Consider the following 122069-nt stretch of genomic DNA (forward strand, 5'->3'; position numbering starts at 1 on the left):
GCTAGTCCCTCTGTTTACCTGACTTCATTCCACCAAGCCATTCCCAACCCACCTGCATGCCCGCCGTTATTTCTAAACCTGCTCTGTCCATATCTGACTTAGAACTAACAAAAGAAGTCCACCTGTAAGATCTCATCTCAAAAATAACAATATAAAGATCAAGCCAGTGTCTTCTCTCCAAAATCTACCAGTCCTGTAGAAATGTTTACAAATGAGAATTACCTACATGAATCCTAAGACACAGAACTTAACCGAATAATTCATAAACTTCATCAATGAATTCAAGCAGGTTATAGAAGACACAAAGAAACCACTCAATGAAATTTTAAAAACTTAAAAGACCTAGACAGCAATGAGGACCCTAAGAGGGACATACATAGATCTAGTCTACATGGGAAGTAGAAAGTAGAAAAAGACAAGATCTCCTGAGTAAATTGGGAGAGGGTTGAAGGGGAGGGGAGAAGCAGGGAGGGGAGCAGAGAAAAATGTAGAGCTCAATAAAAATCAATTTTAAAAACTTAAAAGAAGAGAAAAAGTTTAAGGAGAATAAACAAAGGAGTGATGGCCAAGGAAACACAGAGCTGATGGCAATGATGGAGACAATCCAGGACGTGAGAAAGAATCCAGTGAGAAGACAGAAACACTGAAGAGGACTCAGGCTGAAAGGGAGATGGAATTGAAACACCCAATACCTCAAATAGAAAAGTCAAAGGAAAGTCTTATGTCTTAGTTACTTTTCTATTCTGCAAAAGAGGCACCACAACAAAGGTAGCCCATAAAAGAACTGGAGGCTTGCCTGCAATTTCAGAGCCTGAATCCATGACCATGACGGTGGGAAGCATCGCAGCAGGCAGGAAGGCATGGTGCTGGGGCTGAGAGCTTGCATCTGCTCCACAAGCATGGGGCAGAGAGTGAGACAGACTGGGCCTGGCTTGGGATTTTGAAACCTCAAAGCTCAACCCCTATGACACACCCTTTTCAATAAGGCTGCACCTCTAATCCTTTTCTAAAAAGTTCTAACAGCTAGGGATGAAGCTTTCAAATATATGAACCTGAGAGAGGCACTCTCAATCAAAACACCACATTCTACTCCCAGATCCCCGCAAACATGTTGCCATATAATAATGCGTTTAATAAACTTTGGACTTTGGATATTGAGATTGTGAAAGATGGCCAGCCTAGCTTGATCTACCATAATTGAAAGAAAAAGAAAAACTTTCCATGATATAAACATCCTAAAAATTATATTCAACAAACTAAACCTAAGAAAAATATGAGAAGCAAAAGTTTGGGTTGAAGAGAGGAATGAGCATAGCAGAGATACTGTGGAAAGAAATAAGAATCCATAATTATTAAAACATGAAGTACCACCACCTGGTAGCACATACCTTTAATCCAGCACTGGAGAGGGAAAGGCAGTCAGATCTCTGTGAGTTGAGGCAAGTCTAGTCTACAGAGTGAGTTCCAGGACTACCAGAGCTATATAGAGAGACACTGTCTCAAACAAACCTACACACACACACACAAAGTACCACCAAAAACACAAATGACTCCAAAATCAACACAATTACCATTATTAACATATACATTTTAACAATAACTTTAAATATTAATGTCCTCAATTCTCCAATCAAAAGACACAGATTGACTGAGTAGATCAAGAAACAAAATCCTGGGGACTGGAGAGATGGCTCAGTGGTTAAGAACATTGACTGCTCTTCCATAGGACCCTGGTTCGATTCCCAGCAATCACATGGCGTCTTACTACTATCTGTGACTCCAGTTCCAGCGGATCTGATGCCCTCTTCTGGATTCAGCAGGCTCTGCATGCACATGCTGCACAGACACACATGCAGGCAAGACACCCATGCACCTAAAATAAAATTAATTAAAATTAAAAAACAAACAAATCTATGCACCTGCTGTCTACAAGTATCTGTGGTTGTGCTTTTTGTGGGGTTCCACGAGAGAAGACTGCTCGGACTCGAGTTTAAGCCAATAGAAAAGCCAGGTGGTGGTGGTACACACTTTTAATCCTCATACTCGGGAAGCAGAGGCAGGTGGATGGATATCTGTGAGTTTGAGGCCTGCCTGGTCTACAGAGCGAGTTCCAGGATTGACTCCATAGCTACTGGGAAACCCTGTCTTGAAAAAACAGCACCCCCCCCCCCGCAAAAAAAAAAAAAACTAAAACAGACAGGAGTTTAAGCCAATAGAAAGTCTTTATTAGCCAGCTGGTGACTACACGGGGTGGTCAACATCCCACTATAACCCAAGCCTTTCTCAGCATGAGCTTTTAAGCAGAAAAACAATGTCCTGGGTTGACAGACTTCAGTTAACAAGAACAGTCAGCCAGAATCAGAACTACAGAAGCCAAAAGGCAAAGTTAGTACATGTAGAGACTTTCCCAGAACCATGGACTTGATGGACTAGGCCTTTGCTTTAGTTTTAGCAGGTGGTGGTCTACATGCTGAGTTTTGCATCCTGAATGGTACTTCCATCATGGTGTCAGCAGCTTTGCTAAGGTCTGATACATGCTTTACAATCTTCTTTGTTCTGTTACTATAATAATTTCGTGAAACAGTTACATTTGCATGTGGAATTTGGGGTAACTTCAAATCTGTGTTCCTGGGCCAAAGTCACTTATATTTGGCTCGAGAATAATCTGTCTCTCTCTGACTCACTATGCAGGCTAGCCATGAACTCACAGAGATCTGTCTGCCTTTGCCTCTTTTTTTTTTTTTAACTTTTTTTTTTATTGAGAAAAGAGAAAAAAAAAAACAAATTTCCTCCTCCTCCCAGCCTCCCATTTCCCTCCCCCTCCTCCCACCCTTCTCCCCCTCCCCCCACTCCTCTCCCCCTCCCTCTCCAGCCCAAAGAGCAGTCAGATTTCCCTGCCCTGTGGTAAGTCCTAGGTCCTCCCCCCTCCGTGCATTTCTAGGAAGGTGAACATCCAAACTGGCTAGGCTCCCACAAAGCCAGCACATTACGTAGGTTCAAAACCCCGTGCCATTGTCCTTGGGTTCTCATCAGCCCTCATTGTTGGCCATGCTCAGAGAGTCCAGTTTTATCCCATGCTTTTTCAGTCACAGTCCAGCTGGCCTTGGTGAGCTCCCAATAGATCACCTATCACATGACAAGAGCATTTGTTCAACTATGTTCATAGCAGTATTATTTGTAATAGCCAGAACCTGGAAACAACCTAGATGCCCTTCAATGGAAGAATGGATGAAGAAAGTGTGGAATATCTACACATTAGAGTACTATGCTGCGGTAAAAAACAATGACTTCTCGAATTTTGCATGCAAATGGATGGAAGTGGAGAACACTATCCTGAGTGAGGTATCCCAGAGCCAAAAAGATGAACATGGGATGTACTCACTCATAATTGGTTTCTAGCCATAAACAAGGGTCACGGAGTCTACACTTGGTGATCCCAAAGAAGCTAAGTAAGAAGGTGAACCAAAGGAAAAGCATATAGTTGTCCTCTTGGCTATGAACCTTCATCTGGTGATGGATGGAGACAGAGACAGAGACCCACACTGGAGCACTGGACTGAGCTCCCAAGGTCCCGATGAGGAGCAGAAGGAGGGAGAACATGAGCAAAGAAGTCGGGACCACGAGGGGAGCACCCACCCACTGAGACAGTGGTGCCTTTGCCTCTTAAGTGAACGACAGAGACAGAGACAGAGGGACAGGTTTAAGACCTAAGTCAAACTTGGTGGAGCTACGGACAACTGTGCGCCACCACCTGGGTCCTCTACAAGAGCAACACTCCTAATCCCAGAGTCATTTCTCAATTCCTAAATTCCACCTCTGTCCAGGGTAGCCAAGACCCGAATCTCCCGGGCTACACTCCAGGACGGAAGCGGAAGTGACACCGACATAGCGACCCCCCTTTTTTTTCTAGCGATGGCTCCGTCCTGTAGTTCGCAGTGCCTTTCTTCGCGTCTGGTCCATCTTTACTCCCTGGGAGTCGAGGAGGGGGGCGCGACGGCGGCCGTGGAGGGTCAGCGTAAGGCGTGGCTGTGTCCGCAGCCCGCGGAGAGGCCGTCCGTGTAGGCTCGGAGCACGGGACCGGCGGTCTGGCGTGCACTTCGCCTCCCTCCGCCGCTGCGGACGCTCTCCCGGGAAGGAACTTGCGGTCTGCTCGGCCCCCTCTGGAGAAAACTCCCAAGCTGTCTTCCAGCCTTCCAGATTAGTCGGTCTTCCAGAACAGAACTCCGCCGCTCTGCATCGCCCTGCAGCCACCTCCTCCTCTGCACCACCCCTGATTGTGGAGCTCGGGTGAGCACCGCGGGCTGGGGTTTGTGAAGGAATCTTACCTCGCAGAGTGTGGCTTTGTCTTTGGCATCGTCTGTTTAATTCTGTCATATGACATTGGGGTAGAAAAAGTGCTCTTAGGTGTCTAGCAGTAACATTTCTGTTTGGGGTGAGTGTGAATGTTTATTTTTCTTTTCTCTTTTTTCTTTCTTTTTCTTTTTTTCTCCCCGCTGAACGGGATCTCTCTGTGTACACTGGGTTGGCCTCGAACTCGTGAAGATCCGCCTACCTCTGCCTCCGTAGTGCTGGGATTAAAGGCGTTTGCCACCACACCCCCCTAAATATTTATTTCTTTAGTCGTTCCTTTTCTTTTCTTTTTCTTCCTTTTCCTTGCCTTTCTTTATTCTCTTTTCTTCCTCTCTTTACCTCTTCTCCTCTTGACTTTACTACTCGTAAAACTGCTCATTCAGTGAGCTACACACTGAATATTTTGTACATAAATGTATAGATACAGCGGGACTATGGCTTTCTGCTGGTGAAAATGAGAGTACTCTGCCCTCTTCACCTGAAGCTGAAGGCCTGTGCATCCTTAATTTCAGGAACTAGCCCTGGCTCAGAGGTCAGAGAACGATTTTCAGGAGTTGGTTCTCTTTCCACCATCTCTGATGCTGGAGGTAAACGGGTTTTCTGGCTTGGTCTTTACTCACTGATCCAAATCCATAGCTTCTGTTTGTTCTTTGAAATAGGGTGTCATGTGGCCCAGGCTGGCCTCAACCTTGCTATGTAGTTGAGGCTGACCCTGAACTTCTGATCCTCCAGCCTTTACCTCCCAGTTGTTGGGATTTCTAGTGTCTAGCACCATGCCTGGTTCTGTGGTAATTTTTGAAGAGTCTCACATTCTTTAGGAAAGTCATACATTTTGCTATTTCTAATTGAAGTCTCATGAGATGTTTAAAAAAGGCTGTGTTTCCTCCTTTCTCTTTTTCCTGTGTGCTCCATAACTCTAGAAGAGAGGTCTGTAAGCTTTGGTAAGAGCTGCTGTGAGCACCGTATGCTCCTTGGGTTGCCCGGGCAGCGTTACTCAGTTCTTCTCTAGTAACTGTGTGTCTGTAGTTATCCTGTAATGTTCTGGTCGTGAGCCACAGCTGTTTCTCAAAAGCAGACGTGTTGATCTTTAAAAGAGGGCATGGTGCGGGGCTGGAGAGATGGCTCAGAGGTTAAGAGCACTGTCTGCTCTTCCAAAGGTCCTGAGTTCAATTCCCAGCAACCACATGGTGGCTCACAACCATCTGTATGGGGTCTGGTGCCCCCTTCTGGCCTGCAGGCATACACACAGACAGAATATTGTATACATAATAAATAAATAAATAAATATTTAAAAAAAAAAAAAGAGGGCATGGTGCCTGGAGTGTGTGTGGCTCAGGGATAGCAAACTTACTTGGCAGGCAGGAGGCTCTGAGTCTAGCCTCCGGCAGCAGATATACAAAAGGCTTAGGATTGGGCTAAAGTACCAAGAAGGCTAAGGTGTTGCCTGACGTCTGGCACTTGGACCTCTTTTGGATCTGCAGTGTGATTCAGATCAGGCACGTGAAAACCTTGTATTATATGCTTTAAGATTTTTAATTATTCTTGTACACATGTGTTTGTGATGGGTGTGGCTTGGCCCAGGGCAACTTTGTGGGGTCCAATCATTCTTTTCGTAGGTTCTGGAGATTGAATTCAGGTCTCCAGGCTTCTATGGCGAGGTCCTTTGTCTGCTGAGCCCCCTTCTACTATAGCTGTCATAACTTGTTCTGGCATGCACGTGAAGCTGGAGGCCATATAGGTGCTCCAAACTCAAGTATCTGTTAAGTGTTATGTCTTGTTTTGGTTGGCATAAGGAGCAATAACCTAAATGAAATCTTCAAATGAATGCTTTGCTTGACAACAGCACTGGACCTTTAGAAAACATCACCCCTAAGTTTCTCACACTTTAAACTTCTTTTTTTAAAAAAATATTTATTTATTTATTTATTTAGGATGTATACAATATTCTGTCTGTGTGTATGCCTGCAGGCCAGAAGAGGGCACCAGACCCCATTACAGATGGCTGTGAGCCACCATGTAGTTGCTGGGAATTGAACTCAGGACCTTGGAAGAGCAGGCAATGCTCTTAACCTCTGAGCCATCTCTTCAGCTCCTCACTTTAAACTTCTTTTAGTGTACTTTCATATTTGTGCCTGTGTGAAAAGACATCACAGCAGACATGTGGAGGTTAGAGGACACCTTGCAGTTCCCCCTACTATTTTGAATCCTGGGGATTGAACTCTGTCAGCAGGCAGGCAAGTACCTCTGTCTGCTGAGCCATCTCCCTAGCCCGCCTCCCACTCTTGCATGGGTAAGGGAGAAGTGAGTAATGTGGTGTCATCTTTTATTTTTGAATAAGGTCTCCTCCTGTAACTGTATATGTGGCTTATTTTTTTACTCTATTAATTTTTAATATTTATTTTATTATTTTACTCCTTTAATCTATGACTGTACTCTTTCTTCTCTCTGTCCTAAGCCCATGTATATTTACCCAACACTGTGTCTCATTCAGAGATCTTTTTTGTCTGAATCTCTTATTTTGTATCTGTAATCATTTTCTAACCAGGAGAGTTTTGTTTTGCTTTGTTTTTTTTTTTAAATGCTAAGGAGGCATGGCTAGCAATAATGCTGCAGCTTTGTCTGTTGGCTCCACCCTGTCCAATATGGTAGAGGTGTGTTCACTGCCTCTGCAAGCCTTGCTCCAGGGACACAGAGGGTCTGTATCACCATTAGGCAACTTGTAGCACTCTGCTCAGAAACCCCATTTAAATGCTCTGTTGTAGCAGGACCTCCCAGAAGAGCCAGAGCCATTGGTGCCACCAGTATGAACCAGCAAGCTGTCTCTGAGAAAAGCTGCACCTCTGCTTACAGCCAGCAAACAGAGCCTACCTGAAAAATTGTGGCTACCATAAGCTCCAATTGACTCCCATTTTTGTGGGTCTAGAAGTAATTTTTACAAGCTTTCTTAGGCTTTATGTGGAAGTACGTTGCCAAATGTTAGGCACCATTATGTAAACAGACAGTGACTGCACTTTCATTTCCTGACTGCCCAGATACGAATAATCACACAAAAGCTATATTAATTACAACACTCTTTAACCAATGGCTCAGGCATATTCCTAGCTAGCTCTTATATCTTAAACTAACCCATTTCTATTCATCTGTGTATAACCACAAGGCTGTGGCTTACCAGTAAGTTTCTGATGACTTTCTTGTTCAGCAGCTACATGGTGTCTCCTCAGCTCCTCCTACTCTCTCTGTCTCTGTTCAGATTTCCTGTCTGTCTTTACTCTGCTAAGCCTTTGGCCAAAACAGCTTTATTCATCAATCAATAAAAGCAACACATATACAGAAGGACATCCTATATTAGTAGACCAGGATGGCCTCAAACTCATGGAGATCCACCTGCCTCTGCCTCCCAACTACTGGGATTATAGGCATGCACCACCACTGTCTGGCTTTATTTTTAGCTTTTTGAGAGTTTCCACACTTGAGTCAGGAGGTGGTGACCCTTTAATCCCAGCACTTGGAAAGCAGGGCCAGGAGGATCTCTGAGTTTGAGGTTAGCTTGGTCTACAGAGCAAGTTCCAGGACAGCCAGGGCTATACAGAGAAACTTTATCTCGAAAAACCAGAGAGAGAAAGATTGATTGATTGATTCTCCACATTGATTGATTGATTCTCCACATTGATTGATTCTCCACATTCATTGATTGATTGATTGATCCTCCACATTGATTCCCGTAGTGGCTATACCAGTTTGTAATCCCACCAACATTGAAGGAAGGTTCCTTTTCCCCCACACTCTAGTCATCATTTGTTGTCGGTTGAACTTTGCCATCAAAGTTGTTCTGGTTTTCTTTTCCCCAGTTGCTAGAGATAATAAACATTTTTTTAGACTTTATTTGTTTGCTTTTCTTTTGAGAACTGTTCAGGTCCCAGCCTCATATTTTGAATGGGTCATTTGTTGCTTCTTTTCTCTTTCTTTCTTTCTTTCTTTCTTTCTCTCTTTCTTTCTTTCTTCTTAGCTCTTTATATATTCAGGGAATTAATCCTATGTCAGACGTACAGTGGGCAAAGATTCTTTTCCCTTTCTGTGGGCTCCATCTTTACACAGCTGATTGTTTCTTTAGCTGCACAGAAGCCTTTCAGCTTTGGTAATTGTTAAGGTTAATTCCTGGGCAGATGGAGTACTATTCAGGAGGTCAGGGTAATGCCTGTGTTTTCTCCTAGCAGTCTCATTATCTCAGGTCTCAGGTCTAGGTCTGTGATCCATTCGGAGTTAGTTTTGTGCAGGGTGGTAGATACGGGTCTAATTTTGTGCAGGGTGGTAGATACGGGTCTAATTTTGTGCAGGGTGGTCGATACGGGTCTAATTTTGTGCAGGGTGGTCGATACGGGTCTAATTTTGTGCAGGGTGGTAGATACGGGTCTAATTTTGTGCAGGGTGGTAGATACGGGTCTAATTTTGTGCAGGGTGATAGATACGGGTCGAATTTTGTGCAGGGTGGTAGATACGGGTCGAATTTTGTGCAGGGTGGTAGATACGGGTCTATTTTGTGCAGGGTGGTAGATACGGGTCTAATTTTGTGCAGGGTGGTAGATACGGGTCTAATTTTGTGCAGGGTGGTCGATACGGGTCTAATTTTGTGCAGGGTGGTAGATACGGGTCTAATTTTGTGCAGGGTGGTAGATACGGGTCTAATTTTGTGCAGGGTGGTCGATACGGGTCTAATTTTGTGCAGGGTGGTCGATACGGGTCTAATTTTGTGCAGGGTGGTAGATACGGGTCTAATTTTGTGCAGGGTGGTAGATACGGGTCTAATTTTGTGCAGGGTGGTCGATACGGGTCTAATTTTGTGCAGGGTGGTCGATACGGGTCTATTTTGTGCAGGGTGATAGATACGGGTCTAATTTTGTGCAGGGTGGTAGATACGGGTCTAATTTTGTGCAGGGTGGTAGATACGGGTCTAATTTTGTGCAGGGTGGTCGATACGGGTCTAATTTTGTGCAGGGTGGTCGATACGGGTCTATTTTGTGCAGGGTGGTAGATACGGGTCTAATTTTGTGCAGGGTGGTCGATACGGGTCTAATTTTGTGCAGGGTGGTAGATACGGGTCTATTTTGTGCAGGGTGGTAGATACGGGTCTAATTTTGTGCAGGGTGGTAGATACGGGTCTATTTTGTGCAGGGTGGTCGATACGGGTCTAATTTTGTGCAGGGTGGTAGATACGGGTCTAATTTTGTGCTTCTACATATGTGCACATTAAGTTTTCCCAGCACCACGTGTTGAAGATGTCGCTTTCTTCAGCTTATGTTTATCTCTCATTGTCAAATATTAAGTGGCTGAAGTTATGTGCGCTCATATTTGGATCTTTGATCTACATGTCTTTTTCAATATAATTTTTTTATTTTTATTTTATGTACATTGGTGTTTTGCCTGCAGGTATGTCTGATGAGGACATCAGATCTCCCGGAACAGGAATTATAGACAGCTGTGAGCAGCCATGTGGGTGCTGGGTTTGAACCTGGGTCCTTAGGAAGAGCAGCCAGTGCTCTTAACTGCTGAGCCATCTCTAGGCCTACTGCACATCTGTTTTTGTGCCAGTACCCTATTGTTTTTATGACCGTTGACTCTGTAATATATCTTAAGATCTAGAATAGTAATCCTTTCAGTGTTCTTCTTCTTCAGGATTGTTTGACTATCCGGGATCTTTGGTGGTTCCATATAAATTTTAAGATAGTTTTTCCTTCTATTTCTGTGAAGAATGAGAAGGGGATTCATCAGTTTTTGAGACAGGATATTGATACATAGGTCCAGTTGGCTTGGAACTTGTAGGAATCTTTCTGCCTCAACCTCCCGAGTGTGTAGGCTACTACCTCTGTTTGCTTCTATCACAAAAACCTCCACTTTATATGCCAGACATCTAATTGAAGGGATTCTGCCAGCCAAGAATGTCTATATTCTAGTGATGTGGGAGTCCCCTCTGTGTGCTGTCATTACCATTAATGAATAAAGAAACTTAGGTAGGCAGGGAAGACAGAACTGAATGCTGGGAGAAAGAAGGGTGGAGCCAGAGGGACGCCATGGATCCGACGCTGGAGATAGACATGCTGGACTTTTGCTGGTAGGCCACGACCTCGTGCTGATACACAGATTAATGGAGATGGGTTAAATTAATATGTAAGAGTTAGCCAATAAGAAGTTAGAGCTAATGAGCCAAGCAGCATTTTAATTAATACAGTTTCTGTGTGATTATTTTGGTTCTGGGCAGCCAGGACAAACAAGCGGTTCCTTGCAACATTCTAGTTACAAATACAGAAAGTAGGAAAATAGCCACAGGATTGGCCTGCTCTTCAGTTAGTCCATCTGTGAGCTAAGACTTGTTAAAGGTGAACTGGAGCCTGGCAGTATAGCTCAGCAGTAGAGTGCCTGCCTAGTATGGACAGGACTCTGAGTATTATATCGAAAAATAGCAACAACAACAAAGAAACACCAGCTAACTGGGGCACCACAAAATTATAAAGTTTAGGTGGGTATGTCAGTCCTTGAGAGGCGAGGGAGGTGGATCTCTGCAAGTCTGAGGCTAGCCTGGTCTACATCTCAAATTCTAGGTTAGTTTTAAACAACCAACAAAGCAAACCTCCTTTAGAAATATTAACTTCAGCTAGGTGTGGTGTGCATATTTGTAATTCTAACACTTGGGATGTGGAAACAGGAGGATCAGGACTTAAAAGTCATTCTTAGTCTTATATCAAGTTCAAGGTCAGCCTGGCTACTAAGATTTTGTCTCAAAAAAAAATAAATCCTGACTTCACAGAAGTGATCGGTAGTACTTGTGGAAGTCATAGGTATGTTGTACAGTACAGGTCTCAGCTGTACTTCTGATCCTGTTGAGACACAAATAGGAAAGCCCGGCATGGCTGCACATACCTTTAGTCCCAGCTCTTGGAAAACTGAGGCAGGAGAATCTCTAGTTCAGCCTTAGACAACAAAACATGACAGAAGATCCGAACTTTGCAACACTTACTGCATTCGTTGGAACAGTTACTTGCAGTGTCTAAACCTGTTTCTCCATTAGGTCTACTGTGAAGGGCTGGTAGGGTAATTAAATAGGTTTATCTAGGACCAGCAAGATGATTCAGCAGGTAAAGGCATTTGCCCCAAGCCAGATGACCCCAAGTCTCCCAAATCCATATAAGTAGAAGGAAAGAATCAACTAAATTATTCTCTGACCTCCACATGTGCAAGGTGGATACTCCTCTATACACGAAATAAAATCTAATTAGTTTTAAAAAGTAATAGTCAACTGGTTTATATAAATATATATTGCATATTCACACATTAGTCTTCAGTAAATGACAGAGTTGTTAGTAATACTCCTATTACAAGGTACACTGTCTATAGTAGCTTTCACTTACCTCGTATGTGGAAAGTGAGCTCATGTATGGTAGTGAACTATTGCTTCTTGATGATTGGTTGGAACAGGCTCCTAATAGCCCCGAATAAAGTGTAGAGTTTCACCATCCCTTGAGATGCCTAAGGAGGTGGCCTTAGCATGCAAAAAGAACATCTGTGCAATCCACCTTCGGGATGCCAACTCCTGATGTGTTCCATGACTAGACCATTTGTTCCTTTTCAGAGGATCTAATCTAAGTCCCCTGAACAGTAAAGATTCCTATGATCCAGGCCTGGACAGTCACACTGCCCTGCTGAGTGTACTTTAGGGCCACTTCAAAGGTTAGTGAATGATCATGTTAACTTTCTGTCACTGGGATAAAATGCCTGCCTGGCACTGGCGCTGGAGCTGGGATCCGCTGGTAGATCAGTTGCCCAGCATGCCCAAGACCCTGGATTCATCCAGCACCCTCTAAGCCAGGTATGGTGGTTCACACCTGTAATTCCATCACTTGAGAGGTACGGTAGGAAGATTAGGAATTCAAGTTGATCCCTGGCTACATATCAAGCTTAAGGCCAGCCTAGACTACATGAGACCTTGTCTCAAAACAGAGAAAAACTTGACACCAGCATCGTATAAGGAAAAGAGTTTATTGCTCTGGCTTTCAGAGGCTTTGGTCCAGGTTCACTTGGCCCTGTTTCTGAGCCCTTGGTAAGGCAGAAGGTCATGATGGAAAAGGTACTGTGAGAGCTACTCACCCCATGGCAGACAGGAAACAGAAACACAACATGAGCTACCATGCAGAAAACAGCATCTTTTCTTCGGGAACAAATCCTCAGTGGCCTACTTCCTCCGTCTAGGTCCCACACCGTAAATTCTGCTACCTTGTAATAGCCCATTAAGTTATGTGGCCCATAACTTAATCAATTGTTTAATCAGTTGGTGATGGATCTCTCATGATTCAGTCTCCTACCAAAGGAGGTACACACTGCTGTATTACCAATCTGTCAACACGTGAATTTGTGAGATCATTTTGATACCCAAGCCATGACAGTGCAGATTCTAAGTCTGGCTCTTGGTGTGTGTGTTTTGATAAGTACTATATAATCCTCATGAGATATATTACTATGGGAAAATAAGGTGTCACCTCTCCGACTTGAAGTTCTCTTCCCTATAAAATGAGACATTTTCCTAGTGGGTAGCATGGTTCATCCGCTTGTTTCTAGTTCTAGGTAACACAGGACTGCTCTGGCGTCATGTTTGTGTATATGGGTGAGTTTTCTCAGGTGTGCAGGATTACATGGGTTTCATATTAGGGCTGTGTACTGGTTATTGTTCATAATCAACAGGTTCTAACATCACCTAGGGGGCAGATATCTGGGCACACACTGTCTAGATTAGGGCGGCCTCTGAGAAGGTCTGTGAGACTTACCTTGATTGGGTTAATTTATCGGGGAAGGCCCAATAGAACGTTGGCAAGGATCCTGGGCTGTCTGTAATGGACAGTGAGCCGAGCAATGCATTCATTGCTTTTCTGCTTCCTGATTGTGGCTGTGATGTGAGCAGCTGCTTGAAGCTCCTTTCCTTTCCCACCGTGATGGACTGGGCCCTGGAGCTGTAAGCCAGAATCGGCATCTCCTCCTTCAGTTCGCTTTGTCAGAGGATTCTACCACAGCCACAGGAGAGGAGACTACGGCAGGCAGGATGATGTCAAGGATGTCAAGGCGTACAAGAATTTAAGGCCGCTCTGCGTCCTCATGTCTTCTGTCTTTTTCCAGGAACTCTTTGTCAGGGACTCAGACTCTGTTCTTGAAGAAAAGATAAAGGTAGAGAAGATGGTGGCTGATTGTCTGACCAATTGTTACCAGGTATGTAGGTCTGTGTCTCACCCCACCTTGTCGTCCCTGCTTCTTCAGGGTGGGCTTACGTCCAGAGTCTAAAACAAGTAGAAACCCCCCCAAGAGCTGAGTACCTGGCTGAATTTCTGAGAGAGTGGGGACTCTGATATGGTTGATGTAATACCTAAAACTCATTCCAGATTTCAATAATTACTAATTAATCTTTGCACATTAATTAGGTCCAGTTCAGTTATTCTGACAGATGATAAGGAAGATCTAGTGTCCTTTTTTGGAGTATTTGTCTGTTACTGGTAAGGTAATATATGTAGTGTGCTGAGAAATAATATTTTAAGAAAAAAAAGAAATATATTTTAAGAAATTGAGAGAAGGGCTTCTAGTCTTATTGTGGCGAGGTCTGTTCACCTGTCAGAAGGGTCATTAATTGTAAATATCTGGAGCAGATCAACAAATTGAGTGTAGATGTGGGCAGGGGTATTGGGGCCACCAAGTCCTGGGGCAGTCAATGGATGCTCTCAGATCCGTGTGAATATTAGGTCTCGCTTCACTGTAGAGAACATTGGTGCACATGTTATTGTTTACTCAATATCTCTCTCTCTTTCTTTTTCTCTCTCTCTTAATCTGTGTGTGTGTATGTGTGTGGTGTGTGTGTATGTGTGTGTGTGTGTGTATGTGTGGTGTGTGTGTGTGTGTGTGTGTGTGTGTGTGCATGTGGTGTGTGTGGTGTGTGTGTGTGTGATTTAGGTCTCGGTGACTTTTGATGATGTGGCTGTGGACTTCACCCAAGAGGAATGGATTTTATTGGATCAGGCTCACAGAGACCTCTACAGAGAGGTGATGCTGGAGAACTACCAGAACCTGGCCTCAGCAGGTAGGACTGTCACCGCTCCTTATAGCTTCTCAGGGAGGAGAAGGACGATGTATCCTGGGTGTGCTGAAGGATCAAAATGCAATGGGAAGTACAGACACACAAACTTTATCCAGAGTCTGTCTGTGGGAGATAAGATCCAAGAGTCCCAGTGGATGCCTAAAACTGTAGGTGAAACTGAACTGTATGTACAGTTGAGCTAATGCTTTGAGTTCCTTTTTCTTTTTTTTTTAATATTTATTTATTATGTATACAATATTCTGTCTGTGTGCATGTCTGCAGGCCAGAAGAGGGCACCAGGCCTCATTACAGATGGTTGTGAGCCACCATGTGGTTGCCGGGAATTGAACTCAGGACCTTTGGAAGAACAGGCAATGCTCTTAACCACTGAGCCATCTCTCCAGCCCCCGAGTTCCTTTTTCTTGATTTCACACATTGGAGATTTAATTTTTGGAAGCAAGATTTCATTGTAGTTAAGGTTGACCTTGTCCTGATCTTGTCTCCACTTTCCAAGTGCTGGGATTATAGATACGTACCATAACATCTGACTGGAAACTTCTTGAGAGTAGATATGAATTAGCATTGGGCTGGAGAGATGGCTCAGCAGTTAAAAGCACTTGTTGCTCTTGCAAAGGACCCAGGCTTGGTTCCCTGCTCCCAGGTAGCAGCTCACAACCTTGAGCTGCTGTAAATTCAGTTCCAGATTGGCTGCCTCTTCGGGCCTCGGGGGATCATGTACACATACTACACGTATATGTGAAAGCAAAATACCCAAATAAGAAATAAAACTTCTGAGCCAAGTGTGGTGGCACACAGCTTTAATCCCAGCACTCAGAAGCAGAGGCAGAAAGATCTTTGTGAGTTTGAGGCTAATCTGGTCTAGAGCTACTTCCAGGACAGCCAGGACTGTTACACAGAGAAGTCCTATCTTGAAAAATCAAAAAAAAAAAAAAAAAGAAAGAAAGAAAAGAAAAAGAAGAAAGAAAAAAAGAAGAAAGATGAAAGAAAACTCCTAAGAATAAATATTAGCAACCCCAACATAGCGGTTTCCCTCCCACATTTTACAACTTCTCTTTGGCCTGATCTGAAGTGCCATCGAGACTACCTTTGTGTGTGAGGCCATTAGTAAAGTGAGGGCCACATGAGCATAAGTGTGGCCATGCTGCTTTTTGTTTGTTTTGAGGTGGATTCTCACTGTGGCTGACGTGGAACTCTAACTCAAGCTGCCTCTGCCTCCCAAGGTTTGTGCCACCGTGCCTGGCAGGTGCAACAGGCAAGCTACTCAGAAAGGTACTGAATGGCTGTGGAGCAGGCAGCAGGCAAAGGGTGATTTGCGTTCAGGGCCGAACAGAAGAGTGGTGTGAGATTCTGTAATGCTACTCAAAATGACGTGCAATGATGAGTCTTCTCTGGAAATTTATATTTAATATTTCCAGGACAGGGGTTAGTGTGTAACTAACCACAGACCGTAAAAGCATGAATAAGTGGGGTCTGCTATGCCTTTTCATTTTCTGTGGTGGTTCTCAAAATGCTGTGCCAGATGAATGGCACCACTACCAATCACCCTGTTAGGAATACAATCTTTGACTGGACATAGTGGTGCTACCTCTAATCCCAGAACTTGGGAGGCAGAGACAGATGTGTCTTTGTGCGTTTAAGGTCAGCCTAGTCTATATAGTGAGTTCCAGGACAGCTAGAACTCACAGTGAGACCCTGTCTCAAATAAATAAATATTTGTTTTTTTGTTTTTGTTTTTGTTTTTTTTTTTTTTTCGAGACAGGGTTTCTCTGTGGTTTTGGAGCCTGTCCTAGAACTAGCTCTGTAGACCAGGCTGGTCTCGAACTCACAGAGATCCGCCTGCCTCTGCCTCCCGAGTGCTGGGATTAAAGGCGTGCGCCACCACCGCCTGGCTATAAATAAACATTTGAAAGTCAAGTTTATTGAGTTGGGTGTTCTGTGCTAGTCCCTGTGTTTAATTCCCAGCACTGCCCCCAAAAAAATAAAAGTGAGAAGGAGGAAGAAAAATATAGAAATGTAGTCATTCTTTTCTTTTGATATACTGAGTCAAAAAAGAGTACATCCTACTTATAGAATCTGATGCTCTGTAGCCTGCTGTTTGGAAGTAAAATTATCTTTGTTTCACTTTGCTTTCCATTTGACCTGAAGTGTTAGTGTTTTCTTGGAGTGTATATAATCATCAACTGTGGTGTCAATTCAGCAGTAATCGGGGCATAGAAGAGGCAGCATTTGCTTGTTTGATGTCTCTGAAGTAACTGCCCTGGTTTCGTTAGAAGCATAGCTTCATGGCTGGCATGATGGCACACACCTTAAATCAAAGTACTCAGGAGGAAGACAGACAGCTTTTTATGAGTTTGAGGCCATCCTGGTTTACATATCATGTTCCAGGACTACATAGTGATACTCTGTCCAAAAAACAGAAACAGAAACTCAAACAGCTCCTGATTTATGCTGACTTTTGGACTCTTTTGCATGAACTTCCTCCGTGAATGCACTTGGCCATGTATCAGGATGCGAGGTCATCAAACCTAGTCTGATCTCCTGGCTGGAAGAAGAGGATTTGCATAGAGAAGATCTCCAAGGTGAGTGCTTGTGAAGGATGTGTTAAGAATTAAATGTGAAGTCTTTTAAAGATGCACCTGATGGCTTTAAGTGTGGGCCATGTACCTGAAAGGGCACAGAACCCTCTATTTCATAGGCTCATACTTTTTGCCTTCTCAGGTGTTCCTGTAGTTTTGCAAAATGACCTATTATTGTGTTTCGTGTTTATTATTGTTGTTTATATTCTTTGCTCAGATCTTTGCTACTTTGCAGCTCTGATAGTGCAGTTCTTGTTTGCCATGAGTTTTAATTTTCAAAGAGTCAGTTTGAAATAAAACATTTAAAACTCTCATCCTTAGTGTGGTCAATTTATTGACCTGGTCAAAATGATCACACTTTTCTTAGCCAGGTTCAGTAGAAACATTCAAAAAAGCCCTATGTCATTTAACTTTGTAACTGTTTGTTTATTTATTTATTTATATGGCTAACTCTTAATTTTGTTTTTTGTTTATTTCCAGAATGGGAAATGCCACTTGGCACCAAAGAGTCAACACTGCGTCAGGAGTTTTTGAGGGGACAGACTCCCGGTGGAATACAAACAGTAAGACTGACTAAAGATATTTGTTATTTCCCTCATTCCTAGGTGCTTGTGAATTCCCTTGTAGAAAGCCAAATAGCATGCACCCAGGAGAGAGCAGCAGTGTATCTAAGAAGTATGTTGAATATAATGAATTTTTGGGTGACCCAAACTGATCATAAAACCTATTCTTTTAAAAACAAACAAACAAACCTATTCTTTAAGAGATCCCTCTGACCAAGATGGCTCAGTGGGTAAAGTCTGACAACGTGAGCTTGATCCACAGTACCTGCATGGTAGAAGGAGAGAAGGGGCTCTCCCAGGTGTCCTCTTACCTCTTCATGCACACTGCCATATGTATGCATTCTCCCCTCCACAGTAAATACATTCTATTGTTTATTTTATTTATTTAAGACAGGATCTCACATAGCCCTGGATGGCCTGGTGTTCACTCTCTAGATGATGAAGACCTAAAATTCCAACTCAGTGAAATCTGCATATGTCACCCAGCATGAGAGAGAGAGAGAGATCCCACAAGTACATGGCCCCACATATGTAACTAGATACTAGCTTTTAAGGCAGTTTGTCTATATCTTAACAATTATTTTGAGCTTATATCAAATGGCAACGACTGTTGCATCTTTCATTTTGAAAGGAAGAAGAAATTCTAAAGATGCTATTAAAAAGTTGAACATACTTTATCATTCGTTCATAGCAACAGGAGAGAACAGTGTTGGTGATGTTAACCAGGAGAGTTCTTATTTACCACACTCAGGAAAGATTGGAAATTTTGTAGAAAATCAGCACAAATTTTAAAAATAAGAGAAGTGATATTCACCCTACTAAAAAAAATGTCTTAAGGTCTAGGTCAAAACTTGGAGTGATAAAGTCCTCCTAAGTACTGACTCCTGCACATATATTACTGATTTCTGAGGATCTTAAAATAATTTCATTAATATGCTCGGGCAAAATCAAGCATGGTGGTGCACACCTTTAATCTGAGTACTCGGGAGGCAGAGTCGGGTGGATCTCTTGAGTTTGAGGCTAACCTGGTCTATTTAATAGAGAGGCACCTTCTCAATTAAAAAAAAAAAGAAGAAGAAAAGGCCAGGGGTCAGGTGTGGTGGCACATACCTTACCTTTAATTCCAGCATACAGAAGGCAAAGGCAAGTGGAGCTCTGTGAGTTTAAAGCCAGCCTTCTCTACATATTGAACTTCAGGCCAGCTGTGGCTACATAGTAAGAACCTGTCTCAAAAACAAAACTACCAAAATACTAAGGCATCTTTCCAAATTAAAACTGATGGTTCTAGGGGGCTGGAGAGATGGCTCAATGGTTAAGAGCATTGCCTGCTCTTCCAAAGGTTCTGAGTTCAATTCCCAGCAAGCACATAGTGGCTCACAATCATCTGTAATGAAGTCTGGCGCCCTCTTCTGGCCGGCAGACATACACACAGACAGAATATGGTAAAAATAAATAAATATATATATATATATATATATTTTTTTTTTTAACTGATGGTCTAGACTTTAGGATAAAAGTCTAGCATATAGTCAAAATGGCAAAAATCATCATCTTTCTGCCTTCACTTAAGTGGAGTCCTTCAGTGAGTCTGGAAAATTCTCTAACGATAAGTCATCCCTTTATCAACAGGTCAGAAGCCACAGTGCACGAGAACTCTGTTACTATGTACAGTGTGGAGAAATCTTCAGTGAGCATTCATATTTCAAGACACAAGTGAAAACTCACAGCACTTGCAACACTGGACATCTTACTCACTCGGGTCAGGACGCCTCTGTTCAAATGCACACCATAAAAACGTATCCGTGTAAGATCTGTGGAAGAGCCTTTGGACGTTCTTCAAATCTTAATAGACACTTACGAAGTCACACTGGAGAAAAACCCTATGAATGTAAGGAATGTGGGAAAGCCTTCACTACCTACTCAAGGCTAGTGGAACATTTTAGAACTCATACTGGAGAGAAACCATATAAATGCAAGGATTGTGGGAAAGCCTTTGCTAAGCGCTCAGGCCTTATAACACATATATCAACTCATGCTTCAGAAAAACCCTTTGCGTGTAAAGAGTGTGGGAAGGCCTTTGCTTCCTCCCCGCGCCTTAGTCAACATGTAAGAATTCACAGTGGAGAGAGACCTTACATATGTAAGGAGTGTGGAAGAGCCTTCCTGACTTCCTCGTACCTACGGAACCACATAGGAAGAACTCACAGTGGAGAGAGGCCCTATATATGTGGGGAATGTGGGAAAGCCTTCCATTCTTACTCCAATCTCCGTAGACATGTGAGAACTCACAGTGGAGAGAGACCCTATATATGCAAGGAGTGTGGAAAAGCCTTCCTCAATTCCTCATACCTACATAACCATATAAGAAAAACTCACAGTGGAGAGATGCCTCATATATGTGGGGAATGTGGGAAAGTCTTCCATGCTTCCTCATACCTGCGTAGGCACTTGAGAACGCACAGTGGAGAGAGACCCTGCATATGTAAGGAGTGTGGGAAAGCCTTCCTCAACTCCTCGTACTTACGCAAGCATCTAACCATTCATACTGGAGACAAGCCCTACGAGTGTAAAGAATGTGGGAAAGCCTACCGTAGGTACAATCTGCTGCATGACCATTTAAAAACCCACACGGTGGAAAAACCATTTGAATGTGATGTATGTGGGAAGTCCTTTCAGTATTTTTCGTACCTTACTAAACACATTCGTATTCACACCGGAACAAAACCCTATAAGTGTAAGTATTGTGGCAAAGATTTCACTACTTCCTCAAGCCGAACTGAACATATCCGAACCCACACTGGGGAGAGGCCCTATGAGTGTACGGAGTGTGAGAAAACCTTCACTTCATCCTCCAACCTCATTCACCATGGAAAAATCCACACTAGAGAGAAACCTTTCGCCGAGAACGTAGGAAAGGCTACAGCAGATTTTACCTACTAACCGAACACTAGTACCTCATGGTGAATAGAATCACTTCAGGTAGGAAGAATGTCAAATATCCTTAGTCCCTTGTATCTTGATTTCATTAGACTGGAACTTACATTATTAAGAAACCAGTGTGGAACAGCCCCAATTACTTTGGAAACATAAAAGAACCCATACTCAAGATGCCCCATGAATTAAGGAAAGAAATACTAAAGCCGACATTATTTCCTAGGACCTTATTAAACATGTGAGACTTTGCAGTAAAGGGAAATACACTGATATAAGACATACAGAAGTCTGTAGTCCTGCTAAGTACTTTTAATTCATTAGTTCCAGCAGTTGAGAAAACTTTTTGAAAGTAAAGAATGTTAGAAAGTCACATAAACTTAATCCTCAGTGTTTAGTAAAAATCATAATTCATACCCAAGAGAAGTCAGCTATCTGGAAATTCTGTCTGTGTGCCCTGAAATGTGAGATTGCTGGCAGCAGTAAGGCCTGTTGGATGTTGCTGTTTATTTTGAACTTTCGATGTCTGTCCTGATAGCCCTAGAGTGATATGTTTTCTTTCCTCTAAGCAACGACGCTGTTTCATCTTGGTTGTTACAACTTCTGGGTAGCAAGCTGGTGATAATGAAGACTTGTGGAATATGAACATTGTTTTAGTGTAGATTCTCTAGTTGGCTTATACTATTAAACATGCTAGCCTATAATAACTTCCAGCAACTCCATTTCATAATACAGTTCTCATGGTCTTTAGAATGTCCTTGTTCTTTCACAACTTTTAGGTAAAAGGTGATATAAATAAATAGCTAAGCAAACAGACTAGCAAAGCCTTTTACCCGAAACACATTAGGCTGTGAATCTATAGATGGCTTAGTCTTCAGTGAGGCCAGAGCCCTCGTGACCTCGCACATCTCACATTGAACACTGCAGCCCTGGGGACCAAGCCATCGGTATGTGAATTTCAGATACAAATCATAATACAGTCCCTCCCAGGTTCTGATAAGTCCTCAAGATTACAAATAGCTCAAGTGCTTGGGAGCATGTATTTTATAGTCATGTTAAATTCGTGGTGGTTTTCTATATGTGTGTGTGTAGTGGGAATGAAATAGGCGTACGTGTCACAGTGATCAGAAGACAAGTTTGCAGGAATCTGCTCAATTCTTCCACCATGTGGGTCCCAGGGATAGAACTCAGGCTGTCAGGCACGGCTTGGCAAGCACCTTTCCTCACTGAGCCATCGCACCAGCCCACAGTTTTCATATTCAAAGCAATCAGAGGCTGAAGAGGTAGCTGTGTGGTTCAGAATACTTGCTGCTAGTCCAGAGGACCAGAGTTCTGTTCCCAACACTCACATGAGATGGTCACAACTGCCTGTAACTGGAGCCCCAGGGGATCAGGCTCCCTCTTCTGCTCCCTGGATACTCATGTGCAAGTACACATACAGACACATGAATAATGAAGTCTTTGTAAAAAGAAAATCGGTCTAGAGTTCTGACCCTATTCTTCTCTGGGAACACACCCAACCTATATGTCCCATATCCTAAATCAGTCTAGATCAAAGAAAGCCGAAGAGAAATAGAGACATCATCTATATTCTTATTCATTAGATATATTCAAAATGATTGATCTTAAAATGTTTTTTTGCCAGTCATACTTTTCCTTCTTGGCGGAAATTTCAGTAATATTGTGGCTAATACTTTTTTTGCTTGCTTACATCCTCACCTCCTTCACTCTGTTTTTGCCTCTGTAGGTCTGGATGGTGTGTCATTCTGCACCCTTGCTCAGTACAATGCATAAGAAACTTCAGTTAATCAGGCACCAGTATGGCTTCCCATAGATGCTCATAGCAACCATCTCTTCATAGTTGATGTTTTCTGTATTGTTTGGTGTGCTTTGGGCAGTGACTCGGGTATAGCTGCCACTCTACTGCATTGTTGTTGTTGTTTTGGTTTGTTTTTCAAGACAGGTTTCACTGTGTAGCGCTGGCTGTGCTGGAACTCGCTTTGTAGACCAGGCTGACCAAGAACTCACAGAGATCCGCCTGCCTCTGCCTCCCGAGTGCTGGGATTAAAGGCGTGTGCCACCACCGCCCAGCATCGTACATTTTTATTTTGTAGAAGGCAACACTTTCATGGTTTATAGCAGAAGACAACTTGCAGTAGGCAGTTAGTTCTACCATATGCATTCCAGGGATGCAGCTCAGATTGTTGTCATGCTAAGCAGCACATGGCCCTTCTTGCTGAGCCATCTTGGTGTCCCCTTTATGTTTTTGATTTATTTTAAGACTTAGACATCTTAAATTACTTCATAATTGTAGAGTTTTGTTTTGTTTTCTGTTTGGTTGTTTTGTTGTTGTTGCTGTTGTTTGGTTCTCTTTCTTGTTATTGGCAGTCAGTCCACGATTGAGCTATGTCCCTAGCTCCACATTTCCCCACACACCCTTTCTTTTTCTTTCTTTATTTTATTTTTATGTTTTGTTTTTCGAGACAGGGTTTTGCTGTAGTTTTAAAGCCTTGTAGATCAGGCTGGCCTCAAACTCACAGAGATTCTCCTGCCTCTGCCTCCCGAATGCTGGGATTAAAGGCGTCGTGTGCCACCACCGCCCGGCCACACACACCCTTTCTGATAATATGGTCTTGCTCTGTAGTCCATCCAGACTGTCCTGGAACTCATTTTGTCTACCGTCAGCCTCCAATGTGCAAGGAGTAAACCACATCATTTAAAATTTTGGAGGTGCAGTGGGGGGTGTTGTAGGAGTTTCCATCTTAGAGGTTTTTATTCTTGTGTTCATATCTTTTTTTCCTATTTTCTAATTAAAAATAAATATTTTGGGGGGCTAGAGAGATGGCTCAGAGGTTAAGAACACTGGCTGTTCTCCCAGAGGTCCTGAGTTCAATTCCCAGCAACCACATGGTGGTTCACAACCATCTGTAATGAGATCTGGTGCCCTCTTCAGGCCTGCAGTATACATGCAGACAGAATACTGTATACATAATCAATAAATCTTCTAAAAAATAGATATTTTTCATACATTATATTCTAAATAAGGTTTTCCTCCCCCAGCTCCTCCCAGATCCTCCCCTCCTTCCCTCTCACTCAGATAGAGGTTGTGGCACTTGCCTTTAATCTCAGTACTCAGGATCTCTGTGAGTTTGAGACCAGCCTGGTCTACATAACAAGTTTCAGGACAGCCAAAGTTACATATTGGGAACCTGTCTCAAACTAAACAACCCCTCCAAAGGCACTAAAAAGTAACAGTAAAATAAGATATAAGCAAACAAACATACAGAAGAAAAGGAGCTAAAGAAAGGCACAAGAAACAGATGCAGAGCGGCACATCCATACACATAGAAAGCCATAAAAACACAAAGTTGGAAACCAATATATATGCAGAGAGCTTTAAGATGGGACAAAAACAACCCTCCAATAGTACCATTGGGTTTTGTGTTGGCCATCTACTGCTGGGCATGGAGCCTGCCCTTAAGATTGATTTGTTTGCCCAGTGGGACTCCATTGGAGAGAACTATTTTTTCCTTTGGAGTGGTTATCAATTGGAAACAGCTTCTGTGTTAGAGATGGGGGCTTGTGTCCATTTAGCCTTTCACCACTGGGACAGATGCAGTCTGGTTTAGACCTATGCAGGCCCTATGCATGCTGCCACAGTTTCTGGTTTATGTGTGTGTCAGTCCTGCTGTGTTTAGAAGGCCTTGATTCCTTAGTGTTCTTCAGTCCCCCAGGGGAGGTATTTGATGGAGACATCCCATTTAGGACTGAGTATTCCAGGGTCTCTCCCTCTCTGCACATTCTCCAGTTGTGGGTCTCTGTGTTTGCTTCCATCTGCTGTGTGATCTCTGATGATGGCTGAGCAAGACACTGATCTTTAAGTATGGCAGAATGTTGCTAGGAGTCGTTTTATTGCTACATTCCTTTTGCAGAACAGTAGAATTTGGTCTTCATGCAAGTCCATGGTCTATCTAATCTCAAGTTCTTGGCCACCTGAGCAGTGTTGGGGATGGATTCCATCTCATGGAGGAGGCCTTCAATCTAGTCAGATACTGGTTGTTTAGTTCCACAAGCTTTGTCTGCTATTATACCAGTGTATATTGCCAAAGGTCACCATTGTAGACTCAAGTGTTTGTAGCTGGGTTGGTGGTTACCTTTCTGCAGAGTTATCTTCCAGTACAAGGACTAGTCAGTAGGAATGAGGGCTCTAAGTAGGCACCAGCTCAACTTCACTATGTTCGATGAGTTATATAGATGTTTTCAGCAACAAAGCTGAAACCATCTGTTTCTCAAGAGCAAACAATAGCTTTGGCAATAGTCTGGGTTGTTTTGGGGTTTCCATGAAGCCACTGGCAACAACTTGATTAGATGTTACCCATTCTCAGAGCTTGAAGTTTCATTTAGTGACAAGAGATTTCGAGTTACAACTTTGTCTCCCCAGTTATTTGGTGATTCCATTCATGTATATGAAGATAAGATGTGTGTGTGTGTGTGTGTGTGTGTGTGTGTGTGTGTACACAGAGAGAGATGTGAAGATAAGATAAGGAGTTTACTGTATTAGTTTTCTATATGACCTCTCAAATTGCCATTAGTTTTAGCTGTCTGTTTAGTTTGGGTTTCTTTTTTTTTTTTTTTTTCAAGACAGGGTTTCTCCGTAGCTTTTTGGTTCCTGTCCTGGAACTAGCTCTTGTAGACCAGGCTGGCCTTGAACTCAGAGAGATCCGCCTGCCTCTGCCTCCCGAGTGCTGGGATCAAAGGCGTGCGCCACCACCGCCGGCTTGTTTGGGTTTCTTTAGCTGTGAAGAGACACCCACACCACGGCAACTCTTATAAAGGAAAACAGTTCATTGGGTGGCTTACAGTTCAGAGGTTCAGGTCATTATCATCATGGTTGGATATGGCAGTGTGCAGCTAGATAAGACACAGTGTTGGAGAAGGAACTGAGAAGTCTATATCTTTGATCCACAGGCAACAGGAAGTGAACTGTCTCACTGGGCATGGCTTGAGCATATATGAGACCTCAAAGCCCGCCTCCACAGTGACACACTTCCTCTAATAAGGCCATATCTACTCCAGTAAGTCACACCTTCGAGCTGTGCCACTCCCTTTCGGGGCCATCTCTTTCAAAACACCAGTCTCTCCTCCATATTCCCACCTTTACCCTGTTCTTCCCTTTTTCTTCCTGTTTGATCTCCCCGTTCCAGTTGCCTCCTTCCATCTATAACTATCTATCCTATTTTCCTTCCCATAGAGACCCATGCGTTGTCCCCCTCATTAGTCCCTTCCTTCATACTTAATCTCTCTGGGTCTTCGGATTGTAGCTTGGTTTATTTAACAGGCAATGTCCATATATAAGATAACACCTTATTTATCTTTCTGGGGGTGGGTTACTTCAGGACGATCTATTCACCTGCCAATTTCATGATTTCATGTTTATTTTTTTATTGTTGTTTTTTTTTAGCAGCTGAGAAATATTTCATTGTGTAAGTGTTCCATATTTTCTTTATCACAGTCTTCAGTCGAGGAACATCTAAGTTGTTTCTAATTTCTGGTGATTATGAATAGGGCAGCAGTGAACATGGATGAGCAAGTGTCTCTGTAGAAGGGTGTAGATACAGTCTTTTGAGATATGTCCAAGAGTGCTATAGCTGGATCTTGAGGTCCTTCTATTCCCAGCTCTTGGGGAACTGCCACACTGATTTCCATGAGGCAGTACAAGTTTGCATATGATAGTATCTTAAGGGTTTCTTAATTTGGGTATCCCAGATTTCTTCAACTATTTCTGTGATTTCAGAAGTTTTCTTGATAACTTTAAATGTGTCCTATTGCAATGCCTTTTATACATTGTTTTAAAAGAGTTTGAGGGGTTTTTTTTTTTTGAGGCAGTCTCTTATTTGAGAGGGTACCCCAGAATGTTCTCAAATTCACTATGGAGCTCAGGATGACACTGAAATTGTAATCTTCCTGATTCTACTTTCATTTTTTAAAAGATTTTTTAAGTTCTCTTTTTGGGGGGTGGGGCAGGCATAATGGTGCACATCTTTAATCACTGTACTTGGGAGGCAAAAGCAGGTAGATCTCTGGTGAGTTCAAGGCTAGCCTAGTACAGACAAAGTTACATAGTGAAACTCTGTCTTAAAAAACAACAGGGGGCTGGAGAGATGGCTCAGAGGTTAAGAGCACTGACTGTTCTTCCAGAGGTCCTGAGTTCAATTCCCAGCAACCACATGGTGGCTCACAACCATCTGTAATGAGATCTGGCGCCCTCCTCTGGCATGTGGGCATACATCGAAGCAGAATGTTGTATACATAATAAATAAATCTTAAAAAAAATGAAACAACAGGTACTAGAGAAATGGCTCAGTGGTTAAGATCACTGACTGTTCTTCCACAGGACCTGGGTTCAGTTCCCAGCACCCACATGGAAGCTTACAACTGTCTATAACTCCAGGATCCAACACCCTCACACAGACATACATACAAGCAAATTCCAATAAAATAAAATAATAAATTTTAATTTTTAAAAGTATGTATATGTGTGTCATCTGTGTATGGATGGGTACAGAGGCCTGAGGTGTTAGACCCCATGGAGCTGGTGTCACAGGCAGTTCTGAACTGCAGAGGCCTGAGGTGTCAGACCCCATGGAGCTGGTGTCACAGGCAGTTCTGAACTGCCCAGTATGGGTGCTGAGAACAGAACTTGGGTCCTTTGCAGGAGCGGTGCATGCTTTTAACTGCTGGACCATCTCTCTAGCTCCTGCCTTCTCTTTCTAAATGCTGGGATTACAGGGTCTGCCCACACACTTGTGTGCATTGTAGTTTCAGTTTTGTATACTTAGTCTACTGCTGACAGAATTTATGTCTAATCTTCTTTTTCTCCCTATAGGCATAAAATAGAGTACTTCCATTTAGACAAAAGCATTGAAGGGGATGTTTGGGGATTTTTTTGTTGTTATCTTCTTTGTTTGTTTGTTTTTGCTTTTAGAGACAGAGTTTCTCTGTGTAACCCTGGATGTCCTGGAACTCACTCTGTAGACCAACCTGGTCTCAAACTCAGAGATCCGCCTGCTTCTGCCTCCCAAGTGCTGGGATTAAAGGCGAGTGCCACCATAACCCTGCTGAACGGGGATGTTTTAATGCCCAGTGAGAAAGACATGCCTTCCCCCTGTCATATACATGTTCCTGACCTTTAGGTAGTTTTTAGCCATGAGACACACTGGACCTTTAGAACACCACTTTTCATACAGTCCAGCCTCAAGGATGGATACAGATGGTACCAAAGAGGCATTTTGTAGAAAGAATGGAAGCTGGGAGGTGATCAGATGGGTAAGATTGCGTTTCTGCAAGCATAAGCACCTGAGCTTGGATCTCAGCACACGCATCAAATGCTGAGTGTGGCTGTGCACACCGTTCACCCCAGCACTGGAGATGGAGTAGGTGAACTTTCAGTTCAGGGAGGAAACCCTGTCTCCAGGGACTAATGGCGCAGGGTGATTAAAGAGCTCATCACACTTGTCCTGCTTTGGTCTCAACATGTGCATATATGCATACACACTCATGTCAGCTGCACAACACACGAAGATAAAATGTGTACAATTATTATATAAAACAGTGAGTTTTAGGCCAGCAAGATCGCTCAATAGGTAAAGGTGTTTGCCTTGAAGCCTGTTGACTAGCAGTCAATCTCTAAGACCTACATAGTGGAAAAATAGAACCAACAGCCTCCAGGAACCCCCTGCCTTCCACATGTGCTTCCCCACCCTGGGGGGAAAAAGGTAACAAATGATGGGTTTCCCTGGGATATTTTCGTACATATACATCATGTGATTTGCTCATGTTTACTGTCATTTCCCTGTCTGGTCCTCCCATCTCCCATGCTACTGGTTCCTTTCTCCTTCCAAAATACTGCCTTTAAAAGGCTTTGAAATTAGAACCCACAGAATGTTCCTTAAACTTGCATACTCCAGGATGGCCTAGTGGGTAAAGATGCTTGGACTGAGTTCAACTCTTGGACCCGCATGATGGTGGAAGAGAACTGTCATGGCAACGGTGCACCTGCCATCACCTCCCCCCAATAAATGTCATTTTAAAAATGAAGGAAACTTGCATGCTGTACCCAGTTTTGTGAATTACCTGATGAAACAAGTACTTATAGTCCTCATAGGATTTAAGCAGCCAGAATGAGTCCAGTATGGTGGTGGGTGCCTGTAATCTCAGCAGTCAAGTGGATGAGGCAGGATGGTTACAACTTTCTGGCTGGCCTGAACTAGATCATGAAACTCTTTCCACGAGGGGAAAAGGGTCTTAATGAACTTAAAACATGAATCAGAAGAAAAGTAAGCCCAAATACAATGATGAAATTGTGGAACCTAAGATCAATTTTTGTCCTTGTTTTTTTCAGAAAGCATCTACTATATAGCTTTGGCTGTCCTCAACCTCAGTGCCATGGAGGATGAGCTTCTGATCCTCCTCTAGCTTCTCCCAGAGTTTCAGTCATGCTAGGCAAGCACCCTCTCAACTGTGCTACACCCCCAACCCTAAGTGTGCATGCTTTTATTTATTTGAGGAGGGGTCTCAGTCTTACTGTTTGCTAAGCTGCCCTGGAACTCCTGAGCTAACCTGATCTATCAGTTTCTTGATTATTTGGAATATGTATGCACATCGACATTTAATCTCTGAAAAGGAGTTCAGGGCTCTGCATCATGCCATACCTATAATACTATAGTGCCTAGAATAGAATATAAAGCTGAGGCAGGACAGTCACAAGTTCCAGGTCAGCCTATTCTACGTAGTGAGACGCAAAAACAAGGATTCACTGGGACATTGTAAACAAAATAATAATAGGCCATTGTCTCACACCTGTAATCCCAGGCCTCAGAATATGAGAGAAGAAGAGGCAGCAGTTCAGGGCCTTTTTAAATTTCTATTTATTTATCTATTTGGCTCTATAGAGAGGTTAGTGCCAACCTGACAGACATGAGACCTTATCAAAAGAAAGAAAGGGGTGGCCTGGCAGTGGTGGCACACGCCTTTAATCCCAGGACTCAGGAAGCAGAGGCAGGCAGATCTATTTGTGTTCATGGTCAGCCTGGTCTACAGAGTGAGTTCCAGGACAGCCAAGGCTACAGAGAAACACTACCTCAAAAGACTGGAAAAGAAAGAAAGAAAAAGAAGAAAAGGGGTAAAGGGAAATACAATAGGCTGTAATCCTATAGAAAAAGTAGCAGTTACAAGGATGGGGTCCACATCCCTTGTGGCCGCCAAGGACAAGGATTCTACATGGATCTCCATCCAGCAAACATACTGCGTCTGCTGAGACAGGCAGAGTGTTGTGGCCTAAGTGGGGTTGCTATGCAGATTTATTCAAGTGTGTCTGATGACACACTTAAATAACTATTCATAATATTTCTGCTCCCCACAGCCACAAAGCCACTGACGCGAGCAAGAGAGTCCTGAGGTGAACTGTCGGCCTCCTCATGATCTCGCCCTTCTTAGAGACGTACTAAAACACAACTCGGACCTAGAAACTTTTTTTTTTAATATTTATTTATTATGTATACAATATTCTGTTTGCGTGTATGTCTCCAGGCCAGAAGAGGGCACCAGACCTCATTACAGATGGTTGTGAGCCACCATGTGGTTGCTGGGAATTGAACTCAGGACCTTTGGAAGAGCAGGTGATGCTCTTAACCACTGAGCCATCTCTCCAGCCCCCCCTAGAAACTTTTTTATATTCCACCCTCTCAATCCAATAGAGAGGACTGTGGCAGAGAACAAACAGCTATGTCAAATTTTGTAATTCTACACTTTATTTAGTTGATATAGAAAATACTGAGAATCCAACTTTAAGAGATATGGAAAAAGGATATGAGAAAGGTTTAAAAGATGATAAACATCATTTAGTCTGCTAGAGTTTCAGTTAGAAGTGAGAGACTTTAAAAAATCAAAATGTTTCTTAAGAAAAATGGATACTAAAAACTACCTGACCCAGCCGGGTGGTGGTGGCACTCGGGAGTCAGAGGCAGGCAGATCTCTGAGTTCAAGGTCAGCCTGGCCTACAAGAGCTAGTTCCGGGACAAGCTCCAAAGCTACAGAGAAACCCTGTCTCGAAAACAAACAAACTAAAAAAACAACAACAATAAAAACCACCTGACCAAGTGTGGTGTCGCACACACGTTCACTTCCTGCTCTGAAGACTCCAGCCTGGTCTCCATAGTCAAGTTCCAGGCCAGCCGGGGCTGCACAATGAGACCCGACCTCAAAAACAAAACAAACTCTATCTAGGTTTTGAAGGTAAGAGCTTTTAGAGAATCAAGATGCAATACAAGGTCATAAAACAAGCAATAGGAAAAGCTTCCAGGGCAAGTGAAATGGATCAGCAGCGAAAGGAGCTTGCCACCAAACCTGCCTGCCTAAGGCACTTACAGGGTGAAAGAGCAAACCAGCTCCTCAAGTTGTCCTCTGATCCAGAGCAACACACACACACACATGAACTTAAAACAAATAAATGAAAAACTAGAAAACAGCCATAACTACATGCATATTAAGGAGGACTTTAAAGAGTTACTATAAAGCTTCACTATGTTGTGTCTCCACGGTGCTAATTAACATGGACAGCTTTTATAATAAGTTTCACATTGTTCAGCTATAACTGTTGTCTTGGAAACGAAGCTCCTTCCCTCTGCAGGTTCAGTTTAACATTACATTTGACATTTACACTTTTAAATTTATGTATATGGGTGTTTTGCTTGCATGTATATCTGTGTGCCATGTGTATGACTGGTGCCTGTGGAGGCTGGAAGGGGGTGTTGGAACCCCTGGAACTGCAGTTACAGGTGTTGGTAAGCCACATGTAGGTGCTGGAAATCACCCTGGAGGGTGTCCTTTGAAAGAGTAGGCAGTACTCCTGACCACTGAGCAAGCGCTTCAGTGCCTACATTTGACCTTTTCTGTAGCATTTGATACGTACCATGATAACGATAGATTGAAATCTTCCCTCAAATCTAAACATCATGAACTGATCATAGCTTATAAGGTGGATAGGAGGGCTAGGAGATAGCTCAGGGGATAACGCGCTTCCCCACAGATATGAGGAACAGAGTTTGAATCCCCAGAACCCAAGTGATTGATGTGTGGGTGTGGCACCCCTATGTAATTTCAGCACCCGGAAGGCGGGATCTCCAAAGCAGTCTGCCTAAGATGACCAGCTGAGAACCCTGCCTCCGTGAATAAAGTGGAGAGCAATTGAAAAAGACTCTTCATGTCGACCTCAGGCCTCCACATGCACATTCAAATACACATGCGCCAGACACGCATGCGGAAGCAAGTGGCAGGCACTGCCATCTCCTGTTTCGTTCAGCAGAAGGCCCAGCCTTCCTGGGATTCCAAAGAATGGGAGTACACTGACCTTGGCTACCTTCAAAACACATTTTTAAAATTTTCAGAACATGTCAAACAGTTTCACAGTTAAACAATATGGTCCGTTTTGGAGGTAAAATACATTGTGAAATTCGAAAGGCAGATATGTAAATGAGCCTACTGGGGCCTGGCTGTGTTGAGCCCAGGGGGGTCAGGGTAGCCTCGTTTGGAGCCGTTTTGTTAGGAATATTTTCAGATAGATCACACCCCAGAGTTCATTCTGTTCACTCCAGCTTCATTCTGTAGCAAATATTTTGGGCTTTAGTTTTGTTGTAGTTTTTATTTTGATCTTGTTTTTTGAGACAGGGTCTTACTATTACTATGTAGCTCTGGCTGGCCAGGAACTCCAGGCTGGCCTTGGACTCAAAGATCCTCCGCTTGCCTTTGCCTCTTGAGGGCTGGAATTAGTTGTGTGCGGCCACACATGACTGTGGTAAGTTGCACAAAGATACACTCAAAGCTGGACACACTACACAAGCCTAGAGTCCAAACCACTGTGGAGGCAGAAATATTACTTTAGCACAGGAGTTCAAGCCGGCATGGGCAACATGGTGAGATCCCATCTCAAAAAAAAATCAATCCACTCTGAAATCTCCTTTTGCATGGCCACACATTGATCCTTTAATATTCTATTGTCTGATTGGCTACAGTATCCCTGATAGCCAAAGCATCTTTCTCCAAACACAGGCTGGGCATGGTGGCACATGCCTTAAATTCCAGCATTTAGAAGGCAGAGGCTAGCAGATCTCTGTGAGTTCCAAGCCATCCAGGGATACCTTAAAAAGGAAGAAAAGAAGGAAGGAAAGGAAGAAGAAATAAAAGAAAGACAAACAGGAGGTGTGTCTAAATGGATTAGCTCCTTAATCTTAGCGCTCAGGAGGACAAGAGTTTGGGGCAAATGCAATCTACATAGTAAGACTTGAAGATATAAAATCTAGAAGTAGCTTAGTAGCAGAAGTGGTAGAGGCCTCTAGCATCCACAAGGCCTTGGCTCTGGTCTCCAGCACTGCCCCAAAAACCTACACAGGAATAAACCTCGGAAGTACCTAGGATGTGAATGAGCACCCCCTCAACTTCATACCAGAACGAGTGCCTCTGCTTGGATCATATGTGGCGTTTGTGTTTATGTTCTGATTCACAGTAACTTCTCCTGGATTTCCATTGAACAAACTAAATAAAAAGATAAATGGTGAAAGATCAAAAAGGATCCATAACATTTTTCACTGAGAACTACCTGACACGGGCACATACTCTTTTGTGTGTTTTCTTGAGACAGGGTCTCGCTATATATCCCTGGCTGTACTGGAACAAGCTCTGTAGACCAGGCTGGCCTCAGACTCACAGAGATCCACCTGCCTCAGCTGAACATAACGAAAACACAGCCCATTACATTCTTGGGGGCACTGCTAAATGAGTGTACATGTAAGCTATTCCATCCTCATGTTAGAAAGGAAGGTCATGTATGGGTGGGCTGGCAAAGGAAACTCAGTAGGTAACAGTGCTTGCCACTGAGCCTGACAGCCTGCACTCCATCCCTGGAACCACATAGTGAAAGGAGAGGACCATCTCCCTAAAGCTGTCTTCTGACCTATACGCGAGAACCATGACTTGTATGCATGTACGCACAGATACACACACAATGTAAAGAAAAAGAAGTTATGCACATAGCCAGACCCTGCCTCCAAACCAAACAAAATGGGTTGGAGAGATAGTTAGTTCAGTGGGTAAAGCTCTTGTCATGCCAGTATGAAGAACTGAGTTCAGATGCCCGGAACCCATGTAAAGCCTGACTGGTGGGCGGGAAACTCTATATTCCTATGGGGAGATGGGAGGGAGACACACAAGACTCTCAGGAAGCTCACAGACCAGATGTCTGGTGTATACAGCTGTGAACATCAAGACAACGGACACCTAAGGTTTTCCACAGACCTACACACACACAAACACACACACACACACACAAATAATTTTTAAAGAATTCAAGTTGATAATCTAACTTCCTAAACTAGCAACTAGAGTGGTTAAACCCAAAGCACAGAACAAAACAAAGAACTCATCCCAACACACAGCAAGCGTCACGACAGAACGAGGAAGGAAGAAAATGATAAAGTTGTGCACCAAAATGTCTGGGGCTTTTAGGTTTTGTTCTTTTAGTTTTGTTGTTGTTGCTCATTTTTTGTTGCTTTTTGTTTTTTGAGACAGTGTTTCTCTGTCTCAGCGTTTCTCTAGCCCCAGCTGTCCTAGTACTGGCTTTATAGACCAGACTGGCCTTGAACTCAGAGATCCACCTGCCTCTGCTTCCCTAGTGCTGGAATTAAAGGCATGTGCCACCATGTCCATTCATGTATTAACTTTTATTACATATTTATTTTGTTAGTGTGGGCATGTGCCATAGCACACATCTGGTGGTCTGGTCCCCCACTCCCGGGAGGTCACCATATTGATGCCGAACTTAGTGCGGACACCTGATCAGCATAGCGCACTACAGCCCAGAACTCCTGGACTCACGAGATCCTCCTGTCTCAGCCTCCCAAGTAGTCAGGCTCCGGACACATACTATGCAGAACAACTTGGGGGAGTCAATACTTTCGTTCCACCTGTGGGTTGCACGTATCTAACTCAGGTAGGTAAGTGTAACAGCAAGTGCCTTTACCACACTTGTCATCTGGCCAGCCCATTGTTTATTTTGTTCTGAATACTGTCTTGGAGATGGATCAGCAGATTAGGGAGCGCGCTACCAACCCTGACAACCTGAGTTTAATCCCAAGGTCCCACATGGTAGGAGGAACCAACTCCAGCAAGTTGTCCTCAACCTCTGCATCTGCAGAGATTCACGTCACATACACAAAGCAATGTAGTGGTGTGCACATCTTTAATCCCAGCACTCAGGAGGCAGAGGCAGGTAGAGCTCTGAATTGAAGGCCAGGCTTGCCTACAAAACCAGTTCCAGACCAGCCAGGGTGACACAGTGAGACCCTGGCTCAAAGAAACAAAACCAGCCAACCAAAAAACAGTTAAGCCAGTTGGTGGTAACACACACCTTTAGTCTCTGAGTTCAAGGACTTTTTGGCGCAGAGCTAGTTCCAGGATAGCCAAGGCTACACAAACCCTGTCTCAAAAACAAACAAACAAACAAACAAAAATGAATTGAATACTAATAAAACAAAAACAAAGGAGTATACGTCTAGCTGCATTATCACATTATATAATGTACAACATTTTTTGGCTTTTAAAATATTTCACAATACATACTATTGTATTATAGATATTTTTTCTTTTTATATAGATATTTTCATGCAACTATATAATGTACATTGAATATGTTACCCCAATAAGTCTTCCCCTTCCCTTCCCTTTAGTCCTCCTAGACAGTTTCGCTTCTACCCCATGTCCTATATATACATAATTTTATGTGTCTATATAAAACCTAGGAACTACACATGAGAAAAAAACATTTGTCACTCTGAGACTATCTTAATTTGCTTTATAAGACTACCTTTGGAGCTGGAGAGATGGCTCAGAGGTTAAGAGCACTGGTTGTTCTTCCAGAGGTCCTGAGTTCACTTCCCAGCACCCACATGGTGGCTCATAACCATCTATAATGAGATCTGGTGCCCTTTTCTGCCATGCAGGTGTACATGGAGGCAGAACACTGTATACATAATAAATAAGTAAATCTTTGAAAAAAAGACTACCTCTGGTTGCATTCATTTTTCTGTAAATGACATAACTTTTCCTTTAGAATGAATGTATGATATATACACTTTTGTGTGAGCATGTGAGTTCGAGCATGCAGTGTGCCACAGCATGCTGTGCAGTAGGAACTTGCAGCTCACCCTGCATGATCCAGAAAGCCCCATTCCTGCCTCTTTCTCTCCAAGCCCTGCCCACTCAGAATCTCCAACAAAGAAAAGGCACCAAAAAGCCCAGTTTCGAGTTCTTGGTGGCTACAAAAGCTCCTCCCCTGAAGTTGCCAGCAGCCCAAGTCCCCCTCTAAATTGTTCGGCTTTTGACCATACTTGGGCATAAACACAGCTTGTGACAGACACATCACCCCTCACCTACAACCTATATAAGATCCCTACTTTAGTTCAAGCATGTGGCCTCTCCAGCCTCCATCTCTGGGACTGAAGAACCTACCCAGGAGTTGCTTTGCTCAAAAAAAAAAAAATGTTATATTTTTTTCAATTTGGCTTGAGCTGGGCTACTGCTTTGGCAGAGAAACCTATTATCAGTGGACAGAAAACCCATTACAAGTCTGTTGAAGTCAGAGGATAACTTACAAAAGTTACTCTCTCTTTCTACCATGTGAGCCCCACATATCAAACTCAAGTTGTTTGGCAGCAAGTGCCTTAACCCATTGATACATCCCCTGGCCATTCTTCTCTATTGCTGATAAAGATTCCATTTGTGGAACTAGAGAGCTGGCTGAGCAGTTAAAAAGTACTTGCTGAGACCCACATTGGAGCACCGGACAGAAATCTCAAGGTCCTAATCAGGAGCAGGAGAGGGAGCACGAGCAAGGAACTCAGGACCGCGAGGGGTACACCCACACACTGAGACAATGGGGATGTTCTATCGGGAACTCACCAAGGCCAGCTGGCCTGGGTCTGAAAAAGCATGGGATAAAACCGGACTCACTGAACATAGCGGACAATGAGGACTACTGAGAACTCAAGAACAATGGCAATGGGTTTTTTTTAAATATTTATTTACTTATTATGTATACAATATTCTGTCTGTGTGTATGTCTAAAGGCCAGAAGAGGGCACCAGACCTCATTAGAGATGGTTGTGAGCCACCATGTGGTTGCCGGGAATTGAACTCAGGACCTTTGGAAGAGCAGGCAATGCTCTTAACCACTGAGCCATCTCTCCAGGCCCCTGGCAATGGGTTTTTGATCCTACTGCACGTACTGGCTTTGGGGGAGCCTAGGCAGTTTGGATGCTCACCTTACTAGACCTGGATGGAGGTGGGCAGTCCTTGGACTTCCCACAGGTCAGGGAACCCTGATTGCTCGAGCTGATGAGGGAGGGGGATTTGATTGGGGGAGGGGAAGGGAAATGGGAGGCGGTGGCAGGGAGGAGGCAGAAATTCTTAATAAATAAATAAATTAAAAAAAGATATAAGACGAAATAAAAAAAAATCACAAGAACAACAACAAAAAAAAAAAAGTACTTGCCACTGTAAGACTTTAAGGCAATCCTAAAGTCATTTCTGACAATTCTGAATCCTCTCAGCCTCTGTGCCATAGTGCTTCCCCTCCTCCTCTAGGAACCAAGGACCTAACAGCTACACTTGGACGTATTCAGTTCCTGAACAATTACCCATATACGTATGCTTTGGTTCGGTCCCCTGGGAAACGGGGTCAAAATGACCTCTTACCTCATCTGATCTGGCAACAGCTCTCCAGTCAATTATTGGTAACAGCCCTTTCGAATAAGCCAATCAAAATAGTTAAAAAAAACAACCCCCTTGCTTCTGTGGCCCCTTTAAAAATAGACTGTACCCGCTATTTGAGGTCCCTCGGCTTCCCAAATGCTGGGGGACCCTGTCATGACAGAATTAATAAAATCCTCATGCTTTTGCATCGGCTGTGGTGTGTGAGATGGTCTCTGGGGGTGACTCCTTCTCGGTATTTGGACGCTAGAGTCCAACATTTGGTTCCCTGACCGGGAATTGAGTCGCTCCCAGACACACTCTAGACCCAGTTGGAGGTATAAAAAAAATGAGCTCATTTTTATGTCTGTCTGTTTGTGTATTGTGTTTCTGTTTCTGTGTAATTGTGAATCAGTAAATTTGAAGGAATATTGTACTTGCGCAGGGCTAGTATTTGAAGGTGACCAGGCAGTGGGACAGACGTGTCCGGGAACACTCCCTGTCCCAGCCGTAGAGGACGCTTCACTGGCAATTTGTGAAACTAGGAGTGACCAGGTCATCTTAGTTTCTAGGGAGTGTGGCCCTTATCGCCCACTCCCTTCCAGGTTCGTATCAGTTTGTTGCCGCGCGGCTTCTGATTTTGAGTCTATGTCTGTCCTTTTGTTCTTGTGTATTTTCAGTTCTACACCAGAGTGGTGGTGAGAGCACCAGCTTCTGGTTTTGAGTTTATGTCTGTCTCTTTGTATTTTTGTTTTTGTATGTCTGTTTGTCTTTGTTAAAATCTACCTGCAGGTATTCAGAACCTGGCACCAGCCCCCTGGCCATCATCAGTTTCCCTGATTCCGAAAGCAGCCCCACTGCTGGAGGAGGTGATGGCTGCCCCTCCCCAAGCCCTTTGTCTTCTCTCTTTCCTGTACAGGCGCAAAAGAAACCCAGAATCCAGGCACCTCTGGTTCTTCCTGATATCCAGCCGAGCATGACAGACTTCTCCCTCCTCCTCCCCCGGAGGAAGCACTGTTCCTGAGGAGCCCCGCTGGTCTGGTGGGGGGGGGGGGCCTAGCCCTGAAATCTTCAGTACTCAGTGTCTATGCTGGGACAGGGGAGGGATGTCCACTAGAGAGAGTGATCTCCCAAGCATTCCCCCTTTGTTCAGTAGCAGGCCAATTACAATATTGCCTTTTTCTGCCTCTAACCCTTTCTTCTCTTATAACCCTTTCTTCTCTTGGGACTCTCAGGCCGTGACCGGGCTTATAGAATCTGTTCTGGTTATTCATCAGCCCACTTGGGATGATTGCCAGCAGCTCTTACAGGTGCTCCTAACCACAGAGGAAAAAGAATATCCCAGGAGCTGACAGCAGGCCAATCCAATCACCGGACAAGATAGAGGATGGGACTTCAATATTCCAGCTGGTAGGGAGCAGCTCCATCTTTATTGCCAGAGTCCAGTTGGCGGGTCTAAAAAAAAAGGAGGGGGGGTTGCAAAGCACCCCACTAATTTGCTAATTTGGCTAAGGTAAGAGCAATAGTACAAAGGTCGGATAGTACTCCTACAGGATTTTTAGAAAGACTATTGGAGGGGTACAGGATGTAAACCCCTTTTGATCCCATGGCAGCAGATCGCCAAGCCAATGTAGTGATGTCTTTTATAGGCCAGTCAGCATCAGACAGCAAGTTGCAGAGAATGGAGAGACTGCAGAGATGCTCCCTCCAGGACTTAGTAAAGGAAAAAATTAGACAGACAGGGATGCAACAGAAGATGACAGCTGCAGAGACTGCACACCTCAGACGGAGCAGCCCCTGAGTGGCCGAATGTGGACTTCAGTGAGGAGTGGCCCTACAGGACTTTGGGCTCGAGACACTTCCCAAAGCAGCTGCTGAGCAGAAGCAGGCCGAGCACAGCCGGCTACTGAAGCGATGCTCTGCCCACCTGAGAGGCCTACGCAGCAACCACAGTGACAGTACTGAAATCACACCCCCCCCCCTTACTTATGCTGTGCACCCAGGTGTCCGATTCTGGGGTGTACGGGGGGGGGGGAGGAGTTCCCCCTCGCTTTGTCTAAAGCATTTGACTATGGACACAAGGATGGCTGATTATTACTAAGTGTCCCACGCTTTTATTAGAAAAAGACCTGTTGGAGACTTTGACTTCCCCTACTGTTCTCCAGGGCTGTAAAGAATAGCAGGCTGCTCTCTGCCTCTGCCATGCCCACCTCCCTGAGGGAGGCTCTGCAGCCACTGCCGGCTGAATCCTCCCAGCTGCCTTGGTCACAGCCCAAGCCTGGGGACTCTGCTTACCGCCACCTGCCCCGGCAGGCAGCAACTGACAGAAACGAGGAGGGGCTGGGAGAGCCCAATTCCAAACAGCCTTCCCGAGCTGCTTGCAAGTTTCAGAGAACAACTGACCCCAGCTCCCAGACCGCAACTGTGGGAAGCTTGGGGTACTGCAATGCCCAAGCAGAGCCGGTTTTGGTGAAGCGTGCTGGTAAGATTTGCTGAAGAAGACAGGGCAGCAATGGTGAATGACCTGAGCAGCCTACTTAAAGGGACATCGGCCGAAAGGCAGAGAAGCTTTTTCTTACCAGTACTAAGAAGATCAAAGAAGAAATTTTCTCGAGGTTTGGCCTGCTCAAGGTAATCGAGGTTGATGGTAAAACTGCCTTGTTACTCAGAAAAGTCAGGGCATAGGTAAGACTGGGGAAAATTACATTGTGCATACAGACCCCAGAGTTTAGGACAGGTAAAAAGAATAAATAAAGACCCTTACCAAATTAGCCTTTGGAATCTGGCACTAGAGACTGGGTACAGCTCCTTCCCATAGCCCTGTTCTGTGTACGAAACACCCCGTCTCAGCTTGGACTAACCCCCTATGAGATCCAATATGGGGGACCCCCCTCTTAGTTTCCTAAGGCCCCTCATGACCCATTTGCTCACAAACCCCATCTGCAGGCGCGGTTGAAGGCTCTCCAGATCTCCGAGCCCAGGCATAGAGACCCCGAGCCACCCTGACACCTGGAAATCTCGCATTCATTCCAGAATTGACACCTGGGGTATATCCGGAGGGACATGAGAAAAGCTGCAGCACCCCACAGCCAGAACAGCAGCTGCCCGCTCATACCTGCAATCCATGCCTCCTCAAGCCCTTGCTTTGATACCCCTGCCCTCACCCCTGATTTCTGTCAACTAGTGGCAGAGCTAGCCTCCTGGGATATCCGAGCTACATATCCCCGACAGCTGCCCCTGGAGGCTGGCAAAAGATTTTCCCCTGGAGGAAATATTTGGACACGGGGGTTCAGACATCTCCCCCACTTGTCTCCCAGGGGCTTCTCGCGGGACTGTCTCCATGGGTGTCGGGAAGGACTTGGGACATAAAATGGTATTTATCTGACCAGAGCCTACTGCTGCAGGCCAGACTAGACCCTCCCTAAAGGGGCCCTAGCTATCCCTGCTGCTGCCCCCTGGACTAAGCTACTCTCCCTGCTTCTCTGCTGGCACCTCCCAACACCAGCCCGGGCACCCGGAAATCTCACACCCGTTCCAGGTTGGCGATTCTGTGTACATGCGGAGACACCAGTCCCAGAACCTTGGACCTCACTGGAAGGGACCCTACACCTACTGCCCTCAAAGTGGACGGTATTGCAGCCTGGATGCATGCGTCTCACGTCAGGCCTGCACTTTCACAGGACGACCCAGGACCATCCAAATGAAAGCTTCAGTGTACCCAAAGTCCTCTCAAGGAGGCCTGATTCTGCCAGGCTTGCTGATCTTTGCCCTGATGTTTATACCTCAGGACTTAACCTGGACCCTGACTAACTTTGAGACTGGGCAAGCCTTAAGGCCAGCCACTGGAGTTCATCCCCTGAATACCTGGTTCCCCCAGCTAACTTTTGACCTATGTTTAGCAAATTACTCTTGGGAGGATACTGAGCAAACCCCCAGAAACTTTCATCCTGTATACAAATATTCTGAATGATATATTTGTCTGGGGGGGAAAGCAAACTCTGCAGTATGGGGGGGGGGCTTAAAGTATTTTATTGTGCTGCCTGAAAATGTAAAAAGTCATAATCACTTTCACTGAGGAAAAAAAAAGAGCTAACCGGTTAACAGGCAATATTTGGGGTTTATGGTTGTATGATCAAAAAAAAAAAAGACATAGGGATTCTGTTCACCCTGTGAGTTGTTGTAACACCTCCAATCACCATAGTACTAGGGCCCAACCCAATGTTACCTGACCAGGGCCAGCTAGCCCCTGCTGAGATAGCCCCCCTTTCCAGGGCCCCGGGCTCCACTCCTAGTCCTAAAAACCCTTCTACAACTCCTGCTTCACTGCTGGCAAGCTCTAATACAGGCCAGCGACTGTTTAATCTGTTAATGGGAGTCTTTTCCTTGCTAAATAGTACTGACCCCAGCTTGACACAATCTTGTTGGCTATGCTTGACAGCAGGACCTCCCTATTATGAGGAAATAGCCTCATCTAACAGTTTCAAAGTCCCAGGACAACAGGACCTGGTGCCTTCTATTGATCTATGGTGGGCCTACAACACTGGTTTGTTAATCTCTGTGTACAGACCCAATTGGTCCTCCAAATTTACTAATATCTCAAGATTGAGATATTTGACCAAATAAGAGGAGGGAATGTAAGACTTTAAGACAATCCTAAAGTCATTTCTGACAATTCTGAATCCTCTCAGCCTCTGTGCCATAGTGCTTCCCCTCCTCCCCTGGGAACCAAGGACCTAACAGCTACACTCGCACGTACTCAGTTCCTGAACAATTACCCATATACGTATGCTTTGGTTCGGTCCCCTGGGAAACGGGGTCAAAATGACCTCTTACCTCATCTGATCTGGCAACAGCTCTCCAGTCAATTATTGGTAACAGCCCTTTCGAATAAGCCAATCAAAATAGTTAAAAAAAACAACCCCCTTGCTTCTGTGGCCCCTTTAAAAATAGACTGTACCCGCTATTTGAGGTCCCTCGGCTTCCCAAATGCTGGGGGACCCTGTCATGACAGAATTAATAAAATCCTCATGCTTTTGCATCGGCTGTGGTGTGTGAGATGGTCTCTGGGGGTGACTCCTTCTCGGTGTTTGGACGCTAGAGTCCAACACCACTAAACTGATAACCTGAGTTTAATACCTGGAGCCTACATGTATGTGTATGTCAATGGTTCATACCTCCATCATCTCCCAACAAAAATATATGTACAAAAAAGATTGTATTTTGTACATATAGCATATTTTGTCCATCCTTGTTGTTGGACACTTAGATTGGTTCTAAAACACAGCTTCTATGAATGATGCTTCAATAAGCACTGATGGACAAGTATCATGAGGAATTGTTTTTAATTAATAATTTTTGTTCTTTGATGCATACCACATGAAGACCTGGTGCCTGTGGAGACCAGCCTAGGCTATATTGTGAGAGCATGTCTCATAACCCCCAAGACAAAAGTATATAATAAAATATTAAAATTATATGTATTTAATAATATAAAAAGCTGGGGACATGGCTCAGTGGTACAGCATTCGCCCATCTACCACACACACACACACACACACACACACACACACAGAGGAAAATGTAAAGAAATCCAATCTATAGTTTATTAAGTTATCCAAATAAGAGGAATCCACATGTTGGACTCAATGTTTGGAAGAAACGGATCATCTCATGAACTGGTAGATTTATCAATAGAACTGTGATTTAGAGATTTGGACAGTCTTGTATTATATTTGTTAAACTGCAAGTAGTGGCGGGCACTCCTACAATTCCAAGACTTGCAAGGTAGAGGCAAGGTGTTCAAGGTCATCCTCAGTTACAAGTCAGGTTGGAGAACAGCCTGTGCAGCACGTCTCAACATCACCAAATAAAAACCATTGATTACCATTTTTCAGCATTGTCCGCCCCCTCCCCCCATGCCCACTCCACTCTGGTCCTTTCACCAGCCACATCGATCCCTGAGCTCGGTCCCATGTGAATCCCCTGCCCACAGGCTGAAAGCAAAACAGGAAATAGCATCGCGTTTGCCTGCTTTTTTTCTGTCAGTCGCCACGAGTGACTCAGAGTCTATGGTTCCGGACTGTGAGGTCCGCACGGGTAGTAAGGAATTCCGTTGACAAGGACGTAAGTGACAGGCCGGGTCTGCAGGAGCCTGCGCGCGGTGCGACAGCGGGGAGCGGGGAGCGTCGTAAAACTGCCGTGACGTCGTGTCTTTGCCGCACGACAGCTATTGTTTTGTTCACGTTACAGCCTCCAAACCTTTATAATTTTCGTTCTTCTTTGTAAACCACAAGAAAAAGATATTTCCGCCGTTGGATACGTTAAAGAGCGTCCCCGAGTGTCCTCCTGCCTCTTGGACCTGGCAGCTGCCGCGTACACGGGTGAGCGCTGGGAGAGATTAGGCTCTCGAGTGGGGGATGTGGCTGTCTCTGCTGAGCCCCGGATTCCACGCCAGCTTTGGGGGGAAAAAAATCTATAAATATATATTGCCTGTAGGTATTTTTATTTATAGTTATTATATGTACATATATGTGCTTAAGTGGTTCAAGAGGACCTTTCTGTTTTTAAACAAATGAACATTTTTGTTAATTTTTACTACACTTTAAATCGAACCCAATACATGCAAAATACTAAGAAATATAGACAATAAAAAGTAAGTAATGAGCCGCGCAGTAGTGGCGCACGCCTTTAATCCCAGCACTCGGGAGGCAGAGGCAGGCGGATCTCTGTGAGTTCGAGGCCAGCCTGGTCTACAAGAGCTAGTTCCAGGACAGGAACCAAAAGCTACCGAGAAACCCTGTCTCGAAAAAAAATCAAAAAAAAAAAAAGTAAGTAATGAGGGGGCTGGAGAGATGGTTGTTGTGTAAGAGAGCTCGCTGCTCTTCCAGACGGCAGTTTCCAACACTGGCAAGAAGACTCACAACCTCCTGAATCTGTCCTCGGGATCCCACACCCTCTTTCTAGCCCCTGAAGGTACCTGCATATATGTGGTTTACACACACACACGAATACATTTTTAAATATTAATTAATGGTACCCCCTTGTTTTGTTTAATTTTGTTTTTTTGAGACAGGGTTTCTCTATGTAGCCTTGGATGTCCTGGAACTCACTTTGTAAACTCCTCAAACTCCCAGAGATCCATCTGCCTTTACCTCCCAAGTGCTGGGGTTAAAAGTGTGTGCCACCACCGCCTAGCTGATAACACTATTTTTTTTAATAAATTTTAAGATTCATAACTGAATTTCATACACGAATACTAGCCATACTTCAGGTCTCAGTGATTTATGTATTTGGTTGGTTTTTTGTTTTGTTTTGTTGGTGGTGGTGGTTTAATTTTTGTTGTTTGCTGTTGTTTTGTTGGTAGTGTTTTGTTTTTGTTTTTCAAGACAGTGTTTCTCTGTGTAGCCCTGGCTTTCCTGGAACTTGCTCTGTAGTCCAGGCTGGCATCAAATCTGGAGATCACCTGCCTTTCCTCTCAAGTGCTGTGATTAAAGGCACACGCCACCACCACCCAGCTAGTTATCCTATTTTCATTTTTCAGTTGTGTGTGTGAGGGTCACAGGACAACTTGCAGGAGCTGAGTCTCTCCTACCATGTAGATCCAGTGTATCAAGCTCAGCCCATCAGGCTTGGCTTTATCAGCTGAGCTGGCCCATCTCTTTGGCACTATTTAGTGTTTGTTTCGTTTTTACTCTTTTCCATTTTTTAGTCTTTTTGAGACAACATCTCACTATATAGCATTGGCTGTCCTGGAACTTGCTATGTGGATGAGACTGGCCTTGAACTCACAGAGACCTGCCTACCTCTGCCTTCTGAGTGCTTGGATTAAAGGCTTGCACCACCGCATATGGCCCTATTTATTCTTTTACAATTTCATACGTAATATATATCTAAGGAGTGCCCTTTTTCTTTTTAGGGTGCTGAGAATTAATTGATCCTGGGGTTTCACACTTGGCAGACAAGTGTTCTACCACTGTCTTTGTTTCTTAATTTTAAGAAAGGATTTCTGTTTGTTTGTTTGTTTGTTTGGTTTGTTTTGTTTTTTGACACAGGGTTTCTCTGTAACAGCCCTAGCTGTCCTGAAACTAGCTCTTGTAGACCAGGCTGGCCTCAAACTCAGGCCTCTGCCTCTCAAGTGCTGGGATTAAAACCGTATGTCATCACTGCCCAGCTCTTGAGAAAGAAGAAGCGGAGGAAGAATCTATTTTTCAGCATGTAACTGACAGGAAGATTAAGTGTTCCAGTAATGTAATAAGAGGATCAACAGTGGTTGACACTGGAAAGCTCACCACACAAATTGCTTATGGTAATTCCCAGGATTGGCCAGTGTTTTATATTTGTAAACAGATACAATCACTTTAGGTGGATTTGTTGTTCCTCTTACCACCCAAATCATGGTTCTCATTCCCTGAAAAAGACACCTAGTGCAAGCATTCCTGTAGGACCCCTTCAGTATGCCCACACATCTGGAAATGGGGTCACTCCATAGGTAACTGCCCAAACCTCCTTCCTACAGGGGAGTCTTTGAAGAGGCCAGGGTCTGAGTGACATTTTTATTTACCTAAAAGTCTTCCTAATAAGGTAGCTGACATAGTGCAGCATTTGGTGGGGGGGGGGGGGGGGAGAATATGTGTGTTACTGAGGATTGAACCTAGGGTTTCACATTCTGGGCATGTTTGTCCTTTAAAAAGTTTTTTACATTATTTATTGTGGTTATCACGTTATTTTTACATTTATTTACTTGTGTGAAATTGAGTAGATGTGGAGGTCACAGAACAGCCTAGTAACATGCTTGTGCAAGTGTGAAGACCTGAATTCAGATTCCTGACACCCACATAAAAACACTGGGCATGGTAGCACACGCATGGAATCCCAGCACTAAGGAGGTGGAAAATGGGAATCTCTGGTGCTTGATTGCCAGCTAGTGTAGCCAGTCAGCTCCAGGTTATATGAGAAACCCAGTCTCAAAAAAAAAAAAAAAAAAAGAAAAGAAAAAAAATTAAGTGGACAGCCAGGTGGTAGTACACGTCTTTAATCCCAGCACTTGGGAGACAGAGGCAGGTGTTATCTCTGAGTTCGACCGGGTGTACAGAGTGAGTTCCAGGACAGCCAAGGCTACAGAGAGAAACTCTGTCTGGGGCAGGGGAAGTGGGTATTGGGCATGGTGGTACACGCCTTTAATTCTAGCACTTGGGAGGCAAAGGCAGGTGGACCTCTGTGAGTTTGAGGACAGCAAGGTATACGGAGAGAAACTCTGTCTGGAGTGATGGGAATGGGTATTGCGCATGGTAGTACACACCTTTAATTCTAGCACTTGGGAGGCAGAGGCAGGTGAATCTCTGAGTTTGACGACAGCCAGGTATACAGAATGAGTTCCAGGACAGCCAAGGCTACTGAGAGAAAGTCTGTCTAGGGCAGGGGGAGTGGGTATTGGGCATGGTGGTACACATCTTTAATTCTAGCGCTTGGAAGCAAAGGCAGGTGGACCTCTGTGAGTTTGAGGCCAGCCTGGTCAACAGATTTCCAGGGTAGTACAGGACCTGTCTCAAAAAATTAAATAAAAAAGATGGAGAAGCTCCTGAGAAATACCCAGCATCGACTACACATACACATGCTTCTGCCTGGTTAGATCAAGCCCACTAAGATATTTTTCCCATTGATAATTCACCTTAGGGTGCTAGAGAGATAGCTCCATTAGAGTGAGATAGAACATTAGATGTGTAACTCTGAGGGCCAGAGTTCAGATCCCAGCATATAAGTAATCAGGGTATTGTGCAGACAGCCTAACTCCAGCTCTGGGAGTAGTCTTTGTCTTTCTCACGCTTACACGTGTACACATACACACAAACATTAAAGACATAGACTGGGCTGGTGAGATGACTCATTCGGTAAACATACTTGCTGTGTAGATATGACAGCCTGCGTTCAGTTCCTGGATGCCATGGTAGAAGGAGAGAATGGATTCCTGAAAGTTTTCCTCTGACCTCCACACAAGTGCCAGGGGAAGCACATGCCCATCTTCTCAACACACACATTCCACTTTGCTCAGGTCTCCATTTCAGGCTTTCATGACATTTGCAAAGACTCTGAGGATTTGTCATATCCTGTTATCTAGAAACAGCAGAGATTGTGTGAGCCGTCCAGAGAAGGTGATCATGAGAGAGGGATTAGGAAGGTGGAGAAATGCAGTGGAGATCGTGAAGTCAGATGTCCGTGGTAAAGCATTCACAGCGCACCAGCTGATTAGTGGGCTACTCTAGACCTCAGCTGGCTCTACAGTCATCTAAGCGTGCTCAACTCTAACACGCCCCTTTGCTGGGTAGTGTGCAGAGAGGTGGCGCACCACTGGAAACACACTTCTTTGAATTTGTGGCATTTTCTTTATTTGTTCAGAAGACACCCAAAGGGGATGCTTTGCTCCATCTGGGACTCGCAGCTTGAGGGTGGCTTCCCCAGGCAATGTCTGCTGCATATTTTGAGCATGCGATTTGCTGATATTCTGCTATATATCTGATGTTTCCTTCTATCTGCTCTATGTAATTCTATGTTTGCTTTTGTTTGTTATGTACTTAATAAACTCATTCCAAAGCAAGAATAGAGCTTTTGTAGATCACACTGGCTGGACAGAACAGCATGCTGCGAGTGAGAACTTCATCTCTCTGAGCTGATGCTTCTGTACATGTAAAGTGAGACCATTAGTCTTCCTGGTGGGCTACATGGCTTACAGATTCTTTTCCTGGCATCAGATGAGTTAGAGCTGCTCTGCTATCTGGCAGTAATGTGTTTATCCAGTCATGATGTGGGAGAGTCTTCTGTTTTGTGTTGGTTTCATTGGTTAATAAAGAAACTGCCTTGGCCCTTTAATAGGACAAAAAATTAGGTAGGCGGAGTAGACAGAACAGAATGCTGGGAGAAAGAAGCCAAGTCAGGCAGTCGCCATGATTCTCCCACTCCAGACAGACGCAGGTTAATATCTTCCTGGTAAGCCACCTTATGGTGTTACACAGATTATTAAAAATGGGTTAATCGAGATGTGAGAATTAGCCAATAAGAGGCTGAAACTAATGGGCCAGACAGTATTTAAAAGAATACAGTTTCCATGTAATTATTTCAGATGTAAAGCTAGCTGGGGACTTGATTGGGGGAGGGAAATGGGAGGCGGTGGCGGGGAAGAGACAGAAATCTTTAATAAATAAATAAATTTTTAAAAAAAAGCTAGCTGGGTGACGGGATGCAGCCCACCGCTCCTCCTACAACAGAGTGGAGCTCCAACGTGTTAAACTGGATCCATATAAAACCTGAGAGAACTTAACGCATCTTTTTGCTGTTTGTGGGTGGCGTGCAGCAGAGAAAATTTCCTCACACTGCAGCCTTAAAAAAAAAAAAAAAAAAAAAAAAAAGCCGCACAGGGTTTTAAAACGCAGCAGCTTCCTGGGCCCTGCCGCTGGTGCAAACTCCGGCTGTGGTGCATTTGTGGGCCTGGGTGTTTGTGTTCCCCCTCGGGATCGGGAATAAAGTACTCTGAGACCGTGCCCCCCCCCCCCCCCCCCCCCCCCCCCCCCCCCCCCCCCCCGCAGACTTTGGGATCAGGCTTAAGCTGGCCGGAGAGCAAATTGGAGAGAGGTGGAGCCAACATCCAGAGCAGCCCGCTGCTCTGCAGCTCAGAGGCAGGACTGATTCAGTCACAAGCCTCCAGCTCCGCTCGCCGTGCTGAACTGTGCTGACCTCAGGCAGGATAATTACCATAACAACAGCGCAGTTGAGGTTTAGACTGGCAGTAAACAGGCAGTACCATATTACCCCTACATGGTGCGATTTAAGTTTTTAAAAAATTCTTAACATTTTAAGAAATGCTCCTGGATAGTGAAAAAATTACAGAGTCACAATAGGACAGATTCAGACATAAAAGACCTCTATGGGTCACAATGTTGGATGAGTGTACGTAGGCTTGGGAGAGAGAAGAAAAATATAGAAAATAAAATTAATGTTTAAAAAAGGGTAAAGTCTTTAAAGAGACAGAGTACAGATAGTTATAGATTAAAAAAATAAAGAAAAATAAGCCACGTAAAAATGGAAAATTCACAGAGAGTCTGGATTATGTACATTGTGTTTTCTTTAGAATTTTTGACGTGAAGGAGCTAAGTACAGAGAGACGTTTCATTACATGGGCTGCCAAGCTAAACCAGAACGGATATAAGGGTATTATGATTTCAGAATTTGGGTCTAAGGATATGATGCTTTGGAAAGGAGTTTCTAATTTTGTTTTCACAGAGGATGAGACTCTGTGGATTGCTTCTATCCCAATATGGTATGATAGACCGCGCCCTCCTGAAAGGTTGCTGTAAACACCCTCAAAAAATTACTTCATTCAACTGCCGACTGAGATGAACCTCGCACACAGGTTGCACCATAAAAGACCTAATTAACAGCGCCCCCATACAGCAGAAAGCAGTTTGGAGAGAAAAAACTGCGGCCATGTTCCAAAATATTGTTTATAAATGTTCTTTTCCATTTAAAGGGGGATATGATATAGATGTGAATAATTTGCATTCATATGGATTTTAAGGTCAATTTTGTTATATGTATATACATATTTCTAATCTTGATTAAGGTATTGTGATTGTGTAGTTCATTTAAAAATGTAATGTATATAGGTTGTTAATGGATAGTCATCTATAATAGTCAAGTTTTGTAGTCATGCTAGACTTTCTAGATGTACATAGATATATTTCAGATAGGCATTCTTCATATCTTTCAAAGACTACAGAATATGGCATTTAATGTTTTAATAACTTAGGACTTTTCATGACAATGAGACACTCTGCTCCTGGCAGCGCCAATTTACTTCAAGAGGAAGATGGGCATCAAAGAGGATCTTATGGGGTTGGTTAGCCATTTGGGCAAGAAATTGCTCTTGCCTGGACTGATGCATAAATTGGACACAGAGAACCCTCAGAGAGAGGACTGCTGAACTTGCCTAAAGGTGAGATGGTCTTTCAGGGTACTGATTCATGAAAGAGTCTGCAAGACATTCTGCAGAACACAGCAGATAATGACTGACTGTCTTTAAAATTTCCTGCTTCATGAAAAAGTCTGCTGGATACTATGGGCCTGAAGGCCAAAGATGGATGCCCCAACGGTACAGAGGAACTTTGGGTGACTGTACAGACAGCGAGATGTCTCTGTCATTTCTAGAGTTTTGGACTTCTTGTTTGCTTAGGTAATATTATATCCTTCTGGAGTCTTTGATGGAGTTGACGAATGGTTAGTTATAGTTTTCCTTAGGTTTGATAAAAGATATTATAGATATAAATATTGTACTAATTCTTGCTTGATAACTGTTTTGTTATATGTAATCTTACTATGTTAAAGTAAAAGCCTTTCTTTTTTGTTTAAACAAAAAAAGGGGAAATGATGGGGGAGAGTCTTTTGTTTTGGTTAATAAAGAAACTGCCTTGGCCCTTTAATAGGACAAAAAATTAGGTAAGCGGAGTAGACAGAACAGAATGCTGGGAGAAAGAAGCTGAGTCAGGCAGTCGTCATGATTCTCCCACTCCAGACAGATGCAGGTTACCATCTTTCCTGGTAAGCCACCTTGTGGTGTTACACAGATTATTAGAAATGGGTTAATCGAGATGTGAGAATTAGCCATTAAGAGGCTGAAACTAATGGGCCAGGTAGTATTTAAAAGAATACAGTTTCCATGTAATTATTTCGGGTGTAAAGCTAGCTGGGTGGTGGGACGCAGCCCCGCCGCTCCTACTACAACACAGTCAGGCATGGTGGGGCCTGCTTATAATCTCAGCACTTGAGAGTCAAGTGGATCAGGAGGTTAAGGCCAACCTAGGCTATGTAAAACCCTGTCTCAAAAAGATGAAAACAAATAGGGCCAGCAAGACAGCTCAGTGGGTAAAGGCACTTGCAGCCAAACCTGATGACCTGAGTTCAATGCCTGAGACACACATGGCAGGAGGAGAGAACAGAGTCTCCCAAGCTATCTTTTCCATGTGTGTGGTATAACATTTCTACAATTCTATACATACAATAAGTAAATGTGAAAGTATTTTCCTTTTTAAATTATTTTTGATTTATTTGTGTGAATATTTTCTTACATGTATGTTTGTATCTTGTACATCCTGGAACTGGAGTTATGGATGGCTGTCAGCCACCATTTGAACCTGGGTCTTCTGCAGGAACAAGTGCTTGTAACAGTGAGCCATCTCTACAGCCCTAAAAGTATTTTTTGAAATAGTGTATGCATCTAATTTTTCTCAAGTGTATAGGATTTTGTGTATCTGACACTAGGATCAATGAACTGAAGAACGTGGAGAAAGATAGGAATTTTTGGTTCTTACACCTTCTCTTTCTTCCAGGTACTCTTCTTCCTGTTGACCCAGTCTGCCTTGAGGAAAAAAAGGGCAGAGAATATGGTAGTCCACCACCTGAGAGATTTTTATCAGGTATGCAGACTGCCTCACAAAATGCCGAATGTGCTGCACCAGGTCAAGTGTTTCCATCCAGGTAGACGTGACTCTGCAGACTTCACAGAGCCAGCAATCAAGGCTGGAACCCCAGTTGTACTTCCCCTGGGTTAGCCCCACACTTACTGGTGCAGTGTTATCTGAAATTCCACTCAGGATCTTAATAACTTCTGATTAATGTTGATACTCATGGTGACACTGGTTTGTTTGTTATTTTGCCAAGTATTCTGAAGGAATTTTAAGAGGGAAGAGCATACCTTTCTGTCTGCGTGTGTGGGGGAGAGTAAAGCTCTTAGTACAGCACTTGCTTAACACCAGCTCCAGGAGACCCGATGTGCTCCTCTAGGCTCCATGCACACCTGCACACATGTGCACACAAAAGCACACATATGCCTAAGTAAAAGTAAAATTAAAAAAAAGAAATTGAAAATCATCCTCTTAGGTAGAGACAGCGGGATCAAGAGTTCAAGGTCATCATCAGCTACAGAGCAAGTTAGAGACCAGTTTGGGGGATACGTAAGACTTTTTCTAGAAAATGCTGGGGCCGGTGAGATAGCTCAGCAAGTTAAGACATTTGCTGGAAACCCTGAAGACTTAAGTTCCCATGAACCCACATGACAGAAGGAAAGAACTAAAGCCTGCAATTTGTCCTCTGACCTCCAGATATGTGCTATGGTGGGTGGACCCTGCCCCCCTCAATAAAATAAGTTCTTTTTTGTTTGCTTGTCTTAAATTCCGTGTATATTTTGCCTGTATGTATATCTGTACCACGTGCATGTCTGGTACCTACAGAGGTCAGAAGAGGGCATCAGAACCCCTGGAACTGGAGTTAGGAGACTCCAGTTATGATGGTTATGAGCCCCCATGTTGATGCTGGAATGGGGACTCAGGTCGTTTGCAAGACCAACAAGTTCTCTTAGCCACTGATCCATCTCTAACCCCAAGAAATAAGTCCTCCCCCATCTCTGGGTTTGTTGTTGTTTTTCAAGACAGGGTTTCTTTTGTGTAACCTTGGCTGTCCTAGAACTAGCTCTGTTGATCAGGCTGGCCTTGAACTCACAGAAATCCACCTGCTGAAACAAGTTCTCTTTTGTAAAAAAATTCCTGAAACTGGAGATGACTCAGTGGGTAAAGCTCTTGCTGTGCAAGTATGAGGACCAGAGTTCAAATCCCTAGCTCCCATGAACATGCCAGATGGGTGTGGTAGCATTTCATTTCAGTAACTTGTAATTTCTGTCCTCTGGAGGCAGAGCCAGGATCTCTTAAGTGAGCCTGCTAGTTAGACTAGCTGACTAAGTGAGCAGTGGTTTCAATAAAAGACCCTGCCTCAGTATGTTAGTTTGAGAGTCATTGAGGAAGATGCCCAATATTGACTTTTTGCCTCTAATACACATGTACTCACGTATGTGAATACCTATACACACATGGATACACTTTACACACACAAAAAGTATAATTTTTTCTTTTTCTTTTTTTTTTTTCTATGCTTGGAATTGAACCTAGGGCCTTGAATATTCTCAACAAGCAATCTACCACTAAACTGTATCTCCCAACCCAAAGACTGCTCATCAAACCTGTTTACCAAGTGTTAGGGAATAGAGAGACGGGATGTTTGTTTAGTTGTGAGAAGGGTCGCTAAAGCCATACATCCATAGAAAATGGACAGTGACCGTGGACAGGGAGATCTCCCAGACCCCCAGCCCCTGAAGCAGACAATGAAGTCCTTAGGTCTCTAACAAGAGTTGGGTCTTGTGTCTTAATCTATAATGAACATTGGTTACATGTACTCAGGCTGGCATGTATGTGATTTAGGACTCGGTGACCTTTGATGATGTGGCTGTGGACTTCACCCAAGAGGAGTGGGCTATAATGGATCAAACTCAGAGAGACCTCTACAGAGAGGTGATGCTGGAGAACTACCAGAACCTGACCTCAGCAGGTAAGACTGCCAGCGACCCTCCTGGCCTCTTAGGGATCAGCGGTCTCCATCTGAATACACTAGGAATAGAGACACATTGGAGGAAAGGGTTTTTCCAGACAGGGTTACTCTGTGCAGCCTGGCTGTCCTGGAACTTTCTTGTAGACCAGGCTGACTCAGAGAGTAAAGGTGTTTGCCTCCCCTGCCCAGCTCAATTTTAATCATGATATTTTTGTTTATTTTTGGTTTTGGTTCTTTTTAGATTTTTAATTTCATGTGTATGGGTGTTTTCTTTTTATGTATATATGTTCAGAATTCATGAGAGGGTGGTAGATCCCCATAAAGTTGGGTTAAAAATGGTGTGAGCCATTGCTGGGTTCAGTTCTAAGAAACCAGGTCCTCTGGAAGACGAGCCAGTGCTGTTAACTGCTAAGCCAGCTCTCCAGCCTCTCAATAGTGTTTTGAGTTTCAACAGTAAAACTAGTATGAACTTCTATTTTTCTTCCCAATTTTATAGATTGAAGATTTTTCCTGAAAGCTGAGTATAGGGGTTAGGGGTGTGGCTCAGTTGCTAGAATATCTGCCTGGCATGCATGAAGTCCTGGGTTAATCCCTTACCACATAAACTGGATATGATAACATGGATCTGTAATCCCATTACTGGGGTGAAGACAGGAATCTCAGCTATGTAGCCTGGCTAAGCTATATGGATTCGTTTCTTGGGTTTTTTTTGGTTGTTTAGTTTTGTTTGGTTTTATGATTTTTGGTTTGCTTTTGTCTTGTTTTTTTTTTTTTTGTTTTTTGAGACAGTGTTTCTCTGTGTTCTCCCGGAACTCACTTTGTAGACTTGAACTCACATGTGCTGGAATTAAAGGTCTGTGCTACCACCGTCTGGCTGCTACATGAATTTTTATATTTCCCTCCCCCGTTAAAAAAACCAAACAAAAGTCAGGTATGGCGGGTTCCTTCTGTAACCCCAGCGCTCGAGAGGTTAAAGCAGGAATATCACCTAGAGTTTGAGGTCAACCTAGGCTACTTGGGTTCAAGGCCAGTGTGGGCTATATAACAAAACCCCATCTCAGAATAAATAAATAAGTAGAAAAGAAATGAAAGGGGGAGGGGAAATCTTTTTTCAGGTTTATTTTTATTTAAATGTATAAAAATACATTTTAAATGTATTTAAATATATAAAAATATATCATGCATGCATACGGCAAAATGTTGTTTTTCTCTTTTTACTTTTTAGACTCTGGGGTCCTAAATAAATCACACACAGAGGCTTATTATTACCTATAAATGCCTGGTTTTAACTTGGCTTCTTTCTCTCTCTCTCTCTCTCTCTCCCTCCCTCCCTCCCTCCCTCTTTCTTTCTTTCTTTCTTTCTTTCTTTTTTCGGATTTTCGAGACAGTGTTTCTCTGTAGCTTTGGAACCTGTCCTGGAACTAGGTCTGGTCTACTAGACCTGGCCTTGAACTCACAGAGATCTGCTTGCCTCCACCACCCAGGCCACTTTTGCTTCTAACCAGCTTTTCTTTTCTTTTCTTTTTTTTTTTTCTTTTTCCGAGACAGGGTTTCTCTGTGGTTTTGGAGCCTGTCCTGGAACTAGCTCTTATAGACCAGGCTGGTCTCGAACTCACAGAGATCTACCTGCCTCTGCCTCCCGAGTGCTGGGATTAAAGGTGTGCGCCACCACCGCCCGGCTTCTAACCAGCTTTTCTTTACTGAAAGTATCCTGTCTATCTTTTCCTCTAGCTTTTAATTTTCTCTATTTCTGTATAACCTTTCTTTATTACTCTGTTGCTGGTTGTGAAGCTGAGTGGCTGGCCCCTTCTTTTCCTTGATCTCTCTTCTTTTTTTTTTTTTTAAGATTTATTTATTAATTATGTATACAATATTCTGTCTACTTGTATGCCTGCAGGCCAGAAGAGGGCACCAGACCCCACTACAGATGGTTGTGAGCCACCATGTGGTTGCTGGGAATTGAACTCAGGACCTTTGGAAGAGCAGTCAGTGCTCTCAACCTCTGATCTCTCTTCTTTTTTTTTTTTTCTTTTTTTTTTAAATATTTATTTATTTATTTATTATGTATACAATATTCTGTCTGTGTATATGCCTGCAGGCCAGAAGAGGGCACCAGACCTCATTAGAGATGGTTGTGAGCCACCATGTGGTTGCTGGGAATTGAACTCAGGACCTTTGGAAGAGCAGGCAATGCTCTTAACCACTCAGCCATTTCTCCAGCCCCTCTCTTCTTTAATCCCTGCTCTCTCCTTCTATTTCTTTTCTCTGCCTGCCAACCCCGCCTATCCTTGCTCCTGCCTCGTTATTGGCCATTCAGTGTTTTATTAAACCATCAGATGTTTTAGACAGGCAAAAATCACAGCTTCACAGTTAAACAGATGCAACATAAAAGAATGCAACACATCTTTGTATCATTAAAACAAATGTTCCACAGTATAAACAAAAATAACACACCTTAAAATAAAATTCCACAAGACACGTATTGCCCAAGGAGGTCAGAGGAGGAATTAGATGCCCTGGAACAGCTGTGAGCTGCTTCAAGAACAGCAAATGCTCCTAAGTGCTAAGCCATTTCTATAGCACCCCGCTCCATCCCCTTTTCTCCTATAGGTACTCTGACTGGCCTCGAACTCTCAGAGAGCAGCCTGCCTCCCACCCACATGCTGGAAGTAAAGGTGTATACTACCACACTTGGTTCAAAAATCATTGTTACCTTAGATATTAAGACACTGGCTTAGCATGGTGGCACACACCTTTACTCCCCGCACTCGGGAGGCAGAGGCAGAAGCAGAGGCAGACCTGGTCTACAAATTTAGTTCCAGGACAAGCAGGGCTACATAGAGAAACCGTCTTGAAAATCCAACCCCCCCCCCCCCGCCCCGCAGCATGAGATTTTTTTTTCTTTCCTTTCATGAGAGTATGGTCTGCCTCCATACTCCTGATGGCCTCAAGCTTTGTGCGTGATGCACACTGGCCTTGAACTCACCGTCTTCCTGTCTCCTTCCAAAACTGATTACGGGGGTGTGTGCTGTACCTGGCTTGAAAACTTTTCAGTTTTTTATTGAAGTGAAGTATTTTGTTTGGATTGGCCAGATTGGCAGCATCGGTGCTGCACCGTCTGGGGCAGTTACTGAGTAGACAGTGTTGCTGTCGAGGGGCAGGGGATCTGACGAGTGTGGAGCTGATGGGCAAAGGGGTGACTTCACCCCACGATGGGGTGAGGAGGAAGCTGGGAGTTTTCTTCAGCTACTAATAGAATTTTGCAGTTTAAAACTTAGAAATTATTTCTGGAATATATATATATTGCAGTTGATGGTGAATTCCTTAACCTATAGAAACTAATATTGGGGCTATGAGGTGACTTGTATACTGTGTGTGTTTACATGAATGAAGGCATGTGTGCCATAGGGCGTGTGTGCAGGGAAGTAAGAGGGCAAAACTCTGGTGTCAGTCCTCACCCTTCATTTTAGACAGGCTTTGTTGTGTGTTTGCTGCGTACACCAGCCTGTCTGGGCTTATCCTATTTCTGCCTCCTCTCTTCACGAGTACCAGGATTATAGATGCTGTGTTACTGTGTCTGGCTTTTACATGGTTTCTGGGAATTTGAACCCATATCTTCATGCTTCTATAGCAGAGCATTATCCATTGAGCCTTCTCCCCATCCCCTATAAGGTGGTTTTTGTTGCCCCCCAAACGGGGTCTTGTAGAGCTCCTGGCGTTGGAATCTGAACAAGCCACTGACCTGATGAACCTGACCCTGGTCTGTGAGATGCTGCTATAACTTTTTCCCTCCAATAACTCATATTTTTGTTTTGCCCTGTTATTGTTTGACTGAGTGTTAATGTTTTATTAATGTGTATGAACTTTAACTTGGGGTTTTTTTTAGGTTCAGAAAACGGTGATCTAGCCGGGCGGTGGTGGCGCACGCCTTTAATCCCAGCACTTGGGAGGCAGAGGCAGGCGGATCTCTGTGAGTTCGAGACCAGCCTGGTCTACAAGAGCTATTTCCAGGACAGGCACCACCAAAGCTACAGAGAAACCCTGTCTCGAAAAAGCAAAAAAAAAAAAAAAAAAGAAAGAAAGAAAACGGTGATCTACATGCTTAGTCCTTATGAAGCATTTCCCATGCATTCTTTTTTTTTCTTTTTTCTTGGTTTTTCGAGACAGGGTTTCTCTAGCTTTTGGAGCCTGTCCTGAAACTAGCTCTAGCTCTTGTAGATCAGGCTGGCCTCGAACTCACAGAGGTCCTCCCAAGTGCTGGGATTAAAGGCGTGCGCCACCACCGCCCAACCTTTCCCATGCATTCTTTAGAAACAGCTCTGCAGTGCTCTGAGCAGTGAGTGGTACAGACTTTTACTCTTAGCACTTGGAAAACTTAGGAGGGCTGGTTGTCCGGGGCTATGGAATGTGAAATTCTATCTCAACAACAAGAAAAAACAGAAGCTAGAGCTAAAAACACTGGCTGCTCTTCAGTTTCTAGGGGTCTAGTGGCCTCTTTTGGCCTCTAAGGGCACTTTCACATCGGTACACACATGCACACAAATAAATATTAAAATAAATCTTAAAAAACAGGGAGAGGGGCTGGAGAGATGGCTCAGAAGTTAAGAACGATGGCTACTCTTCTAGAGGACCAGCATTCAATTCCCAGTACACACACAATTGTCGGTAACTCCAGTTCCAGGGGATCCAGTGCCCTTTCTGGCCTCTAAGGGCACTACACACTTGTGGTAAACAGACATAGTATGCAAGCAAAACACCATATGCATAAAATAATAATAAAAATAAACAATAGTATATGATAAAGATGATGATGATTGTTGTCTGGAGAGCTGGCTTAGAGGTTAAGAGCACTTGCTGCTCTTGCAGAGAATCTGGGTTCCATCCCTAGCACTCACATAGTGGTTCACAAACATCTGTAATTCCATCATCCCGTGCCCCCTTCTGCATTCCTCTGACACCAAGTACTACATGGTGCACATACATACATACAGGCAAAACACACATAAAATGAATAAATCTAATAAAGAAATTAGAAAGAGAAAAAATGTGGGGGGCTGATAAATGCTTCACGGGCAAGCATGAGCAAGCACGAGGGTCTGCGTTCAGTTCCTCAGTACTATTTATAAAGCCATGTGCAGTAGCTGCACCGGTAGGGGAAATTGGAGGGTCCCTGGGGACTTCCTTGGGCAGTTTAACTAAATTATTGAACTCCAGGTAAAATGTGATTGTGTTTCAAAAAAATTATGGAACCAGGAAGATGTAGTGATTAGTGCCTTTAATCCAGCACTTGGGAGGCAGAGGCCAGGGATCTCTGTGAATTTGAGGCCACCCTGATCTATTTAATAAGTTCTGGGCAAACCAGGGCTACACAGTGAGACTCTGTCTCAAATCTAAAACAGAAAAACTATATGTGCTGGTGTGCGCTTATATTCCCAGTGCTTGGGGATTGACTAGCCAACCTAGTCTTCATCAGTGAACCCCCAGTCTTCGTGAGAGACCTTGTCTTAGAAAACAAATTGCAGGGCTAGGACTCAAGGATATCCTAGAGATGACTCAAGTATAAAGTGCTTGACTGTATCATCACGAGGAGCACAGTTTGCACCCCAAAACCCATGTGGAAAGTAGGCAGGCACAGTAGCTGCCTGTGAGTCCCAGCATTCAGAAGGGAGAAGGAGATCCCCCTGGAAAGTTGACCAGCTAGAGTGGCTGTACTGATGGCCCTGGATGCCTCAGTGTAAAGAAAAGGTGGACAGTGGTCAAGGAAAACACCTGACATCAACTTTGGACTCACATGTGTGCACATGTGCACTCAAACCACACATATACACACAAAGGGAGGGAAAGAGGCTCATAAATTTACCATTACTGTTTTTTTTCTGTTGAATATGAACCACATCCAATAATACATTTTCCTTTTATGTATAGGATATGAGGTCGTCAAACCCAGTCTGATCTCCTGGTTGGAGGAGGAAGATTTACAGGAAATGCAGAGAGGAGGTTTCCAGGGTGAGTAGGCATGGGGAAACAGTTGTGATCAGGAAGTTCCTTAAGTTTGACAATAGGATGAAGGGTTTTTGGGGTTTTGTTTGTTGGTTTGGTTTGGTTTGGTTTTCTTCCCTGTGAGTCAGGGTCTCGCTGTATAGCCCAGGCTGGCCCCTACAATATTCCCACGTTTACCTTCTGGGTTCTGGGGTTGCTGGTGACCACCACACCCAGCATAATGAAACATTAAAGAGTCAACCTGAGCTTGCTTAGGAAGACTCTTACTCCTGAGCAACAGCTCCAGTCTCATATCGGAACTTTCAGAGATACAGCTGACCTCAGACGGTGCCAGCCTTTCTCTCAGAAGCAATTCTGGATTTCTTACACTTGGATCAGACTTTTTCTTGGTCCCACAAAAATGCCTGTTCTGTTTCTTATTTGTGATTTTCTTACTCTGTGTTGAGCTCTTTCCTCATCATCATCCCTGATGGTGCTCTTTTCCTCTCTCAGTTTTCATTTCTAAAGAGCAATTTGTAGTTGGGTGGTGGTGCACACCTCTAATCCCAGCACTCAGAAGGCAAAGGTAGGGAAATGTTTTGGGTTTGAGGCCAACCTGGTCTACAGAACGAGTTCCAGGACAGCCAGGGCTACACAAGAGACTCTGTCTTGAGGGGAAAAGAAGAAGAAAAATTTGTAACTGTCTAAAACTATGACTCATGTTTTTACCCTTGCCAAGTTTTAACCTAATTAAAATTATCAAAATTTAGTTTCTTGGGCTGGAGAGATGGCTCAGAGGTTAAGAGCACTGACTGTTCTTCCAGAGGTCCTGAGTTCAATTCCCAGCAACCACATGGTGGCTCACAACCATCTATAATGAGATCTGGTGTCCTCTTCTGGACAGCAGGCAAAGATGCAGATAGAACACTGTATACATAATAAATAAATAAATAAATATTTAAAAAATTAAAAGTTTTTTTTTTAAAAATTATTTTCTTCTTTTTTGTAGTTTTATTTATTTTGGTGGGATTTCACACTGTAGCCATGGCTGGCCGTAAACTCAAGAGTCCTTCTGCCTCAGCCTACACTCTCACCACACTGGCAAGACTTCTCATGTTCTATTCCTGTGACACACCTCTCATTTCTAATCTGGATTCTGTTTTGTTTTTATGTCTCTTTTAGAACGGGAGATGCATGGCACTTTAAGGAAACAAACTTCTAAGGTGGTACAAATGGTAAGATTAATCAAGGATGTTAATAGTTCCCATACTCTGAAAGACTAGAAATTCCACTGTGGAATTGAGAGGAAATTAGTGGCATTCACTCAGGGTGCTGTAGGTAGGGGAGCAGCATTTTAAACCAGAAACACTCACTGTAACAGTGTGTAACCCATCATGAAACCAAATCCTTCAAGGTTCCCACAAGTGCACATCCTACGTGTATAACTAGACATTGAATTAACTTTTTATTGATTCTTTGTGAATTTCACATCATGTATCTCAATCCTATTAACTTCCTTATCCCTTCATAGCGGCCCTTTGCCCTGGCAAACCCCTCCCCCCACCAAGATAAAATAAAATTTCAACAAAAAAATATTGTGGAAGCTGTAGTATGGCTCAGTGAGTCACACAGTATACCCTTTGGTCCATACATCTTTACTTGCAAGTGCACATTGCAATGAGTCCCTGGTCTGGCTCGAGGCCTCCGGCTTCTGCTACACTATAGATATATAAATGCAGTCCCTCGCTAGGACTGTTCTCGGATACTCTGTTGTTGCCCTGTGTCATGGAGATGTTGCCCTGCAGCTTTGGATCTGTAGAACTAGCCCCTTCACATGCTCCAGCAGTTCATAGATAGGTAGACATTGGGGTAAACCAACTCATAGCCCTAGTTCTGGGCCTGGGTGGTGCTGGGCTGGGCTGGACTGGTCAGCCCTCCAGCGCTCCCTCATCCTCACCACCAGGGCTAGCTTACCCAATGCAGCAGGTAGCAAGGAGTAGGGCTAGTTCTCCTACTCTCACTCCCTTGGGGACCTGCTCACCTGCACCTACACCACCAGGGCCAGCTCTGCTGTGTTGCCCAGGTGAAGTACAGGGCCCACTCAACCTGGGTGCTGCAGTGGGTGACTGGCTGGGCCAGCTCTCCCACCTGCCGCAAGTGGTGAGGGGAACGGAAGGGCATCTTTCTGTCACCCAGGCCACCACATGGCAGACAAGGAGGAGCAGGATCAGCTCTGCTATTCTCACATGATCAGGGCTGGCTCACCCACACCCCTGAAACAGGGTCAGCTCTACTATGCTGCCCAGGCAAGGTGCAGGGCTAGACACTGAATTTTTAAAGCAGTTTATTTATCTGTGTTCTATTTATGTGTCGTGTGTGTGTGTGTGTGTGTGTGTGTGTGTGTGTGCGCACGCGCGCGCACTGGCATACATGTACCAGGGAAGTTTATGCCATAGCTCTCTTGTAGACTTGGTTCTCTCTTTCAACCATGTTGAGACATCATCTCTTTTGTGTCTGCTACTGCATAAACTCCTGTCCAATTCTCCTGTTTCTGCCTTCCATCTCAAAGTGGTAGTGCTGAGATTACAGATGCGTGCTACTGTATCTAGTTTGGGGGATCAGTTGTCCATTGTCAGGCTTGCATGGCAACAACTTTGCCTGCTAAGCCATCTTCCTGGCTCCTTAAAACAATTTTGTAACATGCTTAACATTTTTTAAACATTTAAGCTGATTCTAGCACTATTGTTCTTTCAGTTTGATTACAAATCACATAAGCAACTTTAAGAATGTCATGAAAATGGTAAAAATCATAATCATCCTCTAGTAATACATTAAAAAAAGATGGGGTCTCATGTAGCCCCTATCCTCAGATTTGCTATGCTGCTAAGGGTAGCAGCTCCTGACGCTCCTGTCTCCATCTTCTTGGTGCTGGGTTATAAGTACCCTGCCATGCTAGCTCTGAATGATGTACTTTAATCATTGTTTATTCATACAGAGAAGACGCAACGTTGTTGGGGACCTCCAAAATTAATTTATGGAAATTTCTTGTATGACTATGAAAGAATTGGGATATAATCTGTAGAAAATTAATGCAAATGAGAAACATTTAAGAGGAATAGAATTCTCCTTTGTAAGGGAACTCTCTTTGGTACATACTCTGAATATGGTGAATTTGGGGTACCCAATCTGTGCTTAAAAGGTTTGGCTTCAGAATTTCCACAAATATGCATCCTCATATATGTAACTCTGCTTTAAGAGTCTTAAAAGAATTTTATGAAGACATACATGAGTCATTTCAAAGTTAGAACAGATTATAAGTGGTTCTTTCATTAGGGTCCCTTCATTCAACTTGGGGAAAAAAGCAGCAGAAATTATATACATTTAATAAGAATTTTAAGTATCTAATAATGTTTCTGTCTTCATAGGGATTGAAAACCTTAATTTTGAACAATCCATTAATTATATTTATTTTTTTCATCAACAGGCAGGAAGACATAGTGCTTTGGAACTCTGTGATTATATGCAACATAAAGATATCTTAAGAGAACATTCATATTTTAAAAGACATATGCAAACCGAAAATTCAGAGCACATCTGTGACTCTAATCAGTATGGAATGCATGTTCCCACTCTGCATGAGGAAACATCTATGAGACAGGAATTTTCTGTGTTGAGTGAGAATGCAGGAAACTCTAGTCTGACCCCAAATGTCACTCACCAGGGAACAGGCTTGCAGGACAGAGCTGTTGAATGCAGTACCTCCCTTAGTCAGTCATATTTTAAGGCACATATGAGAATCTATAATGGGGAAAAATTCTGTGAATTGATTCAATTTGCAGATTTTTCATGTCCCACAAGTGGAGCTCTGCCTATTCAAAAGTATACCATAAAAGCCTATGAGTGTAAGACTTGTAGGAAAGTCTTTGGGCATTCTTCCAATCTTAATAGTTACATGCGAACCCACACTGGAGAGAAGCCCTATGAATGTAAGGTTTGTGGCAAAGTCTTTGGGTATTCTTCAAATCTTAATAGTCACATGCGGATCCACACTGGGGAAAAACTTTATGAATATAAAATATGTAAGAAATCCTTTACTACTTCTTCAAGTCTAACTAAACATTTCAGAATTCATACTGGAGAAAAACCATTTAAGTGTAAGGAATGTGGAAAAGCTTTTACCAAGCACATGTACTTTTTTTACTTTCTGCACATGTACAAACACATGCTGAACAGAAAAGCCCTATGTCTGTAAGTTACGTGGGAGATCCTTCACTATTTCTTCAAAGCTAATTGACCACTTAAGAATTCATACTGGAGAGAAACCCTATCAATGTAAGGAATGTGGGAAAGCCTTCCACGCATCTTCCTACTTTCATAAGTATCTAAGAACACATACTGGAAAGAAACCTTATAAATGTGATAAGTGTGGGAAAGCCTTCCACACTTCCTCCTACCTATGGAAACATGTAAGAACTCACAGCGCAGAGAAACCTTATAAATGTAGGGAATGTGGAAAATCCTACAAAAGATGTTATCTATTGAATGAACACTTAAAAACTCATAAACCCTTTGATTGCAAGGTATGTGGAAAGTCTTTTAGAAGTTCTGCTTGCCGTAATAAGCACATTCGCCTTCACACTGGAATCAGACCTTATAAATGTAAGTATTGTGGGAAAGACTTTACTGTTTCTTCAAGTCTCACTGAACATTTAAGAACAAACACTGGAGAGAGACCCTATGAATGTAAAGAGTGTGGGAAAGCATACAAAATCTGGTACCTGCTGACGGAACATGTAAAAACTCACACTGGAGATAAGTCCTTTGAATGTAAAGTTTGTGGGAAATTCTTTGGAAATTCCTCTTGCATTAATAAGCACATTTGAATTCACACTGGGTTAATGTAAATACTGGTAAATGTAAATACTGTGGAAAAGACTTCACTGTTTCCTCTAACCTAGGTGAACATGTAAGGACTCATACAGGTAAGAAGCCCTACAAATGTAAGGAACGTGGAAAAGTCTTCACAACATCCTCAAACCTCTATCACCGTGCACAAATTCACAATAAAGTGGTTTCCTCGAAGTATCAAGAATGTGGGAAAAACTACAATAAGTTTTATTGACTAACTGAACATCTAATAACTAAGTCTGACCAGAAACTCTTTGAATGGGAAGAATGTCAAAAGCCCTTCAAGAATTCTCCACATCAGGCTGGAGAGATGGCTCAGAGGTTAAGAGCACTGGCTGCTCTTCCTAGAGAACCTGAGTTCAATTCCCAGCAACCATGTGGTAGCTCACAACCATCTGTAATAAGATCCAGTGCCCTCTTCTGGAATTCAGACAGAACAGTGTGTATATAACAAATAAATAAATAAATCTTAAAAAAAAAAAGAATTCTCCACATCTTAATCATCATAATAGAATTTCCAATGGTGAGAAGTCTTATTAATGTAAGAAATGTGGGTTAGCCTTCAAAACCAACTTACTTGAAAACATGAAAGCTCTCTTGTTCTCAAGATGCCCATGAATTTAAGAAACATGAGAGCTACTGGAATGTCATCAAAGTGCACTAATGTGTGAGCTCACCCTGGAGCCATGTAACGTCACAATAGTAGAAGCCCTACTTCCTGGGGGCTTGCTAAATGCATAAGCTCTTGCAGTGGAGAAACTTGTATGTAATATGGAAAAGTCATTCTAAATTTTTACATTCATTGTGATCTCAGAGTGGAGGTGATGAAGGTAAGAAAGTTGCAGTCATTGTCTTCTACATACTATTCTTCAGCCTTTAATAAACATGGCAGTTTATAACCAAGAGAAAATGAGTGCAGAGTATATGAGAATTATGGTCACATCTTGAATTATGCTGACAGAGATAGGACCTTCAGATTTTTTTTGCTGTTTGAAGCAGCCCAAACTAGACTCAAACTCAGAGGATGGCCTTGAACTCCTCTTGATCCACCTATATTCACCTCTTGAGTATTGTGATTACAAGCATGTAGCATTCAGTGCTGGCGAATGAAACCAGAGCTTTGGGCATCCTAAGCAAGCACTTTACCAGTTACATCCCTAGCCCTATTTGGGTAGTTCTCATATTTATTTTGGACACTTGTGACTCCACCATTCCCACTACATCATTGTGCCTTCCAGGTTGTTCCGCACAAAAAGTGAACTTCCAGAATATTAACTAATAAATCTGTTGTCTGGAGATTAAACTAGGATTAAACTTTATATATACCATATGTTATACCCTGGAGCTGTCTGTACCCATACCCTCAAATCCTATTTCAGTACTGTATTATATAGCAAGTCCTTCTCTATTACACCAGCCAGCTCCCAAATAAACACAGGGACATATTATTAATTATGAAAGCTTAGCCAATAGCTTAGGCTTGTTTCTCATTAGCTCTTATAACTTAAATTAACCCATTTTTATTCATTTGCATGCTGCCATATGGCTCACGGCTTGTTACCTCATCTATGTGTCATGCTTGCTCCAAGTCTCCTCATAACTCTGCCCTTCTTGCCAGCATCCTCTGTACCCCAAAAATGCTGCCTAGCTATTGGCCATTCAGCTTTTTTATTAAATCCAAGTGACACATCTTCACAGTGTATAATAAAACTATTCCACAATATTTTCCCTTATTTGTTTAAAAAGGAAAGGTTTTTAACTCTAACATAGTAAAACTATATACAATGAGAACAATTATCGGGTATTATCTAAATAGGAGAGGTATTAATTTTAATAGATGAAACTATATACAATAAAAAAAATTATCAAGTAAGAATTACATTTACAATGTCCAGTCCACTTGTATTTGACAAATTTAGAGAAAGTATTTATCTATTCTCTCTTGATGAGTCCAAAGTTTTGTACCTAAATTTTCTTCTATCATGACTAAGGAAAACTATATAGTCTTTAATTCCATCAGAGACCCAAGAAGGACATAATGCCTGAGTAAGCAGGAAGTACAGAGCAAACACCTTCCAAAACTAAAACAACAGAGCCATCTGGCTGCCTGGACAGTAACCCAAGTTTCCTCTATAACCTTTGGCCGGCAGGCCTAGAATATTTGACAGATTTTTCTGTGAAACAGGAGTTTTGAAGGACTGTCCCACCTTGATTTGGCAAAGATCAGCAGTCACTTTCCTGTGTGTCCTGCATATATATTCTCCAGTTGTCATGATCCACCTGCAGTAGCTAACAGCCAAGTTTGGAGTTCATTACAGTTCTCTTGGGAGTGAAGGATGAGATAGAGTCTTGCTCTATCAGCCAAGTTACCCTAAAGTTAGCAAGCAGCCCATGCTTGTCAAGCTTGTGACAGTTCTGTCTCAGCTTCTCAAGTGCTGGGATTGCAGGCATGGACAACCATGCCCAGTTTTTTTGTGTTTTTTTGTTGTTTTTTTTTTGTTTTTTTAGTTTTTCAAGACATGGCTTCTCAGTAGCTATGAAGCCAGTCCTGGAACTTGCTCTGTGGATCAGGCTGACCTAGAACTCACAGAGAGTCACCACTGCCCAGCTAGCTCTTTTTTTGTTGTTGTTGTTTGTTTTTTGTTTTTTGAGACAGAATCTCACCATATTGCCCTGACTGGCCTAGAACTCCCTATGTAGACAATACTAGCCTCCAACTCATACAGATCTGCTTTCCTTTGCCTCCTGAGTGCTGAGATTAAAGATATGTACTGCTATGTTCAGCTTTAATGTTGTTCAAATATCTTTTGGAGGGAAGGGGATATAGTTCAGTAGTAGAATGCTTGCCTGACCTGCATGTGGCCCTCGGTTTGATCAACAGCACCACACACACACACAAACACAAAAAGTTATGCTTTCATAACTATTCTTTGTAGAAAAAAAGTGAGTACAAAAAGAGGTAAATTGATGAAAGGATGAGTGAATAGCTAGTAGTGGGGAATGCCATCCACAATCATAGAGAAATCTTACACTGAAAATGGAAATACTTCTGTAACATCATGTAGTGTAGGGAGAGTAAGAATTCTGATTTTTATTTTTTTCTTTTTAGATCTACACCACAGACTGGCAACACAATCAGAATACATTGCAGAGTCAAGCTACAATAAAACTGACAATAAGCCGCCTTTGGGATTTGTCCTGTGAAATATGCACTGTGGAAACAAACTCTTAGAATTTAATAAGAATGAATGTGTTTGACATCATGTTCTGCTATATTGCAAACCATCTCTAGCAATCCTGGATGTGTCCTATGGGTGCAGACACCGAGATCAGCACTAGCAGGTTTCAGTCTCAGTGATCCAAATTTGTGCATTTCTGATGCTTGGACAACTTTAGGTTTTGTCCTGTAAAGCCATCAGGGCTGTGCCACCCAATGGCTTTTTCTGTGGCTCACATTCTAGCCAGACTAGCAGTGAACTAACACAAGCTCAATAATAAACCCCAAGTGGAAGAGACCTATGCATCTGTGGTTGTGAATTTGCAGTGAAGATTATGTCTTTTTAAGGTATGAGTGCTGTTCAACCCATGTGTTGCTTTTAATGCTGACACTGACACCATAAATCAGCAGACCAGTTTTGTTTGTTTTTCCCATAAGAAGGGTGTTCCTATGTAAGCCAGACTGACCTCAAATTTGTAATCCTACTGCCTTATCTCATAAGTGCTGGGATTGCAAATGTGTACCACCATATTGATTCAATCTGCTGATTGAATTAATAATAAAATTCTAAATGCAGTTAGGTCATAATTATGCCTAAACATGCTATAACCCACAAACAACCACAAACACATAAATTAAAAGTTTAGAATAGGTGGCAATATCCCTTGAAGGTTGGCGAGTGGTCGCTAGAATTAATCAGACTAGGTTTAATATAAAATATTCAGCTTTAATAAGGGTAAGAAAAGGGGGACTTACAAAGCCAGAGTTCCCACGAAGCACAGGAGAAACAAAGAGCAAGCGGGAAGCACAGCCGCAAGATTTATAAGTGAATATTAGCCCGGGGGTACACGCCCTACCAACAAGGTGATTGGCTGGGCTTCCCTTCACTTGAGAGACATTCTTTTTGTTTTTCTTTTTTAAGATTTATTATGTACACAGTGTTCTGTTTGCATGTATGCCTGCAGGCCAGAAGAGGATGCCAGATCTCATTACAGATGGTTGTGAGCCACCATGTGGTTACTGGGAACTGAACTCAAGATCTCGGGAAGAACAGCCAGCGCTCTTAGCCACTGAGTCATCTCTCCAGCCCCAAGAGACGTTCTTTTAGTATCTCAATTTAAATATGGTAACCATTGATAGTCTCTTTTTTTTTCATTGATAGTCTCTTAATTGATGTTACATCACATGATAAAGAAAAAGCAAAGAAAACACAAATGCATTCTTAAGAAAATACAACAGAAACATTCATGTCAATTATAATCCTCATTTCTGCAACTGACCACGTGGTCTTAACAGAACTTAAAGTTGTGGGAACAGGAAGCAAAATTTTTCTAGTGAGTCAGTAGGGGTGATAGTGAGTAGAACTATTCCCTTTCCCATCCCTTTATTCCTGAAGCCATGGATCCTGGCTATGAGCGACACCATATATATTGGATGCTGATTCAAAACATTTATCACCTTCTGGAGAACCCCACCCAAGCCCTCCAGGCTGCAGTCACTTAGTTGGTGGTGTAGCTATGTCACCACCACCTAGCTTTGGAATAGCCTTTTGAAGACATTTGTGGGGGCTGGAACTAAAGAAAAGCTTAGAGGGCTGGAGAGATGGCTCAGTGGTTAAGAGCATTGCCTGCTCTTCCAAAGGTCCTGAGTTCAATTCCCAGCAACCACATGGTGGCTCACAACCATCTGTAATGAGGTCTGGTGCCCTCTTCTGGCCTGCAGACACACACACAGACAGAATATTGTATACATAATAAATAAATAAATATTTTTTTTAAAAAAAGAAAAGCTTAGAGCTAGGTATGGTGGCGCATGCCTTTAATCCCAGAACTCGGGAGGCAGAGGCAAGCAGATCTCTGTTGAGTTTGAGGCCAGCCTGGTCTACAAGAGCTAGTTCCAGGACAGGATCCAAAGCTGCAGAAAAACCCTGTCTCAAAAAACAAAAACAAGGGGCTGGAGAGATGGCTCAGAGGTTAAGAGCATTGCCTGCTCTTCCAAAGGTTCTGAGTTCAATTCCCAGCAACCACATGGTGGCTCACAACCATCTGTAATGAGGTCTGGTGCCCTCTTCTGGCCTGCAGTCATACACACAGACAGAATATTGTATACATAATAAATAAAAAAAAAAAGTTGGCTGATCTTTAAAAAAAAAAAAAACAAAAACAAAACAAGAAAAAAAAATACCAAAGAGGGGAGAAGGCTACTTCCATGAGGCCAGCTGTCTCAGGATGGTGGGGACACGGTGAGATCAGTGGATTCCATGATTGTGGGCCACTGTTGCATTTCTGTAGATACAGCATTCTGTACGTTCACAGAGGGTGGTTTTGGGAGAAGCTTTACATGCAGGAAAGGCAAACCCATAACGAGAATAACAGTCTACTCCAATAAAGTGTGTCCTCTCCATGGAGAAAGTGGTCTAATGTAGTCAACCTGTCACCAGATGACAGCCATATCTGGGGCTCAGGGCTAGCCTCTGCTGTTGGCAGATCTGGCACTCAGCAGTAGCTGTAGCCAAGTCAGCCTTGGTGAGTGAAGTTCATGTTGTTGAGCCCATGGATAACCCCATATCTGCCACCATGGGTCCACTGGGCAGTGACAGGAATGGCTGGGGAAAGAGGATGACTGTCCAAGGAATGGGTCATCCTACTGTAAAACTTGAAGACAATTCTGAAGCCATTTATAACAATTCTGAGCCCTCCCAGTCTCAGCAGTAATGCTCTCCGCTTCCCCCTGGGAACCAAGGATCTAACAATTGCCCACACATGTACTAAAATATTGGGAACTTTCCATCATCTCCCTGAGTCCTTGTGAATGTTCTCCAAATAGAACTCAGTTATTGAATAGGAGCAAGATAACCCTAGGTGTTGACTCAGTTACTGATGTTTTGACTTAGTCCCTGGGAAACGGGGTCAAAGTGACCTCTTACCTCATCTGATCTGGCAACCACTCTCCAGCCAACTATTGATAGTAGCCCTTTTGAATAAGCCAATCATAATAGTCAAAGAACAATCCCTAGACACCCCCCCCTTTGCTTCTGTGACTTTTCCTTTGAAAGTAGCCTGTACCAGCTATTTGGGGTCTTTCTAGCCTCCCTAATGCTGGAAGACCCTGTCATGACAGAATTAATAAAATCCTCATGCTTTTACATCAGCTGTGGTGGTGAGAGACAGTCTCTGGGGGTCGACTCCTCCTCAGTGATTAGACTCTAGGGTCCAACACTACCTACTTGATAACTGAATGCTTTCTCAGCTGGTCATGTTTTGGTGAGCATTTACGTGGGACACAAGTATCTTCATATCCTTCAACAATTTTTTTTAAATATTTATTTATTTTGTATACAATATTCTGTCTGTGTGTATGTCTGCAGGCCAGAAGAGGGTACCAGACCTCTTTACAGATGGTTGTGAGCCACCATGTGGTTGCCGGGAATTGAACTCAGGACCTTTGGAAGAGCAGGCAATGCTCTTAACCACTGAGCCATCTCTCCAGCCCCCCTTCAACAATTTTTGGAGAGATTTACTCACATACTTCTTCCCCAGATGTCTTTCTTATCAGTTCTCCAATTCTGCTTTTTCCAAATTCCTGACCATCCAGAAATCCATTGGCTACAGCCCATCAATCAGTAAACAATTGCACATCTGATCATTCTTCCTTCCAAACAAAATGTATGGTGTACTGCCCAGAGTTCTGCCAACTGGGAAGGTTTCCCTTCCCTGGTGTCTTCCAGGGTTATCCCAGAATGAGGATATAATGTTGCAGCTGTGCACTTCTGGGTGGTACCTGAATGACACACTGACAACCAATCATAGGGAACACATACTTGGTAGCAGACAGCATTGTAATGGGAGTAGAAACGATAGACATTTGGGCAGCTTCTTCATGTAACTTGCTTGTGCCTTCAAGACCTGCTCAGGTACAATCACATATACATCACTTCCATTTGATAACAGATTGCTGCTGCTGTACATGTCCTACCTCATGACTTGATGGGCCAGTCAACACCCATCTCATAACAGGCTGCTCAGGTACCATGGTATCTTGGTGTCCCTTTGCCAAATGTTCAGTTTTCACTAAGGCTCAATAACAGCTGTCTCTCAAAGGGAAAATAGTTGTTTGCATATGATGGTAGAGCCTTGTTCCATAATCCCAAAGGTCACCTAAGGGACCTGCCAAAGGCTCCAAACAGCATCCCTATGTGCCACTAGCACCTCACATACCATTGGGTCTGCTGGATCATATGGTCCAAGTGGGAGAACAGCCTGCACAGCAGCCTGGACCTGCTGAAGAGCCTTCTCTTGTTGCAGGCCCCACACAAAGCTAGCAGCTTTCTGAGCCACTTGGTACGTGGGCTAGAGCAACACACCCAAACCAGGAATGTGCTGTTTCCAGAATCCAAATAGGCCCACTAAATGTGTTTCTTTCCTGGTGGTGGGAGGACCCAAGTGCAATAACTTATCCTTCACCTTAAAAGGACTATCCCTGCATGCCCCACAGCACTGGACTCTTAGGAATTTCACTGGGATAGAAGGCCCTTGAATTTTGGTTGGATTTATCTCCCATGTGCATATTGAACCAATGAGTTCAAAGTGGTTGCTACCTCTTGCTCACTTGGTCTAATCAGCATAATATCATCAATATAGTGTGTCAATGTAATATTTTTGTGAAAGAGACAGATGAACGACATCTCTTCTAAGTTATGGCACAGGGCTGGAGAGTTAATATATCCTTGAGGTAAAACTGTAAAGTTATACTGTGGTGGTTTGAAAGGAAATGACCCCCCAAAAGAAGTGGGACTATTAGGAAATGTGACCTTGTTGGAGGAAGTGTGTCACTATGGGGACAGGCTTTGAGGTCTCCTTTTTTCAAGTTTCCCTCAGTGTGACAGTCAGTCGACTTCCTGTTGCCTTGCACGATGTAATACTCTCAGCTCCAGCACCACATCTGCCTGCACCCCGCCATGCTTCCTGTCATGATGATAATGGGCAGAACTTCTTCCTTTTTTTTTTTAAAGATCTTATTTATTATGTACACAGTGTTCTGCCTCCATGTATGCCTGCAGGCCAGAAAAGGGCACCAGATCTCACTGTAGATGGTTGTGAGCCACCATGTAGTTGCTGGGAATTGAACTCAGGAGCACTGGAAGAACAGTCAGCATTCTTAACCTCTGAGCCATCTCTCCAGCCCTTGGGCTGAACTTCTAAAACTGTAAGTGAGCCGCCCTAATTAAATGTTTTCTATAAGAGTCACTGTGGGGCTGGAGAGATGGCTCAGAGGTTAAGAGCATTGCCTGCTCTTCCAAAGGTCCTGAGTTCAATTCCCAGCAACCACGTGGTGGCTCACAACCATCTGTAATGAGGTCTGGTGCCCTCTTCTGGCCTGCAGACATACACACAGACAGAGTATTGTATACATAATAAATAAATAAATATTTTAAAAAAAAAGAGTCACTGTGGTCATGGTGTCTCTTCACAGCAACAGAAAACCCTAAGACCTATACTGCTGCCCTTGCCAACTGAAAGCAAAGTGCTTCTGGGGATCCTTATGGACAGGTACCGAGAAAAAGACCTGCTAAGCAAACAGCTGCACATCATGTACTGTGAGATGTATTAATCTGCTCAAGCAAGGACACCGTATCTGGTACAGCAGCTCAACCAGAGTCAAAGTGTGTGCACAAACAGTGGCAACTGAAAATTACTAACCAGGCATGGTGGCACACACCTTTAATCTCAGCACAGGGGAAGCAGAGGCAGAAAAATCACAAGTTCAAGGCCAGCTCAGTCTACACACTGAGTTCCAAGCCACCCAGGGCTGCATAGGGAGACCTTGTCTCAAAAAATTAAACCGAGAGGGCTCAGTGGGTAAAGATGCTTCCTGCACAAGCTTGGCCACCTAGCTTTGACCCTAAGAACCACAGTGGAAGGACAGAAGTGACTTCTGAAAGCTGGCCTCTGACTGCCACACGCTTGGCTGCACTCACACTCCCACCCCACCGCTCTCCACCCAAACCCAGAAATGTACTGGCCTGAATAATAAACAATGTAGCACAGATAATAAAAACCCAGAGGCAGATATCAGGGTTCAACCTGGAGATCAGAAAAGCAAAAGCAGCCAAGCCATTAGAAAGCTCTACCTCTTTGATAACTTCAGACTGAAAGAGAAAGCATTCCTGTCTCATCCTGCCTCATATTCCTCTCTAGTGCTGGGATTAGAGGCGTGCACCACCACCACCCAGCCTCTATGGTTAACTAGTGTGGCTCCTGGGATTAAAGGTGTGTGTCACCACTGCCTGGTCTGTGTGGCTGACTAGTCTGGCCTGCTTTGCACTGACCTTCAGGTAAGTTTTATTTATTAAAACACAAATAATATACCACTATATTACAACTGTGGAAGCTTCAAAGTCCAAGATCAAGCCGTAGGTGTGATGTCAGCTGAGGACCTCACAGGTCGCATGCCTTTCTCCTGTGCCCTCGGATGGTCGGTCACATTGTACAATGGCAGAGGGCATAGGGAGGGAGCAATTTTTAACTATGTGGGGGAAGGAGCTGCACCCGTGTGCACATGCTAAGATATGCTGCTGTCGCTTCCTGCCTTGTTCCATTATGGATGACCAAGTCTCTTTCATTAAAACAGGAGCTAGGCTGGCTTTCTGTGTGGCTTTCTCTGTGGGCACTGGGGATTTGAACTCAGTACCTCACACATGTGCAAATGCTCTTGCATGCCTCGATAGCTCCCCAGCCCCTCTCAGAAGTATCTTTGACAGGGACTCTAATCTCATTCATGAGGGACTTGCCCTTTTGACCTAATCCCTCCCAACACACATCTAATGCGGCTACCTCTGGGTTTAGAGCTCCAACAGATAACCTAACCCACAGCAGGTGGTGAGACCACAGATGTACGTTGTCCCCAAGCTCAGATCAAAGTTATACACTCGGTATCACCAAGCATTTGGCACCTGCATGATCAAGCTGTTACAACTCAAAAAAACAGGAAGAGGCACCAGTACACACTGAGCCCCACAAACAGGCCCTGCTTCCATCTCTCTGACCTGACAGGCTCCATCTTTTTCCTGGTTGACTATGCTACAGAAATGTTGTTTCTTGCCAGCTGGTGGTGCATGCCTTTAATCCCAGCATTTGGGAGGCAAAGGCAGGCGGATCTCTGTGAGTTCAAAGCCAGCCTGGTGTACAAGAGCTAGTTCCAGAACAGGCTCCAAAGCTAGAGAAACCCTGTCTCGAAGAAAACAAAAAAAAAAAAGAAGACATGTTCTTGTTTCTGGAAATGGCCAATTCATTTTCTATCTCAGGGGCTTTTCGTTGTTACATTTGTGTGTGCGTGTGTATGTGCCCACGCATGTGTGCAAATGCAGGTGTCCACTCATGCCACAGCACGCGTGGAGGTCAGAGGACAATTTGCAGGAGTGAGCTCTCTGTTCACCATAGGGATGGAACTCAGATCTTCAGCCTTGGCAGAAAGCACCTTCACTCCTGAGTCTTCTTGCCAGCCCCCCCCCTTTGGATTCTAGGAAAGGGCTCTGCCACTGAGGCACACCCTGGAACCCAGTCTCTAGACTTGGCCTTTCCTGCCATCCCCTAGCTGTCCTCACCTCTGATTTCTGAAGAGGCCCACTCTAATCAGTGTCTGCATCCCAACCCTGGCTTTCTGCCTGAGAGGCTCTGAAATGATCCCAAGGCTATGTTTTTGTTTTGGAGACTGAGTCTCATTCTACTATAGCCCTGTAGGCTGATCTCCTGAAAACTGGTCACGCCTGGCTCACAGATATGTTTACTTTAGACTCCTGCCATCTACACTTCCAACTGCATCTGCTCACTGTGTAGCCCCGTACCGAGAACGGTGCCTGCAAAGGGCTGGTAATGTGCCTCAGTGGGTAGAGTGCTTGCCTGGCACACTCGAAACCTTGGCTTCCATCCTCAGCATCCCATAAACAGAGAGTGGCAGTATACACCTAAATCCTAGCACTCGGGACTTGAAAGTCATCCTCAGTTACACCTGGAGTTCAGGGTCACTAATGAGCTCCTGTCTAAAAATAATAGCCCGGCAAGGCTGCTGAATGGTAAAGGCACTGGTCACCAAGTCTGAGCACTTAGGTTTGATCCCTATGACCCACAGGAGAGAAGGAGAGAACTGATCCCTACGGTGTCCTCTGGCCTCCACATGTTTGTTACAGCACAAACACATGAACACAAAACAAGGAACTGTAATAAAGGATAAATAAAACGTGAGTAAGTACTGGGGAGGAGCAACCCTCGTTAAATAAACGGAATACACTTTGAAAAAACATTATTTTTCTTTAATAGTAAAATACTATATACTGTAGAAAACTTGGAAAAGGCAGGATACAAAATACAGAAAATACCATTGAGAATCCTTTTGAACACTAGGACAATTCAAAAGCTTGTCTTCCTTGCCCCCTGACCTCATTTCCCAAGCATCTGGCAGACAACCAGGCAGACCTCAGAGCCCTGAACTCTGCCCACCTGCACCCTGAAAACGGCCCCTCTGTAGTGGTCTTCTGGGGTCCTTTAGAGATGAAGGCTATCCAGGACTCCAAGTGTTGCTCAGGAGCACAGTAGTGCTGGCCTAATGTACCTAAGGCCGTGGGTTTGATCCCCAGGTACTGGGGGGAAGGGTGGAGGGTAAAGATATGCAAATGAATCATGAGGTAGCAATGATGCCTGTTCCTAAATGTGTGAACTGGGCCTCCCAGAGACCGGGTGACAAGGCTGAGGACATCCAGATGACAGAAAACCCCAGCTCTGCAGGCCCCAAGGTCCTGGCTTCTTTTCCTTGTGACCTCCAGTTTCCTCAAGCCTGATTAATGTACATGCTTCAGTTTGCTGCTGAGAAGGTCAACTTTAAAAGCTAGATAGATCCCAGGGATGGATGGGTGGTACCTTCACATCCACCAATCCATGGATTCTTTGGGACAGGCCCTGACAATAACCATGCAGTGGGGTAGGCCCTTGCACAGGACCTTCTCTGCCTCCTGGCCCTCCCAGCCCAGCCCTTGCACCTCAAGCACTCTGAGTTTAGGCATGGTGAGGCAAGAGGACACAATCTGAGCAGGTGTAGGCATTTCTGGGGTGATGAGGGGTCCCTGGAAGCACAAACTCTCCAGGGCAGGCATTCCTTCCAGGAAGACCAGGCCTTGAGCTGAGAGGCCTCCAACGGTCAGCCGAATCTTACGCACATCTCGGAGGTGGCGGCTGATGGCCAGCAGGGTGCTGTCGGCTGACAGGGTACAGCCCAGCACCTCCAGTCTCTGCAGGTAGCTGAGCTCCTGGAGGCTGGCATCTAGCCCGGTCTCGGTGACCCGGTAGGTGCCGCCCAGCACCAGCGAGCGCAAGGCTCGGAAGCGGGTGAGGCCCTGCAGGTGCTCATCCCGGAAGGCTGGCACTCGGTCCAGCACGATGCATTCCAGCAGTGGCAGCACTGTGGGATCCTGCTCCTTCTGCAGCCAGATCATCGAGATCTCGCAGCTGTGCAGCTCCAGGGTCCTCAGCGTGCTGGGCAGGCTGGTGATAGGCACCATGCTCAGGTCAGCCACGTGCAGGCACAGGCGCTTCAGGTTGGGGCACTTCTGGCCCAGGGCCCGCATCAAGGCCGGGGACAGCTGTGGGGCCTGAGAGCCAGAGAACAGGTAGCCACCCATGCGCAGCGAGTGCAGCCTGGACGCCATGTATCGGCGCAGAAGGTGCCACATGACTTTCGGACGCATCTGTAAGAGCCAGAGATTGGGGTGACTGGGTGAGGGGTACAGGGGCTCTTAGAGACCTACCTAACTGGTGACAGACATGCATGGGATCTGGGTTCTGGTGGCCCCTGGGATTTGGCTCTTCCACCAGTTTCCTTCCCTAAAGCTGGGTAACATGTCCTCAAACCCAGCCAGCACACAGGGGAGACTGAGGCAGGAGGATCCACAGTTTTGGCCAGCCTGTCTAGTCAATCAGTAGGCTCCAACTTCATGGAAGAGTCTGTCTCAAACACAAGCAAACAGTCCAGAGTTGTGGCACACACCTTTGATCCCAGCACGGGTGGGCATGGAGGCAGGGGGATCTCTCTAAATTCCAGGCTAATCTGGTCTACATACCAAGTTCAGGCTACACTACATAGTGAAACCCTGTGTCAAACAAAACAAAGCAAGCAAACAAACAAACATGTGTGTGCACAAATGTGTGAGAGAGAGAAAGAAGCTGAAGAAGATGCCCTTCAGTAACCTCTGGCCCTACATGCTCTTGAACACATGCATTTGCACCTGTGCATACACAAAAATGTACACTTTTTCCAAAAAGAAGAAGAAAAGCTACACAGAACAAGAGATTCATTGCTGGTGTTGGGATGGAATCCAGGACATGCTGTGAACTCAGCCTCACCAGTTTGGAGCATACCCTTGTTTTTGTTGGCACTGGAGAATGAACTCAGGGTGGCTGGCATACAGGCCAGGAAAACATGCTAGAACAAAGTCACAGTTCCAAGTCTTTTCTGAATTTGTATTTCAAGACAGGGTCTAGCTAAGTCTCCCTGGCTGGCCTTGAATTTATGGTCTTCTTCCCTCAGCCTGTGTGTGTGTAGTAACTGGGATCATAGGCCTGTACCAGGCTCAGCTTTACAGTAGAGATTTTGTTGACCACTTTTTCAGAGAGAAATTAAATCTTTTTCTTTTTTTAAAAAATTATTCTGTGTAGTTGCTGGAGAGATGGCTCCTCCTTTTGAAAGGTGTCTTGAAATATGACTTTCTCTATTCTGTTACTATAAAATTTCACTGGGCGGTGGTAGTAACACTTTTAATACCAGCACTCAGGAATCTCTTGAGTTTGTTAGGGTCCAAGAGAAATCCCAAAGGAAAGACCAACAGCCATGTATGCAACAGCAAGAGCGCTTTATTAATTCCAACGTTGGAATTAATACATGGCAAACCCCCAAGAAGGTCAAAAGCTTCTTTGAAGTGGAGTTAGAGGAATTCCAGGGAGGAAGGATTTATCTGATTGGTGGAGGAATGATGAGTCTGGGGGCTGACTGGTGGAAGGTCCTAGTGGTTAGGGACCTTCCAGCAGCAGGATACAGAAGCTATCTCTAGTTATCAGGAGACTTGGGGTGGGGGGGGGCGCCTGTGAGTCAGCAGAAGGGGTCATGGGATACTTGCTGAGCTAGCAAAAGGCTGTGGGGCGCCTGCTGATTGGTTGCTCCTCAGCTGTGGTTTTCCTGAGGACTGTCTGCTTAGCTCTGTCCCAATTTAGTGAACTGAATCTGAGGCCTGGTCTCTGTCAGGGCTACTAGGAGAGCCTGGCCTCTAGCCTCCCCCCACCCCAAGTCCTCTCAGAGTTCAAAGCCAGTCTGCTTGGTCTAGAGAGTGAGTTCCAGGACTCACACAGAAACCCTGCCTCAAAAATAAATAAATAAATAAAATTTCATGTAACCATTAGGTTTAAACATGTATTTGAGGAAGACTAACTGTATTCTCAAGACACAGTCACTCACATCTGGCTCCAGAATAAACTCTTGTCCATTTTATCCACTTTGAGATGAACAGTTATAGCTAGAATCTATTTTGGGCTACATGAGATCCGTCTCAAAAACCAAAAGAGAACAAAACCAAAAAATCAATAATAGCTATAAGTTTTCATTTATCATATGCTGGAGACCGGATATGGTCTAAACCATCTCCCTATGCAACTGGCTAAGTCCTACAATACATCAGACAGGCAGGTACTTTTTCTTATCTCCTGGTGTTAGGGATAGAGTCCAGGGCTTCACTAGGGTCAAATAAGCACTCTTTTTAATCCCCATTTCTTGGATGAGAAACTGAGGTCTGGGGGTTGCTGAGAAGGTATGGACTAGTGCCAGGATAGACATGCAGGAAATCACAACATGAACTCACTTCAAAACCAAACCAACCAAGCTCGGCAGTGGTGGTGCACACCGTTAATCCCAGTATTTGGGACTCAGAGGGAGGTGGATCTCCTGAGTTCGAGGCCAGCCTGAACTACAGGGCAAGTTCCAGGACAGCCAAGGCTGTTACACAGAGGAACCCTGGAAAGAAAAGAAAAGGAAAGAAGGAAGGAAAGAAAGAAAGAAAGAAAGAAAGAAAGAAAAAACCAAAGGAAGGAAGGGAGGGAGAGGAGGGAGAGGAGGGGAGGGGAAGGGAGGGAGAGAGGGAGGGAGGGAGGGAGGGAGGGAGGGAAAACCAAACCAGCTGGGCACGTCGGTGCAAGCTCCACCTTTAGAGCCAAAGGAAGGAGGATAAAGTGAGTTCCAAGACAGCCGGGCTACAGAGAAATCCTGTCTTGGGCGAGGGGGGCAACAAATAAAAAACAAGTCTACGGCCATACCACCCTGAACGCGCCCGATCTCGTCTGATCTCGGAAGCTAAGCAGGGCCGGGCCTGGTTAGTACTTGGATGGGAGACAAATAAAAACCAAATACTTCTGGGCCAGACAAGGTGGCCTACACCTGTGTAATCTTAGCACCAAGGAGGTTGAGGTCAGGGGTAGCGAGCTGGAAGCCCTCGGCCCAATCAGTAAAGTGCTTTCCTAGCTCTCAGGGAGCCGAAATTTCATTGCCAGCATCACAGAAACCGGTCACAGGGACCCACACTGGTAATCCTTGTTTTAGAAGGTCGAGGTGGATCAGAAATTCAAGATTATCCTCAGCTTCTTAAGGAAGTGTGAGGTCAGTCAGGACTAGAGACCCTGTGTCAAAACAACCTCCCCTCCCCCAAAGAAACAAAAAAAAATCTAGAAAGAAAAATTAATAAACAAATAAAACGAGCAAATAAACACTAGAAAGCAAAACATAGCGAACCCCACTTCTGGGCAGGAGGCTGGCTCTCCGTGAACTGTCCGCGGGTCCCGCCTATCGCATACCGTGTAGAGCGTCAGGTCGACATGTCGCCACAACCACCGGTCGTCCACTAGCTTCTTCCAGCGGTGACAGACCCTGGAGGAGTGGACCGGCCATTAGAACGACCCCGGCCTGATGGGACCGGATTCGCATCTCCTGCTGAGCCCCTGCCCGGCTCTTTCCCCCGAGGAGCGGGGCCGCACCTGGAGATGCGGATCCGGTCCCGGACCGGGAGGTATGAGAAGATCTCCAAGAGCACCAAGTCTGGGAGGTCAAACAGCGTCGCCATGGTCCTGCTGTCCTGCGCTTCCGTTTCCGGTGGCGGCAAGGCCCGCGCTCCCCTGAGGGCGCTGAGGTGGCCGGACTGGCCAAACCGGTGCGACTTTCGGACGCCTGCAGAGGAGCACTACCTTCCTTTCCTAGGGTAGAGGCTGAGGCCCCGGGGCTGAGCCGCCCGGCTGGAAGACCAGTGGTAGGCAGGGACTGGAGACTGAGTAGGCCAGACTTGAGCAGCGGTGAGGCTGGGGGAGGCAAACCGAGGTGTGGCTTGGGTGAGGAGGGGATACAAGGCGTGGCTAGAGCCAGGATGGAAGGCGGACAGCAAACCCAGAAGGCGGGCTCGGGGCGTCCCGGGGGCGTGGCCAGAAAGTGTCGCTAAAAACATGCAGCTAACCCAGAGGGGGCCAGGGGGCCAAGGGGCCACCCAGAAGGCGTGGCTCCGGCAAGGAGGGGGGCTCAGGGCGTAGCCAGAGCCTGGAGACGTGGCGAGCCAAGGCCAGCAGACGAGGTTCGGAAAGCGTCTGGCCTAGAAGGCGAGGCTCCGGCAGGAGGGGGTGTGGCTCTGGGGCGTGGCCAAGCCCAGGGAACGGGGCAGAGGAAACCCCGAAGGCGGGGCTTTAGGGGAGGGGAGAGGAAGGGAGACAGAGAAAGCAGCGAGAGAGACAGGTGTGTGTGGGGGGGTATGTTTGGGGAGTGAAAAGCCTCGACAGAGTGGACGGGTGTAGCCAGGGGCAAAGGAGCAGCAGGAGGCAGTCAGGCGTAGCTTCGGCAGAAAGAGACAAAGGGGCGCGCAGAGTCAAGGGACTAGTGGCGTGCTCAGAAGGCTGTACTAGAGCTGAAAGAGGTTTAGGGACGTGACCAAGGCAGAGACCAGACTGGGAGCAGATCGTATGCCCAGAGGGCAGGGGAAAGCTAACAGCAGCAAGCCGAGAAATCGTGACTTGAGTGGGAAGGGGCTCAGAGGTCTATCAAGAAAGAACCAGGGGGCCAAAGAGCAAACTTGTAAAGCCTAGCTTAGGCGGAACAAGGTCCGATACAGGGGATGAAGGCAAGTTTGGAATGGGTGGGCGGCACAGGGAGGGATTGGGGGAACAGTCAGGACTGGAGGAGTGCCTAAGACTTGGGACGGAACCCTAAAAACATCGCTGGAGGCAGAAGCAATGGATGAGCAAGGAGCTAGGTGTCCAACTCAGTGGGAGAGCCCTTGGCTACATGCTAGAAGGCCCTAGGTTCGATCTCCTACATCAAAAAAGAAAGAAAGAGAGGGAGAGAGGGAGGGAGGGAGGGAGGAAGGGAGAAGAGAAAAAAGAAAAAAAAAAGAAAAGAAACCCCACTTTTCTGGTACGTATGCACGAGTCTGTGGCTCACTCTCCATAGAGCCTGGGAAGTATTTTGGAAACGGAAATGAGGCATTGGTGAGAAGATGGAACAGACTAAAACACTAAGGACTTCATTCCAGACCAAAAAGTGTAAATGCGGTGAGGCTGAGGGGCCGGCAGGCCTGCCAAGCCAGGAAGGCGTGGCCACAAGCAGCAATAAAAAGCGAAAGTAATGCTTTTTGCTGCCTAAGCATAAGGATAAAATTTGTATAAGTGGTATTAGCTAAGCACAAGGCCCTGGTAGATTTTTTTCTTTTTCTTTTTTAAAAAGTGCGCTTAATCTCTGAGCCATCTCTCCAGCCCCTTTTTCTTTTGAAACAGTCTCTCTGCAAAGCTCTATCCTGGAACTCGCTATATAGACCAGGCTGGCTTCTAACACACAGGCCTCTACAATACCAGCAACTTTCGAGGCTGGACACGAGTATCACAACTTCGAAGTCAGCTTGGTCTATACACCGATACCCTATCTCAAAAAAAATCAAGCTAATTTTAAAAAATGAGTCAATATGTGCTTACCTTACTAAGAGTCCTGTCTGCTCTTAAAGGAATCATTCAGTAGAATCAGTAGAGGTGAAAACTGGTTGAATGTAGTATGGGATTCCTCTCCCATCACCTATCGCGGTTCTGTAATCTGGAACAAGGGGACCCTTGAAGATTTTTTAAAAAGAAAAAAAAGCAGATCTTTTCTGGTAAGCTGTTTCCAGCATCTTCGCAGGCAAGACACGGACGTACGGTGTGGTGTGCAACATGGCTTTCCGGCTTGATTTTCATCAACTGCGGTCTGCACCACTCGGGTCTCGGAAACAGTTACTCCGGTCAGAGGGGAAAGGCAGGCCCAGGGTCCGAGACCGAGCTTTGAATGAAAGCAGAGAGCCCGAAAGCCACTGGACCTGCATGACTCCAGTTCCGCCCCTCCGCAGCCGGGATTCTTCGGCAGGTTTATTTGGCTTGGGGATGGCAGAGCACCCCGCCTCTGAGGATCCTCTGGGCCTCCTCCACAACGAAGGGATCTCCAACATCGCTTTCAACGTCGGCTGTAAATCCACAAGGATCGTCATTTAATCTCAGCCTTTTTACCCAGCCTCTGCTCACCAAAACTGCGCCACAGAATCGCCCGGAACCTGGAAGCAACTGAGGGCGAGTGTTTCCGTTATAGCACTTCCGCTTCCTGTTGCTTGCCTTAAATCGGGTCAGAGCTCGGCGTTCGAGGTAGGAGTTGTGTCGTCGATAAGTTCGAGGGGTTTAGAGGTGAGCGAGCTAAACCGAGAGGCCCGGGATCACGGGAAGCGGCTGGGACTCGGAAGGTTAAGGGATGCGGGAGGCGAAACCAGGGGGTGCGGGGCTGGGCCTGCGGGAGTTAAGGAGCAGAAGACGCGACTGACTAGCGTCCGCGCCATTGAAACCCTGGACCAGGGCTGCGGCGGATTTGTGTCCGGTGTTCTGGGTAGCGTAACCAAAGAACTTAACTCGGGAAAGTTCCTTGGGTGTCTGGGCGACCCGCAAAGTCCTGTTTCTGCTGCCTTCCCTCCTCTCCCTCTACCCGGCGTAGGTCCAGCAACAATGATTGAGGTGGTTTGTAACGACCGTCTAGGAAAGAAAGTCCGCGTCAAGTGCAAGTATCCTCCGAGGGGTAACTAACTGGCAGTGGTCTCTGGGGCAGTTGGCGATGGTGGGGAAATTGTAGTTAAATGACGTAGATGGGGAGGCCTAAATATCATCTTCCTCGTTCTATCTCTTCCATCCATTTACCTTAACTCCTTCGTGCCCAGCACCGATGACACCATCGGGGACTTGAAGAAACTGATAGCGGCCCAAACTGGCACCCGGTGGAATAAGATCGTTCTTAAAAAGTGGTAAGTGCGCTGGTCCTCATTAGGCTAGAAGGTTTCGGTTGGGGGAGCTCCTCAGGCAACCCCCATGAAGGATCAGCTACGCTTTCAAGACAAAAGCCCACCCCCACCCCACCCACCAAAGCAGCTTCTCTCTGAATTGTATCTGTCCCTTAGGTACACGATTTTTAAGGACCACGTGTCTCTGGGAGATTGTATCCTTTTCAGTTCTGGTTCTATACTGAAACCTGTAGGGAAATTAGGAAAGTGGGATATTTAACTTAAAATGTGGCCTGTTGTGGCTACTAAGAAAATGGGTACTATAGAATTATTTTGTTGTTGAGAAGGGTGGTAGAATAGTTTAACTTGGTTCAGAAGGATTTTAACATCCAGGTTCAAAATATTTATGACTGAGCACCACATGGTTGTTGGACAGGGAGGTGAGGGCGGAGTGTAACTCAGAGGTGACTGTAGTTGACAACCAGTATGATTTTTTAAAATTGGGGGTGAGGTTCTGCAGTTATGTCTGTGCACCACGTGCATGCTTGTTGCTGGCAAGAAAGCTTCAGGTTCCTGGAACCACCACGTGCGTGCTGGGAATTGAACCCAGTTCCTCTGGGTGCTCTTCAACTGCTGAGATCTCCCTCCAGCCTGAGTATGAACCTTTAAGAAAATGTGTTGTTTCTGTGTGATAGTGGGGGGGGGGGGCACCTGAGAATCTGACTACACCAGTGCTCTTCAGGGCTACTCTACATTATTTATAGCTTGAGTTCTTAGATCAAAGTGCCCATTCCAAAATTGCTTCCTTAGTCCAGGGTTGGGTGTTGAGCCCAGGATCCAGCTGTGAGTGTTTAGAGGGGTAGAGTCAGTCCTCAATGACAATTCCTTAATACCTGTCTTCAGATGAAATCCATGATGGGATGAACCTGGAGCTGTATTACCAATAGACGGGAATTCCTTCTCCTTGCCTCCCCTGCCTTCCTCTCCCACCCTCATTTGACACTGGTATAGATGCCCATTTTTAACAATTCATATGAATAAAAACTTCAGTGCTGCTTTGTTGCTGTCATATTTGTGTGAAAGTTGTATCGTGAGGGAGAGCTGGTGTCTGGTGGTTGAAAGACCCCCGTCCAGCTTGCTAAGCAGCTTAGCACCAGATGAAAGACCCCCCCCCCGCCCCCCGCCCAGCTTGTTAAACAACTTAGCACCAGTAACGCCATTTTACAAGGGCTTGTACTGAATATTCAGGGTTTGAACAAAGGGCAGTTTAGAAGCTGCCAAAACGAGATAGACACCTGTAGCTGGGCTGGGGGAGGAACGGGGAATACCGAGAATGTGGCTGGGCGTCGTCTGTCCCAGGCAGGGAGGAATGGTGAATACCGAGAAAGACACCCTGTCTGCCCTATATACGAGCCAAGGCAGCCCATATCTGAATTCTCGGGAACTAGGGACCTTGTCCCGACCTGAACTCGGCCACATTCAAACTAACCAATAAAAACCCTGTAACTACGCTTCTCGCTTCTGTACCACGCTTTTTGCTCCCCAAAACATATATAAACCCATTACCCCTACCTGGAGGCGCACAAGTCCTCCGAGAGACTTTGTCGCCCCAGGTACCTGTATATAATCTGAATAAACCTCTTGCTGTTTGCATCCGTACAAGTCGTCTCACTGTTCCTTGGGAAGGGTCTCCCCAGAGGAAAGACACTCCTGGAGGGTCTTTCAGTGGTTACAGTCTTGTATGTGACTAGAGGCTGGACCTGGTGCTGCACATGTGACATCTCAGCCCTTGGGAGATGGAGGCAAAAGGATCAGGTGTTCCAGGACATCCTTGGCTACATGAGACCCGGTCTCAAAAATCTGCTGAAGTCATGATGGAGTAGCCTAGTAGAATGGGACCCAGAGCTCTGCTGTTGGGTTTGAGTCACCAATGGGCAGAGATCCTATGAGTATTGTCACCCTCATATATCATTAACCTGCATAAGGAGGGTAGAGACACGGCTGGAACTCTGTAGCTTTGGAGCCTGTCCTGGAACCAGGCTGGCCTCGAACTCACAGAGATTCGCCTACCTCTGCCTCCCGAGTGCTGGGATTAAAGGCATGCGCCACCACTGCCCGGCAGGTGTACACTTTTAATCTCAGCATTTAGCAGGTAGAAACAGGAAGATCTCTGGGGCTTGCTAGCTAGCCAGTCTATCTTAATTGGTGTGCTTTAGGCCAAGAACTGTCTAAAAGGAGGTAGATTGTGTTCCTAAAATGACACTCAAGGTTGTCCTCTACCCTCCACATCTAAGCACTCACAGAAACACATCCTACATTCTTGTGAAAACAAACAAAGCTATGTTGAGTGGCCAAAGTAGGACCAATCTAAGCAAGAAACCCCATCTGAAAAAGTGGAAAGCAGCTGGGTATGTAGCTAGTTGGTAAAATCCTAAAATTGCTTTTATCGGCTATTTTGTTATAGGAGTGAGAAAAGTAGCACAATGGGCTACAATGATCTGTTTTAAAACCCACTGTACTAGGGTTCTGTAGAGAAACAACTGGCAGGATGAAGACACAAACACTCGGGGTTTGTTAGAGGCTTACGGTTATGGTCCAACTACTCCAACGGTGGCTGTCTCAGGGTAAAGGCCAGGAATCTGTGAGGCAGGATTTCTCAGCTAGTCTTGAGTTACATGCCAGAATCCTGAAGAAGTTCTAATGCCAGCAAAGAAGTGGACCTGCCAGGGAGAGTGGGTGAGCAAGCAAAGAGCAAGTGCTTCCTTCTTCATGGCTTATATGGGCTGCCAGTTGGAAGGGATGGCCCAGATTAAAGGTGGCTCTTCCCAACTCAAAATATTAAGGTTTAGGGTGGCTTTCCCACCTCAAATGATCCAATCATGAAAGAAAATTCCTCACAAAGTGTACCCAGCTGCTTGAGTTTTAGTTAATCCCAAATGTAGTCAAGTTGACAACAAAGAATAGCCATAACACCCACATATATAAGTAAGTATATATTTACATGTATACTATTTGGATTTAAATTTTTTGTTACATTTTTACTTATGTTCATGTGTGTGCATGTGACGGAACAGACATCCATATACCATGGTATGCATTTGAGTTCATGTATGAACCTGTGCCATGGCCTGCTTATGGAGGTCAGACGACAATCTTCGCTGTCAGTTCTAGCCTTTTACCTTGTTTGAGATTTGGTGTCTTTGTTACTTACTACTTGTACTTGAGGCTAGCTGGGAAAATTAGATAGATAGATAGATAGATAGATAGATAGATAGATAGATAGATAGATAGATGCAAAAGGGGGAAATTAGATGATAGATAAATAGAGGCTAGAGGGGAAGATAGATAGATAGATAGATAGATAGATAGATAGATAGATACTAGCTGGGAAAATTAGATAGATAGATCGATAGATAGATGCAAAAGGGGTAAATTAGATGATAGATAGAGGCTAGAGGGGAAAATAGATAGATAGATGATAGATAGGTAGATAGATAGATAGATAGATAGATAGATAGATATGGATAGAGGCTAGCTGGGAGAATTAGACATGTATATATATAGTCCCAGGGAAGTCCTAGAGAGCTGCCAGTTTCCAGTCTTTTTTTTTTTTTTTTTTTTTTTTGGTTTTTCGAGACAGGGTTTCTCTGTGGTTTTGGAGCCTATCCTGGAACTAGCTCTTGTAGACCAGGCTGGTCTCGAACTCACAGAGATCCACCTGCCTCTGCCTCCCGAGTGCTGGGATTAAAGGCGTGCGCCACCACCGCCCGGCTAGTTTCCAGTCTTTTGGGATGCCAAAGAAGTGGGCACCAACACCAGCAAAGAATCCTTTGCTTCAGGAACAGGGTAGATGGACTTACCAGTGAAATAGCCATCAGACCTGTAGTGAATGCTCTTACTCACTCCTTGATCCGTGCTTTTGTACCATAATTGCTACCTGCCTTGTGATTTGTTTTTCTCACCTAGTAAGTTTTTGTTTGTTTGTTTGTTTCTTACTGGCTAACACCCCTGATCCTAACCTGAAAGCTTTATATAGGAATAAGTTATTTGATCTTCACATCAGCAAGAGGTATTACCACTTATCTACACTTTGCAGTGGGAGGGCTGAATCGTTGAGAGTAAGCAAGCGGTAGAGTGAGGCTTTGAATCCACACCCCACATCTTACCTTTAATGCCCTTTCATGAGTTCATGTCACTGAGTGTCATCCTTTTGAGGCCACCTAAGCATCTGCATTATTGAACTGGAATTGAACCTTCCCCCATTGGTGTCTTTGAAAATCATTAAGTATCCATGGCCAGTAAGATGAGTAAAGGCACTTGTACCAAGCCTGACAACTTTAGTTTGACCTCCAGGGCCCCATGGTGGAAGGAGAGAACAGATTGCCATAAATTGTCCTCTACACAGTTATCATGGCAGCCTTTCTTATAAATGTAATAGGTTTTTTTTTTTAAGTAACCTTTTGGTTTTTAGAGACAGGGTTTCTATGTGTAGCCCTGGCTGTACCGAACTCCCTCTGTAGACCAGGCTGGCCTCGAGCTCAGAGATCTGAGGTGGCCTCTGCCTGCCACCACTGGCATAAAGTAACATTTTAAAAATTTTATGCTTCACCTGCATGTATACATGAATGTGCACTATGTGCAGACCTGGTAAACTGAAAAAAATCCCCCTTTTTTTTTTGTTGTTGTTGTTTTTGAAAGCTCAGAGTCAGAAATTGGAATTTAACCTGAAGGTCTGAAAAGTAAAACAGCTAGCCACTGGCTCGTACCTCTACCTCAGTCTGAAATGGCGATTCTGCCTCCCAAGAATCTCAGAATGAGACTGTCTGAGAGCTGTCTTTTTTGTTGTTGTTGTTGGGTTTTTTTTCACTCTTCAAAGTTTTATTTCACTAACTTCAGGTCAAATATTTCCACTCAATTGTTTTCTGGCCAATTACCAGCCTTTTTTGACTTCCCAAAATGGTAGTACCAAAAGATCTGTGGGTTGGGGAGAAGAGACCACTTTGAGAAGCATTGCATTTACTCATCTTTCCCAAGGCAACAAAGTCAGGTATCTGACTGTTCAACCAAACAAAGCTGTAATAGCATCTGGGAGGGCAGACAGACAAACCAGGCTCTCTTCAACTCGTCAGAACCAGCCCTAGGAAACCTTCCACACCCACACGAAGGACACAGCCACTCATCTCTTTTCTGTTGCCACAACATTTTTCTTCTTTTAATTATATCGTGTAGTTTCTCAAGTCCTTCTTTTAGTCCGTCTCTTATGATTGCACAGGTGGGCTGCAGGTGCCAAGGGGCTGGCGAGCTCAGTTTCCCCATTGCTAACAATTTCTCAATTTCTGAGAGAGACAGCGAGTTCCTCGGGTCTTGCTTGTTAGCGACTATAAGCTCAGGGACCCTCCTGATTTTCTGATAGCCTAGTTATTTTATGAAGTCCCATTTTGGCTTCTTCCATTCGCTCCACATCTACAGAGTCCATCACGAACACAGTGCCATCTGTGCATCGGGTATATGACTTCCACAGTGGCCTTAACTTCTCTTAACTACCTATGTCCCATAAGTGAAAAGTGACTGTCTTGGAATTGCCCACGGTTACCTTAATTTTCTCAGTGTTAAATCCTTTGGTAGGTACAGTATTTACAAACTCATTGAACTGCAGCCTATACAAAACTGTCGTCTTCCCAGCGCAGTCCAAACCCAGAATAACAATATGAAAAGACTGAAAGGAGGGCAGGCTGGACAGGATGGAAGTCTGGTCTGACAGTCCATTACCTATTTCCAGCTGCGAACGGCGTCCCAAACAGAACCAAACGTGTTCCTCTTAGTCCTCTTACAGTTTCGTTTCCTGGGTGATCAAGCTACGAGACTGCTCCTGGGCTGGAGTCGGGATCCCAACAGGGAACCATTGGCCCGCGTCTGTTGGCTGAGACCTCCGCGCGTTTTACAATCCTTTCTAGTTCTGGCATTAAAGGCGTGCATTGCCAGGTTTCTCTGACAAACTAGTGTGGCTACTGGGATTAAAGGTGTGTGTTGTTGCGGCCTGGTCTGTAGCTGGCCATTGTGGCTGTTTTACTCTCTGCACTTCAGGCAAGTTTTATTTATTAAAATAAAATGAAATATCACTACAGGTTTTTCGAGACAGGGTTTCACTGTTTAGCTCTAGCTGCCCTGGAACTCACTTTGTAGACCAGGCTGGCCTCGAGTTTAGAGATCCGCCTGCCTCTGCCTCCCAAGTGCTCGGATTAAAGGCATGCACCATCACCGCCCAGCTTTGCTTTGCTTTGTTTCAGACAGGGTTTCTGTGTGTAACCTTGGCTGCCTTGGAACTCACTTTGTAGACCAGGCTGGCCTCGAACTCCTGAATGCTGGTTATGCACCACCACGTCAGTTTCCTCCATAAACTGTCAATTGACTTAAACTGGTCGTCCAAGCCGCCCACCCTCTTCCCTTTCCTCATCCTAGTGGCAGTGCTATCACCCAGCCAGGACTTAGGAAGGAGCCAGATGGAGAAGGAATAAGTTAAGTAGGTTCCAAAAAAAAGACTTGGAAAGTGGGTGAATAGACTAGTGAAATGGTTAGCTTTGCAAAATCGAAAAAGGACCACTTCGCTTTGGAGGAAACGGGTGGGAAGAGGGAGAACTGAAAAGCCAAATTTAGGCTTTGGGCACTTAGCTTCTCGTCACCAAGGCAACTGCATTGCTATGGCAACGGTAAAATACAGCAAATGCACCAGATACCTCCTTACCAGCAAGCCGCTTCCGCGCAGAGGCCGACCGACCTCCGTGAGCGGCTCAATAAGGCGGACTGGCTGTCGCAGAAGCCAATCAATAAGCTCTACTCTGTGGGCTAAGCCCACCAGGAAGGTTGACGCTTAAAGGGAGCCTGGGCGTCCAATGGACGTTGTTTCTAGATGGGCCAATCAGCAGTGATGTCGGGGCGGGGGGCGGAGAGTACGTGCAGGGGCGGGCCAGGAAATCGCCGGTGAGTCCAATAAAATGCTAGAGCGCTTGAGGCGCCGCGGGGCCGTCCAATGGACGTCTCCACTGAACGAGCCAATCAGCAGCGGCGCAGGTTGGCGCGGGGTCAGAGCCGCGGAGGCGGAGCGGGCGCTGCGGCAGGAGGGAAGATGGCGGACGAGGAGAAGCTGCCGCCGGGCTGGGAGAAGCGCATGAGTCGCAGCTCAGGTACCTCTTGCGGGTCGGCCAGGGGCCGGGCCGGGGCCTCGCGAGATTGGAGAAGTTGGGCTCGAGCTCACGGGGACAGGCGGGCCGTATCGCCGCCCTGCCTCGGGCGTGGAGGGCTGGACTCCTCCGCGGCGTAACGGGCCTGGAGAGCCAGAAACTGAGGCAGGAGGTGGGGGGTACGGGCACGCCCGGACCCTCGCTCACTGCTGGGCCCGGACGCCGCTAAGAGACGAGGCTGCACCTCGGGGCTCCATTGGGAGGAAGAGACCCCGACCCGGTACAGTGGGCGTGGGCCTCCCAGATCTGGGTTCTCGGGCAGCATCTGTGGCACGTGCCCGGTCATCTCTAGCGCGGGATCCTGTGACAGCGACGTCTTATAAACAGGCCGGTTCACCTCTGGGCCAGGCATGGTGTCAAGTGCTTTGAAAGAGTTCAACTTCTTTCACAAGTCTGCACGTCGGTGTGGTTCCTTTCTCCCCTATCCCTCACCTCCCTCCCTCCATCTCTATCCCGCTCACCCCTCCCTCTCCCTTCCTCTCCTTTTCCTGGCTCATTCTCTCCCTCTCCCTTCTCCTCTCTCTCTGTCGTGCCCATCTTTCAAGGAAGGGATTACTCTCATTTTCCTAGTGGGGAAACGGAGGCCAGGACCCGGAAAGAACTCATCAGATGATGCTGTTCAGGGACTGGGAATGCCCTAGAATGCAGTGAGTGTCTGTCCCCAGAGTCCCCTTGCCAGTGTCAGCGGCAACGCCCAGAAGAGCGGCCGGCATCCCCGGCAGAGCCAGGGTCGCTGCTGCCTACAGAGCTCACTTATAATTCTTACTGAACATCAGGGTGCTGGACACTGAAGACATAGTTCTCTCTGAATTAACACGACTAGGTTTAGTGTTTTTACTTTCTTTTCCCCTTTTTAGTAGGGGGTTGGAGGTGAAAAGGCTGAATCTTACATGGACAGGTTGCTCCATCCTCCCGCTTCAGCCCCCCCAAGTACTGGGATTACAGACATGCACCGCTTTGCCCAGCTTATTTATTGATATAGAATCTTTTTTAGTAAATATTAGTAGTAGTATATTTAGTGTATGTGCATGTGGCAATCAGACAATAGCTTGCAGGGGTCTCTCTGTTTCCACCATGAGAGTATCAGAGCTCAAACTCACATCTTTAGACTTGACTGAAAGCACATTTACCCTTGGGCCACTTTTTTTTTTTTTAATTTGCCGCTCCCTCCCTCCCCTCTCTTTCTTTCTGTCTGTGTGTGTGTGTGTGAGAAAGAGAGAGAGAGAGAGAACTCTCAGACTAGTCCTGAACTTGCTGCCTATAGTAGGATGACCTTGAACCTCTGGTCTTCCTCAGCTCTGAGTGTGGGGATTACCTACTCACTAAGATAGTCTCCTGCTGTGTAGTCCAAGTTAGCCTCCAGTTCAAGATTCTTGTACTTCAGCCTCTCAAGCACTGGGCTACACTCGTGTGACACCGTACCTCGCTCTGATGTCCTTATTCTCTTGCCCCAGATTTTCAGATGAGAAAGCTGAGGTTCAGGGAGATGGCCAATTACTAAAGTTTTAGTTGGATTTAGCCCTGCAGTCCATGCTCCTGTCCAGGCTGTTCATTCCTGGCCTGAGGTTGTAACCTCTAGCGTAAACGCACTTCTAGGTGGGTGTGGTAGCACATAGCTGTATTTCCAGCACCTAAGAGGCAGAAGCGGGAGGGTGTCCAGTTCATAGTTAACCCAGGACTACGTAGACTTTTTCTTAAAAAAAAAATGTGTTACTATGCTTGTACGTGTCTCACCATGTGCATGAAGTACCCACAGAAGCCTGAAGAGGATGCTAGATGCCCTCAGACCAGCATTACAGACAGCAGTGAGCCTCCATGTGTGTGCTGGAAATCCAGCCCCTGTCCCCTACAAGAGCAGTTTATGCTCTTAAGAATCTCTTGAGCCGGGCGATGGTGGCGCACGCCTTTAATCCCAGCACTCGGGAGGCAGAGGTGGGCGGATCTCTGTGAGTTCGAGACCAGCCTGGTCTAGAGAGCTAGTTCCAGGACAGGCTCCAAAGCCACAGAGAAACCCTGTCTCGAAAAACCAAAAAAAAAAAAAAAAAAAAAAGAATCTCTTGAGCCATTTCTCCAGCCCCCATAGTGAGGGGGCGTTTTTGTTTTACGAGACAGGGTTTTTCTGTAGTTTTGGATCCTGTCCTGGAACTGCCCCTTGTAGATCAAGTTGGCCTCGAAGTCACAGCGATCCGCCTGCCTCTGCCTCCCGGAGTGCTAGTATTAAAGTCATGTACCACCACCACCCAGCTACCCAGCCTTTCTTGGTGCTTTAACCCAGAAAGATTCTAAGCCCTTGGAGTGACCCAGAATCTTGGTCCTTCCTTCAAGCTCCTGCCAGGACCCTCCCTTCTCTTCCTCCTTTCTCAGGTTTTTTTTTTGTTTTTTTTTTTTTTTGGAGAAACCAGGTTTTTGTGTAGCCCTGGCTGTCCTGGAACTTACCCTATAGATCAGGCTGGTCTTAAACTCAAATCCACCTGCCTCTGCCTGGAATTAAAGGCGTGTGCCGCCACCGCCTGGCTAAAATTGTATAGCCCAGGCTAGTCTCAAGCTTGTGACCCTCCTGTCTCCGCCTCCTTCAGCAAATACAACCACAATCAACTCTCCTTCACTTTTATTTGTATGTGTGTGTGTGTGTGTGTATGTATTTTTTTTTTTTTTTGAGACAGGGTTTTCTCCTTCAGATTTTTGTTGTTCTTGTTTTGGTTTTTCGAGACAGGGTTTCTTTGTAGCTTTGGAGCCTGTTCTGGAACTTGCTCTATGGACCAGGCTGGCCTTGAAATCTGCCTCCGGAGGGCTGGGATTAAAGGCGTGCCACACCACTGCCCAGCTCCTTCAGATTTTTTGAGACAGTCTTGCAGATTTACCCTGACTGACTTCAACAGCAGATATCCATCCTCCTGCCTCAGTCTCTCTACTGCTAGGCTTATAGGTGTGCCCTACCAAACCAGGCTTTTCCCTTAAGTTTTTGATTTGTCCTCCACTTTTTGCTCCTCACTGTCACTTAGATGTCTCTTAGATGATATCAGGCCCCATAGTAATGCTGCTTCCTTGCTCTCCAATTTAGGCTACCAGGGTAGGAATTAAGAATAAAGCTTTGGGCTGGGCAGTGGTGGTGAACGACTTTAATCCCAGCAGGCAGGAGACAGGCAGGTAGGTCTCTGAGTTCAAGGCCAGATTGGTGTACAGAGTGAGTTCTGGAACAGCTAAAGCTACACAGAGAATCCCTGTCTTGAAACCCTCCCTCCCCAAAAAAGAATAGAGCTTTGGAAGTATCTACCTCTTGTTTATACACGAGGCATAGTGGTTGCTGCTGTGAGCGAGATAGAGGAGGTGATGCCTGGGTTTTGTTTGCAGTGAGTTGATGGATAGAAACAGTCATGTTCTTACCTTTTTGGTGAATGTGTGATACTGGAACTTGAAACTAGAACCTCACAGATGCCAGGCAAGCACTGTATCTGAGCTGGAGCCCCAGGCCCACAGTATTTTGTTTGCTTATGTATTTTTGAAATTGGATCCCCTGTAGCCAAAGTTGCTCTCAAACTCTATAGCTGAGGATGCTCTTGAACTTTGATTTCATGTATTTTGTAGGATGGCATGTGCACATGTGGAGGTCAGAGGGCATCTTAAGGTGGGTGGGTTCTCCTTCTACTAAGCAAGTTCCTGAAGCTCAAACTCAGGTGGTCAGACTCTGGCGAGCTCCTTTATCTGCTGAGCCATCATGCAAAACTGGCAGTTGTGGTTTTTTGTTTGATTTTTTTTTTTTTGTTTTTTCTGATTTGCTGGTTTAGTGCCTGTCTCTCTCCACCTAGAGCATTAATACAGTCCTGTCTGAAACAGGTCCTGGTGGGTGGGGACAGTATCCTTCCATGCCTATAGCACAGGGTGGAACAGGAAATGGGTCTGCTAAAGAAAATACCTCCCAAGCCAGTCCTCATCCTGGCTTTCAGGATGGAGTCCTTCTCAACCCAGCCTCAGCTGAACTAGGTGCTACTCTCCCCCAGGTCGGGTATACTACTTCAATCACATCACCAATGCCAGCCAGTGGGAGCGGCCCAGTGGTGGCAGCAGTGTTGGAGGCAGTAGCAAGAATGGCCAGGGAGAGCCAGCCAGGGTGCGCTGCTCGCACTTGCTGGTGAAGCACAGCCAGTCTCGGAGGCCCTCATCCTGGCGGCAGGAAAAGATCACCAGGAGCAAGGAGGAGGCCCTGGAGCTGATCAATGGTGAGTGGGGGAGATGGGGACTTGTTGGGAGGTCTCAGTTAATTTTCCTGATCCTGTGACAGAATAACCCTGACGGAGGCCAGCAAGAGGGTTCAGCCAACACAGGCACTCGCTGCTAAACCTGAGGACCTGCATTCTGTTCCCAGAATTCCCGTGATGGAAGGAGAGAGCCTGCTCCTCGGAGTTGTTCTCTCACCTTTTAAGTTTAAAAAGAAAACAATACACAGTTTAGGGGAGAAAGGTTTGTTTGGACTCACAGTTCACAACAAAAAAGTCATAGTGGCAAGAGTGGGGGCCATCATGGTGTCAGGAACAAAGAGCCATGTGCCTGTGCTGGTGTTCCATTTGCATCCTCTGTCTTGGGTTGGGATCCCCTACCCGGGGGGGGGGGGGTGGTCCTGCCAACAAGTAAGATGGGTCCCTCGTATCAGTAAACATGATTGGGATAATTCCCCCAGGATCCACAGCAGCCCATCTTCCAGGTTATTCCAGTTTCTGCCAAACTGACAAGAAGTACTGCCCATCATGGGGGCCTTGTAGAAGGGGGCCACCAAACCCTCCACCCAGTCCGCTCAGCTGTCACTTCTAGAGAAGTGCCTGCATTGTACTGGGGTTGTAGCTCAGTTGTTAGCATGCTCCCTAGCTTGCAGGAAGCCCTGGCTTCAGTGTCTAGTACCCTGTGAATCCAGCATCTGTAATCTCAGCATAGAGATAGATAAAGGATCAGAAACTCAAGCTTGGTGATGTGATGGAAAGACACTTGCCAGTAAACCTGAGGGCCTGAATTCGGTTCCTGGGACCCACACAGTTGAAGAAGAGAACCACCTCCCTCAAGCTGTCCTCTGGCCTCAGTGAAAATACTGTCATGTGTGCAGAAATAAATACAATTTTTAAAAAGATTTATTTATTATGTATACAGAGTTCTGCCTGCATATATGCCTGCAGGCCAGAAGAGGGCACCAGATCTTACTATAGATGGTTGTGAGCCACCGTGCAGTTGCTGAGAATTGAACTCAGGACCTCTGGAAGAGCAACCAGTGCTCTTAACCTCTAAGCCATCTCTCCAGCCCCTGCAATTTTATTTATTTATCTATCCATCTATCTATCTATTTATTTATTTTGAGTTCTGGGTCCTACATAATGAGTTCAAGGCCAGCCTAGGCTACTTGAAGACCTTGAAAAGAAGTATCTACACGTGGGATGAACTCGGCCCACATAGGCCCCTCTCTCTTTTCTTTCTATTTGCCATTTGGATTGACCAGGTCTAGAAAGCCAGCGTAGTGGCTGTGTCTGCTAAGCTCTGTGTTCTGGGAGACTCAGCCTCACTCAAGACTCAGTTTTCTCTTCTGTAAAATGAGTGAGTGTTAACCATTGTAGCAATGCAGTGATAGGAGGCAGTTTTGGTCATTAGAGAGGGGCCAGGGCGTCTGTGGGTAGGTCTGGTGAGCACAGTACTGGCTGGCTCTGCAGAGTGATAGTCAGTTTTGTCCCACAGGCAGAGACTGGCCACTTTTCCTTTGTAATTTACCGCAAGGTTGGCAGACTTTGTTGTTGAATCATTCTTTGATTTGTTTTGTTTTGTTTTTTAACTGCCTATTTTTGATAAATATATGTATGTGTCTTTTGCCTGCTTGAACGTATGTGTACCTTGTGTGTGCCTAGTGTCAGAGGAGGCTAGAAAAGGCATTGCGTTCCCTAAAATTGGAAGTAGATTTGTGAGCTACCATGTGGTTGTTGGAAACTGAACCCAAGATTTTTTTTTAAATATTTATTTATTTATTTAGTATACAATATTCTGTGTGCATGTCTGCAGGGCAGAAGAGGGTACCAGACCTCTTTACAGATGGTTGTGAGCTACCATGTGGTTGCCGGGAATTGAACTCAGGACCTTTGGAAGAGCAGGCAGTGCTCTTAACCACTGAGCCATCTCTCCAGCCCCTGAACCTAAGATTTTTGTAAGAGCAGCCAGTGCTCTTAACTTCTAAGCTATCTCTTCAGTCTGTGTGCGCGCACGTGTGTGTATGTATGTGTGTGTGTGTGTGCGTGCGTGCATGCATGCTAGGTAGCTTAGGTGACAGAAGTTTCTTTTCCAAGGTTCTAGAAAAGTGCATGCCTCATGCCTTTCCCCAAGATTGACTCTCACTAGCCACCACAGACCTGTGCCTTCTCACCTTCCTCATCAGGTTCCTGATGAGATTGCTTTTCTTGTCTTGCAGACAGCTGCTTCTGTTGGTTGTGTCCTTTGGCGATCTTGGCTACTTTATGTTTGTTCTCCCTACCCCACCCCTTTACTGATAGAGCTTATACAGCTTAGGCTGACTTTTAAACTCCCCACGTAGCCAAGGGTAACCTTGAACTTCTGACCTGTCCACCTCTAGCTTCTAAGTACTAGGATTTTAGGTTTATGCCACCATTCCTAGTTTGGAGATTGAACGTGGGGCCTGGTGCAGGAAGGTGAGCACTCTGCCAACTGAGCTAAAACCTTAGCCTAACAGTGTCTCTTTTTATGAACAGGTGCTTATATTTCAGGGCCCACCTTTGTAAACTCCTTATCTCCAAGGATAGTAATATCAGGAACCAGGACTTCTTCATTGTGAATATTGGGACATTAATTATCATGCAGCCTATAACAGAGCAATGAGCATTTATATCTGTCAAGGACTTGTTCTGCATCAGCCTATGACAGTCACACATTCGTCTCTCAGAATAACCCTCTGAAGTAAGAGCTCCCATTAACCCATTATTTTTTTTTTCTTTTACACTCATTTATTTGTATGCATGCAAGCATGCCACTGCAGACATGTTGAGGTTAGAAGAAAACCTGCAGGAGTTGGTTCTCCTGTTCCACTGTGGGGGTCCTGAGGGTGGAGCTCAAATAGTCAGGGATGGCACAAGCACCTTTACCCACTGAACCATCTCCCTGGCTCCCCAATGCCCCAATTCATAGTACAATCATTTTATGAGGCTCCCAGAAGCAGAATCAACCCTCCTTTTGGCCATTGGATATTCATAAGGCTGGGCAACCACAGAATAGAATCAGATCCAGCAACTGGAATTAGAGCATGGCCTGACTCTCTTCTGAGCCTTAGACTGCTGAGCCCACAAATGTCTGCAGAGATGGATATTCATCTGTTAGGCTTGCTGTCTAGGGGGCTCCTGAATGCCCTTTTCTTAGTCACTGTTCCGTTGCTGTGAAGAGACACCATGACCAAGGCAGCTCTTATAAAAGCAAGCATTTAATTGGGGGCTTACTTACCATTTCAGAGGTTAGTCCATTATCGTCATAGCAGGGAGCATGGTGGCACAATTGGCACTGGAGAAGTAGCTGAGAACTTTATTTACATCCTGATCCACAGGCAGGCAGAGAGAGAGAAACACTGGGCCTGGTGTGGACTTTTGAAACCTCAGAGTCCACCCCTGGCAATACACTTTCTCCAACAAGGCTACACCCCTAATCCTTTTATCCTTTCAAACATTTTCACTCTTTGGTGATTAGGCATTCAAATATATGAGCCTATGGGGGTTTTCATATTCAAACCACCACAATCCCAAAGCAAGTAGAGGGCCCTATTCCAGTGTGGGAGCTCTGGAGAGGCTGCTCCCAAAGGGAGAATTCTCCCCCAGAGTCCTGGCTGGGGTGCTGTTTCGTCCTGCCTCCCAGTGAGGCTGGGATTTGTCCTGGAGGAAGCCCAGGAAGTCTGGCCTCAGCTCTTGAGTACAGAGGTCCAGGTGACAAAAAGCAAGAGATGGCAGTGTCTCTAGAATAGTGATAGGTCCCTGTCTCCTTCCTTGTGGCTAGTTTTTACTTCACTTATTCATGAATTCCTTAGCCTCCAGGAACTCCTGTCTAGTGCACAGGTACAGAGGTGGGGAGCATTGGTAAACAAGGAAATCTGGCTAAATTTTTTTTTTGTGACAGTATCTCATTATGTAGCCCAGATTGCCTCAGTGTCCTGAGTGCCAGGATTCATAGGCATGCACCATCCAGCCCAGTGCTTTCATTATTAAACAGCTGTAACTTGACAATGAGTAAGAAACTATAGCTGGTGGGGAGGGGACAGCTGGAGAGATAACTCAGCTGACTACTCTTCCAGAGGACTGGGTTCAATTCCCAGCACCCATGAAATTATCTATCAACTGTCTATATATAACTCCAAAGATCTGACACTCTCACATAGGGATACATGGAGGCAAAGCACCAAATGCTCATAAAATAAAAATAAATTTAAAAAAAGAAAGAAATGGGCTGGAGAGATGGCTCAGAGGTTGGGAGCACTGACTGCTCTTCTAGAGGTCCTGAGTTCAATTCCCGGCAATCACATGGTGGCTCACAGCCATCTGTAGTGAGATCTGGTGCCCTCTTCTGGCCAGCAAGCATACAGACAGACAGAACACTTTATACATAAAAAATAAATAAATCTTGAAAGAAAGGAAGGAAGGAAGAAAGGAAAGAAAGAAACCCTATCATATCTGGCCATGGCTACATCTAGGTGGGCAGATTTGGGGTATATCCTTTGTTCTCCAGAGAAGAACATGGGGAGTCCAGTGCTGTGAAGGTGGACCTGCGAATACAGCCAGGCATCCAGGGAGAGTAGAAACAGGACTTTATAATACGTGAGAGTCACTGATATGACTCATTCTGTACAAGGGGACTCAATACCATGTCTTCCAGATAGATGTCACCATGATATGCAGGTCAAACCGCATGACCTTGTGTGCCTCTGATAGGCAGTGCTTTGTGGTGACAACCACTTCTGACCAAGGCAGCAAGGATAGGCAGAACAGAGCGGAACTGGGGAGCCCCTGATAGTCAGGTGTACCCTGGCAGTATGCAGACCAAGCACCAGAGTAGCTGCCTTGCAGTGCATTCAGATAGGGGTGCCGTCTGGGCTCTCAGTCATACTGCCTGCCCTTTGTGCCAAGCATTGACCCTACAGAAACCTGAGGCCCAGAGCCCTTGGGAAGTGGTTGGGTTTCTAGGCTTCAAGATAGTGGTTGTAGCAGTAGTAGCTGTCAGACAGGCACCATTGGGACCTTCAGTGGTGTGCACACTGGGCTGCTCACAGGTATTCAGAAACCTTTTGAAGATCAGGCAGGAAGAATGGGTAAGTGGAAGTCTAGGAGCAGCTGTGTCAGGCCACCCTGACATGCAAAGAGCTCATTATGGAGTCTATTGTGACAATGCATGCTTATGACCCCAACACTCCAGAAGCTGAGGGTTCAGGGAGAGCCCAGGCTGCATAGGAGGCTCTATCTCAGAAATAAAAGGACAGGGTTCCCTGGGGAGTCTCTGCCAGGCCAGCTGGGAAAGCTTTGGGGGCTGCTCAGGTCAGAGTGGCTACCCTGGGCATCTGTCTGTGTGGTGGCTGCAGGTTGGGCAGGAGTAGGGGACAGAGGATCTTGTGTGTCACAGGCTTTTTGGTCCACCTCAGGCACTGCCTGGATTGAGGTGCCTGGCAGCTCCCCACCTAGCAAGTGTCTGTGTGTGCTTAACATAATCTCCCATGCACCCGCATGCATGTGCGCCCAGCTCCTGAGACATGCGTCATACAGACATGGTGTCGCACTGCCCTGAGCCTCAGTCCTTTACATATTGTTGTTGTTTGTTATTTTGTTTTGATGGTTGGCAAGTGTGTTTGAAGGTTAGACGACAACTTACAGGAGTTGGTTCTTCTTTCCACCATTGTGGACTCCGGAGATGGAACTCAGGCAGCCTTTATGACATGTGACTTTGTTATTTTGAGACTGCTTCAGTCACCATTCACCTTCTCCATAGCCCTGACCTCCTGACCGTGCAGGAGAGTCACGGCCTAGTGGAGATGCTTTAATGCTTCCTGGGCTCTGCCAATTGTGGCGCCTGTTGTGTGGCTTGCCTGTGGAACAGTTGTGTGGACTCTCACACACTGCCCTTACAGCCTCACCTCAGGGTATCTTCTGTGCCTCTCGTGTTGCATGAGTAGGGACTCCTGATGTCCACCGCTGAAGATGCCACCAGCTTCTGTGCAGAGCTTGGCTGCATACTCCTGCGGTCTCCAGAGCCTTGAGACCGACTGCCCCAGGACTGCCCAGGGGTGGGCAGTCATTCGCTGTGAGGTTCCAACTCTGTTTTTGTCCAGGGCTGAGAAGAGGTCACTGAGTGTGTGGGGGTGCTTCTATTCTTGTACATCTATGGGTGACTAGCCCACCTATAAGGTCATAGTATGACCACCGGTGCATGGGGATGACTGACAGGTTTGCACCCTGGGGACATGTCGTGCATGTGGGAAGACTGTCTTCATGGGTGCACATGATAAGGACACAGGATTGGTTGCTTGGACATGATGGGGTGGGAATTGTTATTGGAGGGCAGTAGCATATCTTTATATGCACTGGCCCAGCTCCTAGGAGTAGCTTGCTCTCCCCTTGTGCCCCTGCAGGCTACATCCAGAAGATTAAGTCAGGAGAAGAAGATTTTGAATCTCTGGCCTCACAGTTCAGCGACTGCAGCTCTGCCAAAGCCAGGGGAGACCTTGGTGCCTTCAGCAGAGGTGGGCAAGAACCACACCCAGTCCCTTCCCTATGATGTTGGGGGTGGTTGAGCCCACAAAGGAAGGGAGACCCTACTCTGCCTTCATGGTCCACCAGGTGGCAGCACAGCCCTCAGATTTCCTGGCCTGTGTTTCTTGTGCTGCAAAAGGAATGTAAAACCTTCTCCCTGGTATCTTCCCTCCAAGATCATTGTCCCTTCCTAGGCCCATCAAGGTGACTCTGTAATGTCGTTGGCATCTACTGGCAGAGCTATAGGACGGGATCCCTGAGAACTCCTCTTCTCACCCAGAATCCTGTTTTCCCCTTTGGCAGGTGTTGGAAAATGGGCAAGGTCAGGTCCAGATAGGCAGCCCAGAGCTCAGGCTTGTGTGCCAAGGGCAGAAGGAATCAGGATCTCTCCCTCCTCACTTCTCTCCTTCATCTCATTTGCATGGGCTGGGAATGTGAGGTGTTGGGCACCTGCCTGGGAGAGGGAGCTTAGTGAGGCCCTCTGCTGTCAGCCCAAGCTACCTGAAAGGACAGACTGTGTTCAGCTGGAAGCCAGAGTTCATCATGCAGTGTGTCTAAGAGCACAGCACGGCTCTGCCTGCCATCCCTCATGCTGTCCTTGGGCTTCCCAGAGCCACAGCTCAGCACTACACAGCGACAGGGCCATAAACCCTGTGATGAATGTGCTGAGACTAGGCGCAGGCAGGAGCCCCATCTGTCATGCAGCCCGTGCCTGACCCCCACTGCCTCTGCTGTTTCTCACAGGTCAAATGCAGAAACCGTTTGAGGATGCATCGTTTGCTCTACGGACAGGGGAGATGAGTGGGCCAGTGTTCACAGATTCGGGCATCCATATCATCCTGCGCACAGAATGAGGGCAGGCGCCTGGCCAGCCAGCCCATGGACACCCTTCCTGCTACTGTCACACAGTATTTATTGTTCCTGAAATGGCTGGGAGAGGGGCTCTAGATAATAACTCTGAGCTCCCTACTTCCTGTTTGACCCCATTTGGGGCTGTCCTAGCCAGGCTTCTTCTGAAGGAATCAACTTCAGAAGGTCAGTGGGGGTATGGAAGCCCCAGGCTCAGGGGGTCAAAGGTGACCTGACACCCAGGTCTCAGAGGCAGGCAGGAGGGCCTTGTTTCTTGTTAGTTTTATGCTCTGTTCCTCTGTTCAGTTGCAAAAAGCAGACGCTGCACACCTGGCGATGCAGCACCTCAGCCTCGGGTGTGATGCAGCGCCCATGCACCTCCATTAAATCTGGAACCACTGGCTGGTGGTCTTGTATCTCATTACCTTCGCGGTGAGGTGTGAGGCCCTGTCTCAAGAAGGGAACTGTCATTCACCATGCCCCAAGCCCAGGTGTCCAAACTGTTTTCCAGTCCTAAGAAGCTACCTTTTCCAGGGCCTGGGGGTGATGGCAAGAATTTTTCCCACTAGATAGACTTCCAGGGCAGCAAGATACCTCTGGGCCCCACCAGTCCAGACCCAGTTATGCCAGCTCCCCTGGAGACTGTTCAAGGACCACAGACCACCCTTGTACACCCCACTTCCATCTGGTAGATCTGGAGAGATCCTGGGGCAACCTGGCTCAACACCTGCCTTGGCACACCCCATCCCCAGCACACATAGAGATTGCCTACTGGTGAGAACATATTGCATCTAGCATCTGCCACCCACTTCTGGCTGGTTATTCCTAGGTTCAGCCACCAGACCTAGCACCCTCCAGATGCTGTTTCCATGGCAACAGAGGCCCCTTCGACTGGAGTAAAGGGGGGCTTTGTCAGTTCCCAGAAGAACAGGGATCCTGGTAGAGGGAACTGGGGAATGGATGTTGCTTTGAGTGGCAGCTGGGAGAAGAAGGAACGGGCTCCCCCACCTTGGCTATGGGGCCCATGTCTCCTAAGACTGCCCCTGAGCCTAGCTTGGCCTGAGGGCTCAGAATTCAATAAGGTTTCTGTCTAACCTACAAGTGATGGGGCCAGCCTGGTTGGTGGGGGTGGCTGCAACCAGTAAGGCTTGGAGACCAAAGCAATATTAAGCCTGGACCTCAAGGGAGCCCTCCCTCCCCACAGGCCTGAGTCTTCTGAAGTCACCTGAGCTCCCATCTGGCTGCTTTCTATAGCAGTCGCTCTTTGCCAGCTGCCTGCTGGAGCATTTGTCATTAGGAAGGTTTAACGAGTTTCTTCCCAGCTCAGGCAGGCACCTCCAGCAAAACATTCTCCTGTGGGCCAGTGGGTTCTCAAGGCAGTCACAGCTTTACTGTCTTGTAACAGTTGGGTGGGCTCAGGAGGCAGTGGAACCCCTCCAAGTATGATGGCGCCTTTGTCGGGGAGGAGAGGACCCCTATCCCGGCTTGGAATATCAAGAGCTCTGGAAGGATCTCGCCAAGTCTGCTGCCACATCTGAACCACTACCTGTGAGAAGCAGGCATTACCACAGTGGTAATTTGTGCATCCCGTATATGGCCATGTGACTTGGTATCTGTGTTCTCTATGACCCTGACCCTCCATGTGGGGTCTGTCCTTTTGGACCCCAGCCAACCCCTTCCCTTGTCTCTGTATAGTGGTGAAAACCCAAGACTGAACATGGCTGTTAGACAAATGGGCCCCGGGAGCCCGCTCAGTGTCCCCACATGTATTATTAACTACCTGTGGTTTTCCTCACCTGCTCCAAGTTCCCACCCAGGCCTGCTAGGGAACTGGCAATAAATCCTGGGCCTTTAGGATGACAACAGTTAGCACCCCTCCTTCCCTCTCTCCCCTCTCCCCACCCCCTATTGGGATTGAAACTTGTCTTTGTGCAGACTCCACTGCTCATTCTTTTTTTTTTAATTTTTTTAAATTTATTTATTTATTAAAGATTTCTGTCTCTTCCCCGCCACCGCCTCCCATTTCCCTGCCCCTCCCCCAATCCAGTCCCCCTCCCTCATCAGCCCAAAGAGCGATGGGGTTCCCTGCCCTGTGGGAAGTCCAAGGACCACCCACCTCCATCCAGATCTAGTAAGGTGTCCACTCCTCATTCTTAATGGGCTCTTCTTAGAGCAGACACTGGGGATTCTGGGTTATTGTTGCAGTAGGGAATGGCAGCTTCCTGACTGCAGCCAAATGCTCATCTATGATTTAGGGAAAGTTGGTTAATTCAGCACCACGGAAGACAGACACAAATGAATCTGGCTGTGATGAATGAGCGAGGAGGGTAGGACTGCTTTCTCATCCTTTGTGTGTATGTGTGCACATACATGTGCATTCAAGTGTTTACATGTGTATACAGTGGGTGTGCATGTGTGTAAGTGATGCAGTGGGTAGATGTGCTGCCAGGTGCTCTGGCCCAAGTAAACACTCCTTGCCCACACGAGACAGATCTGTTCGCATCAGACTCGTCCTTGTGGGAACATGTCTTCAGGCACAGGTGTACTCTGCAAAGGCTAGAACTCCACAGCCTTAATGGTTGCAACTACATCTCCATATCTGAGACCATGACCTCCTTGAGCACAAGTTACAGGCAGGAAGCATACAAACTCAATTTTTTGGGGGATTTTGAAACAAGGGCTCACCCAGGTGACATTAGCCTCCCGAGAACTGGGATGACTAGTTGGTTCCTTCATACCAAGCCTCTGCTGTTTTTAGTCTGTCTCCCATGCTAATCCGGGACCTTACCCATCCCACCCCCCACCCCCGTGTCATGCTTATTAATTTACGTGGGAATGAATTGCTCTTCGTGAGGATGCCTTTAGAAATTGGTTTTAAATGAGTGCATTAGGCAGCCCCATTCATTATTCATGGGTTTCCTTCCCAGTATGGCATCCAAGTCCAAGTTCCCGGAGATGATTTAATCACAGAGGTCATTAATTAGAGATGGGGACAGCAGCCTCCTGGTGGCCTCAGCAGGGTGGGGTCAGGACCACTGGAGATCATCACATGCTGTTCCTGCTCTGGGTTCAGGGCCTGACATGGGGGATGGGAAGGCAGCATGTATCACTGCCCTTCCAGACGTCCCTGCTCTGCCGACTCATCCCTCTAGCCCAGTGGTTCTCAACTTCCTAACCTGCCCTTTCATACAACTCCTCACGTGGTGGGGACCCCCAATTGTAAAATTATTTTCATTGCTCCTTCATAACTTCTTTTGCCATTGTTCTAAACCTTAAATATTTTTGGAGGTGGAGGTTTGGCAAGGGATAGAGAGTCACAGGTTGAGAACCACTGCTCTGCCCTCCCACAGGCAGATCTGGTTGACACTGAAGCCCTCATCATGCTATGACTCAGTTGGCAGAGCGTTTGCCTGGCGTGAATGAAGCCCAGGGCTCCATCCTCAGCACCATATAAACCAGGTATGGTGGTGGAGGAAGCAGCAGGAGACTCAGAAACCCCAGGTCATTTTTAGCTACAAAAGGGCATCCTGTGCTGCATGGACCCGTTTCCTAATTAATCCTTTATCTTATTCCAGCGCTGCTGCCACCAGGCCTGCCTTCGAGCAGCTCAGGAGCACCAGGCCTCTGGCTGTCTAGCCCTGTCCTGCTACCTCCCTTTTCCTGTTTTCTGTTGCTTTTTTTTTTTTAACATGGTGAATAGATTTATTAAGGAAGAATGAGAAATAATTGCTAGGTCCAGGAGGTTACCTAAGGAGGAATCCTGACACCTCCATTTTAGCCTATCCACCTCCCAGGACTCTGTCCCAGCCTGTTATAGGCAAAAGAATTCTTAGGTGGAATGCAGTGGGTTTGTCCAAAACCTGGCTCTGTGCACCTTTTAAGTTACTTTGAATCTTGCTATTAACTAGCATGGCTTGTGTAGAAGCGATTTCCACAATTACAAAGCACAGAAGAAATTGAGGGGCCTCACCTCTCTCAAAAGCAGCCAATTTTTTTTTTTTTGATTTTCGAGACAGGGTTTCTCAAGCAGCCAAATTATTAAAAAGCCATTAGAACATCATCAGACAGCCCAGTGATGCGCTACCGAGATCAATGAATGAGCCAGCAACCAGGGAATACGCATTTAAGACCAGTTTTCATCATCATAATAGGGTTCTGTTCTGATCCCAACTGCTTTTAAATGAATTGCTTTTGGCTGAAACACCTTTGGATTGATTGGGTGGGCTTCTCTTGGGGGAGGAGCGTTACAGGATCCCACCTCAGGTCCTCTCTAAGCATGGGATAAAAAGAGTCAGTGGAGTCAAGTCTCCTCGAACCACCACTGGGTACAGAGCAACCCAGGCATCAAATGTCAAAGGTCCGGTTTATTCTGGCAACCCGGAAAGAAAATTGTAAATAAATAAAAAAAAAATCCATGCACTCAGATCCAGAGGGAGGGAGGGAGGGATAAGGAATGTGTGGGAAACAAGGAAGGGAGGGAAGGATGGAGAGTGGGCTGAGGGAGAGGAGAGGGGTTTGGTCATAAGGAAGAGAAGCATCCAAAAAAAGTCAGAAAGACTCAGAAGTGAAGTATCAAAAGATCAATAAAATGGAGAAAAAGCACAGAGATACAGAGAACAGAAAGCTGGGCTGGGAAGGTGGAGAGAGAAGGAATCTAGGAAAGGAAGGGCATGGCCAGGAGAAGGTTGAGGGGGTCACAAGCAATGTGGGAAGGATCCCCACAGCTTTTGCAGGGACGCCTAGGGGTCCCCGGCAGTGCTGATGACGTGGAAGAGGGTGACGTTGTACAGCACCTGGTGCCCGTTGTTCCAGGTATACAGGGCCCGCTCCCTGGGGTTATAATCCAGCATGGAAATGTGCGAGTACTGGTTGTGGAAGGGCACATCCGTGTACTCGTAGCTGGATGTGTTGGTGAAGTAGGCAAAGTAGACCTTGGCTCCGGCCAGGTGAGAGTTGGTCACATAGAGGACGCCGCAGATCATGAAGGCCTCCCCGGCACTGCGCTTGGGGTACCCGGTGTCCCAGGACCTCACGACCTCCAGGGTGTGAGGGTCCAGCCGACTGACAACGATGTTGCCCGCATTCTGGTTAGTAGTGTACACAGCCCACAGCCCACTCTCGTCTACCATGAAGTCCATGTCCGAGAAGCCACCCCAGGAATAGGGGAAAGTGTTGTTGTAGCCAGCCCCAGGGAGGCTCCTCTGCACCAACACGGAGCGCGACCGGAAGTGGTACTTGACCACCACATTGCTCTGGTACTTGTTGTAGAACAGAGAGCCGTTGTACACCACATGGCCCGTACCTGCCCACGGCTGTGGCAGCAGGTGCTGGATGAAGTTCTGGCCTTTGATGAAGTCTCCCAGAGTACGGAACTCCAGCACTCGGCGGCCTTTGTAATAGCCATCCATGTACCAGACCTACGAGAGCAGTAGCCAGTCACTGGAGAGACTGCAACCTGTGTCCCTCAGGGACTGGCCAAGATCAACCTTGATCATCAGCAAACAACCATCACCTGTGTGTCACTACTCAGTCACAGTCCTTCCTAGGACCTTTGTGACTGGTTATAGTTTGGTGGTTGTGAGCATTAATGGGCCTGGGAAGGCAGTTCAGGGGGTAAAGTGCTTGCCACTCAAGCATGAGAACCTGAGTTCGGATCCCCAAAAGAGCTGGACATAGTGATGCACATAGCTGTAACCTCAGTGCTGGGAGAGTCAGGGACAGATCTTTGGAGCTCATTGACCAGCAGGCACAGCCATATTGATGGGCTGCAAGTTTTTAAAGAAATCCTGACTGGATGGGGGAAGGGGGACAGTGGAGGGGTCAGGAAGATGAGTCAGTGGGGAAATCAACCTGCTTTGCAAACATGAAGATTAAGTTGGAACCCAGAACCCATCTGAAAATCTTGGCATGGCTACATGTTCCTGTAACCCCAGTGCTTTTGAGAGCAGAGACGAGGCTCTCTGGGGCTTGTTGGTTGCTAGCCTAGCTCCAGATTTGGTGAGAGAGTCTGTGGCTAGGGACTAAGACCAAGAACAGAGAACAGGGCACCTGATAGCCTCCTCTGGTGAGTTCACACACACCTGCACACAAATGTGTACAACACACACACACACTCACACAAAAGGAAAAAGAGACAAAGTGGAGGCAATAGAGAAAACATCTCTTGTTGACCTTGGCCTTCACATGCATTGGTACACACCTACCTGTGCACACACCTTTATAAACACACAACAAAAAGATCCTCAGTGAGTGGTGGTGAAGGATCATCGAAGGATCAGGCAGCATTGTGCACCCAGGAGACTCATGGGGGTCACTGGAGACTGGGCTGAGAGTACTCACCAAGTAACGTGTTTGGATAATAAGGGATCACTTTGAGGTCACTATTTTGTATGGTTGGGAGTTGTTTGTTCTTGTTTTGTTTTATTTTGTTTTTTGAGATAGGGTCTTACTATGTAGCCCAAGCTGGTCTGAAACTCACTATGTCTGTCAGGCTGACCTTGAGCTCACAGATCCTCTCCCTCCCAAGTGCTGGGATTAAGGGCCATGCCATCATGCCTGGCCCAAATCCATTGTCAGTGGCTAAGTTCTGTAAACACAAGGTCGCCTGGCATGCCACTGAATCTCTCAGCGGCACCATTATCAGCACCACGCTAAAAAGCACTCATGGGTGCCCTCATTATCCAGCTCAGGTCCATTATTGAGGGACCACATTGAGGATAAGTTAATTAGAGGAATGATATTGAGGTTCTTGCCCAGGTGTCCCTGCCTAAGAACGCACAGGACTAGATAAGTGCAAATCTGATTCCAAGCTAACCAACTGGTGGGACCATCGTCATCAGTCGAGGTCAGTGATCACAGTGGAGAGGTGTTGAGTTACTGCCTGTGCTCTGTGACACTTGACCACCCTTGTGATGGCTAGCTCTTTAAGATTTATTTATATGGCCGGGCGGTGGTGGCGCACGTCTTTAATCCCAGCACTCGGGAGGCAGAGGCAGGCGGATCTCTGTGAGTTCGAGACCAGCCTGGTCTACAAGAGCTAGTTCCAGGACAGGCTCCAAAACCACATAGAAACCTTGTCTCGAAAAATCAAAAAAAAAAAAAAAGATTTATTTATATGTATTTTATGTATGCGTGTTCTACCTACATGTGCACCTGCATGCCAGAAGGGGCATCAGATTCCTTTATAGATGGTTGAAAGCCACCACATGGATGCTGGGAATTGAACTCAGGACCTCTACAGGAGCAGCCGGTGCTCTTAACCACTGAGCCATCTCTCCAGTTCATGATGCTTAGCTTTAATGTCAGCTTGAAAAAACCTAGGAAGTGAGTGTCAGTGAGAGATTGTCTACACTGAGTTGGCCTGTGCGCATGACTTTAGGGGACTGTCTTTATTGTTCATTAAAGTGGGAAGACCCAGCCCATTGTGGGCAACATGGCTTATTAGACAAGGAGCCCTGAACTTTATGAGAATGGAGAGGTTAAGCTGAGCACAAACGAGCAAGATGCATGCATGCATTTCTCTCTGATCCTGGCCATGATTGTGGGGTGACGACTAGCTGTTTTAAGTTCCTGCTCTGACTTCTCTACAAAGATAGACTGTAACCTGGAACTGTAAGCTAAACTAAGCCCCTTTCTTCCCTAATTTGCTTTTTGTCAGAGTGCTTTATCAACTACAGAAATGACACAGACTGGGACCTGGGGAGGACACTGGTGTCCCTCTGTATCACTCTCCACCTTCTTTGAGATAGGGACTCTAACTGAACCTAGAGCTGGTGGCCAGTGAGCCCCAGTGAGCCTTCCGTCTCTGCTCCCCACAGAACTGGTACACCTGCCACTCATGACTTTTTATGTGGGTACTGAGGGTTCGAACTCAGGTCCTCATGTTTGTGCAGCAAGCATTCTTGTCCACTATGCTGTCTCCCTCCATGACCCCCATGCCATCTTCAGCTGTGTAAGTACTCTAATGTCTGCACCACGACAAGATTGCATAAGCGTGCAGTTCTCAGAATGTGCCCCCTTGATCTCAGCTCTCAAAAAGCAGACATGGGCAGACCTCAGTGTTTGAGGTCAGCCTGCTCTACAGAGGGAGACCTTGTCTCAAAAGAAAAAGGAAAAGAAAAAAAAAAGCCAACAGTTAAGATTACTTACTCATCTTGCAGAGGACCTGAGTTAAATTCCCAGCACTCATATCAGCTGGCCCACAGACACCTCCAGCTCTAGGGATACCCAATGCCCTTTTCTGGCTTTCAATAGCACTGCAATCATGCACCCTACCACTCCTGCCCCGTGTACACCCACAAATAAAATGAATAAAAATAAAACCTAAATAAGAGTCACAAGTGTGGATTCTCTGGGCACCCGTAGGCAGTAACTGGCTCTGGCCCCTGGGGATAGGATCACTCACCCGACTGTCTGCACTGGGGGCCATTGTGTCCGTCATCCAGGAGCCGAATCGGGACCCCATGGCCCGAATGGTAATGGGGTTACTGACCCCTGTCAGCTTCCCACAGCCTGGGAGATGGGAACAGTGGGAGTGAGGAGAGGATGCAGCAAGAGCTCATGGGAGGCAGGACACTGTTTGCACTGGGAAGTGCTGGGGCCAAGGGTCAGGGAGGAGATTCCAGGGGATGATCCTAGGATGTCAACATGGGCATAAAGGGCTGGAGATCAAGAGCAAAAACCACCTCCAGCTTTGGGGTCCGGTGTGGTCTTGGGTTGGGGATACCCAACAGGGAGGTTTAGCAGTTAGATGCTAAACCACACCTAGCTTTGGAGCACACAGGTAGTATTAAGGGGTGCGGGGCTCAGGGGCCAAGCTTTGAGGTCAAGGCATACCCAGCTTCTGTGCGCAGGCGTGGAGTCGTGCCTCCAGGGCCATGACGCGTTGCTGCAGGTCCTCGTACCCATAGGCTCCCATTTCCTCCTGGATGGCAGCCAGGTTGCCAGAAAGGTTCCTCACTTCCTCCCGCAGGCGCACAATGGTCCGCGTGTCTGCCTTGTACTGCTCCAGCACCGAGCTCAGGGGCAGCAGCTCCGTCATCCTGTCCTTCAGTTCCTGCTTACCGGGAGAAAATGACCTCCGATCCCAAACCCTGGCCCTTGGCCCATACCTTCACCCTGTCATCTCAGATGCCCAGCCCTTGCCAAAGGATGCCCTCAGGACCCCAGAGCCTAGTCATCCCCTCATGTCTTCCCAGACAGGACCCCATACTTGGAACTCAGAGCCGAACTCCGAAGAACCCACCTGGAAGCTTTTAGCCGAGACTGACCCATCAGCTGCCCTGAGCCTTGCATCCAGGCTCCGCATGAGCGTTTCCATGCTGCGAACATACTGGAGATCCCGATATGTCCTTAATTCTAGGACCTCCATGGACTGAGACACATTCTGGACCTAGAATGAGAACCATTCTGGAGTCAAAGTCCTCCTCCCAGCCATCCACAGAAGCAGAGGCAAGCAGGACCAGCAAAGATGCCTGGCAGCCCTCCTTTCCCCTGGTCTCACCAGTAACCTTCCAATAGCAGGTTCCATCCAGTCCCATCCCTTCATACCTGTCACCTCCTGACCTGCAGTAAGTTCACCACACAGCAAAGCAGAGGGTGTTTTCCAAAATGAAGATCAGAACCAAATGTAGTGGCACACATCTATTATCCCAGCACTTGGAGGTAGAGGCCAAAGAATCAGAATTTCAAGGGTAGCCTCAAAAGGAGCCAGGAGTGGTGGGTCACATTTGCAATCCCAGCACTCAGGAAACTAAAGCAAGAGGATTGCTTTGAGTTCCAGGTCAGCCAAGGCTACAGAATGAATCTCAAGTCAGTCTGGGTCAGTATGAAACCTTGCTTCTAATAAAAAACAAACGAACAAACGGTAGAGTTGAGAGGGTACTGGGGCTGTGACTCAGGCCTTGCCTATGTACACAGAGCCCTGGGATGCAGCATAAATTGGGTGTAGTGGTACATTCCTGTAAGACAAACCACTGGGAAATGGAGCCAGGAGGATGAGAAGTCCAAGGTCATCATTGTATACCTAGTGAGTTCAAGAGCAGCCTAGGCCGGTGGGTCTCAACCTTCCTAAGGCTATGACCCTTTAGTACAATTTCTCATGTTGCGGTGACTCCCCCAAACATAAAATTATTTTCATTGCTACTTCATAACTGTAATTTTGCTACTGTTATGATTCATAATGTAAATATCTGTGTTTTCTGATGGTCTCAGGAGACCCCTGTGAAAGGGTCATTTAACACCCCCCAAAAGCATCGAGACCCACAAGTTAATAACCATTGCCCTAAGCTATACAAGACCCTGAGGCACACACCAGTCATGCCAAAAACTATTTTTTTTTCAGCCACTATGAACAATCAAAGGCATGGCATGAGAGTCCACAGCTCTGGGGCAGAGTAGGATTCTGGGAGCCAGTGGCAGGGGCTGCAGGTGCGCAGGTGGATCCTCTCTGCCAAATCTCAGCTTCCTCCCCTGTACAGTGGGGGTTGCAGGCATCACAGCTGACGAATGGACAGTGGCAGGGACTTTAGTCAGCAAACAAAGAGTCCAAAACATCCTGGGGACACATGAAGTGGAGGCAGCCAGGGTGAAAAGGAGTCTCGCGTGTGCATGTGTATGTATGTGTGTGTGCGTGCATGTGTGTAGATATCTGTATATCTAAGTGTGTTTATGAGTGTGTGCATACATGTCTGTGTGTATGTGGTTTTGTGTGCATACATATCTGCATAAGTGTGTCTGGAGGCCAGAGACTGATGTTGGTTGTTTTCCACAATCACCCTCCACCTATTTTTTGAGACAGGGTCCCCAAGCTCATACTTCAGCCAGACTGGTTCAAGTTCCCAGCTGTGCCTGTCTCTCTGCCTTCCTAGCTCCAGGGTTACAGACATACACTGCCAGGCCTAGCTTTTATGTAGGAACTGGGTATGTGAACTCAGGTCCATGTTACCCATATGACCCACTGAGCCATATCCCTAGCCTATCTCTCCCCTTTAAAGTATTTTAAAATTACATTTGTTTGTTTGTTTGGTGTGTGTCAGAGTACACCTTGTGGGAGTTCATTCTCTCTTCTAACCATGTGGGACCTCAGGTCATCAGGCTTGGTGGCAACTTACCACCCTTCCCAGCCTCCCACCCAGCAGTATCTTCCTATGTAGCCAAAGCTGGACTCAAATTTGTGGCAGTCATTGTGCCTGGGCCTACAAAGCTCTGGTATTACATGTGTGCACCGCCACTCCCAACTGCAGAATCTTTGCTGAGCCTTGGCAGTACAGGTTAGACCCTCACTGGAAAAGGACACCAAGCACCTTCTTTAGCATGGTGACCCAAGGCTGCCAGGCCTGAGAGCACAAGGAACTTAATGCTGCCCATGACACTCCCTGCTCCCTAAGAGCTGGAATTTGGGGAGCAGAAGCAATTGGATCTCTGAGCTGGAGGCCAGTCTGGTCTACAGAGTAAGTTCCAGGATAACCAGGGCTACATAGAGAAACCCTGTCTCAAAAATAAATGAATAAAGAATATTTAATAAAAATCAAAGAAAAAAGAAAAACAAATACAAAGTCTACATAGATGGGATCCCAGTCATTGGCCACTTTAGAACAATCCACCTGGCTGGATCTGCTGTGGTTCAGCCTAGATGGAGATGCAAGAGACCATCTCAGCCTCCCCACTGTCCCCTCGGCTCCCGTCAAGTCCCTACCTCCCCTCTGTCCCCATCAGGTCCCTACCTCCCCACTCTCCCCTCAGCTCCCATCAGGTCCCTACCTTCTCCATGAGCTGCCGAAGCTCTCTGCTCCGACCGTCTCGGGCGCAGGTGCTCTGTGCCGGGATCACAGCCGTGCAGATGCATTTGCCATCGGGTGCCTGGGCAGAGGTGTAGAGCTGCCAGCCCTCTTCTGGACTCTGGAAGAGAGTCTGCAGACAAAAGGCTGTAGTCAGAGAGGAGGAACACAAAGAGGACCCCTCCATCTTGCTGGGAAGGACAGAAGCCTTTTGCCAGGGAGATGGCTTTGCATGCTGAGGACCTGAGTTCAGATGTCAAGAGTCCATGAAAAAAGCCAGGAACAGAGACTGGCTGGTCCCTGGAAGCTTGCTGACCATACTGGACAACTGGACAACTCTGTAGGCCAATGAGAGGCTCTGCCTCAAACAGAAGGTGGGAAGTACCTAAGGAACATCACCGGCTGAGGTCTTCCTCTGATCTCCACACACACATGCACATATACAAACAAAGAGAGGTAGGGGAGATGGCTCAAGAGGTAAATACAACTGTGAGGACCTGGGTTTGGGTCCCTACAACCCACAGAAACTAGACACGGTAGAGCGTGTCTGTAATCTTAACATTACTACATCAAGGTGGAAGATGCAGACAGGAGAATCCCTGGAAGCTTTGGACCTTATACCCTGGCATATACAGGGACGAACAATACACTGTCTCAAACAAGGTGGGCAGCGGGGACTGAAATCCAGATTGTCTTTGGACTGCCATATGCGTGTTGTGTCTCAGGAAGCCCAGGCTGGCCTTGAACTAACTGTGTGGCTGAAGGTGACCTTGAATTTGTGGCCCACTTGCCTCACCCTATGGAGTGCTGGGATTACAGGAACGCACCACCACCCTTGTTTAGTAGGTGCTCCTGCATAACAGGCCAGCCTTCTGCCCACTGAGCCCCAGCCCAGAAAGGGAAACGTTCAGCGCTGTAACCCTCAGTGTGCAAAGGGACCTAAGAACAGCCACCGTTTTTAAAAAGTGGTAACCTTGAGCTAGATGTGGTACTGCACGCCTGTAAACTCAGCACCTGGGGCTGAGGCAGGGGGATCATAAGTTGGAGGCCTGCTGCAGCTCCTTAGAGAGACCCTGCTTCAGTCTGGTGCATGGTGTGCTCCTGTAGGCCCAGCTACTTGGGAGGCCGCTGAAGGGCACGAGTTCTGTGCAGGAGCGGGTCAAGCTGATCTTGTATCCACACCAGGTTTGAATCAATGCAGCGATCTCCCGGTAGTGCTTAAGGAAATCCTGTTTCAGAACTAAAAAGGTGGAGGGAGCTTCTTAGAGAGCAGACATCTGGGTCAGAGGAGATGGCTCCGTGGATAAAGAGCTTGCTGTATTAGCACGGGGATCCAGGCTTGGATCCCCAGAAGCCACATAAAAAGCCACAGCTGGCGGCGCAGGTCCTGGGGGCATGGCTACAGGAGGATCTCTGTGCTGTCTAGCCAACTCAGCCTCCTTGGTGAGCTCCAGGCTAGTGGAAAGGCCTGTCTCAGAAACAGATGCAGGGCTCCTGGGGAAAGATGCTGAGGTTGCCCTCTGGTCCCCCATGTGCCTGTTACATATACCTGTGCACACCCACACACATTCTAAAAATTGGAGGAATCATTTAAAGATATAGATAAGCAAAGATCAAATATTTTAAATTGTTGAGCAGTACAGACAGAAGAAATACAAGGAAAAAAGGATGTGGGGGAAGCAGGCGCCCTTCAGCGTGTGACTTCAGGTGTCATTTGAGTGCAGACTGGAAGATGGGGAGACATCATGTATATGGAAAGTGCTCCAGGCAGGAGGAGCAGCAAAGGAGTTGGTTTCCGGTCTGAGTGTCATGGTAGTCATGGAGGGGTCTAAGCAGAAGAGGGACTCGCTGAGGAGTCCAGCCCAGAGGCTGCTCAGGTTTAGGCAAATGGCAGTGAGTAGTGACCATGATTTGAGAAGTGGAGGAGTCTGGTCCTAGTTAGCATGTTTGTTTTTGTTTTGAGACAGGCGCTCATGTAGCCCACGCTGGCCTCGAACCCCCTATCGTAGCCAAGGATGATGGTGAAATCCTGATCCTCCTGCCTCCACCTCATGAGCTGCAGGCAGACACTCATGTGCTCCATGCTCACTCGGTTTGTGCAGCGCTAAGGAAGGAACCCAGACTTTGTACATGCTGGGCAAGCACTCTGTCCACCAAGCCTGGCCCAACCTATAGACACACTATAGACATCACGAGTGTTTTCGGAGAGGCAAGCAATATAAAACCCGTCATTTGCATGGCTGCTGCTGATCCCAAACAGAGGCACTGCCCAGGAGCTGAGGCCGGAGCAGTCGTGGGGACTCCCGCTGCACACTTCCTTCTCTTCCCACTCAACCAGTTTCTTTATTGAAATGTGAGGAAAGGAGCTCATACACAGTGAGCTCTGCTCCTCACTAATTTGTAAGAAAAATAACCCATTCACAGACCACGGTAATGAGTCACGCTGTGTGTGTCTACTCCCTGCCGTACAAGCCCACGTGACCCTCCTTGACCGGACTCTCCTCCCTTTTTCGTTTGGCTTTACAAGTCACATTTATTTATTCATAGTGTGAGTGTGCAGTGTGCATGTGGTGTGAGTGTGCAGTGTGCATGTGGTGTGAGTGTGCAGTGTGCATGTGGTGTGAGTGTGCATGTGGTGTGAGTGTGCAGTGTGCATGTGGTGTGAGTGTGCATGTGGTGTGAGTGTGCAGTGTGCATGTGGTGTGAGTGTGCATGTGGTGTGAGTGTGCAGTGTGCATGTGGTGTGAGTGTGCATGTGGTGTGAGTGTGCAGTGTGCATGTGGTGTGAGTGTGCAGTGTGCATGTGGTGTGAGTGTGCAGTGTGCATGTGGTGTGAGTGTGCAGTGTGCATGTGTGGACAAGCGTGTGCCACGGAGTGCATATGCAAGCCAGAGGGCAACTCCATATCTACAGTGTGGTTCCCGGGGATGGAACTCAGTAGTCAGGTTTGGTGACAAGTGTCTTTACCCTCTGAGCCGGCTCATCTACAACCTTCTTCCTCTTCCTTACATTTAGAATTAGGCAGAGCCAAGGCTCATGCATCAGAAGTCACTGAAGTCACCTCCCTGAGGGTCGATAGGTAGTTAATGGCAGCCGAGGGAGAGGCTAAGGAGGCCACAGCCATCTCTAAGGGTTGGTAGGCAGTTAATGGTGGCTGGGGGAAGGGAGCTCAACACTCTGCCTGAATAAACAGGAGAGGAGGAGCCATTCCCCAGCGGTAAGGGGCACACGGCCCTGTGAACAGCTCCTCATCCACGCTCTGTAAGCAACCCCCATGAAACTCACTGGGTCTCTCTCTCTCTCTCTCTCTCTCTCTCTCTCTCTCTTTCTCACGCACGCACGCATCATGAAAGTAGAAGTAGGTGCTGGTTGGGAGGGAGGAGTTGGCAGGAGTGGGAGGGGACAAGAAAGGTGGTGGGATGAATATGAGTAAAGAACATTGTGTGTTATGAAACTGTCATGACCATTGTTATGTACAACATGCTAATAAAAACTTAAAGGAAGATGCAGGGTCCCAGAGCCCCACCTAGGACCCCCCCGAGGCTGTCACAGTCCACTCTGTCTGTACTCAGAAAAGACACTCCTAAGTTCCTCACCCCAGGTCCTAGTGAGCCGTGCCTCTGCTGTGCAAGAACTCTTGTTTGATTTTGTTTTATGTGTAGGGTGTTTTGCCTGCATGTATATGTCTTCAGTTCCCTGATGCTGCAGTTACAGACAGTTGTGAGCTGCTGTGTGGATGCTGGGAATCAAACCAGGGCCTTTTAGAAGAACAACAGCCAGTGCTCTTTAATCACTGATTCAAGCCTCCAGACCACTGTGGGAGGACTCTAAATGCTTTTGTTTTGTTGTTGTTGTTGTTGTTGTTGTTGTTGTTGTTGTTGGCTTGCTTTGGATTTCTCTATGTTAGCCTTCTTAGCTATCCTGGAACTGGCTTTGTGCTGGCCTCAAACTCACAGAAATCCAACTGCCTCTGCCTCTCCTGCTAGGATTAAAGGTGTTTGGCACCACCCCATCTACCTGTGGGAGAACCCTTGATTTTGTTTTGTTTTGTTCGCTTTGAGACAGAACTTCGTGTAGCCCAGGCTGGCCTCTAGTGCACTATGTAGCTAAGGATGACCTGGGTCTGATACTTCCCCTCTGGAGTTCTGGAATGACAGGCAAGGGCCACCATGGCTAGTTTTCTAGAATATCTCAGCGAGCCAGGAGGCCTGGGCTGCAGCATCTGGGGCATCAACTCTGGGTCCATGGGCTCATTTTTTTCCTCTCCCCACAAATGCCTCCAATAAACAAAACTATGTCACACCAAATTAGTTTCAAGGGTGCCTGCATACTACACCTCATAAAGCCCAGTGTGGCGGCCTGTGCTCTGCCTCCATGTGTGTCTGTGTACCACATGCATGCCCAGAGAGACCAGCAGAGGACACAGGATCCCATGGAACTGTTGTAGCTGTGGGCTGCCGTGTGGGTGCTGGGAATTGAACCTAGGTCCTCTGGAAGAGAAGCCAGTGCTCTTAGCTGCTGAATCTCACTAAACTGGCCCAGGCTGGTCCTCTTGTACTCTTCCTGTATCCAGGTACTGGTATCACAGGCTTAGTCCACCAGACTCAGCCACGAAAAACAGCCACAAAAGGCTTCCCCTGCTCTCTGAAAAAAAGCACCATTGCTTAGCCTCCTTTCAGAACAAATCCAGTTCTTTCAAAACTGAACAACGAACAGGAGCACAAATGTCTCTGCCTATCCTCCCACGGGCTCAGGTCCCCCAAGCAATTAGGCTGGAACTCCCCCATAGATTCTCATTTATGCACAAACAAAGCAGCCCGTCCGCATGATTAGCATCTCCGGCCTGTGCCTCCAGCGTGTCCTTTGAAGCAAACAAGACTTCTTCCAACACATGAAATATTGAATTCTAAAAGAGAAGCAAGCATCGCGAAGAGGGCTTCTGTGGCTTTCCTGAGATAATTGTCTGTGCAGCGCGTGCCTTGCTGGAGCGTTCTCTGCAGCCATGTGATTAAATGCCTGGGGTTTGGCCGCCAGGTCTCAGCGCACTAAAACCCCGAGTTTTGCCCTGCAGGGTTAAGTTCAAATGCTCCATCAAGTTCATGTCTATGGAAGGCGAGGAAATGGCCTAGGAAGCTTGATGTTGAAGAATCCAAATGCCATTTCTTCAAGGCTGGGGTCTATCTTGGTAAGAAAGTCCCTAATTCCTGGAAGGTCTTATCCTGAGACACACTAGTCTACCTCACTTAAGATGACAGTGTGAAGCCAGCAAGGTGGCTGGCTCAGCCAGCAAAAGTGTTTGCCACGAAGCCTGACAACCAGAGTTCAACTCCTGGGGACCCACAGAGTAGGAGTGAACTGTCTCCCCCAAGTTGTCCTCTGACCCCATATATGTCAAGCCATTCAATGCCTTCACACGAATACACAAATATATGTAAAAGAAACTAAATACAAGAAAATCTTGGGTACAGGAGAAGACAGAGGATCCCTCATCTCTGTCCAGCAGAGAATCGAGAATTCCAGCACAGACACCAGTGACAATTCTGTAATCTTCGAGGAATCTCACCAGAAAACCCATTTACAGGAAAGGGTAACCCCTTGTGCGACCCCAGTGGCTGGTTTTACTCTATCCAGTTATAACTCCATCCTAGGCATGTCCTGAGCCACCCAATAATATCACCAAAAGATGGGTTTTTGCTTTGAATTTTTCTTTTTCTTTTTTTGAGACAGCTCTGGTTGTCCTGGAACTCACTTTGTAGACCAGGCTGGCCTTGAACTCACAGAGATCCTCTAGCCTCTGCCTCCAAAGTGCTGAGATTAAAGGTGTGAACCACCATGCCGGCGATAGGGACTGGTTCTTTTCAAACACTTTATTTTAATTATGTGTGTACATGTGTGTGTGTACGTGTGTGTGTGTGTGTGTGTGTGTGTGTGTGTGTGTGTAAGTGCACAGGAGTGCAGTGCCCCTAGAGGCCAAAAGAGGGTGTTGGATCTTCTGGAGCTTCATTTACACGCACTTGTGAGCCACCTCTCATGGGTACTAAGAACCGAACTCAGGTCCTCTGCAAGAGAGAATCATCTCTCCAGCCTCCCAGGCACTCTCTTTGCTGAATTCTGGTTCCTATCTTAATATTCCTGCTAATGGGCTCTAAGAGGGTAAGCTATGCCCTCAAGTAGCTGTTCTTCAAATCACATTTCGTGAGCTTGGAGCTTTCAAATACTTTCATGGAAGCTGCTGCCCCAATTAAGCACAGGCTCCATAATAGATTCAGGGTTAATTAAGCCTGAGACACACAGAGCAATGTAAAGACCCTGTCTAGAGTCACCCAGTGAGGGGCTGGGGCTTGGCTCAGTGGTAGAGCCCTGCCTGGAATCCCCCAGTGAGGGGCTGGGGTGTGGCTCAGTGGTAGAGCCCCTGCCAGGAATCCCCCAGTGAGGGGCTGGGGTGTGGCTCAGTGGTAGAGCCCCTACCCACAGTCCCCCAGGGTATATGGTTCAGCACTAGCCTTAGTAGCTATGACAGTCTTGAGTTTTATCTGCAACTCTGCTAAAATGAAGAAAAGAAAAAAAGCTTCCTAGACAGAGGGATTGTGGCTGGATCCCCTGGGGGCAGCCACCCTGAACACTGGCTGTGGGAGGCTTAGCCAACTGGAAGAGAGCAAGCAGCTGCCTCTTAATAAAATGAGGATGGAATCGAATTTGAGACTGGGTAATTTAATCAGCAAGCTGAGGTGGCTTGGGGCTTATATATTTATTTGGACTTTTCCTCCTTCCAGAAAAGCATCTAAGTGGTTTACAAGGATATGTAAAACACCACACAATGGATCCAATTAAATTTGAGAGTGGGATCAGACACACTGGGAGGGCAGGCTGCCAATCCACCACCAAGGTGGTCAGATGTCTGTTCTTGCACTTTATCCAGCCAATTTGAGACTGAAAATCCAGCCCACAAAAAATCATAAAGATCATATGGCCAAGCACCATGCTGCTATAAGAATCATTTTAAGAAGATTTTTTAAATTGCAATTTTGTGTGTGTACGCGCACACGTGTGTGCGTGTGCACAGTGCACACTCATGGGCCATGACGTGGGTGTATGTGTTAGTGAGAGGACAGCTTACAGTTCTTATCTACCATATGGGGTCTGGGGATTGAACTCAGGCTATCAGCTTAGTGGCAAGCATCTTTACCTGCTGAGTCCTCTTGCTGGCTCCTACAACGATTTTTATTAGGGCACTTCTTAAAAG

The 122069-nt window shown here is 45.9% G+C and overlaps 6 protein-coding genes and 1 pseudogene across 12 annotated transcripts in view; 4 read left to right on the forward strand and 3 right to left on the reverse strand.

Annotated features, from left to right (window-relative positions):
- The first annotated feature begins 3934 nt into the window (after positions 1-3934).
- On the forward strand, positions 3935-38331 carry LOC121451918 (zinc finger protein OZF-like). 2 transcript variants are annotated; one of them, XM_041657729.1, is made up of 7 exons: positions 3935-4287; positions 13507-13596; positions 14329-14455; positions 16981-17052; positions 17530-17612; positions 19242-20591; positions 38260-38331. In XM_041657729.1, the coding sequence occupies exons 2-6, from the start codon at positions 13564-13566 to the stop codon at positions 20550-20552; spliced, it is 1626 nt and encodes a 541-aa protein (XP_041513663.1). In that variant the 5' UTR covers positions 3935-4287; positions 13507-13563; the 3' UTR covers positions 20553-20591; positions 38260-38331. The 2 variants fall into 2 exon arrangements, with proteins under 2 accessions (XP_041513663.1, XP_041513662.1); XM_041657728.1 differs by lacking the exon at positions 38260-38331 and having other exon boundaries at positions 19242-21258.
- Positions 38332-43499: 5168 nt separating this feature from the next.
- Positions 43500-64119, forward strand: LOC121451965 (zinc finger protein 426-like). The gene is made up of 6 exons (XM_041657810.1): positions 43500-43720; positions 51713-51799; positions 53633-53759; positions 59685-59765; positions 60921-60973; positions 63223-64119. The coding sequence occupies exons 2-6, from the start codon at positions 51767-51769 to the stop codon at positions 63988-63990; spliced, it is 1062 nt and encodes a 353-aa protein (XP_041513744.1). The 5' UTR covers positions 43500-43720; positions 51713-51766; the 3' UTR covers positions 63991-64119.
- A 12030-nt stretch (positions 64120-76149) lies between these two features.
- On the reverse strand, positions 76150-83070 carry Fbxl12 (F-box and leucine rich repeat protein 12). Of its 3 annotated transcripts, XM_041657670.1 has the most exons (4): positions 82896-83017; positions 80925-81242; positions 80745-80817; positions 76150-77599 (listed from the first exon to the last, which is right to left on the reverse strand). In XM_041657670.1, the coding sequence occupies exons 2-4, from the start codon at positions 81008-81010 to the stop codon at positions 76778-76780; spliced, it is 981 nt and encodes a 326-aa protein (XP_041513604.1). In that variant the 5' UTR covers positions 81011-81242; positions 82896-83017; the 3' UTR covers positions 76150-76777. The 3 variants fall into 3 exon arrangements, with proteins under 3 accessions (XP_041513604.1, XP_041513606.1, XP_041513605.1); XM_041657672.1 differs by lacking the exon at positions 80925-81242 and having other exon boundaries at positions 82896-83025; XM_041657671.1 differs by lacking the exons at positions 80745-80817; positions 80925-81242 and having other exon boundaries at positions 82896-83070.
- A 462-nt stretch (positions 83071-83532) lies between these two features.
- Ubl5 (ubiquitin like 5) lies at positions 83533-85273 on the forward strand. Of its 2 annotated transcripts, none has more exons than XM_041657673.1 (5): positions 83533-83627; positions 83929-83995; positions 84149-84232; positions 84386-84423; positions 85112-85273. In XM_041657673.1, the coding sequence occupies exons 2-5, from the start codon at positions 83940-83942 to the stop codon at positions 85153-85155; spliced, it is 222 nt and encodes a 73-aa protein (XP_041513607.1). In that variant the 5' UTR covers positions 83533-83627; positions 83929-83939; the 3' UTR covers positions 85156-85273. The 2 variants fall into 2 exon arrangements, with proteins under 2 accessions (XP_041513607.1, XP_041513608.1); XM_041657674.1 differs by having other exon boundaries at positions 83533-83588.
- Positions 85274-89251: 3978 nt separating this feature from the next.
- Positions 89252-90662, reverse strand: LOC121451354 (annotated as a pseudogene).
- A 625-nt stretch (positions 90663-91287) lies between these two features.
- Pin1 (peptidylprolyl cis/trans isomerase, NIMA-interacting 1) lies at positions 91288-103449 on the forward strand. Its single transcript, XM_041657377.1, has 4 exons — positions 91288-91389; positions 95445-95663; positions 102080-102190; positions 102945-103449. Exons 1-4 carry the CDS (start codon positions 91332-91334, stop codon positions 103052-103054), a joined length of 498 nt encoding a protein of 165 aa, XP_041513311.1. The 5' UTR covers positions 91288-91331; the 3' UTR covers positions 103055-103449.
- A 2400-nt stretch (positions 103450-105849) lies between these two features.
- The window catches only part of Olfm2 (olfactomedin 2), a 79135-nt gene continuing 62915 nt past the window's right edge, over positions 105850-122069 (reverse strand). For 2 of the 3 annotated variants that reach the window (XM_041657335.1, XM_041657333.1), the window contains 5 exons: positions 114810-114959; positions 112294-112440; positions 111885-112104; positions 111454-111560; positions 105850-108466 (listed from right to left, as the gene is read on the reverse strand). In XM_041657335.1, coding sequence (XP_041513269.1) covers positions 107789-108466; positions 111454-111560; positions 111885-112104; positions 112294-112440; positions 114810-114959 — 1302 coding nt within the window. In that variant the 3' untranslated portion in view covers positions 105850-107788. The remainder of the gene's footprint in view (positions 108467-111453; positions 111561-111884; positions 112105-112293; positions 112441-114809; positions 114960-122069) is intronic. The other variant, XM_041657334.1, reaches the window with a different exon arrangement.

Source organism: Microtus oregoni, unplaced genomic scaffold (assembly GCF_018167655.1).
Source record: "Microtus oregoni isolate MIOR12 unplaced genomic scaffold, Mior012 000008F_ref0000371, whole genome shotgun sequence".
NCBI lineage: Eukaryota > Metazoa > Chordata > Mammalia > Rodentia > Cricetidae > Microtus > Microtus oregoni.

What these genes read in the sequence shown, in the direction of transcription:
- Pin1 (XM_041657377.1), top strand. Translation starts at nt 91,332, where the DNA reads ATGGCGGACGAGGAGAAGCTGCCGCCGGGCTGGGAGAAGCGCATGAGT. An exon ending in GCGCATGAGTCGCAGCTCAG is followed by an intron (nt 91,390 to 95,444) that starts GTACCTCTTGCG and finishes ACTCTCCCCCAG; the next exon opens with GTCGGGTATACTACTTCAAT. An exon ending in GGCCCTGGAGCTGATCAATG is followed by an intron (nt 95,664 to 102,079) that starts GTGAGTGGGGGA and finishes GTGCCCCTGCAG; the next exon opens with GCTACATCCAGAAGATTAAG.
- Ubl5 (XM_041657673.1), top strand. Translation starts at nt 83,940, where the DNA reads ATGATTGAGGTGGTTTGTAACGACCGTCTAGGAAAGAAAGTCCGCGTC. An exon ending in AAAGTCCGCGTCAAGTGCAA is followed by an intron (nt 83,996 to 84,148) that starts GTATCCTCCGAG and finishes CTTCGTGCCCAG; the next exon opens with CACCGATGACACCATCGGGG. An exon ending in CCACGTGTCTCTGGGAGATT is followed by an intron (nt 84,424 to 85,111) that starts GTATCCTTTTCA and finishes ACCTGTCTTCAG; the next exon opens with ATGAAATCCATGATGGGATG.
- LOC121451965 (XM_041657810.1), top strand. Translation starts at nt 51,767, where the DNA reads ATGGTAGTCCACCACCTGAGAGATTTTTATCAG. An exon ending in ACCTGAGAGATTTTTATCAG is followed by an intron (nt 51,800 to 53,632) that starts GTATGCAGACTG and finishes TATGTGATTTAG; the next exon opens with GACTCGGTGACCTTTGATGA. An exon ending in CCAGAACCTGACCTCAGCAG is followed by an intron (nt 53,760 to 59,684) that starts GTAAGACTGCCA and finishes TTTTATGTATAG; the next exon opens with GATATGAGGTCGTCAAACCC.
- LOC121451918 (XM_041657729.1), top strand. Translation starts at nt 13,564, where the DNA reads ATGGTGGCTGATTGTCTGACCAATTGTTACCAG. An exon ending in GTCTGACCAATTGTTACCAG is followed by an intron (nt 13,597 to 14,328) that starts GTATGTAGGTCT and finishes TGTGTGATTTAG; the next exon opens with GTCTCGGTGACTTTTGATGA. An exon ending in CCAGAACCTGGCCTCAGCAG is followed by an intron (nt 14,456 to 16,980) that starts GTAGGACTGTCA and finishes GCCATGTATCAG; the next exon opens with GATGCGAGGTCATCAAACCT.
- Fbxl12 (XM_041657670.1), bottom strand. Translation starts at nt 81,010, where the DNA reads ATGGCGACGCTGTTTGACCTCCCAGACTTGGTGCTCTTGGAGATCTTC. An exon ending in GACCGGATCCGCATCTCCAG is followed by an intron (nt 80,818 to 80,924) that starts GTGCGGCCCCGC and finishes CCACTCCTCCAG; the next exon opens with GGTCTGTCACCGCTGGAAGA. An exon ending in TCGACCTGACGCTCTACACG is followed by an intron (nt 77,600 to 80,744) that starts GTATGCGATAGG and finishes TGGCTCTTACAG; the next exon opens with ATGCGTCCGAAAGTCATGTG.